Source organism: Ammospiza caudacuta, chromosome 2, assembly GCF_027887145.1.
Source record: "Ammospiza caudacuta isolate bAmmCau1 chromosome 2, bAmmCau1.pri, whole genome shotgun sequence".
NCBI lineage: Eukaryota > Metazoa > Chordata > Aves > Passeriformes > Passerellidae > Ammospiza > Ammospiza caudacuta.
The window spans coordinates 18,588,574-18,710,469 of record NC_080594.1 but is presented as its reverse complement, the minus strand read 5'-3'; the positions used below and the strand labels follow the sequence as shown (position 1 = coordinate 18,710,469).

General features: G+C 40.0%; 1 protein-coding gene across 1 annotated transcript; it reads right to left on the bottom strand.

Annotated features, from left to right (window-relative positions):
* Positions 1–3,908: 3,908 nt before the first annotated feature.
* Positions 3,909–119,917, bottom strand: ALCAM (activated leukocyte cell adhesion molecule). Its single transcript, XM_058824875.1, has 16 exons — positions 119,600–119,917; positions 39,951–40,051; positions 37,015–37,234; positions 32,996–33,060; positions 32,541–32,628; positions 31,537–31,719; positions 25,974–26,101; positions 24,223–24,352; positions 18,593–18,705; positions 17,603–17,738; positions 17,390–17,527; positions 15,797–15,925; positions 15,068–15,106; positions 14,806–14,923; positions 7,816–7,929; positions 3,909–6,232 (listed from the first exon to the last, which is right to left on the bottom strand). Exons 1-15 carry the CDS (start codon positions 119,697–119,699, stop codon positions 7,842–7,844), a joined length of 1,776 nt encoding a protein of 591 aa, XP_058680858.1. The 5' UTR covers positions 119,700–119,917; the 3' UTR covers positions 3,909–6,232; positions 7,816–7,841.
* Positions 119,918–121,896: the final 1,979 nt, after the last annotated feature.

Below are 121,896 nucleotides of genomic sequence, written 5' to 3'. Positions count from 1 at the left end.
GCTGTGTCCTTGGAGGATGCTGCTGACCACAGCAACATTCCCACCTCAGATTCTTTTTTGCCCTTTTTATTTTTGAAGATTTGCACTTGGAAAAGTATTTAGTTTTCATTTAAGGTAACTTTTAGTGAGTTATGCTTCTATTTGCTGGCAGTTTCACTCTTCCCTTTTCTCCCACACCCCTTTTTGATGGACCAAACACTTGACTTTTCAGTCAGAGGCAGAGTGAGAGGACTTGGTCCACAAATATGACATTCTTAAAAGTTTCTGACTACTGATGACTTTTGTTGCCAAACTTGTATTTCTTATCCCTGCCCTGAATAAGTGTAAAAATTTCAGTGAAAAACTCTGCTTTGCAACTGCTGTTCCTGATGTGGTTTGGATTGGGAAAATCTGGGACACATTGCTGTGCAGAAGAGAAACAGCAAACCTGGACTGTACTGCACAGTGGGTTATTTCAAGTACAGTGAGTGGGGGAAGAAAGACATTGCACTTAGAATAGATACAACGCTTGACAAAAAAAGCCTGAGTGTTCCACACACTGCTAATCTTGCTAGCTTTAGTTTTTATCAGAAAGTCTGTCTTAGCTGATTTCCATATCCTGTTTCTTTCTGTTTAGTAAGTGCACTCACTTTGGCCAGTTGTGTTTGTTGTGTGTGTTTACTTCCTTAAATTCATGGAAATGAGTGTTATCTGTCTTTATTTGGAGTAATAAAACCAGATAAAGCTTTTATATCAACATGAACAAAACCAAATTAGTGCAGATATTTTGTCTATTATGAGGGCTTTATTTGAGCCTTTAATTCATTTCATTTCCTGAATTTAGATTCAATTATATGTTCTTCCTTTTAAATGTATTCTGTCCAGGCTAGAATAGCTCTTCTTGTGACAGATGCAGATATTAATGAAAACTCTTGATCTGGTGTGTAGACATTATTGAACCATTCCAACACAACCTGAATTTGTAGTTGCCTTTTAGTCCTGGAGAAATCAAACTGACATCAGAGATGTGCCCATTCAGTCACTTAACTCCTCTGGTGAGAATCTCAAGGGGCAGGGGGGAGAATGGGTTAGGATGATGTTGGTTTAATCTGAGAGAAGCATTGTTCTGGGTTTTCAGTTGGTCTCTTTTAACAGAAGCTTTATGATATAGCTTATTATATAATTATTGCTCTCTTACTATATTCTATATCAGTCTATAATTATTCTATTATATTGTAGAATATATCTGAGTGAAATTGAACATGGTATTGTAATAGAACATTGTATTGAAAGAGGGATTCCTTTTTACCAGAAAAACTAAATGGGTAGAAGTCACTATATTTAATTTGTTACTTTTTAGAGCAATAGGATGTTCCTTCCTTCCCTCCACTCTCTCAAGTCAAGGGCTGATTCTCATTAAATAAATCCTTGCATCATAACTACATGGACTGAATATAGGAAAAAAGATCACATTCTTAAACTGAGGACTTGTGCTGGCATTCCAGTACCTAATGATATTTATTTAGCATTATTTTTAATGCTATGAGTGACAAGAAAAAGGTTAGATGAAAAAAAAGGGCACAGTGGTGTGCCTGGATATATGTTATGGTATTACAGTTGAGCCTTTGGAGTGTGGGTTAGATTTTTGTGCAATTTTCCCAAAGCAGGGAAACTCCAGGGGACTCCAGAACTATGGATGCAACCACACAGAAGCCCAAGCAGAGGAAGCTTGGTATGTTTCTACCTTTTTTCCTGCTTCACAGTCTATTTCATGTCTCCAGCTGTGTTAAATTGCTGATATTTACTGGGTGTGCTGCAAATGGAGAACTGATGGTGAGGGCAGCAGAGAACCCATCAGTACTGGGGATGTGGCAATGAGCACAGGGAACAGACTCTGAGAGAGGCCTTGGCTCTGACACCTGCTGGAGCATGAGAAGAGGCAAAACATCTGGGGGGAAACAGGGGGAGGGTGAGTGATGACAGAGGCACATTACTGTTTTCTCACTAAGAAACAAAATTTCCTAACAATTTGTCAGGCTCCACCTTTTCAAGCTGAAATTCATTACTACATCAAAGTGAATGCCTTGCTACTAACAGAAGAAATGTCTCTATTTAGAATGTAAATGAGGAAAATGCATGAATTACAGGACATTTTTAGACTTGTGAGTGGCTGGGTGGATGGCGTTAGTCTTATTTTAGAAGTTGGCCTTGACATAATTTGATAATAAGTAATAGGCTTAGTTTCTGATTCTCTAATAGCTTGAAATGCAGCAAATCTTTGCTGAATGTGTGAGCTGCATTACACAGGAATGCAAGGCAAGGGTGTATGTGGGGGGTTGGCTGCTTGGTTTGTTTGCAGCCTGGCTGCCTCCCTTCCCTTCCTACAATGCCCTCCCTCCCTGGCAGACCACCGGGAGAGAGGGCTGAGGTGAGCCTTGCTCTGCACTCAGTTATGCCAGCTTGAGGATGTTATCCCTTTCCAGAAGATCTTGGGAGCCCTTCAGGGGTTAGGAGCACATAACTGGAAGTTTTGCACCTGCTGTGCTCCCCTGGCTCCTCCTGCCTGGAGGAGAAACCTGCCTGGAAATGCTGTGCTGGGCAATTCTTGGAAACAGACACCCAAACGCAGATGCATTCTTGTCAAAAGGAAACCCAGGAAACATTTGCACAGATGTGGTTGACACAGGAGGTCATGATCTCATTTCATATGTCACTGCTTAATCTTAGCTGAGATAATTACAGACATATGGCTGTCTAAATATGAAGTCAACAGGAAGGTATCCAGCTACATGTGGTACTACAAGTAAATCAGATTTCACTGCAACAGCCAGCAGCTGAGGCTATTAGGTGCATATTGGATATTCCCTGGTAAAATTTATCACTAAAAGAAGGACAACAAATTTAGATTTATTCATTCTTTGCATGTCTTTGTGGCCTGGTATCAGTATAGATAAAACTCACATTAGTATCTCGTAATCTTCAAATAATAACCAATATAGAATTTAGAGTTACTTATTTGTGAATTTTTTCCAAAGCATGACAGGATGAAAGCCCTCTGTCCAGAAAAAGGTGTAACATGGGTTGATGCTGGCAAATCCTGGAAAACACCCAGACAATGAGGTGTGGATGGTTGTTCCCCTGGCCAGCAGCTGTAGGTGCAGTAAAGCCCTCCAGCAGAGGGTGGTCTGCAGTACTCAGAACCAGTACAAAATATCCCTGATGCTTTTCCTTTTATAGTGCTGACCCCAATTACTTTTTTTTCCTTTCTTTCCAGAAGGCCTCGCCTTCTGGCCATACCATTATCACGTTTCTGTAGCTCATCTTCACTGCAGCACAGCTATAGCTTTGATATTGTTGCTTCAGAGGACTCCCAGAGTTGTTTGGGAAGCCCGTGGGTGTTTTTGCAGGATACTGCCTTTGCAGTGAAACCCCCAGGTTTGTTCCAAGCTCAGTGGCAGTTTCCTGCACAGCCATGAACAGACACCACTAATTACATTATTTCCTGACTGTAAAGCAAGAGGATGGGCTCTCCTCTACTGCCTCCTGTCATGCTTTTAAACCATTTGTGAGCAGGGATTATTTTTTTCTTCCTGTGTGTAGTAAACTGAGGTTGAACTCTCGTGGTGTCCTTGCTCAGATTTGAACAGGTCCCCCCAAATTCACTGCTAGGGTAATTATTTGTCCAGGTCCCAAGCAGAGACCTGCGCGACGAGCTTTGGCAAGGCTCTGTGCACCAGCTTGTGCTGAGGAAGTGCTCGTGGTGCCCAGGTGCTGTGGGCCAGGAGGAGCCCCACAAACCCACAGCCATCACCCCATGGCCTTTCCTGGGAGCCAGGCCCCACAGGGGTGCATGTGCAGGGCCACAGGCAGCGGCTCGAGCGCTGGGTGCGCGCCTTCCCTCTTGTACACTGAGATTTCACACAAGCCAGTGAAGACATACTTCAGTTTTATTGTTGTTTAGGCATGGATAGAAACATTAATTCTTTTGCACTCTTGGTTCTTGAAACTTGCCTATAGTGAACTCGGAGCAGTGAAAAACCCAGCTCCTCGGACTGACGATTTAAAGTGCATAGGAGATCAAGCAGAATCCCAAAAGGCGAGGAGTTGTTTGTATTCCTTTTTCTGTAGCTGTGAAAGTTGAAGGACTTTGTTTTCTTCTCGTTTGCCCTATATTCCCCTGACAGTGGTATGAAAATTTTCAGCCCTTCCCTATGCTTTCCCTTTGAAGTTTTCCCTATCTTTGGAAGATTCCTCTCCGTATTTAAGCATTATTTGTAGTGTTATAAACAAAGAGAGGCAGTAGATGCACACTCCTTCACAGGACTCTGGTACAATGTTTCCCGTTCAGAGTCATGCCCACTGAATTTGTTCTTACTTTTACAAAACAAGTGTATCACTTGGCAGTGTTCTTGCACCAAAAGAAAAAGATATATTTATATATAAAGTAACTTTTTTGTGTGTTCACGTTTTATTTTCGAAAAACAGGTGTTTAAAAATTTTAGAATTTTTTTAACAAAATTCTAAAAAGAAAAAAATCACAATATTTACAGAGATAACAGAATGGCTTAGCCATGCAAAACAAATTACTTTGGTTTTTCCCCCATTTTACTTTGGTTTAAATATTGACCAAGATTATAATTTTTTTCTTTTTGCCAAATAAAACAGTAACAAATTAAAGTTTAGAGGCATATAACAGGATTTCCCTCTAATATTTTATACAGCATAGAGTTTATAGGACATCTTATGTATTTAATCCATGCCAATGCACTACAGGAAGCTTTTATTAAGACATCAGTCACTACTGCCCAGACATTTAACATTTTACAAATTTACAAGTAACAGTGTTTTCTGCCCCCTAAATAATGCAAAAGTGGCAAAATACATTTCCTAACGTCCATCTTTTTCTTTTATTTATTTATTTATTTTTGCCTACCGGTCTATAAAAACTTACTTTTTCCCTGGATATTTGTAAATGGAAACCTGATGTTCTGCTTACTTCCACTGTTCCTCTCCATCAAAGCTGCCTGTTACCTTCTTCCAGAAACTAACTTTCCAGATAAGATGAAACTTATCTCCCTTAAGTACAGCTTTCTATTGGCCATTCACCCTAAAACCTTTTCTTATCAAGTACCATTCTAAAAATTCCCTCAAGCAAAAAACATGTTTATAAAGTTACAAACTTGAATGTAACTAAAGATACATAGACATTTCATTGTTACAATTATATGTACTGTTTGATAAATTATGTACCAGTTAAAAACACTAAAATTATCTCAAGGTGCATTCAATATCTGTAGCATAGTTAACAAAAACACACAAAAAATATATATATATATATATATTCTATTTTTGTGGGAAAAAATGCAGCTTTGATATGACCACTTTTTAAAAAAAGTTTCCAATTCTGACTGGTATCTCTCTGAAAAGAAGAAAAGGTACAGTACTTTAAGGCAGCGAATAACATAAAGGAATCAAAATTAATCCAGAATTCCAGTTCCTTATCCTAATGCTAACATGAAAGACGACTGATAACCATCAATAAAATGCATGTCTTGCTCTAGAAGAAAAGGGTTTTTCAGCCACCAGCTGTATGTAGGCTAGGAATTTTTCATAGTGTTCCTTACTCAATACCCAGACTTCTTCAGGGAAACTCTTTATTCCCCTTCTAGCTTGTTTAGCTTTGCATGGTTTTTCAAATGTTCACTTTCATTAACAATTTAGTTTATTCTTGTCACAGCTGTCACCCTTCTGCTTTACCATGATTTCAAAGAATGAAAAAGGAGTTTGACATTTTCTTTAAGACAATCTTACACTCTAGGTACTTGCTACAAAGCAGAGGCTTCACTGATTACAACCAGAATCAGACATGTACCTGCTCAAAGGGTGTCATAAAAACAATTGAAATAAAACCATTACACTATACATCAGATTAACAGCAACTCCCAGAACAAAGCCTTACAGTGTATAAAAATAGCTACGTAAAAAATTTACATAAAGGCAAACAAAAAGAAATCTTCAGTGCAGACATTTACAAAAAAATATTTCAAACAGAACACAACATGGTGACCTATTATCATGGCTGTTGCCAAAATTAGTTTGTGGGGTTTTTTTAGCTTGAGATAATTGTGTCTAAAATCCTTTGAAAACCTGGTAGTATGATCTGCTTAATACTTGAACCATGAATAGCTGTCACTTCTTTGTATATGTTTAAATACAATCCACGTTCATGCTTCAATTGGTCTATATGTATTCTCTGAAAATATGAAAGATAAAGCCAGTTAAACATTTTAAAATATATTAACCATCATAACTACTCAGTATCTATGCTGTAAATAAACAGCTACATGAAAAGTACTTTCTTCTGCAGCTCAGTAAGGTAAACACTTTCTTTCATGACAAGAATCACTGTTGCAGTATTGTTCCCAGTAAATCCAGTAAGTTTATCTGGTAAGCAATGGATTTATGTTCATTTCAGTTATGCAGATCTACTGATCTGAAGGAATACAGAGTAGAAGATTAGACCAAAGGTACACAGTGTGTTTATGCTGCAACTTTTTCAAAATCCAAACTGACTTGTTTTCCATCTTTAAATCCTTCCTAGGACATCATTTTGGTACTCCCAATTCTCTTTTCCAAACTAGTAAAACAGTGATATTGCTGGTAAAGTGCCTACAACAATGCTGCATCTCCTTATATACTGTGTAACTCCTCTATATAATCCATTACATTCTAAATACTTCACACAAAACTTGTGGTTTGTATTAGAAAATTTCAGACAATACTGACATATTGTAATTATTGACAGTTGCATTCATTTAAAGAAAAAACCTTGTTATATTAATATGAAATATCATAATTTAACATAATTCCATATGCCTTAAACCCTGCTACCCCAAGAAGGTAACCAGTGCTATTTATTAAAATCACTGAAAATCAGGGCTGTCTACAGCTTTCCTGTGAAGGAGCTTACAATGCAAGCACCCCTGAATATGTAACACTCTCATTTTTAAGACTATTTGATGACTAACGAAACAAACCTCTATGGATGGCTGGTTTCCAGACTTTTGTGTTAATTTTAAATGACCTAAACTGGCCAGAAGAATGGTCTGACCCCCTCCCTTGGGTACCAGGAGGAGAGGTGCAGAGTGGTGTATGTATGTGTGAGCACAGGGTGGTGCTCTTGGTGCTCTGCAGTGCTCCTGTAATTCCCCACAGAGCTTGGGCATCTGCCAGACCATTTGTAAACAGTTTACTCCATACAGATCCCAGCGGGGGAAACTTTCAAACCTGTTCCTAATGTAAAGAGACACACAGTGTCTCCTTCCAGGATAAAACTGATTATAGTACAGGTGTGTGAAATCTAGACTAAGAGAATTGTTTTGTTCTAAGGGAAGGAAGTTGCATGACTTTACATTAATGATGGAAAAAGTGACCAAGGACTTGGAAACTGTTGCTTTCACTAAGGGAAGAAGTTCCTGTAAATATTTCAAGTCATAACTTGAAATCTTCTTAACTCTGTCTAAACATACTCTTCATATAAACACACACATACACATGAACAGTGGTACAGTATAAAATCTGCATTTTCCTTTCCTCAAGCACATGCAATAGACTAAAGCCAAGTAGCAAGTTCCATCTGAATGTCAGACTTCTTTTTATATTTGTATATGAATCTCTGAATTCTTAACTGGCCAAAAGTTTGAGTCTGTCTGTCCTAAAACTACACCACAAAATGACCCCACTCTGGAAGGTGAGCACCAGACCAAGCTACAGCTTTGATGACCGGAGAGGAATGGTGAACAAAGAGATTTTAATGGTGTAATATGAAACACTTACCTGGAATGATGACTGACACGTTTTCTTTAAGTTTCAGATTTATGATTGTTTTCCTCTAGTTTTTTGTTTTCTTCTATATTTCCAAGATCTTTGTCTACATGTTTTGACGCTGTCCTACAATGTAAAGGAAGGTCATTTTTTTGCATGTCTACAGCATTTTTTTCCATACTCATATAAATGACACTGCCTCCTCCCCTCACAGTGAACAGAAAATTTTGACAGTTCTGTTCTGAGCAGAGCAACAGGTTTGCATATGTCTGTAAATAGACCAGTGACACCAGATCTCCCACTGCTGTACCACAGGAAATATTGCAGCAGGGCTCTGTGTGTTGAGCTACATCTTGAGGAATTCAGAATTATTCTGAGCTAGCAGACATTTAGTAAGTTTAAACCAGTTGTGGAGATTCATGTTTCTTGACAAAGTAACTGTGCAGCTTGTTTCAATAAGCATGAGTCTGCTTTAAGGCATACTAAAGCGTTACAAGTGTGGCTAAAATATCTTGATCAACACAGCAATCTTTTGTGTATTTGTAGTAAATGACTTCAGAGCCCATGCCAAACGGAAGCTCTTCAAATGTGAAGAAATTCATGAAAATTCTGGCACCACTGAAAAGAAAAATCTCACTCTGGCTTGTAGGTCTGTGTTAGCTATGACTGACAAGCTTTGGGTAAAGATGAGATTGTGTAAATGTTTGAGGGAGGGGAAAAAAAGAGGTATGCCTCATTTAAAATAGCAGGTCTTAATGCATGTAGTGGTGATGAATTAATGAGTTAAGTGCTTAGTTTAGCTTAGCACAATAAAACCACTATGCCATTCATTTAATCTGTGAGAAGCCTCACTGTCTGCCAAGGTGAAAGATTCCTGCAGTGCTGTGATAACATTTTGAAGGCCCCAATTTTTAAAATGTAAATGGGCAAGTATATTTGAGTGGGACAAAGTAAATCCCTTGTGTCAAAGCAGATTATCGCATCCGCATTTTCTCGGCAGATAATTTGCGTCCCCTACAGAAACGTACGGTCTGCTGCGACAGACTGGTGCACATGCTCACCCTTGCTGCAGGGCACAGACCCGAGTGACGCTGACTGGCAGAGCACCATGCAGACACAGGCTGGGAGCGGGACGTGGCACGCTGACACCATGCAGGAGCGCACGGGATCGCTGCTGGAGGGGCACCCGAGCACATCCTCCATCTGAGCAAAGGCTGCACCCACCCCTGCCCTGGGTAAGGACCCTGAGCAGCTGCCGGGGCAGGGAAGCTTCCTTCTTGTCTCTGAAGGGAAGGGAAGCTTCCTTCTTGTCTCTGAAGGGAAGGGAAGCTTCCTTCTTGTCTCTGAAGGGAAGGGAAGCTTCCTTCTTGTCTCTGAAGGGAAGGGAAGCTTCCTTCTTGTCTCTGAAGGGCTCCTGGGGCACTGCACATGCACCCAACCCTTCCCCATCGCCGGGAGCGATGCTGAAATGCTGCTCTCCTGATCGGGGAGGATGGGATTCTGCATCCCAAATCCCACAGGCTGCACTGAAAGGGACCTCTCTGAAATCTTTTCCTGAGGGGCCACAAGTTTTAATATTTTAAAGCTGCATTATCTTTTGCTGTTGGTTTAGGGTGCCTCTGTTATACCTGTGTGACTGACAGGAAGGTATCATGCTGACAACCCATTTACTGCAAAGATCTGAGCTCTTCTTCATTACAGGCAAATTTAATTTTAAAAGTGCTGAGATAGTATTACAAAGTTACTTATTCTACAGTGGTAAATTTCTATTGCACAGTAACACTCTATTTTTCCTGGTATTCAAAACCTGAAACACATGACATGAATTAAAGGGAAGGACATGAAATGCAATGAAGAAAATTCAATGCTTTGGTAGGGACTGACCTTCTGTGGGCTTAACAACCTTTCACAAATCTCTTTAATCCTAACAAAAAAGAAACAACCCTTCAAAAAATCCCTTGAAAATTAAAAAAGTTTATAATTTAAAACATGTTTGGTTTAGGTTGAGCACATAATTTGGCTTGTCATGTGGCTAATGAGTCTTTTCCATAAATAGGTCTCACAAAATTGGAGACAATAGGGGAAGAGATGAAAAACTGAAAGAATCTGGACTCAGGCAATTACCTGAGCTGAAGTGAGTTGGATGTGAGAAAGCAGTACTGTGCACATCTGTCCTCATATAACTGCTAATGTCTGCTCATGGAGCCTGGATAGACTACTGGCATGGCTCACTTGGATCCTTTTTTTTGGCCTCTTATCACCAGTTTTACAGTGCCCAAATCAGACTGAATCTCATATGACCTGACACTTAACAGCAGAGAGAACTGTCTCATCTTTGATTAGCTTAAAAGTGTTCAATGACTAACATCAGGAGATCCTGCAACGAGATCAGGTTTTGATTTTTAAAGTAATCTATTTTAATTTTATATGCCGTCAAATCAAATGTCACCTTTATTTCCCTAAAGCCACCCTGGGCAAAAATGGGAAACTTCAAGGGCAACACTAACTTTGAAAGAGGCAGGTGCTCCAGAACTCTTTTGAAGGATGTTACAAACCACTTGCTTGAAATGAGAGCAGCAGTTTTTCATGTCTGACAATCAGATGGATTTTGATTCTCAATGCCTGAGACTGAAATGCAGCCATTTATTTATGACGGTTCAGTGATCCTGCTGACCTGTTTTTTTTGTTCCCCAAATGCCATTATCGAGGCAGAATCACCACCTCAGCACAAAGAATGCTTCAGCCTTTTTTTAGTGCTATCTAAACAGTGCCACTAAGAGAGGCAGGAGTTATTTTGCTGGGAGGTGGGGTCCCCAGGCAGGGCTCTGCCAACAGCAGAGGAGCAGCAGCGCCAGTCCCAGGGCTCGACAGACATGCTTGGGTTTGTAACAGAAGCGTCTCAAAACATGGGTTCCATCACTTCCTGAGGTGACCTCAGGCACAGGACAAGTGGTCCTTGTCCAGCTTAACATTCAACAGCAGTTGTTCCTTTTAATGGACTTTTTCTGTGCATTAACTCCTGCCAGCTTGCTCCATCTGCAACTCAAGACCAACCTCCTCATAATATTTGAGCAGCTGGGCAATGGAGTCTGAACATATAGAAATATTCCCAAGGGTTTGCCCAAAAGGGAAGACAGCTCACTCTACCCAGACCTGGAGCAGTCTCACACTGTCATTATCTACAGCTCCACAAAAAAAGCCCACACCTTTGATAGTGCTGTTCTGAAAAGTGAGAAGTTAGTTGTATAAATATGAGTTTACTCACTCTTCTTTTTTTTTTTTTTCCCTTTAAACTAATTTGTAAATCATGGATCATTCTGAGGTCTTACTAAAATTATGACTTGTATTTAATATTTATCTATGCTTGCTCTTCAGGAAAATAATTATCCTCAGGGAATCCTAATCAAAATCTCCCTGTAAGTAATACCAAAGTGAGATTTTTAGCATTCTTCAGAGTGTGTGTGCTGTGAGGCCACTATTTTCATGGCTCTTGTTCAGATACTTTCATAGCATTATTTGTAATATGAAGACCATTTTCCATGATAACTATTTTGCCTGTTGCAGTGTAAACACAGACTACATATAGGTGACTCAAAATTGCTGTATGGTTTTAATTTCTGATCTCTTTTAATCTCACAAGTCTAGGCCTTGCCCTCAACACTATTTAAGGAAGAAAGTGTGCAGTGCTGTTTGTCCCTGTTACCCAACCTTGTGATAATGACAGGTAAGATGATACACATCTGTGCAGTTCTGGGTGCTGAACCAAGGGCCATGAATTTCCTTAAAGCTACACTCGACTGCACTGCTGCACATGATTTTCTAGGAGCAAATGGTTTTACACACCCCAATCTGGACTGGCTGCAACCTCCTTACTTACTCCAATCTTGCCTTCCACTTCCTCCAATTATTTTTAAACATCCATCAGTAGGAAAAACCACAGAGATAAATATTCCAGCCAGAAAAATATTCCAGCCATCAAGAAATGGGTGACCGTTTTTAATTTGTGTCACTTTTATATTAGATTTGTATTATGAGCTGACACTTTCAGAGATGTTTGGTAACTATGTCTTTTCTCTGAAAGGGAACTGAGTGAAAACTAGTACAAATGCTGAGTCTTGTTGAAAACATACTGAGTTTCTTACATCTTTGGCCCATCACATCTGACTCATATGCTTGTTTGCTATAAAATATCAGAAAAGCAGAACTTTTAAGGTTCAAGTGTTCACTTTCAGAGATGCCAGCAACCTTTGTCATTACTGTGACCTAAGAAACATTCTAAGAACTTGATGTGCTCTGAGTGTGAACAACTTTAAGACTGCTGCTGTGATTCAGCTGGCCCAGCAGAAATGGTGTCCATTGGATGTTGAACCACTTTAACCCTGATCTAGTCTTATGTGACTTGAGATTTGGGCACCTCCCAACCACAGGGATAAAAATGGGGCCAAGGTCCAACTACAAGCCAACTTCCATGACTAGAGAGCAGGGCACAGGTTGCTGAGTGCACTGTTTCCTTTCTGAATCTTTCATTTCTGCCGTACTCTCAGCTGTTTCTGGCAAGGTGAAAATTTCATTTACCTAACGTGGGTGTCCTGCAATCTCTCAACTGACACTTGACACCAAAATATTACAAATATTCTAAAGTGCTGAGTTATATTCTGTTCAGTACAGATTATTTTACAACATCCTTTTTGGAAGAAGGAGAAATCTGCTGAGAACAACTGTTTGGCCTTCTGCTCAGATGAAGGGGAAACAAGGCATGCTGGGGTAGGTAGCCTCAACTCTTTATTCAAGAGGAGGTTGGATGCAAGATGTGGAATACAGATGAGTCTCTGATTTATGGGATAATATTCACACTGAAAAGAATATGTGGCAATAATCAGCTTTTCCATCAAGTAAAGCTGGGGCAGTGAGTAACTGTACGAGTGATTTATTGTGAATATACTCCAAGGCTACAAGTATAATTCCTACTTAGTGTGGATGACAAGACAAGAGAAGATTATACAAACCACAACACCAATAACAGAAAAAAAGTAATGTTTTTCTTGCCTCGGCAGACTTGGAAAGTTCTGTGCTGCTGCCTTCTCAGACTTTCCTTTGGCGTCACTTTGGGGATAGAGATTAGGTGAGTTACTGGTCAAGGGTGGGTTCAAAAAAATACCTGCTACCTGCTGGCCTGGATGGAGGAGGGAATTGTGTCCAGAGGTGTAAGTTGCTTTTTGCAAGGTCTACTTTGATTGCTAGGCTATGATTCATAATGAAAACTTTGTCAGAATAGGTACTGACATTCTGCTTGCTCCTGCAAATATGGTGTGCAGAAAGCAGGGAGGATAGCAACAGATCAATTTAAAAATATACAGAGAACAGGAGATTGTCAATGATGATACATCAATTAAGGGGGTTGCAAGCCAGCAACCATGTGTCAAATACAGAGACTATTGTTTAACTATAAAGGCATTTTTGTTTCCAGTGAACCTGTCTAATCAATTCTAGGTCTAATTTTTCCTCTAAGCTTTAGGAAGAGAAGCTGAGCATGAGGAAAAGAATTGGTGTCCATTTAGATTAAGACATATCCATCTTTGAAGCAGAAAAAATTGATGTAATTCATAAATTCATCTCATGCTATATTCTACGACTCCTGTCAGCTCTCCCCACACTACTCAATGGTGCAAGAAGAGATATTTTACCTTCTCTGCCCTCAAACCACCTCATCCAAAGAAACCCAAAGCAACGTACCACAGTTTCATGACTCCACATTCACACATTCGAAAAGGAATGACAAAGTTATCTTAGACATTATTGCAACAGTAGCAAAGTGTGGGAGGAAGAGCACTATGTTGTTATTTTTAATATTTCACAAAAAAACCCGTAAGCTTTGGGAAAAAACCAAAAAACCCCTCTATAGTATCTGAGTGTGGTTCTGTGCATGGGTAATTTATAACAATTCTATATTTGGAAAACTTCAAAAACCTGATCAGTTATGGTTGAGCCAAAGTCTTTATGTATTATCAAAAAAAAAAGAGCATTTCTTAGCAGATGGAGAATTCCTTGTTGCACTTTCACATCAGTGAAAACACATTTGTTCACAGTAAAATCCCACTGGTATATTTTAGATTTCATCTGATTCAATTTTAATGGAAGATCATACTAAAGCCAAGTGAACTTTAAGGCTGCTTTTACACCTGCACTGATTGGAGCAGGTTATGCACAGCCGCTTCACCTCCCCTGCCCAGAAGCAGCTGTGAGAGCTGTCAGAAAGCAAGGCTGCTCCTGACTGCCCCAGCTCTCCCTGGAGATAAAGGTAAGGGGGCAAGACCAGATGGGGCACACAGCAACAGCCAGCCTCAAAAGGATGGAGCAACACGGTCACTTCTTGACACCTTCCCATCTATTTTCAGAAGTCAGCCTCTGTGACAAGGAAGAAAGTTGAAAATGGAAAATGCTGTTCTATGCCTACGATGTGTAAAACCTGGACTGGGATGAGAGCTCCTAGATTTTTTCAGCAACAGAAGCTCTATTTTTACAAATTTTATTTAAGAAACGTCAAAGAAAAATTTAGGGATCTCTCTTCTCCCTGAGATGGTTGAGTCTTATTCTGTGTGTTATTCCATTTTCAAAGGAAACAAGGTAGCCAATTTCTAAATGAAGGCAGTTTCTGGCCCCAGTACAGCCAGACAGACTTCCACACATCAAGTTCCACAATTAAGTACTATATCTAAATGCAAGAGCCAGCATAGACTTGGCTGTCAGGAAACAGGACCTCACTACTACTATGATCTATGAAATCTCAGAACCCCACCTCCAGGAGATGAGTCCCATTAAGCATTAGGACAAGCCAACCAGAGGTACCAAGTTTCCTTTTGCTATCAAGTGCACCTTCTGTAATAGCTTTTCCCCACTCCAGAAAACTGGAATGCTCTAGAGGAAGGAAAACAAGTAAACACACATCTCTTCTTATCACAGTTCTTTTCCCAGCTTAGTATAAAGTTTTCAAAAACTTCTTACTTTGATTTCTTCACATAGAGCCAGTAGACAACACCTGCAATCAGAGCAACCAGCAGAAGACCGACCACGATTCCCACTATTAGCTTTGCCTGGTCATTAACCTTTTCACTATTGTCATCTGAAGCAAAGAAGAAAAGTTAATGAGATGACCTATGAAAAAGTAAAGCATTGCAACATTTCTAAAGAATTTCACCAGAAACAGAAAAAGGGATTAGAAAGTTAAAAAAAGGAATAAAAAAAAGAGAGAGGAAACCATACATACCACCTCTGTCCTCTGGCTCATCATATTCTGGAATACTTACTGAAATGAAAAATGTTAAAATTGAATTAAAGACAACACAGACCTAAAAATCACCTTCAATTACCTATCTACAGCAATGACAGAGACTGGAACAGTGTTTTCCAAACAAGATATTTAATCCCATCTTTAAATAGAAGCCATTTCTTTGTAATTATACTATATACATTAGAAGAATCCTACTCTAAACCTGTAATATTCAAGTCAGAAATATTTCTGACTGAGAATTTCTATCCTACCTTTCCATAGCTTCTCACTACCTTTCATCATTATATATTATTGAAGCCCAGTATGGCTGATTTCTCTTGGGACTCAAGTCATACCAATAAACTGTAATTTATAGACTAAGAGATACTGTTAATTTTGTAACAAATAAATATCTCTGTCTTGTAAATGAAGTATTACTTTGCAGTATTCTGCACTATTATGCTGTACTATTATTTTGTAATATTGTTTACTTTTGTAGCTAGCCAAGAAAGTCATGAAGACTAAGTGACTTATTGTAGAAAGCTATCAATAAATTTTATGTACTACTGATCCACAGTGGATTTACAATTGCTTGACTTTAGGCAAAAAGGTTAAATATCTTAGTGTTAACATTACTATGCAGTCCTACTCTTCATTTGAGTGTGATGTATGGGTACTTTATGAGAAACTGTAACTTTAAGGAAATTATCTTTAGAGGACACTCACTAGCAGAGACGTTCATGGAGGTCACAGTCCTTTCTAGCTCATTTTCTGCAATGCAAGTTAAAGTTACATTTTCCTCAGGAGCAATTACAATTTTACTGGAAAATTTCCCATTAACATATTTTGTCTCCTCTGTCTGAAAAGGTGAAAAATGAAGATTAGTATAATTTAAAAACACAAAGAACAATACACGCATTACTTGTATTACACAGTGAAAATGGTCAGAGGGAAATAACTTTCAACTTATATTTCAGTTTTCCAAACAATAGCAAGAGAAATACTACATTGTTTTATGAAATGATAATGTGAATATTTGAAAGAAAAAGTTAGCCAAAATATCCAGTTATAGATAGTGTGTGCTGTAAGACCAATGATAAAAAAGTTTTTTTCTGAAAAATTAACAACATTCTGTATTTGCTTTTAATTCAAGTATTTAAAAAAATATTCCAAGTAAAAAAATTCTTAAAATTTCAAACTTCTAAGGTATAATTTTTTCCATCTTGCTGTTTCTCATTTATGCCACACTAAGGGGAAGAATTTTTCCAAGTTTTCCAGTTTCCAGTTTTCCAAGCTATTTCCCCATTAAGCATTACTTTGCCAATCCATGTGTGTCTAGTAGCACCTATAGTATCTGTACTGTAATATCAATGTGTTGTTCCTTAAATTTGCTGCACATCATTCTTGGAATAATGCAACACCTAGAGAAAAATGATTTGCAATCATTTATATAGCTTCAAGACTGTTCCTGTCCTATATCTACAAGTAAATGGACCAATTTTGTCAGCCACACATGATTTCTGTGAGCTCAAAGCAAAACCTAATGAAATGTAATGGAATCTACAGGAGCACTGTACATTCTCCTTCCAGCCACTGACTGTAGAGAGGTCTCATTTATTTTTCCTGCTAAGGCAAAATCTGGCAATGCTTTTCATGGGATTTGGTAATCCATATAAAAATACTTCAGTTTGCATATTTTCCAGGTATTTTCCCTGCTATATATGAGTTCTTCTTATTTATTCCTCAGGATGAATGCATAATTGTTCTGTTTCCACTGAGAAACAACAGATATAACCATCTATATAACAAAATATAACAAAAACAACTCTAAATATTAGGAAAAAAGCTGGAAAGCACATAAGGAACTATAATGAATGTAACTTCTGATTCACACATGCCAAATTTCATTACATTTCACTCAGTTAATGCCTACATGAAGTACCCATTTGCTTTCTAATGTAAGTTCTACAATTCCATCATTATTTGCAAATTCTTTATGCAATGGCAAAATCAGCACATTACCCAGATAAAACGACTAAGTACCTTCATTTAAAAAATGCATATTTCATTTGTAACCTTTTCTTTTTGCTTCCAGCTTCAGCTTGTAGCCAGCCTTTGCTATCACCTGTTCTACTCAAAAAGGCTTTATCATAAAAAAATCGTCCATGTAAGTACATGTAGCTACAGCTACCACTTAACCTTCTCCTAAATAAACAAAAAAGACTTTTCTTCAATCTCACTACCTCAAAAATGTTCCTTGATTTTAATTTTCACTTCCTACACAGTACGTTTTGGTGAATAAAGTAATAAGAAAGATACTTGCTTTATTTAGGATGCTTCCGCTGCCCGTAACTGTCCACTGCACTGCTGGCTTGGGGAAACCTTCCACATGGCAGATAATTGTCTTAGACATTTTATTGGTGTTGGTTTTCTTGGTCATTTTGATTTGAGGTTTTCCTACAAGAACAGTATTGCAGTTAAAGATTTTATTTGAAAATAACAATTAGTAATTGCAACTATCTGCTTGCTCACCTTCCACAATAAGTTTAAGTGTCTGTCTTTTCCTCAGCCCTTCGACCTCCTGCAGAGCAGTTTCACAGACATAGTTTCCAGCATCTTGATACTGAAGACTTGAAAATGATGGACTTGTTTGCATTCTGGTATTGTCCTGATAAATTCAGGAGTTAGAAATGACAGAAATGGACTCACAATAAATTAATTCCTTAATGACTACTATCAACAGAAATTTTCACATGCTTTGGAAAATTAGAGCCTCACTTTTTTAAGCTGTTTCCCCATTAATAAGTACATTTGAATATACAACAGGAAAAGTGGAAACCGATGGAGATTTATAGAAGCCATCTCCTTTCTTCTTGAACAATTTTGCTTTTAAATCAAGAGCAGAGATGCGATCAGTTATTAGCTCTGAGCTTTTCTAGTAGTTTGGCCAAGACCATGAGTGATAAAACATTTGAGACACAAGTAACTCTCCTCTAGGCCAGGCTTATGAGATCAATATATGCTCATAAACAACCATTAAGCATCATTACTATAAGTTTCAAGCACTACAGGTTTTGTATAAAGCCAACTCTTCAATAGCTACATTTTTCACCATCTAACCTTTCAACCCTTGCCCTTTTGTTATGTTTATCAGAACCAAGATCAAACGAACCTCCAAAAAAATGCACCAAAATTCTTCCAAATGGGCTTTTCTTCTTAGAAGAACCTTATTCTCAAAGGGCCTTGTATAGACCATTTCACATAAGTTGTATTTGTGTTACAATATGACTTAATTCTCCCCATTTGGAAGCTGAGCTGATAATTACAGTAACTGATTTTCAGTCATCAATGTGAGTAGATCCCATTTTAACCACATGCGTAAGACCCATTTTAACAATATTCTTTAAAAAGCCCAATGAAAAACTTACTTCCTTCCTTCCTTCTTTCCAAAACACTGAAGTAGCAGCAGTAACATAAAGAGGTGAACACCCAGATGGAGTGTGAAATAGATGAATTACTGACCTTTATCCAAAACACAGTTGCATTTCTGCTAGAAGAAATTGTGCATGACACAGGCAGGGCCTCTCCAATCTGTTTTGTGACTTCTCCACTAGGAGTGAGCTGCAAATCCAGATCTGGGATAGAACGAACATTTGTAAAAAGTTAATCTCAGAAAGCCTGGCCCATTTCAGAGGCTTATCAAGAAAAGAAAATGTGACTAATTGCACTCATTAAATTCAAGATTTCATTTCTTCAATAAAATTCAAGTCAATTTTACAAGGAAGGGAGATGAGAGAATTATTCTAAAAACAGGCATTGCAGAACATTCATATTTTTGCTGTAATTATAGGCTAAAAGGAAAAGCAAAACCTCACTAATCACTAGACAAATGGATACATATTTTTCACCTTGTTCTGCTGAAAGAATGGCACAGTAGGCAGAAGAAGCTGAAGAAGTACTTCACATAACAGTATGTGCATCTCAGAAAGGGATGCACAGAATGCTGTGAGGGTAGCTTACTATGGGCCAGAAATGCATCTTCAGGGGAGGACTAGTGCAGGTGGGGACAGGTTATCCTACATAGTAATTGTGGAGAGAGCAGCAAGGGTCAAGGGGTGCCTTTCTTTGGTGTGATAAAACTAGAGGATTTTCACCCTCAGAATCTGAAGGGGATGAAGAAGGTCAAAGAGGTGTATGAGACATGATACTGACTGAAGGGGTGAGAAGTCTAAATTACAGGGTTGGGGAACTGCACATGAAGCCCTTTATTTGTTTTCATTTGTGACTTAAAATGCCACTTCTGTGTACCTCGAAAAAGAGTCCAAGCTCTGCCTGACATATTTAAGCTCAAGGGAAATTGTAGTCAGAGACAGCTGTGTTTGACACAAGGCAGGGTGAGAGCCAGTGACAGAAACATCATCAGGGAACACTGCTCTGGATTTTTCTTAGTTTAAGGATTTGGTGGGCTGGTCGTTTTTTAAAAAAAATTAATCCTACAGTGAAAGAAAAGCAGAGTTTGCCCATCTTTATTTTGCTTCCCCTCTGACAGTGCCTTGCTTGTGAGCCAAGCTGCCTGAGTGAATGACTATCACAGATGCGTGCACACACACAAACACATGCAGTCAAAAGCACACATGACTCCATCTCAAATACAGTACTTGCTGGAAAGGGGCTGCAAAGCCTCCTTCTGGCTTTTAAGCAGAGCTTAAAAAAAGCTTGAAACAAAAATAACAGTGGAGGAAAGTGAGTTTTCCTTAACAAAACAGTGAACTTCACTACTGGCGTCAGTCAGTGGTTGCCCTGGGAGCACCATCATAATTAAAGGTGGAACTTGAGGGAACAACTAGGGCTCGGCCTGTACTACTGGTCTGCAGCATTATTATCTGTGTTACAAGCCCAATGACTTTTCTGAGAGGTCACAAAAAATGCACTTTCATCTGTGAATGAGTCAAAAATCTTGATGAGATAAAATGGCATCTTGTTTCTGTATTCCTATGGGGATTTCCTATCCTCCCTCCTGAAACCAGTAAATGGAACCCAACAATTCTCTTGTGGCTTCCAGAAGAAAAAAAAAAAAGAAATAAAATAACAAGACTCCTCCAGTGAGCAGTACACAGATTTCAATAGTGTATGGGATATGTTTCTTCTAAAACACATTCCATCAGGGCAGAGGGGTGGTTGAAGACAAGGCTATTATTTTTTTCCCCTCAAGAATTTCTTTCTACACATACTTAAAACTTTTTGTTCTTCGAAGCAAGATAGCACCTCAAACCTAAGAGATCACCAAAGGCCATTCAGAAGGCATTCCTCTCATATTTGCCAAAGGAAGCAAAAATTCATGGAAGTTTTTGCCTTCATCTCAGACAAGACTGACACTGAGCCCAGAGCAATCCTTCAGCCCAGTTTTCCTCCAGGGTAGACTGACTGTGCCCTGCTGGCCCCTTTGTGTGCTGCAGCTGGGACTACAATCCCTCCAACACCAGTCTTGGTTGCGACAGCAGTTCAGGAAAATGTAGAGGGTATGAGATGAGCTACATAACTCAGAGCAGTATTCGTATGACTTATAAGGCAAGACAGAATTAAGCTGCTGTTTAACATAGGATCCCCTCTAGAAGCTCTATGTGAACAACTTGATTTAGCTTAATTTTCTGCCAGTTTATCTGTAAGGTCCACAAAGTAATGTGATGTAGTTACCTTAACCTCTCTACTTAATAAATAATCTCACTTTGGTACAGAAGTATGAGGAGAAAACATTTTCTTGCATATAGAAGACTATCAAAACCAAATTTTTGTCTCCATTGACAGAAAAACTTTTCCGAGATAATTTTCTGTACATCTCACATTTGGCTTTGAAATGTTCTTCAGAAACAAGCTCCTCATCAGGCACCATTTTCAATATATGCTAGCTCTTACTGTGGTCTCATTTGAAGTCTTGCATTGATTTCAGTGCTGCCTTTGCATACCAAGTAGGGCAGGGAAGAGACAAACAGTGCATTCTGCACGTATCACCACATCATGTGAGGGAGGTATGGAATTAATGTGCGCAAGACTGGAGCACACATTTCTGTTTGGAAGCTGTGGCACATCTAGGACAGACTCCCAGCATTTAAAGGAGGCCTCTGATGGAATACTGGGCTGCATTTGGGAAAGCTGTGCAGGCACCTCTTTGTTGTCTGAACTCCATAAATAAACTAGCAGACAACTGGAAACTTCTCCTAGTATGTGAGAATAGATTTTTCCATGCAGCATTCAAAAGGTGACTTCCCCTGTATTTTCAGTAGCTTTACTGAAAGACAAGACAAGGCTATAAAAATACCTACAGAGAAATACAAATGCTATACTCCTAAGACCTTAAATTTACTGGATGGTTTGCAGAACACATTTTAGCAGAAAGGAAAGCATCACAAAGAGGAAGTTCCACAGACCTACTTACTCCACACTAGGTTTTATGTGCAGAAACAATTATAGAATGCTTGGGCTGGAAGAAATCTAAAAGATCCTCTGCTCCCAACCCCTCTGCCATGGCCAGGAACACCAACACTAGACCAAGGTGCTCAAATCCCCACAGCAACAGATAATGAAAGGGCACTCTGGGTTGGAAGAGTTGCTTCTTTATAGCTGAGGGAAGATACATCTGTCCTCTGCTGCTGGGTGCTTTCCTTGCCTCACTCAGGGTGTTCTTCCACACCTCTGTGAGTGGCTGTAAACAGCTCCTGACCAAGTCCCCTGCCTGCCAGTTTTGCTCATCTGACCCTGGGCAAACTCACTGAAGGAACAGATCTGGCAGAGAATTTACAACCTCTGTGAAAAACCACAAATCCACAACATCCATCCTGCTCTGCTGCTGCCTCTGTAGAGGGACAAATCATGCCAACCATGAGCACTCAGCTCTGCTGGACTTTAAATTGGGACCTGGCTGCACAGATCCTGCTCTGAAAGGCAAGAGCTCAGGTTGTACAGTCTGTCTTTTATGTTCCATGGATAAGGCAGGGAATCTTTCATCCCCCCTCAATTTCCTTCATGAATAATTTCCCTAAGCATTACGGGTAACTCTGATGCTTTAATGTCAATTTTCAGCATTCTGTAAGTCTCATAATTTACAGTCAACTTGGAAAAATGGAGCTTGGTATTCTCTACAAAAAAATATTTGAGGATTATGGCATAATAATGTTTTTTGATACCAGCAAGAAGCTTTCCCTACCTGGTCACCAAAAGAAATCAGTGACATTATAATGCTCATTAAAATTCATTTGGGAAAAGACACTACAGTTGAAATTTAACAAATTACTATAAATAGTTTCTCCAATTTAAATTAATTTAAAATTAATTTAAATATAATAATTAATTATCTTAAATTTATTTTAATTAATATTATTATATTGCCTACTTTTTGTTGTGCTTGTGATTGGGTTTTTTTAAAAGAAAATAAAAAAATCTAAAATGCTGAGATTGGATGTGAAGAAATGAAAAGCCCTGACTCCTAACCAATGTTTTTTTAGTGTGCCACCACAGAGAGGAATATTCATCCATATAAAAGGTGAGCAATAGAACAAAAGAGGGAGAAAAAGTAGGATTTGATAAGCATTAGTAAGTAGTATCTGAAAGACAAACTGCAGAAATGCTTTAGACCAGCATCAGAGAAGACAATGAAGTACCTTAAGGATGGCGCATGGTCTGGACATTTAGGAATTACAGAACTATTCCAGGCCACTGCACCTCTTTTTAAAAAAAGGCTTTATTGCAGATAGAGGTGTTTTAGAAAAAAACAAAATGAACCCTAAGTAAAGTGAAGGACTAGGGTACTGGAGTGCAGCTCTGAGTTCTGAGTAGCTGCATTAGCTGCCAGCACTGGGAAGATTCATGTCTAGAAATTACATGTTTCTCTGGCATAGCAAAGCTCTTTGAATGTGCAGACAAAATAGAAGACACAGGAAAATTGGCTTGTTAAAAATAAGTTGGAGCTGAGAAAGCCATTTTTTAGAGTAATTATTTATGAAAGCAAAAGTAGACATGTAATAGACTCGGAGAAAAATCAAAGGGTCGGTTATACCAGAGCAAAGGAACCTTTGCTATCCAGCAGTGAAGAGGCAGCAGCACAGAGCCCTTTTCAGGTTTTACATGCCCAACTCTTGGCAAACAGAACAGGTGGGCAGGGTAACAATGGATGATTTATTAAAGGCAAAATATTAATGAAATATAATAGCGTAGTTAATCATGTGTAGTGTAATTAATCAATAATCACCGATATATTATGCACATACCTCTTCCAAGACAAAAAAAATTTCAAAACCAAGTATAGAAACATGAAGTTTGTTTTAATGTAAAATATAACTACAGTGGAAGCCTTTAAACTTCATTATCCTTCAGATCCCTCTGAACCTGTCAACTACTGATGATACTGTGAAGACAACAAATAATCAATGTTTTTAGGGGAAAACTTCTATCCCTGGTGTGAGCCCTATTTAACAGCCTGTGATAGTATAGCAGAGTTTGAAAGAGTTCTTGCTCTTGACTTCTGCATAAAGTGATCAAAAGTAACTATTGCTTCAATGGTTCAATCAGTTCAATGGCTGTTTTGGAAGTGTTGCTGACAGTGTGACTAAACAGTATCCAGCTAAAGAAAAATTACTGAGCTCTGTAGCTCTCACGATGCTGGAAAAAGTAAAAAACCCCAACCTTTCCAATGTGAACATAACAACTTCCTAAGTTTCTTTTCTAGGCTCCTTACACATTAACCTCATTGAGGGAATGGGAACTTTACCATGAAGAATGACCTTCAGTGATATTCTTGTGGATTAGCTTCCATGTTTGTCTACATTCTAAGGCACAGCTGGAAGTAAGTAATTTGCCCTAGATACGTTCACACGAGCAAAAGATAAAATAACAAAATTCTCACCGTATGTGACAGTGTAATAGAACCAAACACTATCCAAAATTATGGGAAGTGAAACTATCCAGCCAATGAATTGAGAAAGTCAAGATTTTCAAACAGAAATACATTAGAATAAATAGAAATGTCTGGACACCCCTTCAAACCAACACTTCACCTGTAGGTAACTGCACTAAGCTGCATACACAAAGCAGAGAAACCATCCCAGGAGGTCCAAGATCAGCTTGAATCCTGCCTAGGAGTGAAAAATGCAATTACTTACAGTGCACAGTGATGGTGGTCGAGTCCATCATGCTTTTGTCAGTCAGAGAGCACTTGTATTCTCCTGTTGCATTTCGTCTCACATCTGTCATTATGTAAGTATCTGAGCTTCTTATACCTTCTGTTTCTCCCTGCGAGTGGAAAACAAGACATTTACTGTACATGGGCCTGCTAAACCCACTGATTTTTGTTGAGGATTTTTTTTAATTATAAGGATGGTGAAATATTCCAAAGCACATATAGACACAGCATCATTCAACTGTAATTACCTATTAGTTAAAGTAACATTTACTTCCTGCATGATAACATTATTTTAAAAAACATTTTTAAAAATGAAGAGCTTACTCTTTTAATTGAATGACTAACTCATTTTAAGAGGATGTTACAATACAAAATTTAAAAGTTTAGCCAAAAAAAAACCAGTCTACTAACAGTAATTGCAGAAATCAAAACACAAAAGAAATTATGTTTCTAAGTGTGGTTCTGATATATGCAGCTTAGGACAAATCACGAACTGAATTGTACTGCTTTGCATGTTTTTGAACAGCACAAGCACACTGGTGTTTTGAATTAGCCAGCAAATGCTGCTTTATGGCTGTCCAGTTCCCCAATTTCCCCCTGATTACTGACTTAGATCAGCTTTGAAACAAGCATAGAATGATACCCTAATTCCTATCTCTGAATCCAGAAAGAGATTTATAATACCTGTGAGCCTTTCAAAGAGATCACCCACTGCAACTCTCCTTGAGAGGAAAGACCAGTATCAGGCAGCAGGGAGCCCACAGATAAGACAAACTCGGGTGTTTAGCTCACTCACTGTGATAGCAGAGCAAGGAGAGATACCAGACACTTTTTCACTGGCATTTAGTGACTTTCTAGGATGACTCACTGAATCTAAATGGCTGTTCTGAGATAAGGACTTCAGCTCCTAGCTCCCCTTGCTCTCTCCAACAATTCAAACATGCCAGGATTCCAGAGTAGTGAGGATTGTGTTCAGAGGGTGACATGCTGGGTTTGAAATATCTGAAAGGACACCACTTCTTTTGGCTTCTCGCAAGAGCAGCTCTGCTCAGAGCTGCAGCAGGAACAAATAAGGCATATAAAACAGGAGTGGGAAGCAGGACATGGGAACAAGGACCAGGAGTCTTAGAATATAAAGCCACATCTGTCTGTGGATTTCACCAGCACTAAGAAGATTAATGGTAACAAAGCCTTTATTTTTCTCAGTCTCTGTCTTAAGCAATTTACAGATTTGTTGTTCTGTGCTGTCACACACATTATTTTTTGTGTTGTTATGCCACCAAACAATTAACTGAAGAAAAGAAATTGCACAAAGAGTAATTTGTGAAAGTCCAAAAAATAGCTGAATTAATTTGATGTACTTTCACTGCTGGATCTGTGTTATGACACCAGATGAGATGGTTTTCTTCAAGATCAAAACTGCTGTAATCAAAACTGTTTAATAAAATACCTGATGATGAGAAGTAAAACCTTGTAATTTTTAGTAGGTCTAAACTCCTGAAAAATGTGGGTGGGCTGGGGGGAAGGAGAGTTTTTTCAAAAGTATTTTGGCAATTGAGGTGAGGTGTTCTCAGAGTGTGATATAATGGCCAATGTCTATCTTCAGTGTTTGTCATCAAATTCCTTTCTTCATTTGTTGCAAAACCACGTAGACACTGACATGTAGCAATGTCTGCAGGAAGGAATGATACAGAATATTTCACTAGGCAGCGACAGCAAGGCAGGACTTACTGGAATGTAAAACAGGAACTCCTGTGGAGGAGGGTTGCCATTTCCTGAGCACTTCAGAGTGATGTTATCACCCTCTTTAATGGTACTGCTTTGTGGCAGCACTTGAATAGTCACCTTCTCTGTTGGGTCTGTGAAAATAATGTACATATTTAATAGCTTCAGCGTAATCATACAGCAGCACTATGCATATGATACTCATTGCCCAAGAAAATGCAATTTTATCATCCTGCAGCTGAAAATATTTGCATGTGTAGATCTTTTTATAAAAGAACTTGAAGCTAATCACACTTTCTGTATTCTTGCCAATTAAGTGCAAAGAACTCATATGACATAAAATTCATTTTTATTCTCCAAAATACCTGTAACTGAAACAGCAATGATTACAACTATGTCGTGTGCTTTAAAGCAAAAGAAATCCTGATTAGTATGAACCATTTCATGGTGTGATTTCATTATGAGGGATTAACTTGTCCTCTGTGAAATTCCCTATTTGGGGGACCGCAGCAATCAGAAAAACAACTGAAGCTCTCAACGCTGTGTATTAGTACTAGATAATAGCCTTCTGGCATTAAAAAGAAATAAATATGAACTAAGCAACCACATTCAGCCTATTCTATATGCTGATCACTACAGGCTTTCAGAAAGATAAATCTGGTGAACATAATAGGACCCTTAGCATAGTCAACAGAACACTAAATGTAACATACTTCTGTCATGTTCACTGAAGTTGAACTATAACTTACATTTTACTTTCATAATTTTTTTAAAGCAGAGTTTTCTTTAGCAGATGCCATTATTTCTAAGCAGAGGCCTAAACATAATTTGTAGAAAACAAAGTAAAATGAATGAAATTAAAATAATATGGGCAGATAACTCTCACTATTTTAATATCAAAGGATAAATAAAATTCCATCAAAGATGCCAGTCGTGCATTAAGATACAGCACAGCACACCTTATTAGACACTAAAAAAGCCTCCCCAGCAGAGAAAGCCCTGGCTGACAGGTGATTTTGTGCGTTTAGTGAAGCGTGCGCTGTACAGCCCTCCCACCCTGCAGGCACTCCTCACGTCTGTCTCCTGCAGTGGGGTTCCTCAGCACCAGGAGCTGCCTTCCACTGCAGCCCTGTGTTGCAGTGTGTTGCAATTTCCGGTTTTAGACTTCCCAGTCCTTTCCCAGGTGTGCCAATACCTCTCTTCCCCTTCCCCCTCGCCCCCTGCTAGGCTGTCAATCAGTTTTAGCATTCCAGCAAGGCCATCGTGTGGTTGGTCACGTTCAAAGGATGCAATTCAGGCCTGGGATCATTGGCCTGTCCCTTGTCCCCTGAGACCCTGCCCCTCCCACCTGGTTGGTGCCTCACCTGTCCCTTCCCCTCCCCCTGTCCCTGGGCTGAAATTGAGCCAGGACCATGTGCTCAGCATTCTGTTGGAGCTGTTACCAAGATTCAGACCTCTGTGACCATGGAATAAAATTCTGGATATTAACCCTCTGACGGAATCAGTCTCCTTTTCCTCTTCACCCTAGCCTGAAGCCCTTCCACCTGAGGTAAACTGAGTTTCTACAAGCCTGGGTTTGTTTCAGTGCCCAGCTGCAGCATCCAGCCAGCCAAAAGTGTCTCTGAGGTGAAACACCACAGTTGCTGCCTTTGGCCGAGCAACAAGGGTCAGATGAGCCCAGGCACAATCTACCTGGTAATATTGGGATCATATTCCAATATTTTGGCGCCCAACGTGGGGCTGCGCCCTGAGAGCCCCAACACAGCCCAACCCCTCGCCCTCCCCAGGGCAGGACAGGGCTGGATTCCAACCTGCCACAGCCTCCCTCCTTCAGAGCCTCCCTCCCTCCCCTTGGAAGCACCACACGTGACCAAACAAGCTTCCACCTCAGCACCTCCAGAGCTGAAGCACAACTTTGCCTGCTTGGAAAAGGGAAGTCCAGCATCCCTGCTGGTATGGAATACAAGAGATGCAATGAGATAGCTGGCCAGGAATGCCATGCATGCCCCTCTTGGTAGCTGCTGGGCCAAAAAACTCAGTGTCAGGGGCTGCTGCAACATGCTTTTCCATCTGTCAAGTTTATGTTAAGGTAAAGAATGTCATATCATAAAGATATGACATTAAGGTAAAGAATGTTACATCAAAAAGAATATTTAGATATATCCTGGAATTGCTTAGGATTTGTCTTGAGACTGAAATGGGAGGAATTAATAAAGAGTAAGACTTTAATTTAGAACATTTTCTTTTCCCATAGAGATAAACAGAACTGGATTAAAAATGGACACAGTTAAACAAAAGTTATATTCTTGCAAACCACCAGGCTTTTCTCTAGAAATATCCTATCCTTCTATCTACAGTAATCAACCAAGATCAAATTTTAATTTAATTTGCTAAACTAAAAAAACCCCCTAAACATACAGAAGTAAAGTCCACTTTAACTGTTTTCTAAGATGAAGAAGCCATTCTTCCGAGGGCAGCCTGAGAACAGGAAGATGGTGCCCAGTGCCATGCAGAGTGGTGCTTGGTGAATAATGTACTCCCCTGCTTTCACTAAGAAACAGGAGCAGCCTGGTGAAGGCACCTCTTGCTTCTCAGAGGCACACATGCCTGACTTGGCCCATCTTACTTGGTACTTTTGCAATATGAGATTCTGCTTTCTACAACAGCAAAATTGCAGGAGCCAGCACCAAAAGGCAGCCATTTAGTAAATGAATGCTGCTATCCAAGGGCTGCCCCAGCCACTGTGCCATTTCAAGGAAAACACCAGTGCTGGAAGCAGCCTGAGTGTGAAGTGTCCTTGACTCTAATCTGTTATGTAAAGCAGTTTATCCATAACAAAACAGACACCTAACAGCAGGGCATGACTGGGAAGCCTGCCTGACAAACATTATCTTTTTACACTGATTAATGCTGAGCAGAACCCTACATAACTGGAGCCTAGATGATCAAATATCTGAGATAATATCTAAGTGTCCAGCTCCAAGACTCCTCTCCCATCACTCCTTGCTTTCAGAAGCTTCTTTGCTTGCAGCTGCAAAAGCAGGCATGTAACTGCTGCTAGCTGAGCTAAATTATCCTAATCCAAGCAACATCCAACACAGCAAGAGCTAATTCACTCTTCTTCTCATACTAGGTTACAGTGGCTGGCTCCTTCCAGGATATGAACTATTAAACACTTGAGCACTAAAGACTGCACTAACTCAATGCAAAAGATAAAGTAAAAAACCAAAACAAACCAAAACATAAAACATTTCTTAGATCCTGACTGAATAGACAAATCTTTTAAAAAAATCTTCTGAAGGCATAATTTTAATCATGCTCTCCCCATTTCTTTAGGAGAAATGGATAAGTTTCAAGGAATGAGCAGCAGGTTTTATGATTTGGTTCTGTTGCTTTAGGGATGCAAAATATCAGTTTTGACAGTCAATCTAAAATAAAAAAGGCTGAAAGACTTCCATCTCTTAAGAGTTGAGTCTTCCAGTTTTTAAATCTGCATTATATTTGACTCATTTAAAAAAATCACAGTTATTGAGGAACTAATTAGGAACACTGAACTAAACTAAAAAAGCAAAACCAAATCAGATGGGTCATTATAATCAACTAACAGCAGTCATGAAATGCATCTCTTGAAGCTTGGACATCTATTAATGAAGAATTTCATAAATTAATTAATTTGGAGATGCATTTATGCAGAGTAAAGAACTGAAGTTACAGCAGATGAGAATACTCAGAAAGAAAATTCTGTAACTCAACACTCCAAAGCCAAAGTTCATACCTGAGGCCTCTCCAGTACTGAAGAATGTGCCTGCCTCCCAGTATTTGCTAATTAGCGACACACTGCTGGAATTAATTAAATTCTGTTTTACTAGACCAGAACTAGAAGAGCTAGTTTATCAAACATTAAATCTTTACACAGAGGGCACACTACACGTGGCCAGTGACCATCCCAGAGCCACACAGGCTTTTTTTTCCCTTCATATTGGCTAATTCTTACTTGCAAGTGCATGTAGTACACACACCACAGAAATCTGGAACAGCCCTACCCCTCAACAGGTGAAGTGCATGAGAGCAGAGGGGAAATAAGGACAGCACAGCATCTCTTGGCAAGTAATAGCAACAAATGCTTTCTGGTCCTTACATTTCTTTCCTGGGAACATCTGCCACGCACAGCATGGTCATGGGGCTCCACAAACGACAGAAAAAAACCACAGTGAAATTTGGTACCCAGCTTTATAAAGCAAAACAAAACAAAAAAAAAAAAAAAAGAAAAAGAAATTTCTCTAGCTTCAAATTGATGGGATAGGTGAAATGCCTATGGTATTCCCATGGGTAACAGCAGTCCCAGAGGTTTCCCAGAGGTTTTCTTCACCTTTAGTTGTGCTGGTTGTCACTCTGGAGAAAGAGCTGGTAAAAAGACAACTCTGACTTCAAATAAAAGCAAAGACCAGCTGCTCCAAGGTTTGGTTTTATTTGATCAAGGTCAAAAGATCCCCTACCCTGCGGCTCAACAAACTTTACCTGTAGAGGAAAAGCAGCTATTGCCTAGGCAGAACACACATGGCACTTCCAGCCCATGGCTTTTGTTTTCCAGGCAGTGCTGCACCCACACTACTGGGATAAATTGAGTGCCTTGTTGTCTTTGTTTGCAGCTGGATTACACAGCTGCTATACAGCACATTGCTAGGACATAGATGCTGGACTGTACACTTAGACCCTATGATTCCCAAAACAGGGACTCATCTTTTACAAGATAAGGTACCAGAAGTGTGCAGAGAGGTAATACTCAACTGTACATACTGTCTGTCTCCTGTTCCTCTACATCCTGCTGTGACCTGCTGCCTTCTACAGTCCTTCAGAAGTGCCATTTTACACAACTTTGAAATGTCTCTTCCCCTGGTCTCTAAGTGCTGCCACCTCCTCTGATCTTTCCTTGCCAACAGCCTGTTTTGTTTATTCAAAGGAACATTGTGATTTCCACATCCATCAGTAACACAGTAAGGAAGCTGCTTTAGGATTCAGTCCAGTTAGAAGCAATTATTTGCACAAATTCTTTACTTAGAAGTCTACCAATATTCAAATTATACATTTTAAATGTAAAACACTACATCTTACAGCTGTAGAGAAGCATTTTGTGAAAGGTAGACAGCCAGCATTAACTGCTTGGTGCTGACTCCAAAAAGATGAAAAATATTTGAGTTTACTAAAAACTGTATTGTGTATTTACTGCATATGTCAGGGGGCACAGAATCACTTTTATCAACCCCTATAACTTCTCTTAACATTCTCAAAAGCCTATTTCACTGTAGCTTTTTATAGCTATCACTTTTCTCTTGTCAATGAAATCTTGATATTCATTATTCCATTGCTAGGAAAAATGAAATCTCAGGCAAATCTGAAGATAATAAAAATTACCTTGGCAATGTACTCAGACCTTCTTGATGCAAATCAGTTTTGAATAAACCATTTCAATAGCCAAGCACTCTCTAATTTTGTAAACTGTTTCTGATTTTGCTTTCCCCTGCCCTGGAGGTAGACTTTGTCCAGCAAAAGATGCTTTTTGATAACTTACAGTGAACATCGAAGACAACTGGTTCAGACTGTATTGTTTTCTGGCCAGAAGGTCCATAGTAAGTCACAATGCAAGAGAACTTGGCATTTACATCTTCCTTTGTTGGCATGTACTGAAGAGACGATGTCATGGTGAAGAGCCCGGTTGTTCTGTCCACTATCTTTTGCAAATTTATGACTACAACTGAAAAGGAAATAATGTTTCAGTGTCACACACAGAATTTGAAACCTTTTTCCTGTATGCTGTTGCTTGTTCTGCATTTGAGAACAGGCTGCAAACATACATGCTACCCAAGAGATTATACACCTTTCCTCTAGTACTGCCACTGAAGTGTACCAGGAACATTTTAACAACAACATACTCCTAACCTACCCAATATTTTAAACCAAATCCAAACAAAAAACTAGTTGCAAAATGGTGGGGTCTTTAATACAAATCAGTCTAATTTGTAAGACAGAAAGAAAGCCTCAAAAATGATGGCAAAAAAATTAGGATGAAATTTATTTTTTAATTATTCTCTAATTTATAAGGAAGGAAAAATATTGTAGCCCTATTGGTCTGTCAAAGTTGAAAAGAAGGGAAAAAAATAGTTATCCTTACATATCCTGCAAAATAATTAGTTGTATAATATGATGGTCTGTGTGGTCCAATACACAATATTGGACAGGTATGAAAATGAGACAGTTAATACCTTTTAAGAAGCTGGAAATTAGATACAGGTTTCTATTAGTTACATAGGCTCAAAAATAGCTTGGGGATATCATTAATATAGTAAATTCTCCTCCCCACGATGTGTATTTAAAACTGGAACTAAAAGAGAAAGATTACGTGGTGTAGCTTGGCTACTCTGAAAGGCCTGAACATCTCCCTCCAGCTGCATCTTTCCATACGAGCAGCTTTTCTCAAAGCAAGAACACATTAGAATAAGGCAGAGCCACCCTTATAAACACTGCATGCAAACACCCCTGTGTGGATGCAGGGGCACTGCCATTCCCAGAACATACCACCATCCACGGGCTGCAGAGCTCTCCCGTTCCTGTACCACGTCACGTTGCCCTCGGGATAGCTGTCCCTGGAAACGCACTCCCCGAGCTGCAAAACACACAGCAACCAGCCACCTGCTTTCTCACTAGGCTTTGACATAATTCTCGTTTCACTTACACCATTTTGGGTCTAAAGTTCTAGGAAGTTCAAATGCTTATCCTTAACTGCTTTTCTTAAATACGGCACATCGAATCAGTGAGGTACGATTTGGCAGTGGGTCTAAGATCAGGGTGGCCCTTGATTGCAGATCAGGCAGGAATAAATAGAGTAGTGGCAAGGAACTGCTCTGTGCTCAGCTACAGACTCACAGACAGGTGGTTCATTCACCCCTCTGAGCCATCACCTCTGTCTGGGCTCTAAAGGGACTGCAGGCAGCTGTTGGGAACATAACTGTGAGGGAGAATGCTGCTCTTACCATTTGTAGCTTCTCTGTTTCTAAGAGTTTTGCTTGATGTAAGATTTCTGGTTGAGAGGGTTGTTCTAAAACATAAATAGGATAAAAGTACTGGTGAAGGGAGCACATACAGCTGTTCGAAAATCAAAAAAATACTAAAAATATGTGGACTTTTGAAATGAAACAGAATAATCTAGCCTGATACAGTCTTAGCTATATTTCCCCATTAAAAGAAGAAAGGGTGAGGTATTTCTATTTCAATATTAGCAAAAAGAAAAAGAGCAAACTCTCACTTTAAACGTTTCACACCTTCCAGAATGAATTCCATGTACTCTGACAACACATCTTTTAGCCAGACAGACTAGTTCACCACCCAGGAGGAGAGAACCTGATCTGATTTATTGATTTATAGGACACACATGCTGGAGAAGGAGCCAGTAGTACAGACACTGTAGTAACAAAAATTACTGTAGCTGAGCTGTCAACGTTATAAAGGAACAAACGCAACCTAATCATTCTTCTAATGTTTATTTTTCCTAAGTGGGATTATTACATTTAAGAAATTCAGATGATAGAGAAAAGTGCAATTATTTTAACAGATTCTGTGTTAGTTATGACTCTCTTAAAAAAAATAAACTTTTTTCCAGTGCCAGTTGGTCTTCTTACTTACTTTTATTATGGTAGATGGATCTCTTAGCTTGCCAAAGTGGGGGATCTATCAGTGTTTCCATCATAAAAGACTACTTTCTAGGGACTATATAACTTGTCTGTTAAAACAGTTTGGCCTGAAGCCCGGAATGCAAATTTTTATCTCCAAAAGAGGCAATTTTAAAAGAAGAGGGGAAGAGTGAAGAGAAAAAAATAAATCAATGTCTATACAGTCAAGGAAAGGCTCTACACCCTATCTGTACTGCTTAAACAAGCATACTTTTACAGACTGAAACATTCTTAACCATGCCAGCTTAAAGTACCCTTTCCCCAAATCAAGCTTCCTATCAAATACTGCATGTCTGTTGGTAATCCCAGCCCTAAGTGAACTTCACCACTGCCTTGCCAAAGTCTCTGCACACACTGCTGAAGTACTGAAGTGCAGATGCCCTGCTCCTCTTGTCACACAGGTAGCAAGCCTGTGTGTTTTCCCAATAATCCATTTTGTTTATGTGCGTGTTTAAGTGCAAATGCACAAATACTCTTCACTTGAACGACCATCCCAGGATGGAACAAAATCAGATTGAAAGGGAAATGAAAGTGAATAAAAGAAGCTATTCATCTGACATCTTTCAAATAACTTTGCTTGTGGCAAAAAACAAAATCAAACAAAAGACACAGTCAAAGCTATACACTAAGACCGTCATACTTTCTTCAAAGGACTAATAAAGATTTTTATTTTTAGGAGATATACGCATGTTTATTTCTCTTTTGCTAGCTTTAAAGGAAAAAGGTGGACTTTTTCCACATATGAACCTATCAAGGACAAATTATTTTCACATCAATTCAAGCAAACATGGTTTTCCAAAACCATTAACAGGCCTTCTGGGTCAGATTTTTCGGTCCCATAAACAGGGGTAGTTGCCTGCCTGTCCCAGTCACCAGCTGATCAAGCCAGGACACCTTCCCCCACCTCAGCCTTGCTTCCTTTTGTCTCTCATCTCCCCCAGGCCGGGTTGGAGAAGACCCTGGTTTTGGTGTGTTGGACGCCCCTGCCCTGCAGTGATCCTGTGCGGGGAAGGGAGGCAGCTCTGCAGCTGCTGAGTGGGGCTCTCCCCATTCTGAGTGCCCTGTGACAGAGCAGGTGTTCCAGCTGAGAGGCTGCCACCACCTGCTCCCTGCGAGCAGCCTCCAAGAGGAAACGCCGCTGCCAGATCCCCGCACGTGCACCAAGGTAATGCACTGTAAAACACTCGCCTGGCATTCACCAGCTCAGCGTCTGCAGCGAGGAAAAAAATTTAAACTTGGCAGCAAACCTCACTTGGGTGGGTTTGCAACTTCAGCACGCTGCTTATCTCTCAGCTTAAGAGCTTGCCAGAGTACTCTGCAACTCTATATAGGCCTTATAATAGAGGGAAAAAAGAGTTCACTGCCTGCAAAAGACAAGCGCCAGTGCAGCAGGACAGCAGCTCCCGTCTGCTGGGCTGCCCTGCTTTGGAAACTGGCTGTTTAATTCCACAAAAAAGTTGCTGACAGGATCCATCTGGAAAGCTGGTAGTGCTTGTTTGAATAGTCAGTGAGAGAGGCTGGCAGGTGGTACCTGCACACTGAGCCATTTCAGCTCCTCAGTCCTGAGATAATCAGCTGGCACAGCTGAGGACAGAACAAGCTCCAGCAAAACCCAGACTCAGTCGTGGCTTCTGGGATGCAGCTGAGTTTCAGGTGCATGAGATTCTGGTTTATGAGGGTCACATTGCAGCAGCCTAGCTCTGTACCTGTGGCTCCATGAGTTAGAAACTCCTCTCATTAAATAAATGAAGCTTGCCAGCTACACTTAATTCTTCCGCAATTAAAGTGAGCAAGTGAGCGACTAAAAATGAGAACTTAAAAACCAGACTCAAGAAAATTAAATGCAAAGAAAAGTTAAGAGAACCGTAAATAAAGTTGTGAATGCAAAGTGAAAAAACACAAAGGTAATTTTTCTTGCAGCGCTAAGTTGGTCATATTACATGCGTGGCATCCTCCCTTCTTATCTTCCTTAGTAAATAGAAGCTTCCTCTATTAGAATTAATGCACAGAATAAACCAGACAAGCTGTGCTCCATGGCTGAGTTAGCATTGTGTTAATGCTTAGTAGAGTACACAGTAATTCAAGCAGTTAGTGTTTCATTTTACCATATACCACTGCCTCATCTACATATTTACTACTGTGCAATAAGTAAACATGATAATTCTTTATCATTTCCTTTGGAGCACTGTGTTTACTATGCGTGCTCTGAGCACACTCCTCCCTGTTGTCATTAATTCAATTGTTCTTGCAGTGAAATTGAAAGTGAAACAAGGGAATTACTATTGGCTCCTAATCTTGCTTTAAACTCATTTATGTGACTGACAGCATAGATATCATTGAGGACACCCTGGCACCTTCTACCCGAGAGAAGCAAAAGCTGCCCTTCCAAAACATGAGTTTGTGTTCTCCAAGCACAGTGTGATCTCTTTGAAACTGCCCATATCCACAGTCAGCATGTTCCCACAACAGACTTACTCTGACTGTATAAATCTGTGCCTTAAGGGCAACAAAGGCCAAAAGCCATATAAAAACGTGAAGCTAAGGAAGATAAGACACTGCAGTCACAGCCCTGTGTCTCTAAAAAGCCACAATGGATACCCCCCTAGGCTGACTGAGGGCTTGAGGGATTACACTCCTGCTCTGAATCAGCACCAGGAAGGGACCAGGCTTGTGTGAGCTCTGAGCTGGGCTGTGCCTCACAGGGCTGGGGTTTGCACTGCAGACCAGCCTTGCCATCGAGCTGTGGTGAGAGCAAACACTCATGGACCTTGCTGTGCTCTAGGAAAGAACAACAGACTGGTACTTCCCCTTCCTACCATCCAGCAGGGGACAAAACTAGCATTTGGGGCTGGTGCATCACTTTGCAGCCTCTTGCTCTCTCCCTCACAGTGTGTGCTGTTGCACAGTAGCTGCTCAGAGCCACTTCAAACCTCCCCCCTGAAATAATCCCACAGACCGCACACGGTTAATGTTTCCCTCCTGCAGAAAAATTTGCTCTGAGAACAAATGGAAAATAATCAATGCTAATTTTACATTTTTCATTTCCAAGGCCAAATGACATCACATAAGTGAGTCATTATCAAAGCCTAAAATTCTCTTTGAGCCAGCACTTATCATGAATAAACTGCAAGTGCAGGCAGTCCTGTTACATAAATGCCACCAGTAGATTACATTTTTGAAAGCTGCAGAAATTTGCTAGTCTTAGTAATTTACTGAGCCAAACTTACTTTCTTGGCTTTAATCCTGCCTTAAACAAAAGTTTCTGTAATTTATGATTCAGATGCTGATGAATGTTAATGGTAGTAACAACTAGATTTACTTACTGAAAACTTTGACTATCGTCGGCTCTTCAGAAACATCATCTTCTGTAACTAGCATACATACAAATCTCTTTTCATCACTGATTCTTGCATTCTTGATGGATAATGTATAGTTTTCTGAGAGACTCAACCTGTCCTTGTAGTCTGGTACATCATCATACTGTACATTTTTTTTTGTTGATGATCTGAAGGCAATAAATACTGGAGATCCATTTGGCATTTCCTATAATAAAAAGAAAAACATCTCTATTTTGCATAAACACTCATTTAAAAGTTCCTGAAAGTTTGCAACTGGTACAAACCTGTAATTAAAAAAAAACCTGCAAACTATCAGATGGCTTTTTTTTTCCTGATTGATTTCTGCTCTAAACAGAAGAAATTCAGTGTAATAAGAGCTAGTTTAAGACTAGTACACATTGAGAATATAATCAGTAGAAGTTATTTCAATCCTTTGGCTCAATCTCAGCATAGCAAAGGGCTTTTTCTGATAAAAGCTGGTGTTTTTGGCAGCACTTGCCAAAAACTTGTCTGTATTAAAAAGTATTTGAAATAGAAGCATGTGTGAGCCAGTCTCAACAGCTCCAATTTCCTTTTTTTCATTATTGTTTCACATATTCCCACTGTTTATTTGGGATACTTAGACTTCATTTCAAATGCAGGATTTAGTCAGGCATAACTTTCTATTTTATTCTAAATTAGTTCTTAGCTTTTTTTTTTCCCTTTGTCTTTAAAGGACCCAAGAGCTTGTAGATGGGAATATACATACAAATATTGCTAATTGCAAAGTATTGTTTTCTAGACATCCTTCTTATGCAACTGCCATCCCAAGAAGGAATACAAATTTGATAGCCTTGCACAAATTCCTCATATTAAAAAAATAGAATTATTATGACGGACAAAGTTAGAGGTGCAGTTTTGCAGGATTTGATTCCTTCCTCCTTACACAAACACACGCACAGAGCAGGGACAGACAGTGTCTGCCTTTATTTAAAGAGAGGTGAAGCACTGATTCTATCTTTATGTTCGGTATTGTGCTGGAGAAGGTTTTAATTCTCTTTTATCCCTTATACCTTGCAGCACTGCTGTTAGTAGTGTTCCCAGCACAACACCTCAGCTAGACTGCAGAGTCCACAAAGCCCAAAAAAATGATGATGCTGTAACAAGATGAGTGGAGTCAGAGCTGGGCAGGGAGCAGGAGGCACCAGCTGCATGTGAAGTTTAAATTCCCTTATAGTCTTTCTCTCTCTCCTACTTTTAACTCTTGGATTTGTCTAATGTTTGTCACACAGAAAACACTGTCTTGACTCGATAGTCCTGACAAGAAGTTGGCTGTCAAGTGCAAGGAGCTCCTACCTCCTGCAGCCCACCCAGCTGCAAGCACACACAGGCAGACATTGAAGTGAGCACCAACATCCATGGTGCAACTCCCCCGCTGCCTCCAGGTCCCCACCAAAACCCAAATTGCTCCGCACAAGGCAGTATAGGAGAAAACAGAGTTCTTCCTTCTTCCAGTGAAATAATCACCTGATGAAAAAACCTAATCCAACCCTCTCTGTTGCCATGCTGTGAGCTGCCCTGGGAGAAAAGGTACCATTTCCCTTGGTTGTGTGGGTTGTCAACAATTCATACAACAGCAACTTAGACAGGCTTCTTTGTATGTTAGGTTTCATGTCCCTTTCCATTCAGAAGAAGGTTCAACATCTCCACTTGCTGCTTGGTACTTGTCCAACACAGACAATCCAAATGGAATGGAAAGAGATAATGCATTTTGTTTTTTTCAAAATATCCTTGCATCTTCAGAGAGATGGACTTGTGTCTTCCCCAGAAAAGTCAGCAGACTGAAAAAGATATTGCAAAATGTAGGCACTCCATCTTCTGAATGCTCATGTGAAACAGGTTTAGTGTCGCTTTTTGAAGAAACACTCTCCCCAAACTTTTGACATAATTTCCTGAAAAGTGTGTCCAGGAAAAGAATTATTGAGTGGATGTGGGCTACAAAAACTGCAAACTTGAAGACAAAAAGGAAGGAGCTAGGCGAGAATAGGACGCTCCCCAACACTGGCAGATCATTCTCCTATTAAAAAATAGGCTGGTGAATGCCATTTGCAAAAAGAGAGAGAGCTAGACAATTTTAAATCCACTAGAAATTATCTATTATTGCAGGTACATTTGATTTGAGAAGAGGAAATTTAGATGAACTTCACAGAGGCAGGAAAACCATTCATCTCAATAGAGTTTGAGAGGCAAAAGTGGTTTGGTATCCCGGCATTTTTATCCAGATATGCTTCCAGATTTCCTTTACTTCGATATGCTGATCCTCCTTGTGACCTGGGATAGTGATCATAGACAGGAGAAGCTCATCCTGTGGTGCTCCTACTGCAGGCTGACCAGCACACACCTAGAGAGCACACATCTTTTTGCCCTGTTCCCTGCCAGAAATGGCAGAGTGAAACCACCAGCAGTGCTCCCAAGGTCAGCTCTGCTCTCTTCTCTGCTGTGCATTGAGCACAACAAAGCCTGAAACAGATCCCAGTGACTGTCAGATCAACCACAGACGGGGACAGTGCTTTTTCCCAGGGATGGAGCACGCTCTGCTCCAGGCAGCCGACTTCCCAAGTGTTCAAATGTACAGCGATGGCTCTGTCAAGTGAGCGAGACACCGCGGCATAACATGCCAGATCCCTAATACAGGTTGGCAGAGAACTCCTGAATAATTATTTCTCTTGAACAATGAGATTAATTCCTCAAACCTCTAATCTACACTTGGCAGAAAGTATACAGCTTGGAATCTTGCAGTCTTACAAACACAGGAATAAATGGCTTCAAATAAGAGGCAGAAATTCTATTGTTTGGAATCTTAAAATCTCTCTCACACACATACAAAAAATACACATCATCTTATAACAGCTCTAAAAAATATAAAGATAAGATATACTTACATATTTCCATTTTCCAAACATAAGACCATCTGGTACTTCTAGAGGACAAGGCATGGTAATAGTGTCTCCATATATTGCATTTACTGTGTACAATCCCAGAGCTAGAGGAGAAACAGAAGAGAGGAAACAATTTTAAGTGTTTTCTTGAATTCCCATTGCTAGCTAATATTTGGTTTATGCCTATTGTAACAGCAGCTCCTTTGCAAATGGTTATTTTCCAGCATGTAGGATTTATCCTCAAACCTATAACAAAACAGAATTCCTGACACTAAATTTGTTAAGTGAATGTTATGGCCTTTTTGGACTCATGCTTCCTGCCAGAGTCAATGGGAGCCAAGTGGATTTCCAAACAGGACTGCACATGCTCAATCAGATGAATATCTACAGTACAATCAGGATTGTCTCAAACTTAAAATGTACAAAGGGAAAATCCCTAAACCTTTATTTTCTTCATTTGAAAAAATAGCCTGGAGAGGTTGCATTGCAACACAATATTGTGAAGAAGCCAGCAAAGAAATTATACTCTGAGTGCTGCATAACATTTAAAACATAGGAAATGATGACAGAAATGGGAATGATGATATTAAAATATGTTCACTAAAACCCGGAGGGGGGGGGGGGGAAAGAAAAAACAAGCAAAAAAACCCCAAGAAAAACTAGTCTGCACATTTAGATTTTGGAAAAATGAAGTGAAATGCTTCAATGAATTATTTAAGAACAGCTCTTTTGGAAACCTCAGCACAATGTTATTGTGCTAATGCATATAAATTTACAGAACAAAACCGACCCACTTATTTTCATTGTCCGAAACATGTGAATTGAACAAAAACAACAGACCCTAAAGTGATGAAGTGATGAAATGCAAAGAAGCTTAAAGGGGAAGAGGGTACAACTTGGTGCATTTGCTACAATGCAACTTTGCTCCTCCTTTGCTTAGCTGCCTCTTGTTTGCTGCTCCTTGTCCTGGAGACAGGTTTTGTTTCTAGTGCTTGCCCAGAGAGTGTGCTGGCTGTCTGCTCTCAGCCACACATCTGCAACTTCTGTCAGATTCTTTGCCCAGAGATTCAGGATCTCCCCCTTTGCTGTCTCTCCATTGGCAACTATAGCTTAAAGGCTTGCTGCCAAAGGAGCTGTATTTAAGAGAGTGAAGTAAGATGCTGGTGATGTAGTCAGGTGTTTCTGAGGAAAATCATCCATTCTTCTAGAAACATTAATTTTTGGGAGATTCAGCCCTTCCTTTCCATAGCTAGGAAAAGAAATATGCGCCTCCAAAGACCTGAGCCACAGATCCCTCTGCTTTCCCCAAGTCCTATGGCTGCTGCCTGGAGGACCTGACAATTCCATAGAGTGCATAGATGCACACAATAGGGAGGTTTTTCCAAGGGATTGTTTTTTGTTTTACAGAAAATCATGCCTTTTCAAAGAGGCAAACACTGAATTCTTTGCCTGCAATTTAAACTAGAAAGACCCCAGAGCATTTTTCTTGCGTGCGGACTTCAGAGCTCACTGTTAACATCAGCTTGTATTTATCACGTGTATCAGAGTGACAAATGAGGCTTGGGATTGTGCTGTATGATATTGAACAAAGAAACAGTATTGCAAAATCTTTCCTTAGAGAAGCTACAGTCTGGATGGCACCACATCACTAAGGCAGAAAAGCAGGCTGCAGCTTAATGGACTAAAGGAACACAGGAGATAAGAGCCACCACTACCACACTTATCTTAAACTTTCCTTCACTCGCCTCCCTTTCAACTAAAGCACTGGTAATCTTTCTGATAGCTTACTTAATTAGTCACAAACATGCTTTAGATACATTTATTCACACAGTAAGGACTGGATGCTCTAATTTTCTATGTGGTTCATGGAGACCAGCTGCTTTCTAAATGACAATAGCAGTCATTCCACTAGGTGGTGCTGAGTAAGAGCAATCTTTAAAAAAAAAAATTAAAAATATCAGATAACTTCAATTTCATGGAAACAGAAGCGATGCTTTACAATATCAAGCAATAAATGGAAGTAAAATTCAAAGCTGGAATAAATTGTTCCCTTGGTCCTTCTTGCACTCATCTTCATTCTGATCACCAGGAGGGAGGCAATCCTAATTTTCATTTCTTTGCTAGAGCTAGAAAAAGCTGTCCTTTTTGTCCTTTTCTGGTTCTCTCCCATGGGAGCAAAATTACAACAGACGTGCAAATATATATTCAATTAGTAAACTGGTTAGTACCTGTTCAAATTCCAGCTAAGTGTCATTTAGTAATTTGAAATCTGTAATAACATTTGGCATCACATGGATAACCAATAACTGCTCCTCTGATATGAGATACTCTTTGGTATTAGGGGAAATACTCCCTGTCATTAGAGGAAAACAAAATGACCCCCTGGGATCTGAAATGCTGCTCTCTTATAGACACCCATCTAGCCCCTGCAGAATTGCTAAGGCAGCAAGTACACACTACTGAAGTCTCAACAAACAGCCTCATGAGCGTGAATGAAAATTTTTCTGGAGAAACGCTACAGCATTCAGAGTAGGTAATTGGTGATTGGCCTGATAAAGGGAAAGACTGACTTCTGATTTTAGCGCTCTTTCAGCTGAAAGGCATTTCATAAATCCTGCCTATACTAAAATCACACATTTTTCTATGAAATTGTTAACACCGAACCAGAAATACAGAGGTTCTGCTTTGAATACAAACAGTCCTTGCAAGAATGAAAAAAGTCCTCGTGCAAAATATTCTGATCCCACATCAGTAGCAACAGATCTAGCACATTGAAGGAGTGGAAATTAATTGAATAACTGCAAATTTTCACCACGGTTACTGCAGTAATCTCCACAAAATGACCCTACCAACCTACACACTTAAGAAAAAAAACCCAACACTTCAGCAGAATTGGAAATTACTCTCTCTGTTGCTATCAGACATATTTGTAAAATGGTGGGATGAAGAAGAGAAGAAAATGATTGCTTAATGATATAACACTGCTTACCACCAACCATCATATTGTCAGGCCTCTTTACATAATTTCCAGCTCACTCTAACAAAAAGAAAATGAAAGCAGGATCTACAAATACGTAACAAATTGCTGCATGCCCTAACACGGTGCAGGGTCAATGTCAGGGCCCTCATTTCTCATTAACTCTGCGGGAGGGCGCAGAGGCGGCCGCGGGGAATTGCGCTCCGTCCCCGCACACCGCGTCCTGCCTCGCTCTATTTCTGCTGCACCTGTCTGTGGCTAATTAGGAGCTCAGCCAGCCTCCCTGCGTGATTTTCAGATGTTGCCTTCAAAAACTGAGCTAGTGCTGCGAATAACACCACTAATTCAGAGGCAGGATCTTGTCTCACGTACACCGAGAGCAGCTCTACCTGCTAGGTCTGAACTACACCTTTATCACCTCCCTTCCATTTCTTTACATACATAAGAGGCTTGAGAAGTCTGAGGGTTACTTCATTTCCCTCTCTTTGATCCAGTGCTGAAGAAACTCTGAGCCAGATGAGACCTTTCCATAGAGGTTAGAACATGGGAAGAAAGCAGCAGCTTCATGAGGTATGATGGCTCAGAGACAGATCCCAGCAGGACACTGGTAAATTGAGATGCTTTTAATTGGAGTACTTTCCATGTCCCTATGGCAGTGCTAACTGCATCCTTCTTTGCCCTGCTCTCTGCCTGTGTTTCACAAGGCAAGAACCAAACAGTACCCACATCTTCAAGGGACAAAACAAAAATCTTCAACAGAAGCTTAAATGGAGAGAAGGTGCTGTTGTTATTTTAGATCCTCACCAAAAGTATGAGGCAGTTCATATTTAGAGCAATTATTACTTTTACATCAAGAGGATCATATAGGAGGAATGCATAGAAGGTGAGTTAAAAGAAAAAAGAGATTAGGAAGCTGATATTGCTCCAAGGAAATAACAAAAGCAGCCATGTTTTCTACCTCTACGTTCTGTTCACAATACTAAAACAACTTCTTGCCACAGACACATCTCCTAAGTGCTTAGGAGTAGTATTTCTCGGACAAATTCAGCACCTTGCCATTCACTGATTTTAATGATCTTTTACATCTAATGATCGTTTTACATCTACAAAGATGTCCTGTATTTTCCTTTGCACTTAATTTTTTACTGCTGATGCTTCTGCCCTGGCAGGTTCAGCAGTGCTGCTTTTTATTACACTTTCTGGACCCAAGGAGCAAAGTCTCATTACTGGAGAACAGCAGGACACGTTGGCTGCTCTGGTTCTTTGCAGCAATCAGCAGCATGAAGCAGGGAGGTCAATTAGCAGCCTCTGCAACGGCAGTGTCCAAACTCAAGAGCTATTATGTCCATTTAGCACCTACCTCAGAAACTGTAGTTAACTACTTTGGAAACTCTACATTAGGATTAACACTCCAAATCTTTTCTCCAGGTAGCCCAGACTAGCCGGTACTAAATATAATCTGGGAGGTTATGAAGCTTTGCTTCATTAAATAAATATTTTATTAAGTTGCTATTTTTCTTTCTGCCCTCCACTTCCAAAAGGTATTTAAGCTATATAGGCACACACATAGATCCTACTGGGCACTCACTTAGCTACCAGCAGAAATGGCTGGTACTGACCTAATTTATTTATTTTAGGGAACACCAGTGTTTCACAAAACCATTACATGTTCTTAAGATTGGGATGGCACCTTTTAGAATCACAGAGCCACTTAGGTTGGAAAAGACTCTTTAGATCATTGAGTCCAACTGTAAACCTAATGCTGCCAGGCCCACCTCTCAGCTATGTCCCTAGGCCTTTTAAAGACCTCCAGGGATGATGACTCCACCACTTTCCTGGGCAGACTGGTGCAGGGCATGACAGTCCTCTTGGTAAAGACATTTCTCCTAACAGCCAATCTAAATGTCCCCTGCTGCAACCAAAGGCCATTTATCGACTCCCATCTCACTGCAATCTACATTTAGGTAGCTGTAGAGAGTGATAAGCCTCCTAGTTTCCAGACTAAACAGCTCAGCTCCCTCAACCACTCATCACAGGGCTCATTCTCTATATCCTTCACCAGCTTAATCACTCCTCATTGAACATGCTTTTATTGAAAGTAATTTTTTTTTTTTGTTTTTAAAGACAAAGCAGTATACAAATGACAGCTGGGTGTTGGTACAATACAAAAATGTATTAGAAAAAAACTCTCCTGCTTTGGAGAAAAAAATAATTTAGGAGAGTTTACAAAATCACAGACTGATTGAGGTTGGAAGGGATGTCTGGAGGCAGCTGGTCCAACTACCCTGATCAAGCAGGGCAATCTACAGCCCTGACCTACAGCTGTCCAGGACCCCATCCAGATGGCTTTTGCACGTCTCCAAGGAAGAAGACACCACAGCCTCCCTGGGCAGCCTGTGCTGGTGCTCAGTCACCCTCACAGGAAAAAAGTGTTATCTGATGTTCAGAGTAACAGCCTCTGCTTCAGATTGTGCCCACTGCATCTTGTCTTGTCACTCGGCATCACTGAGAAGATCCTGTCTATGTGTTCTTTGTACCCTCCCTTCAGTGTTTGTACACACTGGGGAGACTCCCCTGTGCCTTCCCCTCTCCAGGCTCAGCAGTCCCAGCTCTGTCAGCTTTATCCTACAGGGGAGGTGATCCAGTGGTCCTTCCTTGGATTCTCTCCAGAATGCCCATGTGTCCTAGGGTGACATTGTGATGCTTGTATCCCCATTCGTGCGTTCTGTTTATGCTGGATATTATGTTCTGTGCCTTTAAGACTGGCTCTGAAGAGTGAAGTTTTCTTTGGGTTTTCTCATCAGCCTGGCAGGACACAGAGACAGGGCTGTAGCTAGTGCAGCTTTTGCTTTTTTGCTTTGCTCTTTCTCTCTCTCTCTCTGGCCCTTGCTTCTGCTTTGCTTCTGCTTGCTTTTGCTTCTGCTCGTTAGCTAGCATAGCTGAACAGTCCAAATTTCTTCCTGGACTGTTTCTCCTCTCCTTTTTTTCAACCATCCCGAACCTGCTCCCGTCTGGGACCTGGGAACACCGACAGTTTGCACCTTGTGGCTGCAGCAGCTGCCCCAGCGCCGGAGGGACTGAGAACAGAGCGCCCACCCCTGAGAGAGACTTTCTGAATTTGTCATCTTTTTCAGAGTGGTGTCATCGGGTATTGTTCATTTTGTGTGCTGGGGGGTGCTGTGCCTGTCAAATAAACAGGTTCTTTCCACTTCTCTCCAAGGAATTCTTCCCGAACCAGTTGTGGGAAGGGGCCGTGTGGGTTTGCTTTCTGGAGGGGCCCTCCTTTGGAATTTCTCTACCAAATTTGCCCTAAACCAGGACACCATGTCTCTCATACTACAGGGCTCAGAGAGGGACATACTGTTCCAGGTGTGGCCTCACTAGCTCTGAGCAGAGGGAAGGATCACCTCCCACAGCCTGCTGGCAGTACCTCCCTAATGCAGCTCAGAATCTCACTAGCCATCTTTGTGCAATGGTACATCACTGGCTCCCGTTCAGCTCTGTGTCTTCCACAGGATCTTCTCTCCAGAGCTGCTTTCCAGGCTGCATGGACTCCTCAGGTAGGGCTCAGCTTTTAACTACTCCTTCTCCCTCTCTTTTCATTGCCTGGCAAAGTCACTTTTCCAGTAAGTCATGTGGTAGACTTTCAAGACTTTCACAATAGCGGAAGAAAATCATGTGCAGCAAACATGTCATGCACCTTTTATTTCACCACCTGTGCCTGATAAAATCAGTTGAAAAACACAACAAAACCTATTTTTTTTTTTTGCTGAGCCTCAACAGCTGGGGAGGCAAACAGCACCCAGCTGCCATTTTCTCAACAAGCTCATCCTTGTGATCCAGCCTGCTCTGCTGAGAATGAGCCTCTCCACATGAGCTACAACGGGCAGTCCTATGCACAGCTCACACAGTGTTCATTAATTTTCTAACATAGCACAGAAAACACAAGATACACTCCAGGATATCAAAATACTGTTAAAGCAAGCAAAAAAAAAAAAAAGCAGCTCATGTTATCAAAACTCAAATGTAAAACATCCCTCATTTCAGCTAGTTGGGTACAATAATTCGTATGCTGGGCATGAAAATAGGGAAGCAGGGCAAACACTTCCAAGAAAATTCAAACAGTGATTATCTTCACCGTACAAATATGATTAAAAATAAAGGTGCATGTGTTTGCTAATATGTTATCTGATACAGGTTATAGAAACAATGTACTGTGTCTTATCTCAACCTATTCAAATAGAGAAATAAACACACACAAGAGCAACTAGCTCATCAAAAGGACCATTAGTTACAAAGAATCATCAAAAGTATCCAAGGGGGAAACTAATTGTACATAAACATATACATCAGTATTTAATGCACCAAACACTTTTAAAGCAACATAACAGAACTTGCTGAAGGGTTTCTTATACTTTATTACAGTATTCCTTTAATTAGTTTTAACCCTGAATAATATTAGAGGCCAGGCAATTTTAACACCAAAGGAAAAAAATCCTTTTTCAACTTATAAGCACTGATGGAACAGACAGCAATTACCCTTCAGAATAAAGACTGCTAACTTGAGCTCTTTGAAGCTGTGAAGTTAACTTGCACGATGGGGACTGGTTTTGGCCTGTTTAGGGGTTTTTTTGGTTTTTTTTGGGGGGGGGTGGGGAAGGGGAAGAGGGAAGGAAAGGGAGAAGATCCAGCTGAAAACCTGGTTGTGACTCTGGAAGATGTTGAGCTGCTTTTGACAAGTTTGTCAGATAAACACTTCCTTAACTCCAGTGACACCAGCAGCCAAACCCACACATAGAGGAGCACTTGTGTACTTAACACTGATTTTGGCAAGTACTTCAGCAGGCTGGAGAAATGGGGCTTGGCACCCAACAACATTAAGGCACTGGACAGTCCACACCATGAAACAGGCAGGCTATTTAAAGCTAAAGAGATACTGAAAGCATCACAGAGCAGGCATTAGATGCCAACAGAATTCAGCTATCATTACCCTACACAAGCATTAAGTGTGCTTAAAACACAGTTTTTCTGCATGAATGAGGAAAAAAATAAAAATCCCGAAGGAAACATGTCAGCTCTTCAGACATCGTCTTTCTTATGAATACTAACAATTATGCCTTTCTAATATGATATAAAACATGCGTTTTCCTTATCAGTACAAAGAAATAAGCCATAATTAGAAACTAGCTGAGATAACTTGTCCCATCTGACCAAGGCTACATGGGCTCTACCACCTAAATCAATGAAGAAATCCTCAGCCCACTTTTTCAAGAGGACTGAGGTCATTGCATGCTTCTCACTGGTTCTTTATAGCTCAGCCAGTCTGGAATGGCAGGGACGGACAGGTTTCCTACACATGCATATAATTTGGCTTTCTGTGTAACCTTAAGAGTGAGCTCTAGGCTGAGCCTCCATGAGTTTAGGTCCAAAATCTCATGGCGCACTTGAACCACAATTTTAAAAGTCCTACATGGTGACCATACAGAGCTCTGAGTACTGTGTGCCTATTCACAAACCAAACTACTCAACTATTTTTTATTTTATTGAGAGATACTTCTGTTCCACAACCTCAAAATATCCAGCTGTTTCAGTATTTTGGTCACTTTTTTTCCCATTTCCCAAACCAGAAAACAGCTTTCCATCTCTGTGCTCTTTCTCTGTATGATTTTCATGCACCCTGATTTGAAACTACATTAGCAGAAGCTTTTGGGAAGATTGAGGGAAATTTCCCTGCAACACAGAGGTTTTAGAAAGTTGTGTCCTTCCAAGAGCAGATGGTTGTGTGGTGGATACTACAGTGCATAGTTTACAGGGATTATCATCACTGCAGGCTTTACCCTAGTGAGGTTCACACTGAGCATTTCCCTGAACATCTTCTGTCATCATCATTGCTAAAGCACTATGCTGGAGAACATACAGAAAAAAAGCTTTTAATTTTGAATGTACCCAAACACCTAGATTGCATCTAAATAATGATGAATAATAATCTTTTGTCAGCTTAGTAACTTCAAATATTACATATAAAGCAATAACCATGACATTTTCCAGATCATAATCACTAAAAGTTTCTAGAATTTTTGATAGGTATGCAAAAGAAATTTGCACATAGTTATACTCCTTTAAAACGTGAATGGCCATCATAAAATGCATTATCATTGTCATTTAAAGTAAAACAGATACTGCTTTCAAGTCAGCACAGCTTTCAAATGACATAAAAGAGCTGTTCCTAGCATTACCCTCTGCAAAGCTGGAGACTAAATGAGCACTTCAGAGCTCAGTAACTGATGCAAAATACTACAGCAAAATGAACTACTTGTGTCAGCACATCAACCTCCCCACCATGCCACCTCAGCCTCGCTCCAATGCCCAGCTCCATGAAGACAAAGGAAACTGCTAAGTCCAACAGCTCTGAAATGGGACCAGAAAAGCTCCACTTTTTAATCCTCTCCCTTTTAAATCAGGAAGGCTCCAAAATCTGCTGAAGAACTGCAAGGAAAAACCCATGAAAGCCACCAATGCCTTTGTAGGATGTGGGCTTTGTTACAGCAAGATTTTCCTTCCAAAGAAGGAAAGCTTCTTTTCCCAAACCACCACTCCAAAACATCACCTGTGATTTCAGTAGCCTTCCAATCACAGTATTTTATGGAAGCCCTAGCTTTTGGCTCAGAATTATCTAATGCTGTTTCTGGATTCAGTGCTAATCCCAAATCAGTCATATTTGCGGATTTAAATTTTCAAGTCCTTTGAGTAAATCTCACAGATTTAAAAAAAGTTACAAATATAGTAATGTTGCTGTAAATAGAAAAAAAAAAAAAGCAGTGTAATTCCAAGCAAATACTTACAAATTAGACTTAAGGAACACACAACTACCAACTAAGAAATGCTTGAATTAGCATAACACTAAGAAAGATGACATTTCCACAAGATCCAGGTGGAGCCATGTCAGAAGACATACCCAAAATTGGCAAATTGGGGTCAGCATCAGAAAACCTAGCTATGACTTTTACGAGCACCATACAGTAGGAAAAAAGTTCTTTCCCACAGCCAATGCTGCAACTGAAAGACCACAGTTAATGATTTACTTTTGTGCAATTTTTAACAAAACATTGCTTAGGATAGTTCTAATAATTCAGAGGAAGAGATAAAATCACTAATGTGTCTTCTTACAAATACTTCTTCTCAAGATGTAGCCATGACTAAAGGAACTACGACTTTTTTTTTTTTAACACACTAAACATTTGAGAATAGTTTATTAAAATAGTTACCGACATATGGTGTGATTTATTACGAGTGGTCAGGCACATCTGCCAGGGAAGTGAGTTATAGCTTACTAAAGTCTGATGATACAAGCTATCTGCCAAGAGATGAGAAACAAATGTGACTCAGAGAACAGTTTCTGAGTCAATACTGCAAAGAATTTTTACTTTAAAGGGTATACCTAATTAGGCAAAATGGGATCAACAAAGCCTTTGTGGCTTGGTGAAACTTCTCATTGTTTCTGAGGTTAGCCCCTGACTGCTCCCGAAGCACACTTCTGATGTGCCTCTCACTTGCACTTCTAAAGCACTTCTCCGTTTGTTAAGACTACTCAAATTGGTTTTTATTTTCTCATTATGCTAGTCAGCAATGCTGATGTGTATCCAATAACTTGAAGGGACTTAAAAGTTTCTACTAAGTACAACAGAACCTGCAGCTCAAAAACAATTGCCTAAAAATCAGCATTATATCCTTCCATGAATCTCTTTTTCCCTATTAAAAAAGTCAATAGACAGCATACTAAAAAAAAGATCTTGTGCCTCTTGTTTCTTCATGATTTAATATTGACAGTATAGAGTATACTGAATTTCTTGCTAGTGAAGCTTAGTAGCAACTTATATTTTAAAAAATATGAACTTTCCAAAACAGGTATGTATTTCATATACTTATTTAAGCTTGAAGAAGTCTCAGGAACAAAATCAAAGTACCATAAAGCAAAAATATTGCAAACTATGAGGGAAGAAAAATATCACTGACCACTCTAGTTAAAAGTAAATAAATGCAGTGGATAAAAAATTAGGAATTAGGGAAAAAAGAAGGCAAGTAACACAAAAAATTAGAAAAGGGATATAGTTAAATTAGTGCCACAAGAGTCCTCCTATGCAAAGAAAACTCAACAGTAAACAACTTTCTTCCTCTTCTAAGCACATTCTTCCTGTGAGTTTTGTCCTTTCTGCCCAGAGTCAGAAGGAACAAGCACCTTCCACCCTCTAAGGTCTTTCCAAGCTGAAAATTAGTGCCTGCCAGTTTCCAGCAATGTAATTTTTTTTAAATCATGGTTGTTGCCCCTCTACTTCAAATCATGATCTGCTCAATCAAGGAATCCTAAAACAGAGGAAGAGGCCAGATCTCTCCTATTGGCTGTTCCAGGTCTGCAAATGTACCCCTCTCCATCATCTGCACTCTGGGTGCACCTGGGCCTCTCTCCACTCATGCAAAACCTCCCTAAGGTGGCCCCAGCCTCTGCCACAATAGGCTCACTGTCTGCTGTGTATTCACCTCTGCAAAAACAGCGTTCCCAGCAAGCAGAGAAGACCCCATGGGGAGAAGCCATCATTTCATGTTTCTCTTTATCAGTGCTCTGAAACATTTGCAAAAGATTTAGCTGTATTCCTATATACTCCAATAAGTAAGAAGTAAAATATTTGGTGAATGTAAGTTTGATAGGGGACTCATAGAAGGGCACAAGGCACTGACACTCTGCCAAAATGGGCATTCAAAATTGCACATCCAATACTGTGTATCACAGAAAAGTGTTTTTCCTCCCTGCTCTTCATCAAGGCTGTAGGGTCACAGCTAATTAACTATGTCCTGCCACACTTGCCTTACTGCAGTCACACTTTTACCAGACCTGCTGCTCACTGGCAGTATTCATTTCCCAAAGAAATCAGCTAGATTTCATGACAGAGAAAATAACAACCTGCGACCCAAATGCATATAAAGTGTACAGAATAATTTTTTCAGTGAATGAGCTTCATTTATTTGTGGTGAAAACCATACACTAATCACCTCAAAACAAAAAACCCAAACAAACAAAGGCCAAAGCCTTACAGAAGATACAACTTCAGAGGGCATAGATGAAGGACAGATTTATCCTTCCATGACACTAAGTGGGTGAGAAAAGCTGTACATGCTTTCAAGAGAACTTGCTGGACAGACACCCTGCAGCTGACAACAGGCTTTTGGCTGCTCTTTTTTCCAGCTGCTTTCCCTGCTGATAAGGGAGAGGACAGAGCAGAGCAGATGAGATGAATGTAGCCTTGCCAAATCACCCACAGGTTTTTGTTACCTGGAAACGAGAGCTATCATTTCACTGATAGCACAACAACGGAGGTGTGGAAGGGGAAAAGCTCATTGAAAGTATAATGCTATAAATCCTTATGGTTTATGCTAAACTAAGTGACTGAGAGCTCCTCAGTGTGGCTCTCTTTAGATTTAATGGGCTCCTCACAGACAGTTTTTTAAATTTCATGGATGCCTGTAGCCAGCCTTGGTATTGGCAGCCGCCTCCCGCCTTGGGAGGAAGAGCTGAAGCAGAAGTGCACTTGCACCAGCGGGAGGAATCAACACCACCTCAATTTCTGAAAGTTTGTCCTTGCCTGCCTTTCTTAACCAGTACACTGAAAACTCACAGGTGTGCCAAGAGCAAAAATTGCAAGCAATATATAAAACCAAATATATAAACACCAAGTTTATACAGACTCTTATTCAATGGAGAAATGCAGACACATGGATATGGAGGTATCTGAGGCTGGTGTGACTCCAGTGCCCATCATGTCCACCTGTGGATATTCCTGACATGTGTGAGGGTAGGAAATGCTGCCAAGTATCATGTTCTGCTTCCACCTCATATGAATTCACATTTCTATGTGCATATACAAACTAGCATCTGATGTGCTATCACTTTTCTGCTTTGCATGAATTGGTTATTTTTCTTACTAAACCCCCCCCCGCCAAACCATTGCTTAATATAATTCTGCATATAGAAAACAATAATGGAGAGGAGCACAAAACAGCAGCTCAAATCTGATGGATGCAGTCACAGCTTACAATGAATTTCCAATATAATATAACATTGGAAGATATAGGTACTGTCCAGTTATTGAACAACTTGATGTAAGTCTCAGCTGCCCTCTCGAGAAAACCATGGAAGGTTAGAATATGCAAAGCATGATTCCTATTAATGATTTAAATTAATATAGGAGCTACTTCCTAGAATTTTAATGCCTAGTTATTGCCTTCTGCAAATACAGTGTTGCTGAAAAGCAGCAGGATGCATTGCAAAGCCTGTATGTTGACCCAAAAAGGGAGTTACTTTCAGTATGTGAAAATAGAAGCCACAAAGAAGTTTAATCTTTCAAATATTTATGCACATATTTATCTTCAAGAACAAGTAGTGCCACAGCATGAGGATGAAGGCACAAGACATCAGCACAGCTACTAGAAATCTGTTATGTTGACTTGGCTTCCCCCATTACTATAATAAATCTTGTGGCAGCATCCTGAGAGTCCAGGACCCCATTTGTAAGATAATACAGAGACACAATCAAATGATTTCCCAGGAATCCAGCCCAGACCAACCTTAGGTAGACCACTTTAGGACCCCCTTGGAGTTACTACTACTTCCAGAGCATAACCCTGGCTCAACAGAACCCCCAACTCCAGGTTTGTGCCTATGCCACCAATAAAACCTGCTATGTGGTTTGCAGGAAGAGAGAAACTTTGACTGCCTGAGCAATACACTATGCTGGCTTTAGGGAATGTGTTTTCTGCACACAACTCACGTTAGCACAGTTCAGGACACGGAACAGCAGTATCAAAAATGATAGCAACTGCACAGGCTCTGGTGCTTGTAATTTCAGATTTTGATCTGAATGGCCAAGTACACAATTCCTGCAGAGTAGCCCACCTCAGATGCACGGCTTTAAGTGCAGAGTGGCTGCATTTATGCTGTCACTGAAACTCTCTGTAAACACCAATCTTGGTGTGCAAGTCACTGCCTCCTCTATACACCTGTCAGAAACTCTGCAGAAAAGGCAGCCGTGTTTTAGTCAGCATGACAGCTGCTACAGTGCATCATGCTCCTGTACACTGCCTTAATGCCCAACTGCGCTTTTAGTACATTTGAACATCTCTGACCTACACATGTGGGCCATAATTACCAATTTCCCTGTCCAGGTACTGCTGCTGCTGCCCATATCACCACTTGGCCCTGAGCAGGAACACAGAGGATGGGTGTCCTGAGTTATTTTGATTTGTGGCAGGAGCTTTTACCTGTACAGTGCCAGTTATCCATTTTTTGACACTAATTATGTGCTCAGAGAATGACCATTTTGCAGCCATTGTAGACAAGGTGCTTGTTATGTTGGCCATATGTGGGCAAAGCACCCAAGCTACTGCAACCCTTGGCTGAAACAGATCCTGTCCTGAAGAGCAGAGCCTTCATGTGCACCTGCAGTGCTGTGAAGTGAGAAGTACCTCACTTCTCTCCTGAGAGCACTGCTGTGTTTCCTGCAGAGGAACAGCACTCACATGGGGTCTGTGGGTATTGCTTCAGCTCTGGCTCAGTTGAAAGCATCCCTGGGTCAGTCAGTTGCAAGCTGTCCTGCTGTGCTGTGGAGATAAAGCCATCATGCCTGAGAGGACTCCTAGAGCACCCACTACCTAGAGAGAGCCCTCCCAAACCACCACTCTGTACCAAGGGGAATAAAACCATGCTGGGTACCTGGCAGAAAACATTCCTGAAAGGCAAAAACAATCTTACAGCTACTCCAAGCCATCTCTGACCATCTGGAGGGGTGGTAGGATGGCTCAGAGGGTCAAAAATCTGACCCCCAAAGGAAAAAACTTTGTCTTCTGTGAGGATGCAGAACATCTTTAATCATATCCAGCTTCTCTAAAAACATGCACTAATTAGCATAAATATTTTAAAAAATGCTCCTATACACAATAATTCTAAAGACAACCTGAAAACTAATTAATAGTTCTGGAGTCCTTTTTTTTTCCCCCTCTTTCTGGAGCACCATCTGGTGCCCTTCCTAAAATACCAAGGCTAGAGAATTATTTACGTGAGCTTTGACCACGTCTGAACAGCTCACAGAATGATGTATGTTTTTAATGCCCTGATACTGACAACAAGCCTTTTTTCTCTAAATTAATGGGAAACAAGTGTTGCCCAGTGAAGATAAAAGTGACTTTGTGAAGTTTTTTTTCTTTAGAAGTTGCCTTTTGTAATAGATGGAAGGTCTTTGCAGAAATGTCAGTGTCAGCTTGTCTGACCAAGGGGAGGGATGCCATGGCACATGTGCTATGGGTTGTGTGTGCATGGTGGGAATCGATGGGATATCAGGTTGGTCTTGATTAGGTCACAAAAAACAAACACAAACAACCTATGCCAACCCAGCCCCACCACATACAGAAACAAAACCCTAGATCAACCCAAGTCACCCTCCGGCAAAAGAGTGTCTGCCTTTAGCTTCTCACGGGTACAAATCAGCTTTTTAGGCTGATCAGTTTAACTTTTTTAATGTTTTTCTTTTTCATAAAATGCATTTGATATGCAAATTCACATTGAAAAACAGATGTTTACAGCCTAAACCAAGCCACAGAACCACAGAATAGTTTGGGATGGAAGGGACCTTCAAGATCTTCTAGTTCCAACCCCCATGCCATAGTAGCGTCACCATCCTCCAGACCAGACTGCTCAAAGCCGTGGCTTTGAACACTTCCAGGGATGGGCAAAGAGGAGTGAAAGGCTGGGTTTGGAGACCCAGTACAGCTGTTGGGAGTACCAGACCCCATGGAGCAGGGCTGCAGTGCAGTCTCTGCTCTCCAGCTGGTTCCCAGCCATTCCCCCTTCTGGAAAGCAGTGTGGGGACCTTCGAGCAGGAACACACAGGGCTGAGAACCTGCACCTTTGGAAACAGGGCTCAGGTACTTGAAAGTACCTGTTAAAAACAGTCAACAAGAAAAGCTAAACTCTCCATTTACATATCCCTGTACTCACTAGCAAATCTCAAAGCACTTTCTCCTGGACATAACTGCTTTTCCCCTTGTTTTAGAACAGCACAGAAAATGTCCCCAGACATGCGGTGTGGAGAGCTGCCAGCTGTGGCAGAGCTGGGATGGGGAGAAGCAGTGACAAACAGTTGGCACAAAGCAGCTTTAAACTGGGTGACAGACCACCAGGCTGCAGAGTTGTAAGTGTTTCATTTTAAACCCTCAGCATTATCCTGAAGTACTGTTTAATAAGCATCATGCCTCTGCTTTGAGGGTGAAATACCAGAAAGTCCCTGGGAGAAGCTTCACACCTGAACTCGCCTTCTGTGCACCACCAGCTGCTGCAAGAATTATTTTTCCTCTCTAGGTAGTCCATATAAACACCTGAAACTGGCTGCTACAGTATTGAAATTAGTCCAACATAAGATAAATATCCATCATAGACATTAAAAAAAACAACAAAACAAACCTTCAATATATTAAGTGCTCTAAAATCAAAACAAGGCACTTTAAATCAAGGTGAATGCATCTGAGTAGGTTTTCGTTATCTAGATTTATCTAAGGTACATGTCATTTCTGTCTCATTAAATTGCAATATAAATTGTATGCATAAAAATATTAAACATTTTTTTCTTCTCAAAATGACTAAAATGTGATAAAAGCCCACACAACACTTTCCCTTGCCTTGATGTTTGCAAGAGAGTACCATATGGCTTGTCTGAATCTCTCAACAAGAGTTTTCCTGAATTCAAAACTAATTTGATTTGGCAGCTCCTTCTTTAGAAAAATGTAAATTCCCTTAACATGTTTTAAATTATATTCTAGTTAATAAAGCATTATTTTCTTATTTGAAGTACAAGCAAGATTTTACAGATTTTTCATTTTCACCATAAAGGTAAATTCTTCAACTTTCAGAACTGGCAGTAGTATTTTTTTCCAAACAACCTTCTCTGCACATCAACAATAAAGTAATATTTCACAGCTGTCTCCATTTTCCCCTGTATCTCAACATATTAGGGCATGCCAAAGATCCAGAGTATATGGTAATCTTTTTCTTAAACAACTGAGTAGGCTAAGAAAGAAAATCAAAGGAAAAGAGCTTTATTGAAACCCATTTTCTTCTATAGGGGAAGGTGCAGCACAAAGTTCTCATGACTGGCAAAGGGCAGGCAGCATTTGACTGGAGGAATATTCTGAGCTGGTGTGCTACAAAGTTGGTGTCTTCATCCTTCCTATGACTTGTCTTCCAGAACAACCAAAGTAATTAAATCAGCAACTAAGGGTTTTTCTGAACAGTTCTGCTTACAGGCCATGTGGTATAATAGTCTGGTTTTGTCCTGGATTTCACACCAGGATGAAATCACTTTATTTTTCAGGATAGATGCAACAGCTACAAATAGAAATTGCTATTTAGTTACACTTCAGAGTGCAAAGTAGTTTATCATAGGTTCCTTCTGTGGGCCTAAAGAACCCTGGACTACAGGTTTTAGAAGGATAAAATTTTGTATGGCTGTGTTACAGGCTTTCTTCACAGCAAAGGAAAATGAAGCTTGAGTGACTGCTGCTCACAGGTACCCCCACAACAAAACAATGAGTTAAGAAGCCGACAATTTCCACTCTGAGTTTCACAGGAATGTAATAAGTACTTCACATCAAAAGTATCAGGAAGACAGGGAAGAGGGGAAAATAAATTAATAAATAAATGAAAAATTGTGGTCAGGTGAGAAAAAGACTGCAAAATAAACTTAAATTGACAGGTTGCCAGAGCATCCATCCTGTGCAGAAGTTTGCACAGAGAAGACAAATTTCCACAGGACCTTCCACCAACTTTGTTTGTGGACACACTGATGGGCATGAAGCCATGGGAAAACAGCCATTATGAGACCTACTGCCCCTCATTTTCTTAATTACATCGCTACACCTTTATATTCAGTCATTTCTGTGGCTGAGGGTGACCTGCACAGACAGGGCTCAGCAGAAGCAGGCACCTGGGAACACGAGTCCCAGAATAATGGCAGGAGGACACAAGCAAACATCAACCCCTTCCCTGCTATGTGAACAAGTAATCAGCTGAAATGATCCTTAACAAGGTGAGCTGTAGTTGTAGACCTGCTTTTCTATTTCCAGCCATTAAGGGATAGAGGTATACTGCTCTAGAAGTAGTCTCACTTCATTAAAAGCATTATTTGAAAAGCAGGAAAACAAGAGGAAAAAAAAGTCGTCATCCCCCAAAACCAAAATTCAGGCAATTCAGAGGATGCAGCAGATTTTCTGTATCAAAGCACAGTCCTAACTAATCTTACAGAAGCAATTCTAATTAGGCAGGAAATGAAGAACAGTTCATTTCAGACTAGCTGAAAGAACAGTAGATTGATTTAAATCAAATCACTGATTTTAATCACGGATTTAAATCAACCAAGCAGGACACCTTGATTTAGCTCATCAACTTTAATCTTGTACTTTTTACTTTTTTCCTAATGAAAGCTCATTCATTTTGTTAAGATAATGTGGGGAATTGTGAAAAGAACACACTTAGTGTTAAAATGGCTTAAAATCTTTATTCTCACTCAACATTAATGACTTGTGACTTCAAAGCTTGAACTGACTATTTTTTTAACAGTTAAAAAGCATAGCTTTTAAAATTCATTCACATTTTAAGGCTCATGAAACACACAGTAAATTATTTTAGAGATTGCAATAAATCTAGATCTTGGTAAATGAAAAGATTTTTGCTTAGGTATCTTCTAAAACTGTCTGGGTAAAGCAACTCCAATTGGAGACACCACAGACTTTAATCCATTTCTGTGAAAGAACATTAGAGCCCAATAGAAGATAACACATTATGTAATTTAGGTACACCTACTAAAAATATAAAACCTGACATTGTGCAACATTATCTTAAAAAATTAAAAGCTGTCAAGATACTTTTGCAACTGCGTTAATACAAAAAATATGAGGAAAATGGTGCTGAGATCACAACGATGAACTGCTCAGAGTACTTTGAATATGAGATAGAAATCCCGATTAAATGCTATGCTAGGAAAAGAAAAAAAAGCTTCATAATTTATGAGGGGAAAAAATTTTGAAGGTAGTATCAGCAAAAAAGGAAGAGGACACGTAGGGACAATCCTTGTGCTGGAAAAGAGCTGGAGGTGACAGAAGAGCAGAGCAGATTTCATGTGTAGGTACGTGTAATACAATGTGGCAGCAGAATAGAGAACAGCAAAGTGCATTAATAAGAATGAAGAGAGACATTAAAATGAACTAAGGGATGTTTCAGGAGAGTGGACTGGGAGACACATTATTACTAGCACACCTAAATGTTACCAGTGTCCAGCAATGGTGTTTCATTCAATATGGTTTCCTTTTTTTCCCTTTAGAGCCTTGACAGAGAGAAAAGTATTAAGAAAACACACATTTGGTACCAGTGCACACCAAGACATACCTCTCCATATAAAACCCAGCAAACCAAACACAGAATTACAACAGCTAATAAATACAAGACAAAAGCACAGAGAGCTTGCAGCCGAGCAGTATCTCATTTTAATTGTCGATACAATTCTGACTGTTTTTGTTAGGGAAAGCTAGAGATGAAAAATATCAACTCCTAATCTTTATGAGCTACTATTTAAATCTCCACCAGGGTGCTGGGGCTCTGCTAAAAATGAGCAATGAAAAAATGGTGATGCTTTATTCATTAGTCCTGCCCCCAGCAGGCACTCAAAGCTGAGGACTCAGAGCTGCCTATTTCCCTGTCAATGTCTTAAGCACCTTTCCTTTTTCTCCTTAGCTCTGCAAAGCTCTGAAAGAAAGATGGGGATGGAGCCCACCTCGAACCATTCTGAGCCAAAGCAGACCTAAACAAAACTTACAATCCCTTCCAAAAAAGATTAAGTATGTTTGATTTGCTTGTATTCTACCTCAGAAATCTCTGAGGATAATTTTTCCACTCTTACTGACAATGTTCCTGAGTAAGAAAAGATTTACATTTGAATTTGAAGTGTTAAGGTACTTTTCCTTACAAGCTATGGGAACCTGCAGCACAAAGTGTCAATCTGCTAGCCGAGGCAGATGCAGTGATTCTGCTTTTAGTTTTCTTTGGCACGGCAAATAAAAGAACTTTTTAAACACCACTTGAGAGCACACAAGTGATAAGAACAGTCAATCCAGAAGGAACATTCAGAAGAAAAATTGACAAAACCAAGCTACTGTGGGCAAATGATGAAGACTTAAGAAAAACTCCAGACTGCTGGCACTTGGCATACATGTCAGATAAATTAAAGTACAGCTTAAACAGCAATGCGGAATTTCCTCTGCTTTATGATTAGGAGCTTCAGCTACTTAGTTATGTTCATTTGCCTTGGAGGTAATATTTCAAGCTGGCCCAAGCTACATAACCTGTCCACTCTTGGCAATTGAAGTTACCTACCTGCAGCTCCAGGAAGTGAAAAGCAGAACGCAGCTGCGGGTGGATTTGCTGGGTACCAGAGTCTCGGAGAGCTGACCACTACAAGCACATGCAACAGAGCAGGCCACACCACCTTAAACTGTTACACCCTTCACATAACAGCACCTAACTGTGCCAAAAGAAACACTCTGCAAAAGCAAGGGCATGACACCAGTTAAGAGTGAAAGGGCTGGCACCAGGAACTAAAACCAACTGCCTTAACTAACAACAGAGCCAGCATATTAGTCTTTAAGCATCAATTGCATGCTGTCTTCTCTCCCTTCTATCCCCTCCATCCCAGCAGGATTACCTAGTGCAGTTTACACCATGGGCCAGACGTGCTTTTGAAAGGTGTATTTGTTAATGTCACCTCATCCTCCAGTGTTATAAACCAAGTTTATGCAATTTGGTGTGGATTGCTCAACCTTGGCCTCTCTTTCCAGCAGACGGGAGGGAGAGAGAGAGGGGGCAGAAAAGCCCTCTCAATGTCAGCACAACTTTCTCCTCTCAAGTTTTCACACCTGCACCTTTTAAATTTACAGATTTTAAGTGAAAGCAATACTCAATGCCCTCAAAATTCTGTAAAACAAAACCCCATACTTTCTATGCTTAGAGAGCTTCCATAAATCACACTATTAGAGCTGGACAATGAAACTGGTTCAAATGCTATTTCAGGGCACTGAAGATGCCTCATGAGGTACTTTATCATCTATCTCATCTTAAACATAAATTTATCACTCAAAAAGAAAAAATAGTACCCAAATATACACCTACACTGCTTATAACCTTCAGCCTGTACCAGCCCCTCTAACCAGAGGAAATCTGCACTGTCTTACAGACAATGAATACATCTTTGAACTCATATATATATTTCAAAAATTACTAAGCTTGTTAAATTTATATATTAAAGAGAAAAAAAACATAAAACTTTTTGGTAATCAGTAGACCCCCCCCCAAAGACAGAGAGCATCTATTTAGTAAAATAATAGCTATCCCAGCTGGTTTTGGCCCACCTAGCTGGGCACACCTATGCCAGCTGCTGCAGTCAGATGCAAATCAAGGACAGACTTTTCCCTGTTTTCCATCACAGCCAGAATTGCTATGCTTAGTCACTTATCATAACAGAAACACACGCTTAGGAATAATTACTAAAAAACTCCTTACTCTGTACTTTTCACCAGATTTCACTGTGCAGATTAATCAAAGCATAAAACCTAATGATAGGTTAAACCTCGGACTTAGCTGTTTTCAGAAGGACACTGGCTATGTGCTGACACACCTGCTTTCTTGCCTCTTCTGTATTTCTCCTATTCATCTATCAAAGAAACAATCCTATTCTTGTCTTGCGGAAACAGCCACTGGAGAGAAGTGAATCATATTTTAACAAGAAGCCTTTTGGCTCTGTTCTATTGAAAGGAGCCATACATTCAAGATAACACTGAGGCAGTTTTCTTTTCTACCTAACTTCACATTGTCATTTTTGTGAAGAATACATTTAAGCAGGCGTCTTCAGTCCTGTGGCTTTTTGAGCCTAGGTAAATTGTTGGGTTTTTTAAACACTTTATGCATTTTGTATTTTGCATTAAGAAAAAAAAAACAGTCTTTAAAATAATTATTTCCTTAGAATTACAGTCCATCACCTTCACTTGTGGTTTGTCTTCCACTGAACACAGAATGAAGCATTTCTTATTTTCATTGTTTACACAGGACATGCCATCTTAAACAGAGTTTACATTCTTCTGTGATAGCAGTTGCTTTTCAACAAGTGTATAAAATTATTTCCATTAACAACCTGTTTTTCTGGTTTAAAAAAAATTTCAAATGAAATAAGTAGTAAAAATGTGAAATTTTGTTAAAACACTGATTATTCCTAGTTAAAAAAAAAAAAAAAACAACAAACAAACCCAAAAGAAAGTTCAACTAGAGATTATTAGCATTACAGTGGGTATTTCAGGCCAAACATTAACATTTTGATAGCTAAATAAAAATATTTCTGATTATAAGATTTACACTTGGAGGTAAAAAATAAGTGCATGTACAATCTTTTTGAGAAATTGATGTTCTAGCTATCAATTTTTTGAGAGATAATTTTAAAGTCTATATCTGATATGAGCTGGAGCTAACACATCTGGTTTTAAAGGTACATGGCAAATAATAAGTTCAACATTTTACAGATATATATGATATATTCCTAGATTTTGAATAATTTAAATACATCAAACAGATACTTGCTTCCATGGTTACAAAATTTTAGATGATCACTTTCCTGTTAAAAAAACACAAACAAGCAAACAAACAAAAACCCCCCAAACAACAAAATAACCCCCCAAATCTTCAAACTTTAAATTTTGGCACATTTCAGTGTATTCTTGCTTTTGGTACTGTTGAAAAACCACACTTGTGACCAGGTTATGACTTTTCCTCTCCCTGCCACAAGTCTAAAGCAAGAAAAGGGATCCAGTTCAGCTCTTCTAATGCAATCAGTCTGGCAAGTGGAAATTCAAATTTACTAAGAATTTTACACAGTTCTGCAGAACCCTATATAGAGCAAAGTGGAAGCCTACAGAGATGTTAAATCTGTCATCTATTAGGATTTCATTTCTGCATTATTCTTTCACCTCCATATTCTTGTATGATACCAATGAAGGACAAATAAAATAATTTGAAATATTCAGGTTAGCAGATTAAGATGGGATTTATCAAAATATTAAGAAACTGCAATATGCACTCAACTAAAAAAGAAATTAGACAAGAGATTTTACATTTCTGCTTTCTGGAAAGAGAAAGTGAGTTACATGTAGGGTATGTATATACTACACACACCAGCTTATGTCTGTGTTCATTCACATTATCAATATGGACAGACTGCCCAAAATCTTCTTCTCAATCTCACACTCATATATTACTTATATTACTGACACATTAAGCAAAAAAAAAAAAAAAAAAAAAAAAAAAAAAAAAAAAAGCCACCAAGCCAAGTCAGTGAACTCATTACAGTTTCTGGAGATTTCAGCCTTCAAGTTCCCTTTAAGTGCATGAAGAGAAGATAAAACACAATAGCTGTGGCTTGGGTTCTGATTTCAGCTGCTGCTGCATAGATCACTGAAATTTAAAAGTTGTTCCAGGTTTATACTAGAGCAAATAAGAACTGGTTCTACATTTTTAATGTCATCATGTATATTTTTTAAATCACAGTGGAAAATTTTGTTCTGGCCACCAGAAAAAAACACTGAAAGCTGATTATCTCAAATCTCCATGTCCTTGCTTCCCTCCCTGCTCAAGCTAGTCAACCAGCACAGCATTATCTTTCATGCTGCATCTAAATTTATTCTCTTAAATACACCAGTCAGCTTTCATGTAAAGCAGGGTGCAAGACTTTATGTAAACCAAATACCTTAATTTGAATAATTTACTGCTAGGAAAATTATATGTTCTATATCTAGAGTAACAAGCGAAGTATCAATAAAAAGCCACAACCAACCTATGAGCATTAGAGAAAGAAAGGTCTTTTGGCTAAAGCTCTGAATAAAGAACAAGGACACATGTATTCTTGTTCTGCCACCAAAAAATTAAACTTTGTGCATCAGACAAATTGCTTTCAAACCTTTAACCAGCTCTACAGTATTTTGTGATATTACATTGTGTAAAAAAAAAAAATTTTTGTGAGTATAGTTAAATGATCCAACACCTGACTACTGATACGCAGTTCAGGTTTTCATGAAATATGTAGTTTTAAACTCTGCTAGGTTAAATGCTGACAGTACATAACAAATGATGACAAGCTGTTCTGATTTAAAGGCAAACACTTACATTTCAATAATGCAAAACAATTACTGTATTTTCTATATCATTAGAGTTGCAGTACCCAAGGCACCACAAAGGCTAAATAGGGAGGCAATTCTCAGCAATAACTGCCTTGCTGTGTCTGTCTCCTTTCTTGATTTAAGCCCATTCATACTTCACCCAGGTGCCCAAGTAGGCAGATGGAAGTTGGACAACTGCTCTCTTACCTGAGGCTTTCCTCTGATGTATTAAGGGCACACAGATAGTTTGTTAATGAATGTTGGCTTTACCTACAGATCATGAAGCAGGCTGAACTTGTCCTGTAACGTCCTTGAAGATCAAAATGATCTCTGGAACAGGCTGGGTTTCAAACTTACATAGTAAACAACCTGCTAATGCCCACATCCTTTGGGAACAACAGAAACCTTGACAAAAACACCACAATTTTGCCCAAAAGTTTCTCCTGCCTTCAGTCTTACCCAAGCAACTCATAGGACCCACTCTGTTGAGTCCCTTTCAGGCTAATGAATTCTTTGTTTCACAACAAACTCAGAGAGATCTAAGTGATTTTGCTGACTTTTGCCCAAACAGGCCCACACAATCAGGTTTAAGGCAGAACAGCTCAGGGAGCCCACTGAGGCACACTGAGTTTTACCTAACACTTTGTTACTGGATTGCAGCACAGGTGCTCCCTTGGCTGACCTGCATTTCCACTCTAGGGATGGTACTACAGGAGTAGCTGCCTCTGAAGAAACCACAGAACCTGCTATTTAATCCAGCTTCCACAGGCATTACAAAATAACCCCTCTCAATGCACAATTAGTAAAAAACACACCAATTTCCACAGAAAAATCTGAAATTAGTCTGATAGCGACACCTTTGTGAGTCTTCTGTGGGGTTTTATGACACACCAGCCTTATATATCTGGGGAATAAGTAAACTGAATAAACACAATAATAATTTTTCAAATTATTCTTTAAGACATTCTATATGTATTGTTAGTAGTAATACAAATTTATAAAGTGCTTCTGAGATTCTAACCTCCAGGTTTAATTGCATGAATAAAAAAAAATGTTATCATTTGGCACCCAACTGTGAAAACAAAACCACCATTTTCTGTTTTGGAAAAACAAAACAGATTTTGCTTTCAGCTTGTTTTTCATGAAATGCAATGTGGGAAGAAGCAGCTTTAGACTGCTGCTTTTAAGTGTCACTTGGAGGCACGGCTACTTAGAAAATTAAACCCATAATACATTGTACTACAAATGCAACTCCAGGTCTCTTGGGCATTAACCTCATGTTCTAAACACAATTTAATTTGGCTCTGCTGCCTGTCAGAAAATCGAGAAGAGAAAGCAAGACTTTTCCAGCACAGCACAGGAATCAGTCCTTCAAAGAACTTGCTATTCCACTATACTCAAAATCACTGTGTGCAAACACCAGAATTACTCCTTTTCACTTTCTATTTTCTGTTCAAAAATTATGTGACAGCAAAAAGCAGTCAGTGCAGAAAGTATTAAAACACACATCTAATCTACTTGATTTTAGAGATGTCATCATATTTTTATCTGGTATTACAGATTTGCAATATTCCATAGTGTTCAGATACCACAGTTTCTCTCTGCATTTCAAATGTTGGCATTGTTAGAGCTTTTATTACCATGGTATGAAGCAACCTGAAGACTCAGCCTGCACTGTACCAGGTGCTGCACGTCTCTGGAGGCAGACTGCCACAAACCCTTGCGCAACAAGCAAGGCAGAAGCACAAAATGAAAGGCAAAACATTTATTCTTCCACTTTTCCTCCACACTTCCCTGCCCTCAAAGGCACAGGAATAGGATCCGGTGGGCAGACACTGATGCACTTTGGAGGTGAGAAGCTGGACCGTGGAGCTGGGAATGCCACTGCAGAAACAGGTCACACCTGCTGCTCACCAGCAGCCTCAGCTGCACACAGAAACCTGGAAACCTCTCTCTTTGAGATGATTTTCTCAAATCCCAGCCTGAAACTGCAGAAAGGGACAGACTCATCTCTAACAAAAGGCCAGAGACTGAAACCAACTTCTTCAGTAAGATTAACCCAGGAATTCAATTGTAAATATGCCATTGCTGTGGTACCTTGGTTGGCCTGTTTTAAATGGTGAAAAGGCAGGAGATGACAGGGGCTAAGAGGAAAGGACAGCTGGCTTCCTAGGGACAGCACATTTCACAGATTCAAGAGATCTTAAAACCTGTCAAGTCCTGGGCTCGCAGCCACAAGCTCTGTGAGCACAATAAAGGCCAGCTCTGGAGGAGTCCAGACAAAACAGACACTAAGAGAAACAGCTATTTCATGCTTTTCCAGGTCTGGCCTACAAAAATGACATTTCCCTGTAAGTTCCCCTGTTAGCAATTCCCCATGGACGCTGCTACCAAGGGCTGATGGAAAATGAAGCGTAAGGAAGGAAGCAGAGTCTGCATCCACTGGTGCAGGATGATCAGCCATAAGAGATGCACTCTTTGCTCCACAGGCCTCAACACTCACCATATAAACTCATGCTTTTCATCTGAAAAGTGTACAGCTCATAAAGCTGCTCCTGGACAGTAACCTTCTTGTTTTTTATAGGGAGGAAGAAATAAAAGTAGCAGAAACTACAGAACAATAAGTCTTGATAAGCAACAGATATTTTACTTCAGTTAAAAATTATTATAGAACATTTATAAATCAGGGTCCTTCTCAAAAAAATTAATCAGAGATATATTTCTGTATGAGCAAGACAGCACAGACACTGACATGGATTTAGAGAGTCAGGATTGCTTTTTGGGTGATCAAGGTGACATATAATGGAGAAATCTGATTTCCTGAATTGCCCCTTAGTTACACCCTGAGAAGATATCCAGCTTGGCATCCCAAGGCTAAGCACAACCAATTGCATTACTTCTTCAGATTATTATGTCTCTACACAGCATGAGATCCCCCCAAAATTCTATTATAAGTGAAATTCTGCAATCTCATACAAATCTATAAAATACTCTATTCATCATATCCGAACTACAATTATATATTTGGAGATTAAAAAAAACCCAACAAATCAAACACCTAATATCCCAAATCTACCCCAATTCAGCAAATTCAGAGCTGTAAGCTGTCAAAGAAACAATTTTTTTCTTATTATTTGAAGACATCTCCGAATATATCCTAAGAGGAAAGCGACCAAAATCCTTCTATACCTTTAGAAATGTAATTTTTTGAATCAAAGGAACAAGGGTTTGTAATAAGGTATCTAAAATTTAAGGTGGCATCAGGAAAATCCCCAACTACAACAGAATCAGCAACACAAGTTGTTGATAGCTGCAATCCCCACACTTCCCTCCCTCTTCTCTTTCCTGCCAAGTTGCAGAGAAGTGTAGAGCACCAAGTGTTCCCTCTTTGTGTATATAAAATAAAAGTTCAGGATGTAACTCAGCCCACATTTCCCCAGCTAGAAATTAACCTGACTTGGACTCGTCTCCATCTGAAAGAAACACGTGACAGGACATTATGGGGGGAAAAACTGCACAGGGACTCATCACAGAGCCAACCCAGGGCCTTTTTCACTAACAACAGTTCTTCCCACATAATCTCATGGCACTCTAAATACTGAGTGCTATAAAGGCACTGTCTAAATACATTTTGGCTTTTTTTGCTGTTAAACACATGTCAAATCTTCCATGTCACATTTAAAAGGACCAGTAAACAGTTTTTCAAAGGAAGAAGGTAATAAATTACTTATTTACTCTGCTTAGTGGGATACCCTGTCACCTCTCCAGGACTTCCATTAATGCTCCCTGTCCTCTTCTGGTTTTCCACTCATTACCTGCAGGCCTAAAATGCAAACAGCACTGTGCTCTAAAACACTCACTCTTGCCAAGTACAGGAGCATAACTCCCACTTTTTCTGGTGTTCATCACTTATAGCTCTGTCTTATATGGGGTTTTTAGGGGAGGTGGGAACACAGACCAGCATGAGCAGAAAGTCACCAAAGATCCATCTTTAGGAATGGCTAGCTCTGGGTAGGTGTGCACCCACCATGGCTCTGAACACCCTGCAAAATCACAGGCTCATAACAAAGTCTGGGTTGAAGGGGGTTTGGGAATCATCCAGTGCAGCCTTCTGTTTAACGGAGAGTCCAGATCTGGTAATGCATGTTATATCCTGTCAAGCCAATTCTTAACTATTTACAGTGAAATACTATGTTTTTATCTAATCCTCTTCAAATCATGTAACAAGGGTAAGAAGAACACTCAAATACCAGACAGGTGTGGACTTTAATGAACAGCTTTCATTTTGACTGATTTTTACATATTAAGTTTTCCCTTCAAGGAATGATCACTTCTAATACAATTTCAAGACAGAAAGCAAATGCAAGATTAAAAGTGGCTCGCAAATCACCAACATCCTCTAGCTCTAATATCCAAATCACCTAATACCCTCTAGAGTTTTTTAATAACATGGAGATAACAAACAATAAAAATGCAGTTCCAGAGACTTTATCAAAGCATCCTAGAGACCTTCTACTCCAGTTGCCATCTGGTGTAAAACCCAAGCCACAATATTGTTTTCCAGCTGGAGACAGAAAGAAGCTGGTGAGCTGTTTTGTAATTATTGTGTGACAGTACTGGAACACCTTGTTTGTGTTGGACTTGGGTCTGTCTAAACCTTGCTGATATCAATCAGCTTCAGTGAGTGCTGGATCAGATCCACACCTGAGAATTTAAGCAATTTAATTAAAGCTTTGTCAATCTCAAAGTTTGTTCAAGAAGCATCTTGCCATTAACAGAAGTGGACAGGTTGTTCTTTTAAATTTGTAAGGCTCTCCCTTGAGGACCACAGCAAACATTTTAGGTCCTTGATCTACAGCTAAGGTTAATCTGTTTTAAGAATGTCCTAATGAGCTAAGATGTGCTGGATATTGATGAGAAAGAAAGCAGAAGAGAGCCTTGATTAACTGAAGGGCAAATTAAGTTTTCAGCTGAATCCTGGGACACTGAAAAAAGAACAGGTGGAAGAAGGAGGAAAATTTGTCTCCTGAAGAATAAGGAAAGATCTGAAACTCTAACTCTCTGTGCTGGACAGATAACTACAGGAGAGGCATTTGGACAAAGAAGAATTACAATCAATCAAAACTGGAAGGCTCAAAGGGTAGTTCCATTAAGAAACTCAATATCAGATTAAGACCACAGGGAAGAAAGATCCTCTGAATGTGAGTTTTAATAAAAGGAGCATTTTAAGAAAAAAAAGAAGAGAAAGAAATGTGACTTCGAGTTGTGAAAGCAGGCTCCCTGCCTGCCCTGAACTCTGCACCTGATTGCTAAAATAGGTGCTATTTGCCCTTTCAGTAGCCATCTCTGTGGATTTCATCAAAGATTTTTCATGGAAAACCAGGATCACCACCTATTTGTTAGGAAGAATTACACCAGTATTGTTAGATATGCCTGAACCACCAGTCTCCAAAAGATGTCAGCAGCTGCTGAGAGGACACTTCATCTCTTGAGGCTGTGATTAACTATCCTGCATCTCATGCTGGGAAGCAAAAGTAACAGACTCTGCAGCCAAAATACAAAATCAAGAACTTAACAGCTGATTATCAAAGAAGTCATTCTCTAGAACATATGCAGACAGCTACATGTGGATGGGGAAATGTTAAGAAGTAACATTTCTTGTAACATAAATTGCAACAAATCAAGGGAAACACATCACCAAAAGAATTAGGGGAAAAAAATTGCTGATTTACTATGTAAGTAATGTCACTCTAGATGGTTCTGAAATTTGGTGTTCTTGTTAAAGTTCCTCTCATATAGTATCACTGAAAGAAGCATAACATTGAGAAAAAAAAAAAAAAACAGCACAAAAGGTGATGAAGCAGAAACAACTGAATAAGGTTCGAAAAAAATTAAACTGATTAATTTTTAACTGAATTGAAACACTGGCAAAATTAACATGGCCCATCAAAATTGTTTTACATGACATAAAAAAATTCAAAGAACATTGAAAAAAATAAGAATCCTAATTTCTTCTGACTCTATTAAATCACAAAATGCTTTGTAGATCTTAAGCTTCCTAATCTGTAAAAAGACTTTTGGTACTATAAGCCTTTAAAAAATTCTTTGTTTTCTTAGAAAATTATCCAGAACAGTATCTATTGTATATCTCTTCAAACAGTGGTTTAGTAAGTAGGGCTTTATGAATGTTGTTGCCCATAGCCTTAGTAATGTCAAAATCCTCTTTGTTTTTTAGCATACAAATTTATTTTGATTCATGAACAGTCCTTGAGCTGAGTAAAAATTTGCTTCTACCAGTACCTGAAGCATACAGAAAATCTACCAAAAAAATGCAGCTGAATACACTACCACTAACATTCCTGGCTTATCTATTCATGCTGTAAAATTTTCATTTCAGCTCCTCAGTAACTCCCACTCTCCTTTTAAAAGTAAGTATTATCAGGGCTAAGTTTGCTTTTCAAAAGTTTGACTAATTTTATTGTATGCTGATGTAAAGCTTAGCAAGCATTTGTTACAAAAACAAAGTCGTAAAGTCATAAACTCAGTATATTTATCTCACTGTATTTTTGTCACCCCCAACAGAACCATCTACAGCTATTCTCTGGTTCTAAGAAAAATTAATAAAGCAGTAAACTCTGGTAAAATTGATTTCACCTAACTGTAATTACATTCAGTGTGGGTTTTTATGCCACTTCAGCATCACCTTTATGCTCAGAGGAGGGAAAATGGCATTTCTAGGGAACTAACAAAGAATAGTCTTGCTCACAGTGAAACATGCCCTCCTGACCATGAGCAGATGCTGTTTAGCTGACTCAGATGTACACCTGCCCAAGTGGTCAAATAAACTCCTGTGATTACTGTACTCAAAATATTTGGGAAAAAAATTCCAAACAGCCAACAGTATTTTTAAGGAAGTTATTAACAGAAGCTGACAGTCAGATATTCTGAGCATAAGCCTGCAACTGTTCCAGCTCTGCCTTGGAGAGAAACATTTACAAAGCCAAAGCTACCAGCAGTCCTCCCCAGAGAGGAGGGATACCCAGTAAAATCCATGCTGGCCCCTGCTGCAGGTCGACATGGGCAGATATCCCCCCTTAGGTGGGACTTAAGTCACTTAAGTGACTCTGGATACCTCAAGAAGTCCCAACACACAAAATAACTATATAGCATAATAGAGCCTCAAGGACTGTTCAGATATCTATCAAGATTTTTTCCATATGGTTGTAAAAAAAAAAAAAAAGCATCCCCATTTCTATCGCGCTGGTACAAATACTCATGATTTTGCAGTGACTGGTTTGCAAGATGAAATGCTGAATAAGCAGTTTCAGTATTTTACAATTTTTGCAGTCAAAAAGTAAAGGCTTTCTACTAAAAATGCTGACATTAACTTGCTCTAAGCATTACCAATATTTTTTAAGTTAGAGAACCAGAGAAAAAAACAATATTTGCAAAATCATGTAATAGATCAGTGCTGAGAGCATTACTTTTCACAGATACCATAAGTGATGGATTTCTTTCCCCAAAGATTGGAAGATATTTCCCAGACACTGCATACAGAGAAAACACTGCACAGGCATTTAATCTAGTCTCTAGTTATAAAACATTCAAAATGTTTAGAGGATGTAACCATGACACCAATGTATGAAACTTTATTTCATAGAGACATTGATATTGAGCAAAGTACATATAAAGATTCCCTAGATATCTCAATTAAAAACCTACAGAATTTTTAAATGATATCACCATTACCATAAATCACCAAGATTAAAAAAGCATGCAATGGTTTATGTTACTTCTTCAAGTTAATTTAATAGCTTCAACTAATAACTAGGATTTGAAGTTTTCTTGTTAGCAACTGGCAAACTGATTGTTTAGCTAGTTTTTTTTTGACCCATAAAATAAATAAATAAATGTATATGAGAAAAAAAAGCTGTTTATAGTTTTAAGACTGCAACAATTGAAATTGTGAGCTGATTCTTCAAGTCTGTTCCTCTGAGAAAGATAGGTCTTTTTTTGTTAATCCTTTCTTCTACTTTGTACTCTCCAACACAAGAAAAAAAGAGAGGTAGAAAGATACAATAAATTCACAGGATGGACACAGAGTTTCTGTTTCAAGGGAAGAATCCAAAATTTTTCTCATTTACTTTCAGACAAAATTTATCTAGAAATATTTTGTTGAGACTAGCCACAACACAGATAAATATGTATCTATTTATTTCTAGCTACCATCCCAAGCAACACAGCAATCATCCCCATGCTCTCCTTTAAACATTTTAAGCTACTATTCCTTATCTTTCACAGAGCTGTTGGCTCTTTATGATTTCATCATGATCTTCTCTTGATGATCTAAATTCACTTTCTGATACCCATAATTTTTAAAGCTTCCTGGCATTTCTTCAAGAAAGTCTTTGGTCAGAATCACTTAGGATGAGCTTATTTCCCACAGTAATGAAGAGCTGAGGGAATTTTCTTTGAGACACAGCCAAGAAACTTGTAGTTTCAAAGTTTAAACACGCCATCGTTGACTGTAATATGTCCTTTGCTGCAGACTGGGCTACCACACCTGAGCATGTTTGTTTTGCCAGTGAATGAGTATTACTTGAATCCTGTGCACTTGGGGGAGAGATGATGGGGCAAAGGACCTGCAATTTTGACTATCCAGCCATTCTGCCTCCTCAGGATATCAGTATTAGATATTTGGATGGATACCTATCTGCTCCACTGAACAGGGAAATTAGCTGGTATCTACTGATCTGGAGGACATGTACAGGGATTTCATTTTCTCATGTGTCTGCACAGACTGACTGACTGCTGTCACTGTTATTGATAAATACAGACTTTATTAACCACTGTGTGGGCCTTCACAGGGAAGGATAAATGCTGCCATTCTTTTTCTTTGTGAGATCACAAAACTAACAGGTAGAAATTATTGTTATCCTCTACAACCATGGATAACTTATGTGGTACAATGTGTTGCTAATTCTAATGGTAAAGAATAATATTGACATGAAAATGGATTTAACACATCCTGACCTATGTCTGCATTTTCTTCCTACAGCAAAAGAAATAACAATTGAGTAGGATTCTTTATAGTATAATCTGTACTACCATGCAAGAATCAAGGTTGGAAAAGGGCAGAGTTGGTGCAGATTATATCAACATCCTGTATTAAAGTTCTCTGGACACGTACTACCTCCAGAGTTTTATTTCATTCTTCCCTAAATCTTTGCAGTCATTTTGTGAGAATTGTGTGCAAGCCAAGAGCAAACAAATCCTTGTTACAAGCCATGTTTTACATCCCCTCTGCAGTCAGGATAAAAGCTGTCTTTGTAAGGTACATGACAACAGACTGTAAAGGTTTAGCGGTGTGACTTTACCCTGGATTGCTTCCATTGCCATATTCAGACTTTAAATTCAAGAGATGAGGTGCAGCAATAAGAGCAGTGTCTCCCAGAAGGGTTAGATGCACAAAGGAGGGCTGGCTTTTTCTTCTATGCTTTTGGGCAAATCTCTTGAGTATAGAACAGAAGATAATCACAAAGGCTGACAGACTGGGATACAGTGGGTTTGAACAAGCTTTTATTTTTTGTTGTATAGATAACTGTTTTAAGTCAATTCTTCATGGCCATCAAAATTAAACATTTTATTTAAAACTCAAGGTAACATGCTTTTGAACGTAAAATGAGAGCCAACACACCAGGGGCTACCTCTGCCACTCCCTGCCCTTCAATTCCAGAACCATGGGAAATGCTAAAGGAAATCAGAGGAGGGAAGAGACAGTACTCTACAGAGACTTGGAACACAGCTGTCTTCTCATGTCATAAGAACTCTGGACTAAAAATCATCTAACTTTATGGAGCAACCTAAAAAAATGATTTGGGGGCACTTTTAAGTGTACTGGTTGCTCCCTCGGAGATTGCAAAAAAACCAAATTAAGAGTACATACCCACTGGCTCACCAACAGGGAATACTTTTCTCATGCAGGACAATCTGAAGGATCAATGCTCCAAGAGCAGCTGTCAGAAAGCCCTGAAGGTCTCCTGCTGGTGAACTTCAAAAGCATAACTAATCCTGCCTGATTCTGGTAGGAAGTGTTCACCCTCCCAGCTCTGCTGGGGAGGAGATAAAGGAAAAGCAATAGGTCACAGAAGCATCAAGCACATCAGAGGGAGTCCTGTGTTCCCTGTCTCGTTTTCCAGCCCTTAATAGCATACTGATTTACCTGCTACATCTTCTCTTCAGAGGATCCCAGGCCACACTTCTTCATCATAAAGTTTCCAAGATTAGAGTGGGAAAGGCAAGAAAAAAACCAAACAGCTCATCTGGCCACCTGCCCTCTTCCTCCTGCACTCTGCCCTCCCCAAGCAACAAACCAGACACTCTGAACAAAATGAAAGCCGCTCAGTTTTCTGTGGATGTCTCTGTTCCGCCCACCAAAAGCACATACACACATTCAAAGCAGAGGACAAGGCCAGAGGTTTCACCTGATCTAGAAACTGGGTCTGGAGAGATTCATCTTAATTAATTACATCCTGCTTTATAAATCCAGCAGGCAACATAACACATGTGCTACGCTGGATTCAACAATGCTGGAGAAAATGAAGTAGCTGACAAAGGGGAAAAAATTGCCTTTTCAACCTTTTTCCATTTGAAATTAATTGCAAAACATGTAGCAGTGTACTGTAAAAAGCTAAGTCAATATAAAAATTTGCAAAATAAGGACCCTCATGTATTTGATATATACTTAATATGATTTTATTTTGAAATAACAACATATTTTTTAAAATTAACCAGTTTACAGGCATTTTTGCTATGTACACATAGACTACCTAGAAAAGCAGTATTACTATTTCTGTTTTTCAAAATAAAAAGCTGAACAAAATAAAAAGAGAAAGATCAACTGTTTAGATTTGAGCTTAGAGAGCCTGGAGCTCATATCCAGCAGAGTAATGAACTTGGCAACCAAACATGGAACTGGAAAGTCATATCAGCCCTCATTTCAAGTTGGGCTATGTGCAGGGTCTCCAGCCTGACAGATATCTCGGGTCACTGACATCAGTGGGATGGGCAAGCAGGAAGGGAGGTGCAGCTGAAGGACCTTGTGAGTGCCAGATTCTGCACCAAGAGGAGAGAGCAGCTCTTGGCAACCCAGGCATCCCCAGCTCTTCCCATTTCCAAAGCAGCTGGAAGAGGAATGCAAATGGTGACTCTAAGTAATCAGCAAAACGGAAGTGCTAAGGAAGTTACTTCGCAGACTGACATTGTTAAGGTGAATGGGACCTGACCACTCTGCATTAGTTTCAGCAGTTATCAGGTTCTTTAACTTCACACTCTGTTTCAAACAGAGTAAGTCAGTCATTGCTTTCTAAAGGGGCCTAATTAGTCAGCCCAGAGTGTGTGAAACTTCATTTCAGAATGGAAAAATGACATCCCAGAATACTTAGTTAACCTAAGTTAACTAATCACATACTGCCTAGATCAAAGGCCAGGAACTTGAGAACACAGCTTACATATTCATGATAAACTACAGATCTCTGAAAGCAAGGCTGCTGAAGACTCTGGACAATACATGCCCATGTGGCAATAAATCCATTTATGGTGCCAAATTGGCTTTCCAATTTACACTGCAGAGTTCTCAGGAAATCTTGCTCCAGTTGTTCAAAATCATCATGATCCAGCTTGAGCAGATGTTTAGCAATGAAGCAAGACACCTGGTACCTTATTTTGATGTTGAACTCAGATAAGAATCAGATTAAGCAACTGAAGCACAGAATTTCCTCAAATACCCCTGAACAATAAAGTAAAAAATAATGGCATATTTAGAGAATGTTGAGTACTATTGTCTTTAGTGATTATATTTCTAATTGTAATTGTCATCAGCTTCTCAGGAAGATTGTAAATTAACAAAGGTTTCAGGAGTGGAAATTGAACAACCAAAAAACTACAGATTTGTAAATAAAATTTGTAAAGCTTTCTAGCAGACAGACTTTTAAACTATGCCCTCTAAATAATTGTTATCCCAAGACATAGTGCAAGAACAGAAGTCTCTGGCCATGAACCCACAGGGCAAAAAAATCCAGCAAAGAAACCGGTACTTCAGCACACTTTTTCTCCTAGGAAGGCCAAAGCACACAATACCTGCCAACATAATTGCTTGTTTCAATAAAAATACTTAAATTATCTATTTTTCAGTGAAAGTCAAGGTTTTTAAAGATCCCTGCAGACTAAATTTATCAAAAAGACCTTCATGATTTTCCTTATATTGATGTTTTCATACAATGTTGTTGGAGGGAGATTCAAAGAACTCATTGCTGGCTAGGAGCAACATCACAACCACACATTCATATATAAAACAGAGGCCACACTGAGCAAAGATCAACAATTTGGAGCATTCACCTAACAAAACACAACTGTCTTACCAAAGTATACACAGCATGCACGAGTTGTTCACTTTGTCTGCTTTAAACGATTGAAGCGACATGGCCTAAGTCACTCCTCTGAAAAATGCACAATTGAGAAATGATTCTTAGCAAATGGAGTGGGGGAATGCTGAATGGGAAGTTTGAGTGCTCTGCATGTGTCATTCATACTAAACTGCCTTTTTATGAAAGTGGACTTGTCTGTACTTGAGAATTCAAGAGTCACATTACATGTCTGCACAGAGACCCTGGGAGGTTTGGTTACAAAAGCCAGACATGGTATTGTGTATTCCCTGATGACAAGGAGTCAGCAGAGCCTATTACATCACTTCAAAGTGGCCAAGCAGAGGCAGGAAACCCCCTGACGTTATCTGATAAATTGTTTTGTAAGTTAGTTTGGCACCGGCGTGTCTGGTGTCTAATACTTACAATCCACAGCCTACCAAGGACATGCTATTAGATTGCTGCTATTTTGTGTCAACAAGAAATGTATGCTGTGACAAAGGCCTTTGTAGTAAAGTATGGGAGGAGAGAAAAGTCAGAGGGGAACACTACATTTCCCAAATAAGTAAGGAAACCAATGAATTGTGCTAGGATTGATTATTGCTAACAAGCTACCATTAGGGAGAGAACCTCACAGTTCAGAGCAACTCCAAGCATATCACGTTTCATTACTAATACTTAGTTTTTAAACACAATTCACTGTTGGACAAGCCCCCCATCCAGGGTATCAAAAGATCTTTTTTTCTCTTACAATACATTTCAAGCAATCTTCAGGCATATCCAGTATCAAGAGTATGACTGAAGAAGGGAAGCAAAGGAAAGACAATAATCCAGAGAGTGACCTATTTCACTGAATCATCACAGAGTAATTCAAGTTAAACAGGGTCCCAAGAGGTCTCCAGCCCAGCTCCTCTGCTCAAACCAGAGTCAGCCATAAGACTGCATGAGACTCCTCAAGGCTTTATGTGGGCAGATCACAGAATCATAAAAGCCCCTCCTCTACAGCTGCTCCTCACCACAACTGCTCCAGTTCACCCACATCTGTCTTTTGTCTACAGGCCCAAAATCAGGAGCAGTATTCCTGATGTGGTCCAGGACTACCAGTTCAAGGGAGTAGCTGCTTCACTTGACCTGCTGTTCTTCTCCTGTTAGTGCAGCCCCAGACAGCATCTGCTGCCTGCTTCAAGGGCATGCTGCCAGCTTGGGGGCAGCTCATCTCTTGAGACCTCGGGGAGATCCCAGTGAAAACTCAGGGAAAGAAGGTTCTGCAGGCTTGGGCTGCCTGAGGAGTTCTTATCTGTGTGCACTGCCACTCAATCTGTCCTGCTCAGCAGCAGGCCAGCATTTTCCTTGTTTATTCTTTCACTGCCCATCCAGTGGCAGAAGATTGCCTTGTGGTCCTCAACATCCCTTTCCACTTTCAGCTCCAGGGGAGCTTTGGCTTTCCTAACACAATCACTGTGTGCCATGGCAACAATTCTGAATCTCTCCTTTGCAGCCTGCTGCTGCTCCCACCTCCCCAGTCCTGCCCACTCAAAATGAAGCTCAGTTCTGATCTACCCACTTTTTTGCTGACTAAGAGGCAGAATGCTCAAGGGAGGGAAGGAAAATATCAGCATGAAGAACTTGCCAGGTAACTTGAAATTCTCTCACAATCCTGAGCTCCATCATTTCATGGTTGATTCAGTCACTGATTACACCACCATTTTCTATTTGTTCATGAGCTACAGATTAGGAAAATATTACCCCTAGCTGGCCCATTAGTGTAAGAGTTAATAAAAAAAAGTAATTCTAAGTCCATTTCAATATCAATTTTAAGGTATTACGTCTGATATAAATGGTGGATTTTGTGAAAAAATGCATTTAAACTGCCTCTAGACTTTGAAGTCTCTTAGTACTCAAATGATTTGGTTTGCCTACTTTGCTCAGTCATAAACTTGGGATAGTAAGAATTCAGATGTAGAGCTGCATTTGATACCAGTGGTCACTGTACCCAGACTTATGGCAGTAATAAGCCTTTCAATGTCTGGAGATTATTCTAACTATTAGAAAGATAATGTAATATGAACTTCCAGGCTAAGAAATAGTTCTGTATTGAAGCTTATGGCAAAGCACAGGAAAATAAAGCTTGAGCTGAAAAATACTCTCATCAGTATTTTAGCTCTTTTTACTTAGTTTATCTAAAGCAACCAGATGCGTGCAATGAATAAAAAATGTCTATTTTGCAGCATTTCAGCCAGTATTAGAAAAATATACACTTGAGGACACAAATATTGGCAGAAGGAATCCTCTGCCTGAACTTGGATATATGGTAGTTTTGTGGGTCATGCTAAACTTCAAAGAACAAATATAAAAATTGCCCAATTCTTCTTTTTAATAAACAGCACTTTTGAACGAGAAAGGCGAAAGGAGACAATTTCTTTCACAGTTAAAGCACTCTATAACTACTTCTACTATTAGCAAAAGGCTTCCCCCCACCCCCATGTCTAGACAGCAGTTTTTTATGTGACAGAGACCAAGCAGCCCAACCTAGCTGCCAGGCAGTAGAAGTAGCATCAGTCTTTTTTAGCAGTGTCATCCGTGATACTTTTTTTGGATGAGGCTTCCATTTAACATATTCAGCTGTATCTGATGTAGATGACTGTCTGCTAGGACAAAGACAGATGACCCCTGTATATTATCCTGTAGGGGAGTTGCATTGATTTTGCAATACCACCTATTCACTGTTTCAGTTCACGGTCTGGCATTTTTGTCAGTACTGGTAGTTATTTCTCATTCTCCCTCTGTGAAGAATCCCCATCTATCATCCTGCTGGATGAAAGCCACGATAGGTTTTGCTCATCTACAATAAACACTGTCATATATGGAGCCTGGTGTCCTATCGAATCAGAGCTTATGTAAACATGGTGAGCTGTGTACGTGTCCATCCATCAGCTGAGCCCTAATTACTTTGGCCTGAAAATATCTTGGAATTGATGCACAGCCACCAGCCTCAAGGTTCTTCAGTACTTACAATTTTCTCATTTAACAGAGATAAGGAGTATAAGGAAGCCCATACTTAATTTAATTTCTTCCCCTTCAGATAAATTAATTCTTCTGGCTGATTCTCCTTGGATGCAGGTCAGGGATAAGGATTCAGGAGTTTGAGAAGGCAGAAGGGAGGTATGAGATAGGCAATACAATGCAATACAATACAGAGACTTTCCTCTACCTGCAGATGAGCATGTGGACTTGGCAATACATGTTAACCACTATGTTCTAACCAACAAGGTCAAGATGAACAGCAGCAAGTCCTGAGCTGTATTTTCTGTGAGACACTGCCCTTGACAAATAGAATCAGAAAATTTTTGTAAGAGAAGTCTGTGAAAAGGGGATGTGATATTTATTTATCATATCTCCAAGTTAATTCAACCTTCAAATCTATTTTCTCAAAGAATTCATTGACCCACACTCTTGCAATCCCAGATTGTGCCCAAGTGGTCTGGCCAACATACTGATTCCAATGAAACATCCTGTATTGTCATTCTCATGTAAACGATTGAGGTAACACTTGTTATGGCACTGTCCTTTGCTCCCAAGTGTTGCTTACTTCAGCCTTCATAAATCTTGGGACAGGTTGCTGTTGGCTGTCCATTTCTCCTTGTTTGTTTAAAATATGTTTGCCTTTCCTTCATGAGATCACAGGAAGGAAAAACACATAGATGATACTCAGCAACCCTGTTGTCATTGTCCTGTTGCCAGCAGAAGACACTGTGTTCTGAGTATTCATCTCTGTTGAGGTCTCAGCAGCGGATGAGCCTTCTGGTCTGGACATAAACCATATGTTCTTCAATGTTACTACCAGGAATGGTGTCCTGGGAGCAGTAGTGTCTCAGACTACTCAAACTGTGTCTGCTGTTAGCAAGGCAGGCTTTTCTTACAGTCCTTATCCTGCTCTTTTTGGTGTTCCCACAAAAACACAAACATGCATAAACAGCTCTTCCACTGATACATCATTCGTACAATCTTCATAAATGTAACTAAATTCAAAGTATTAAGACTGAAGTGTACAAGTTTCCTTTCAAGTTCACATAACTGTTACAAATAACCAAGACTTGCCACTGTTAAAATCAGTGTTTGTTACATTTATGTTATTTTGAGGGTCTGAATAATGTTGTAAGTGAGCCAAGGCTTAACTTTGACAAAGAGCTTCTTTGAAAAATCCCAGATCTCGAACCTGTTTTTTCATGCTCTCCTGAACACCTGCAGAAGAACTTCAAACTCTCCTTCCAGCCCTGGAAGTGTTCAAGTGATGATTCTTTGAGCAGCATGTCTCTTGGAAGGTTTCTCTGCCCACAGCACGGGGTTGGAATGAGATCATCTTTAAGGTCCCTTCCAACCCAAACCATTTTGAGTCTGAGATACAATCCAATATCCAAAATGCATCAGTACCTGCGTTTATGTTATTGTCTGCAGTGCCAAGACGAAACCCCTCCATGCTTACCTGATGCTTGGAAAAGGCAAAAAATCAGTCCTCCCATTGTCCTTCTGAATGAAACACACAACCACTAGCAGTACTCACTAGCTACACATAGCTGTATTGGAACACAAACATGTCATTATCAGTACACTTGAAAAGACTTATGATAATGCTTAAGGCACAAAAACTTCACAGCATTTACATGGTTTCCATGTTTCTTGCCCAGTGTTTACAACTGCCAATAGAACTTGTACCTAGACCCCAAAAAGCTGATTAGTCCAATTAAGCTAAAAAAAAAAAAAAAAAAAACAAGCATATCTCAACCTTCACTTGACATTAACAAAAGTGTTTACATGGCACAGTTCCTGGCTTTCCAAGCCAGCAGAGCCTCTGCAACACAACTGATTAATTAAAGAGCTCTGAGAAGTTAACACTGAAGGTTACTGATTAATTGTATGTTAGAGCTGCCTAATCAAGTACCCAAGGCAATAAACAAATACAAAGATATATTATACACTGATTAACACAATTATTTATAGTTTTACTTTTAACTGGTTGCCTGCCACACAGCAATCTGAATAAACCCGAATAAACACTGGGGAGGGTGATCAGGGTCACTTACTGTATTTTCCCAGCTGGCTATTAGGGCTGTTTTCCCTGGAAGTGAAACATATGATTATAAAACCTTCTTCATGCATGGTCATCACATGGGCAACCACACCACAATCATTTATCATGTATTTATGAGTGCTACTGGTTGCTATGTGTGTCTCCAAGGGCTGAAATTCAGCATTGCAAACAGCTGCTAACCATCATTAAGAAAAAGTGAGCAAGCTACTCTAAATGCTACAGCCCTATTTGAGGACAAGATTTACACCTAGAGATGATCAACAGCTCTTTCTCTTATTCACATTCAGATCTAACGGCAAATTTCTCATTTCAGAGATCTTTTCCACTATGCATGAATTTCCAGTCCCAGACTGCAATACTTCTTCGTCTCATAAGGCTGTTTTCATGGCCTCCTCTAAATCCATCATGTAACTCCTTTCTCCATGTCAAGAGATGAATACTAAAGTGTGTCCTCACTCCATAGTTCCTGTGTTATCCATATATATAACACAAAATAAAATATTTCCTTGCAAACACTGGACAAGTTTATTCACTGTTAGGGAGGTTTTTTTAAAGGAAAAGCTGCAGGAAGGGTTCTGAAAGAAGGAAACTCTGCAATGACTCCTTTCCCCCCAAGTCAATGAAAACAACTTTGTCTCCTGCAGAAATGTCATCAGTTCTCCTGCAATATATGCCAATTCTGTCTGGTTCATCAAGAAGCCAGTGATCAGACTCTGCCTCTTTTGTGTTCATTGTCCACCTCTCTCCTCTGAAGAAGAAGAAAAACAAGAATAAAAATGAAAGAAAAATGACCCTCACAAAAGGCAACCATTACTGAGCAAGTAATTGCCTGATACTTCCCCCAGAACTCTCATTATGCCATACAAAGTTTTATTAGCTCCCTTTAATGAGCAGAGCCCTTTGTTTGCCTGCTAATAATATAGTCAGCAGTCCAAGTACAAATGTTGATTCTTGTCCTGTACTACCCTTTCGCTATAAGCCCCTTATACCTATCCAGCATGACCACAATCAAATCTGCCATTAAATTACTTCCCAGCTATGAGGGACTGATCAGATCAAACTTTCCTTCTGTAACTAAACGGCCCCAATTCCCATCTAGATTACACTGGTTTTAAAAACTTCCTAACACAAGACTGGTGTAAGACAAGAGGCTCAAGCCCATTGTGCCAGCTAATTCCATGTCCTCTAATTACACACATTTGACTGCTTGCAACAAGATCCACAGCCAATAATGAAATTCCCTTTTTCCATCAAGTTGGTGTGCATGAGATCTGATAGCTCTGGCACACTCATCTTCCTACATCCTCAGATAACTACTCTTTGAAGCTGTTCAGGGGAGATGAAAATATAATAGCCTCAGAAAGGGTTGATCAGCATGAAATAAAAGAGAAGGTCAAAAGCTGATTGATGCAACCACTAAAATTGTAATATTAAGATTCAGTCAATTTACATTGTTGAAAGTCACAATTTTCATACTAGTACCATTTATTTTTTTCCATATTAAAATTACCATTAGAATTTCTCTTTAACCTTTTTTTGTTTTTTTGAAATCTGGTTGCAATTACAATCAATCAAGAACAAACCAACCCATTCCTTATCTCCTGAATTATGGATTCTGTGACATAAGTGTAAATTATACATTCAAAAATCTGTCTGTCCTTGTTTCCAAAAGTGGTTAATTACATAACATTTTAGAGTTGTCTTTTGGAAGGCTAATTTTCATAAGAATCTTTAAATGTACAACAGGTTTTTTTTTTCCTTCTGAAACAATTTCTGCCCAGCAAAAAAGAACAGACGGAAAGTCTTAAGAATATTGAGCTTCATTCACATATTTACCAACCCTGTAAATATTAACTTCATGTATCAACATCATTTCTCTGACCAGGAACTCTTAAACCCACTGTTTAACCCAGGTAAACACAGATCTCTTCAGCACCCTGGGTTTCCAAATGTTAAATGACAGCATGTGTCTCCATATGAAGTTTTAGATCAAACCTGAATCTCAAGCCCCTGCTCTACATGTGCCACACATACAAGCAATATGCTAAAACAGGCACTGGACCTTCAGTACCTGTTATCATTCACTGAATAAACCAACAGGCAGGCAACAGCTGCTTGTGAAATCTGTTGAGTGGCCATCACTCTTAAAACAGAAACATATCAATCCTCAGCCATTCAAAAAATAGATCCCACTGTATGTTTGCTAAAAGTACAGATTCAGAGATTATATGGGGGCTTTTCCTTATTTTCTCTCATATACTGCTACTTAGTCACTACTGTATTGCAAGTTTAACTGGTTTCCTTAATTTTGACTGAGAAAGGTAAGCTAATTCCACAGTAAGCAAGCACACTTACTTCTTCCTTTAATCATATAACAATTTTAATTCCAGTTCATTGTTAATTGTCTTCCAGATTTCTGTGATCAATAAAACTCTCTACCAACTTCTTCCACCTTTTCCCTGACACTGTGTTGCAACACAATTTCCTCACATAGCTTTACACCTACTTTGTCCTAGAGTATTTCTAACACTAAAAGCAACTGGAGGCAAACATTCCAACTATTCACACAACCAAAGCTCTTTAGAAAACCTCTATCAGCATGCCCTGTAGCTGACATAAGTTCTCCTAGCATCCATGCCCAATCAATGACATCCCAAAACACTCGGGTAAGAGTACACAGCTTCAGCAAATTACACCCAGGTACTGCTGAAGGGAACACCTGCAGTCAGGAGACTTGGTTAAGAGAAGAGCTCTTTCCTCTATCACTGCAACCCTGGAAAATGTGTCAGATAGGGCTCATTTCTATTTCAAATGTCCAGTGACACTCAGTTTCAAAGTACTTTTTAAGGGCTCGTTTCTTAGAGGTCATTGCACTTCCAGAAAAAAATACAGTGAAATAATTCAATGAGTACATTTTATACAGACAACTGCAAATATCCATATATTTTTACTATTCTGGGGTAGAGAATGACCCTGAGCTCTTGAACTGACTTGTTTATTCTGACCTTACACAAGTTCCCCCAGCAAACCTGCCCGGACAAACCCTTAACAAGAAACAAATTTGGTGCTCATTTTATGATGCATGGGAGAGAAATGTGCACTAAGTGTTAAGCTGCTCCACATTTAATATCTGAAAAGTTTATTATCCCTGTAGCACATAATCAGGGGAAAAAAAAGTAGGTAAAATAATCCCCTGCTTAGAGGTTTGTATTAAGAAGATGGCAATGGTATTTAAGAATCAACACAAGGCACACTGCATAAGTAATCTCAACAATCTTAACAGCACACACAGGCTCCTCACAGTCCTCATTTAAGAAACAGCAATGAGGTCGTCACTCTTCTCCAACAAAGCCATACCTTCTTAACAGCCTCCAATGGCAAAGCCCAAATATTATATCTGAGAAACATTCATGATGACATTTACATGCATCAGAGGGAAGAATTTTGTGGAAGGCTGTTTTTGCTAAAGTATTTAGGTTTTGACATTTCCATGCTGAAATTTCAAAAGAGCATATCTGTGGGTGTTTTTGATAAATAATGTATCATAAAGACAAGAGAGTTATTAAGGAAAAAGATACTGGTGAGCAAAAGATTTTTGTTTTTCATTAACCAAAAATGACCTGAAATGTAAAATTATTGAATTCATTGTACTGTAACCTAGAACTAACCCCATAACCTTCCTCCTGCAACAAAAGATCTAATTATACACCTTGCTATGAAATTTAGTTAAAATACCCTTAGAACACAAAATTAACTTCAGAGTTATGCTTACTGTGTCACTGCTACATCACACCTGTGCAAGTGCTAAGTGCTCTAATTACAGGTTTATAGGATGTGTGACTCAGAGAGTAACCACCTGAACTCCATGTAGGTGATCAGGACAATTACTCTTGTGCAAAAGCATTAACACAACGCTAAAACCACACAGAGTTTAAGTGCACCATTTCAGTTGTCTTCTGTCCAAGCAGTGGGGCTACTGTCAGGGAAAACAGAAAATCATCAACCTTCTTCAGCTTTTTTGCTCCCCTCCCATTCTTCTAATGCTGGTGCTAGACCCTCACTACAAACTAGAAAGCGTTTGCAATTTGTAAAATAACTTGTAAACAAACAAAGAGTGCAGAAAAATCCAAACAACATGGCATCTGGAACTGAAATCATGACAAAAATCCTCCTGCTGTCAATGTAATTGATTTCATTTTCAATTTTAAACCAAGTGTTAGTGAGTGAGAAACTTCTGTTGATTAAGGAAACTTTTGCAAGCCTCCGAAGTGCCTTAGATAAGAAGCATGTTTGTGAACAAACTGTTGCTTGCAGCTCTAGAAATTTCAACTTTGTCTTTTTTCCTTTTCCTTCTTTATGTTCACAGGACTGTATACTGTTGGGTTTGTACAAGCCAAAAAATACCCAACAAAAAACCCGAATGTCGCCACCGCAAGCAGATAAACTGATATCTTTGTATTCAAATGCCTGCCCCAGTGAGCAAAGCAGCACGGGCCAGAGGCTCCCCTTGCCACCGACCCTTGGGCAGCTTCACACGTGCTCCAGCAAAGCACAGGCCCAGTCCAGGCACAGCTCCACCAGCCAGGCACAGCTCCCAGCAGCATGTTTGGCTGCTGGATGTACACTCCATGCTCTACCCCCTGCCCTTTTCCTTGGCTGTATGGATGTGGACATAGAAGGGGGGCAGGGAGACCACAGAAAACAGCAATAACCCTAATGGGGATCAGGTGGGAAAAGCAGGAACCCAGTAGGAAACACCACATCCCTAGCAAAAGGAGGTGAAAAAATAAGATGAGGAAATGCTGCGTGAAAGAGTTCAAATATATAGTCTTTGAGACTAAAAATCATTAAAAGCCTTCCCCCCTTCTCCATGTCTTCACATTAATGCTTTAATCCCATTTGCAGAAAAAAAAGAAGATGATGATCTTACAGATTTTTACTCATAAAAGTATGATCCATCTGGGTCTTTCAGTTTTATGAGAACAAGAAATAGCTCCAGCTCTGGTTGGTTCAGACTTGGGATGGGAAGAGTTAATAAAGAAAAAAACTGGGAATTGTAGACACATTGAACTAATTTTTTTTTTTAATAAACCATAAATTAAACCTGCACAATTTCTTTGCAATTTAAATTGCTGCTTTGTCAGTGCAGCAGTGAACATCTTAGCAGGACCACTTTATCCTTTGTGTATTCCCATAAATTTGACTTATCAAACTTCTAGACTTGGCATAAATACATGTGGAGCAGATTTACAGGCTTAAGAGACTTTTTCTCCCCAATTTTTAGATACTTGATAACAACTGTACTACACTTTTTAGTACATGACATTTTTATGGGGTTTTTGCATCATAATTAAAAAAGGGAAAAAAAAAAGGAAATGCAAAATCTTCTCTGGGCTGAGACTGAAAACTCCTAAGTATCAAAAGAGCTAAGCAACCCAAAATTTAATCTGTAACCCCACATGTTTAGAATTATATAAAATTGCAGCTCATATATTACTGCCTTTACCTGTTTAATGCTTCCAGTTTAATGTTATCTTGCTTGAGTCCTTCTCTTGGTACCTCTGCTAATTACTGCACACTTTTTAACAAGGGAATCACAAAAACAGATTCACAGCCTTATCAAACAGAAGGAATTCTCAGGCCTACTTTAATTTGAATAATGTGGGGTAAGTCTTTCTTAACAAACCACACACTTTTATATACTTGTGATTAGCCAACTGCAATCACACAAAATTATAGCGACTAAATACAAACATGTGAAAATTCCAAACTAGCAAAGTTCTCTCCTAGTGCTTGGAGTAGCCCATTATGCAATAATTCTCATTTCTGATATTACATAGAAAAGAACTCAGACTCTGTTCAAAGCAGTAATATGAATATATATTTGAAGTTTTACCATGCTAACTTGCATGAACTCAAATCATTAAGAAGCTGACAGGAATTTCCTGAGCAAGTTCTGCATCACAAAACATACTGCTAACTAGGAATTTTAGTTTTGCTTCAATCTTAAGATTATATTAAACAAATGGCTTAGCCATTTAAAGTTCTATGCCAGGCTTCTTGTGAAGTCAAGTAAAGTTGAATGGCATTTCACTATGGTTACCATGAAAAAGAAAAGATCTATTGTTAGAAACACACAACCAATTCAAAGAGATGGTTACTCACAGCCATTTGTAGCTACAGCAAAAATTCAGAGCTCCTTTTCAGTAAGTCAGACCCTGGTTAAATGGTGGTTTTGCTTCTGTTTTTGTTTTTGTGGAGGGTTCTCAACATGTGGCAGGATCCTAAATTTATTTACAGCTCACTAAATTAATCTGGAAACTGCTTAGGATAGAAAAGTTAGAGGGGAAAAAGAGTGGCATTTTATTGAGTTGGAAGCCCAGTAACCGTATTTGAGAGTTTGCTTCCCTTGTCTGTGTTACAAGTGCATCCCCCACTAGGCATATTTTACTCCAGCCCTCCTGATTTGAGCCAATAGAGGACAGAAAAGCTGCCAGGTTTTTTGTGCCAGAAAAGCTGCTTCAAAGTAAGAGAAAGTGTTTATCTCCTGGTCTCTACCACAAAATTTGCCAGATTCTAGACACAGTCATGTTCAGAGATAAAAAAGAAAAATCCCTGTTATTTACTGCTACCCTGCCCTTCGGAAGGGCTAATGAGTTCTGCAGTCACCATCAGCCACACAGCTGCACATGCTGCAAGGCAGGCAACAATGATGACTACTAAATGAAGACTGATGACATTCTGAGGGGAACATTTCCAAGAAAAATTTCCCTAATCAAATTAAGCATTGTGCACATAGATGAGATTGTATTTTTAATCACTCGTAACTATTTGCATTCTGAACCCCACATTGCTGCACAGCCTTAGAGAAGTGGAACAACTTGTAGTTACTTGGATACACTGGAAGAATAGGGACAAAGCATGTCAGGTCACAAATGTTCTTCAGGGTTGTCAGAACCACTGTTTGCATTACCTCTCTCTACTTTTTTGAAAGAAAAACCAACAAAACAAAAATCAAACAAAAAGGCCCAATAAAAACACAAAATATCAAAGAAATACAATAGAATTTTTGTGGCTTTCAGCACATTCTGTCCACAAAAGCCAGCAGGCTCTTTTAATATTTTAAGTCTCAATTTCACTTGTTTATCTTGTGTATGTATGTGCTAATAAAAATACTGGAAATAATGGCAAAAGTAACTAGAATCAGACTGATGTTTCACTGGTGTGTACTTAAAAAAACAAATCAACCCCTTAGGTTCTTTACTGAAATAAGAAGTTTAGGTGACAACTCAGAATTCCTTTTCTTTGTCCAGGGTTGTGAGTTCATGCTTAGGTGAATCCCCCTGCAAGAGCACAGAAAGATGTGACATCCTCAGACTGAAAACACTCAAGGAACTGCAGAGATACACAAGTATCTCCTTGTTAGCCAGATGTTATGTGAATTTTTTCATGCCTTGATAACTTTAAAGTCATTCACCAGACAGAACTGGCCACTGCAGGCCCTGTCCAGTCTGATATAGACACCAAGGGATCACACCACAAGGGTGCCAGAAGGCTGCCAGTGGATGCCTGTAATCTTCTCCTCCCCCATGATTTTTCACTGACTGATTTTTAAGGTTTGAAGTGCTTTCATTCATAGCACACAGTATACTTGGCATATCCACACACCACTAGCCATTTCTTCTATTAAAAAAATATATATATGTATATTCTCCTTTTGTAATAAAAGAGGAGAAACTGTCTACTGAGAAAAATAAATACATTTCACTGTTTTGGCCATTGGTCAGAAAAGATCCATTCTGATTTTACCATGCTAAGATGGTACTAGAGAATTCAAAATGCATTTATAACCTAAGCATACACCATTTTTAGCAAGCTATAAAACTTAACCTTTGTAGAATATGAATAGTGCTTCACAATAGCTTTTAAAAGGGCTATTAAAACTTCACACTTCCGATAAAAAACAGCCTAATGCTCTTGATCCTGACATCGCCTTTATACAAGGTATTTCTTCTGCTACTCAACTGTGTGAAAAAAATCCAACCTATATTCTAAAGATTACCTCTTTGGACCTTCAAAAAGTAATCTAAAAAATTTCTGAATCTGAAGTCTGCAAAAAGATTTTAGTGGAGTTTCTGATTTTGTGAAAAGGGTTTTTTGCAACTTTCAGGTGGCAGAGAAAGAAATATCCTCTCATTTCTTCAAGGGTTTGTAACAGCATCCAAAAGTTAGCTTTTGCATAACCACTGAGAAGAGAACAGAAGAAATTAACAGGCATTTCTTCTGCTACAACTGTGGGCTAGACTTCCAAAACCTCTTTGTTTATAAAGCAAAGCCAAAAAAAATTCACTGACACTGAACCAATAGATCAGAAAACCACAGCAATCTGTTAATCTACCACTGGATACAATGAAATGTTCATTTTTTAGGTCAAACCACATTTCTTTATGGGAACATAAGGGTCCTTGGACTCACCTAGGGGCAATAAAGCCTCCACAATTTATCATCAGTGTAGTGAGTAAGTGATCACCCTTTTCTCTTCACAGAGAAAAGTAACTTTAAAAAAATAATTAAAAAAAAAAAAAAGACAAAGGGCTCATGTCCCAGCAGAAATCTCATGCCATATTCATGCAAACATGTTGCACACCACAGCCATAATCCACATTTCAGCAACAAGAACAGGATGTGTGCTGGCACAAACAGAAGGTTTAAAAGAGGAGCTATGGCTGGGCAGTAACTGCTTCATGCTTTAATAATTCTTCACACAGAAGCCAGTTCTAGGAGTAAAGACTCTCCCAACAAAATTTACTAAATAAAAAAAAAGGTAAAACACACACATAAAAAAAACCAACAACAAAACAAACCAAAGAAAACAACCACCATCAAAAAAAAAAAAACACGAAAAACAAAACAAACCCCGAGCAAACCCAAAACAATACTCACTAATTTTTTTTCAGGCTCATTATAAATACCACCAACCAGAATATAGGTACAGGCATGCAGTTTTTATTGAGTCCAGCTTCTTTGGCTGACTGCAGCAGTGTCAGCACATCACAGCAGCAAGCCCAGCTGTGAGACCAGAAAATCACAGAGAGCCATGACCCCCTCAGTCCTTCTTGTTGACAATGCTTCTTCAATATGAAAATTATTTCTTCTGGGGGCTGAGATACTTCCTAGAATTTGACACATGCAAGCTCCACTTCCCCTGCAGTGAACACTTCTGAATATACATGGAATGGGTGCACAGACCTTCCTCCCTACCCTGCAAGCTGGGTACTGGCAAAGGGGATTTAGAGACATCTCCAACTCCACAAAAAAACAGATCACTGCAAACAGCAACCACACTAATTCTGAGCTGAGCATCTTTATCTGCTTTGTGAAGTCACTTATTGTGTATTTGCTCACATTTTATGTCTCATTTGTAGTATATTAACTTTAATTTTCATGGAAGAGTCTGGTTTTTTTGAGTTTCTGGGTTAGACAGCTGAAGTCCAAAAGTCCTCATCCTCAACACATATATTCCTTTTAGCAGGCTAATCTCTAAGCCATCAGTGTTACATGTGGTCTCTTCCACTTTGACCACTGTATCTCTGTCCTTTCCTTCCATGTTTCTCCCACACGAGGTGGGAGTAGGAAAAAGGCAGTAAGACAGCTCTTTATACTTGTAACAGTCTCTGCCCACGCAACCATATCAACACAATTAATAATCTCAGTATTCAAGAAAGACTTCTCAAAAAATTCTTGCAATCATATGAAACACAAAAGATGTCCAGTTTTAGCCCTTCATGATTTAAGCTCCATTTCAGAGATTATTTTAATCCCTGTGATCAGAGGGCTGGAGCAGCTCTCCTACCAAGACAGGCTGAGAGAGCTGGGCCTGTTCAGCTGGGAGGAGAGAAGGCTCTGGGGAGACCTTACAGCACAAGAGAGCTGAGAGGGACCTTTCACAAGGACATGCAGTGATGGGACAAGGGGGAACGGCTTCAAACTGAAGGGGGGAGAGTTGTGCTCTTTACTGGGATGGTGGTGAGGCCCTGGTGCAGGTTTCCTGGAGAAGCTGTGGGTGCCCCATCCCTGGAAGTGACCAGCCAGGCTGGATGGGGCTCTGAGCAACCTGGTCTAGTGGAAGATGTGCTGCCCATGGAGGACTTCGAACCAGATCACCTTTAAGGTCCTTTCCAACTCAAACAATTCTATGATTTTAGGATCTTAACATAGTTTTGGAAGTTTGGCACATTAACACTACACTTGCTTTACAGCCATATGTGATTTTACTACTTATCCTGCCTTTCCATTATCCTTTGAATATTTACTGCAGTGTAAGAAAATATATTGTAACTAAATTTATCAGCTAGCTCCAAAAACTGAAAAGTCATATAGCTCATATTATAGCCTAATGTCTGAATGTAAAATAGAGAGATTTAGGATTTTTTTTGATAGCCTAATCTGATGCTTTCTTAAACTGAGGGAAAAACAAAAAACATCCACCCTGCTGTATAATTTTTACTCATGAACAATGATATTGACCACTCCCCAGGAAAGTTTATATATAAATTTTAAAAATATTTTTACATTTTTTCTGATTTATCTTTGGATTTGTCTTTATTATGTAAAAAACAGAAAACCATAGCAAGCCAGCAAAACCCACTAAATTGAATAAATGAGCTACAATAAACCAGCCGTGCACTTCAAGACCACACATCCTCTGCTTTAAGAGAAATACTAAATGCACAGGGTGTCACTGTCTGCCATTGCAGGAAACTACCTTTCATAAGCAAGGAGGATGAGATTTCAGCAGGACCAATCATCTCTGCCTGCTTTGTATTTTATCATCTTGCCACCAATTTCCTTCTGCTGGGGAGAAATGAATACAAAAGCAAGACCTTCTACTTATCTTTTTTATCTCCCACATTGCTATAGCTTGTGAAAAAACAAGTTTTGATTGCTAACTCCAAAGTCAAACATTAAACTCCAGAGGAGGAAGCCTCACAGTCACCTTGTTACAGCATTGCTTGGGCTTAGCTTAGTTATTTGGGTTGTTTATTTCTTGAGGGTTTGTATTTTGGGTTTTTTGTTGTAAATCCAAAAGAAATAACTTCCTCTGTAATTTATTATGTCACTGAAACAGCCAGAGTCAGCTAACAGTTAGTAGAAATAATATATGATAACAAACATTTTGCCTAAGTTACAGGCAGGCAAATCTGAAGCTAGCATGAGTCTCATTAAAATGCCATTTTTGGAAGCTAAGTCCAGCTGTGTGTCATTCCAAAGGATTATGCATATTCCTTATTAAAATCTATTAGTGGACAGGATATTTCTTTTCCCTCCTTCATTTTCATTTCACCACTGCATTTATACTGTGTAGGCAGTGGCAAGAGATGATGCATGTTAAGAAACAGAAAACCATTCATTCTGATTTCCTAATTACAAGGGAGTAGACCCTGGCTGTTTTGAACTATCTCTTTGTTTTGGTTCACATGTGCATTAAATGAGCAACCTTTCCTGCAGCTAAGTGAGAAATAGCAGGGCATTGCTTTCCTGGCACTCTGAAAAATGACTGCTTGCTTTCAGTAATGCCGAGGACAAAGCAACTGGTGAATTTACAGAATGTCAGAGCAAAACCATTCAGCAGAATGTCAGAGCAAAACCATTCAGGATCATTCTACTCACAAAATGCTGGTTGGGAATCTATATTCTTCCAGTGTCTTTTTCTGTCTTTCACTGTCTCAAATATTCCCCCTCCTTGAAAGATAAGCAGATATTGCAATACTTGTATCGTTACATTTATGGGGGAAAAAAAACCCCAAAGGAAAACCCGCAACAACAACAAAAAAGAGAGCAGGCAGCCTCTCGGGTGCTGAGCATCCTCCAGTCCAGCCTCTTTCCTGCCAGTCATGCAGCCACCCTCTCTCTCATTATTACTTCACTGCTCTGCTCCCTTAGAGTCCAGTTACACACCAGCAAAGGCAACAATTTATTTTTCAAGTGTGTGGTGGGGAAAGTTGGATGTGTGAGAAAAGAAGTGCAGGTCTTTTCCCAAAACAGTTACTGACACACTAGAAATACCACTTTTGGTTTCTTCACTCAATTCAGAAGTTTGCAAGGAATCAAACTTTTCTGATTACTTAGATCCTGTCTACTTGTCTTACAAAAATGCTGTGATCTATGCCTGAAATCAGGAGATCTGACATTGATAAGAGAATATAGGAAACCACATCATACTGACTTTTCATGAGATATTTTTCACCATTCTCACATACCTCTCCTTTTCATCTACCACTTTTGTCTCCCACTACATTACTTTTTCTACTGAGTTTACACTCCATAAAAGTTATTTTAATCTCTTAATGTCACTGATAATTTATAACATAAAAAATTACTTTTAATAATACAGTCAGAGCAATTAAATTATGGCCTACTTTTGACATGCAATAAAAAGTGGTTACACATTTAGCCTCAAAGTTCTTTTATGTTCTATGTCTCAAAAAAATATCCCTGAAATTTGTACCTCCATCTATGTGAATTCTTCAATTTTCAGTGAACAGGAGGCAACAGGGGAAAAAAGCCAAACAAAAAAACAATGAGGGGTGTGGGTCACCTTGGACTCTGCAACATCAAGGACAGTGAGATAAACTGTGTCCTAACTTGTCAGGTATTGATTCTAAGATCCAAGGCATCCTTGTTTGGATTGTTCCTTTCAATCAGCAGTAGATGATGGATATATTCTTGCATGCATGCAAACTAACAGAAAAAGAAAATTCTGATTATGAATAGAATACAAACAGCATCATCTGAACTAGTTCAGTTCTGCACAGCTATTAGAAAAGTCATGTATAAACAGATATGACTAAGTCTTTAGAATGAAAGTCCAACACTTTCATGTGCCTTAACAAATATCCATCAAGTTTTCTATCCACATCCATCTTGCTTTATTCACTATATTTTGACAGTTCAGTAATTTTCTCTACTAATATAATGTTTTGTTCCAAAAACCCCACCATATCTGTACTTAGAATCTGATACCAGATGAATAAACTAACCTTCTAAAATTAAGAGGTGGAGAAAACACTGTGTCAATTATCACAGCTTTAGTCAAGACAATGACACATTACAGCTCATAACCAAGTCAACAGCTCTGCTCCCTCTGTCACTGTGTTCATTTGCAAAGCAAATTTTGACAAGGATGAACACTGGCAGGCTGAGCAGAGTGGAGAGATGCTATGGTGCTGCCATCAGAACAAAGGAGAACACTGCATGGGAAGATCTGGGATTGCCTAAGGATTAGAATAAGAAAAAATGGGATGAAAGTTATAAAAATCCAAGATCTCCTGAACATCTCACGAGTGCTGCTCAAGTACACCAGCCAGGTATGACAGATAATGACACAGCAACTACGGTCTGACAGCTCAACAGAAACAAAACCCTAAATTATACCTGAGGACAAAGTATTAATGTCACTGTACAACAACCACAGTGAAACCTCAACTCAACAGCTCATTGCTGTTAAAAGTACTTTCAAGACGTGATTTAACTTGAACAAGTAAAAAGATTGTTTACTTGCAAGAAGAAAGAGCCTTTCACATGAGGGAAGACTAAGAGAGACTACTTTATTATCTAAACATACTGGAGAGAGAAGTGTTTGAGCTACAGTTCAAATACTGCCACATGCATTATTACTGCATTCTGACAAGCTGAAGTTTTCTTCCCTTCTGAATGGAAGAAGCAATGACAGAAAACAATTTTTAAAGGGAGGCAGTAAATTCATAAGTAGAATTCATATTATCATCTGCAGCTATGTGGGCACAGACTCAGTGATGCAAGATGCCCCTTCCAGCCTTAAATGTGCACCTCTGTCTTAGTAACATCACTATAAATCTTCCCAAAGGAAATTCTAGTGTGGGCATAGATCACTTTCTTCACCCAAATGTGCCATGCCCTTTAGCCCAAAATAGCAGTTAACACCTGAACTGGAAATGCAAGACTCCTCTGAGCCTACCTCAATTTTCCAGTCTGCTGAATTTTTAAACAAATTCCCCTATAATGAGCTTCTAGCTGCCTAACCCCTTATACATTTAATATAGATCTCCCAAGGAATTCCTCTGATCCTCTGCATCCTCCCTGCTCTCCTTGTGTTTTTACCATTTTCTTGCTTAAAATACTGATTTGTCCCTGCTGAAGTTACTGGGCCTTACAACACACTGTAGGCCCAGCACTTGAGGTAGAAGCCCTAGAAGGCTCCAGGAGCACCAGATGTGCCTGGTACCCTCCCACTTCTCCATTCAGCACCAGGGATGCACCACCAGCCTGGGAATGTGCAGATGCATCTTTGGTCACTCTCCACACTCTGCCTTCTCCTCCCCCTCTCCTGTCTTTCATTCTTCATCCTCCAATGCATTTCTTTCAGAAATGTTTCTGAAGTGATGTTTTAGGAGTGATACACCACAGCTTTTCCAGCATTTAATAAGCTGGTTTAATAGCAAGTACTTATTTGCCTGTGTCTCCCACCTGCAATTTCTTAGCACTAATGCTGATGTTGCCAAGCTCTAAGGTTCCTACACATAAAAGTGGCATTAAACGAACTTCTAAATTACAGATCTTCTCCTACATGTTCTAAATATATACAGAAATACTTCTTTTGCTCAGTTGGAGTAAATTTAAACTAATTGGATTCTGTAGATTTGGGCTTGTCAGTGCCTCAATTCTGTTTAAATCACATCTCTTACCAAATACTGTTGTTTTTCAAGACCACCAGCATAACAAAACTGTTACTCTTCAGTGCAAAGAGTACTGGACATCTCCAACACTCCTGAAAAAAAGTCCTAATTAGTCTGGTAATTCTAGATTTTATTTTGGTACAGAAAAGAACTAACACACCCCAACAATATTTTTTAAATTCAGACATAATTTTTAATAAGAAACCTAGAATTTGGACTTGTAAATGTGCGTAGAGGCTACAGTAAGGAAGAATGTACCTGTATACCATCTTGTAATTGAGCATGCAATTCAAAGTTTCTACTTACTCATTCAAATGCAAATTAAAGTAGCTAAAGCACAAATGCCCAGTCTGAGACACAGATTCAATTATAACAAGTCAGTCACTGAATTCTTAATATAGATGTTTTCCTGTACTTATATTTACATTTTAATCTAGACAGAAGAAAGAACAACGACCCTGGTGAGGTATATGCAGATTAAACTTCATGGTTAGGTATATGACAAATTAAAACAAGCCAAATCAAATAGACTAATAGGAGCTCTGGGATTTGTTTTTAAGAGACAGATATGACAATTTTAATCACTTCTTGTGAAGACTTTTCCTCTGAGTGAAAGAACCGTAACCACAGACATCAACCCAGAGATTTGACCTCAGACTGGTATTCCTGGCATGACCACAGGTAGATTAAAGAAGAGATTATTCATCTGAACCATGACACTGTATACTCAACTTAAAAGCACTTTTGCTTCTATAAACCTTTCACGTTTCAACTAATTAAGAGTTGAGGCTATTTGAATAATTACTCCTGCAGACACCCAAGTCAAAAGGCTTTGGGAGGCTTGTTCCACACACAGGACTGAGCAGCTTCCAGCAATTCCACACACTGACCCACCCTGGCAGGTAAACACACCACCCAAGGGCTCCAACCACTCAGAAGCGCAACCCAAACCTCCCAGTTTTTGTGGCAGATGCCCACAGCCCAAGACCAGGCAGTTCCTCCTCACAGGTTGTGTGGCTGGTTGTGGTGGGCTCACCTTCCCTGGGTACCAAGTCACTCCCAACTGGAGAGAAAAAATATAACTGCAAGGTCAAACGTTGAGGTGAGGGCAGGCAGAAATCACTCACCAGCTGCCTCCACAGGCAAAATGGAGTTGTGATTTGAGGAAAATTAATCTAATGTATTGCAAGTCAAATCAAAGTAGGATAATAAGAAAATAAGAACAAATCTTAAAACACTTTGCCCCTACCCTTCCCTTTTCTGCCTTACCTTTACTTGTGAATTCTCTACCTATCCCCTCAGTGGCACAGGGCATGGAAAATGGTCAGTTCATGTTGTTCCTGCTGCTCCTTCCTCCTTAGGGGAAGGACTCTGCACACTCTTCCCCTGCTCCATCCCACAGGAGACAGTTCTTCATGAACTTCTGCATGTGAGACCTTCTTCACACAGGTTCTTCACAAACACCTCCAGGGCAGGTCCCTTCCATGGGGTGCAGTCCTTCAGGAACAGACTGCTCCAGAGTGAATCCCCCACAGGGTAACAAGTCCAGCCAGCAAACCTGCTCCAGTGTGGGCTTCCCACAGGGTCCCAGCCTCCTTTGGGCTCTGCTCTGCTATGGGGATCTCCACAGACTGCAGATGGATCTCTGCTTCACCATGGACCTCCCTGGGCTGCAGAGGCACAGCTGTCACCACAGGCTGCAGGGGAACCTCAACCCCAGCACCTGGAGCACCTCCTGCCCTTCCTCTTCTGTGCCCTTGGTATCTGCAGAGCTTTTACTGTCACATATTCTCACTCCTCTCTCCTGCTGAATCTCCACTGTGCAGATTCTGCTCTCTCCTTAAATGCATTATTCCAGAGGTACTGCCACCATCACTGATGAGCTCCATGGCTGTGTGGGACATGGGGGAGGTTTCTGGCATCTTCTCACAGAAGTCACCCCTTCAGCTCCACCAATACCAAAAACTAGCCCTGAAAACCCAACACACTGGTTCAGAGAAAGCCAGCCTTCTGCAGGGAATACTTCTCATCCTCTCCAACCCACATCTCACAGATATGTGCCTCAGCACTACAGATCCAATCTGTTTGTAAACCCAGTGACTGACAGCAGAGCCAAGATTGTGTGCCTTGACAGAACAAGCCTTGCTAATGCAGTAGCTTAAGCAATCCATTTTTGCCCTCATAAAAACCTGTGAATCTTGTCCAGTGCCATGTGCTCAGAGGCCAGTATGTTTTACACGATCCCCAAAAAGATGCTGTGATCTTGTGTTGGAAGCATACGGGTATCAGGTCATTTTGTTTCAGGAAAGCACCCAGATCAAAACCAAAATAGATACACCTCTTCCCATCACACACACACTCATCTTACTCCTGCTTACAGTGTTACTCAGACACTGAATTTAAAGGACTCTAGTGTCTCAGATGACCTTTGTGGTCTCAGCCTAATGTTACAGTTTGGCTGAATTTCAGGGTCAAAGGTTATACCTAAAACAGAAAAGCAGAGATAGAGTTCATGACAGAATTGAAGTGGATCACATCTGATGATCCACCATGAGCCTAAGTTTAGCTTTACATCATCTAAACATCTACCCATAGACCTGGGTAAAGGTTAAACAGGTAAGCACAGCCTTCCACTTAGCCCATCACCATCAACTCCAAACTGAATACAAATAAACTCAACTCCATACTAAATACAAGATTTAATAAACTGTACTCTGATGGAAGAATTTTATATGGTCCAGATTTCCTGTTGAACAGTTATACTTTATCCTATAATTTTTTATTTATGTAAGTAGCAGTTTCAAGAATGTACTTTCTTTTCAGGTATCTTCTTCTGCTCTCCATAATTAATTTATTTGCATCAACATCCTCCTCCTTACTTCTGTCCTTTCATCACAAAACTTCCTGTAAAATAATTTGCAATTTTCCCACAGTTCCATGATCTCCTCACTTTGGCATTAAAAAAGCAGCAGTAACAATTGCAGTGCTGTGACAGATGAAATTTGAAGAGGAGAGGAGAAAGAGATTTAGTTTGTTGCATTGTATCTTTCGCTCGGGTGCTTTCTGGAGAATTAAAGTGTGCATTAAGCTAAGCATAACACTTCTGAAAGCACACAATGACTCATAAAGGTCTCTTGTGCTTAGCTTTATATTTTTTCCCCAACAATACTTAGTGCAACTTGCAAACATCAATAAAGAACATGACACCTAAGACTATCTAACACACCTACTTAAGGCACAATATTGGCACTTACAAACTATCCTAGTAAAACTTCTGAAGGGCAAAACTAAAACAGGAACTCAGAAGTGAAGTATAGCAATCAATCTTACACAAACACACCAAGCTTTCACAGCCACCAAGACATGTTCTTGCATGTATTAGAGCAGATAGGCTATTCTGCTTTCTACTCTAAGCACTAAAAATCCTAGAGGGGAGATTTCATACCAGACTAGAAGAGAGCAAAAATGTATAACTTAAAGTAATTTTGTCTTTAAAATACACTAGGATAGAACTTCACAAGTTTAATGGTTTAATAAAGATGTTACATACACACACAATTGTTACTGGGCCACAGGGATCTCTGGCAGAACTGCCACCTTGTAACAGCACAGAATTAGTTTGTCAGCATTAGGAATAATCAGGGTCTTCCCTGTTTATTTAGCACATTTAATAATAGTAAAAACAAAGAAATCTGGCTATTTGCAATGGTGAAACTTAACCAACCCGTATGTATGAGTTATTCCACCTTGAAAATTCACGCTGCTGAAAAAATTTAAATGCTTTCTAAGATGAGCAAAAGAAATTAAAGCAAAGCAAGCAAAACCTCAGCAGGATGGGTGATTTGATTTCAGTTGACAGAAGCTACACATCAGCTAGCTTCCACTAAGTACACCACTGCTACACTAAACAAGCCCTGCAATTTGACATCAAAGGAGTTTGGAAAGAATAGTACATTACTTGCTGAAATCACTGTTCTTCTTCACTTCCTGACATTTTACAGCAACTGCCCAAGGGACATGAGAGACTTCAGCATTAGTCAAATAAAAATCTGAGGGAAAAAAATTTCTGTTCTACTCATATAGACAACTTGATTGGAAGAGATGCTAAAGTGACCTTCCAAGTGATGAGGTGTAATCAGGATGCTCCACTTTCAAAGCATGTAAATGAATTAAAGCCAGAGAAGGTACTGGACAGCTGCCTTAGTGCTTCAACACCCAAGGTGTTTTTGAAACCAGCTACAATGGGACATATAGTCAGTCCATCTTGGAAGTAGTTCTCTTAAGAGGACAATTCAAGAGCACACAATTAGCTGGAAACTGCATCCTGAGAGTAGTCTGGTGTGCCTCTTCATTACCCTGGCTGATGAGGCAAGGGAATATGAGAGCTGTACTGAAGTGGGAATAAAACAGCCAAGACTGTCAGGGACTGGGACAGGAGAAAAGGAAGAGAGGAAAATGAAAAATATAGTCAGGCACCAGTTTCCTCAAACTGGGGAAAAGAGCAAAAAGTCTGAAGTACAGATCTGCTGTAAAGACAAGAATTTTCAAAGCAGCAGCTTCAGAAAAAAGTCACTTGGCAGAAGGAAAAATGTTCAGGATGTTGAGAAACAAACAGCCCATGCTGGTGCAGAAACCACTGCTGTACAGCACAGTATGCTCTCCTTCATCAAGTTTCAATTCAAAACATTATCTAACTTTTATTTCCAATATTAAAATGCTGGCAGTAACATCAAATAATCAAGTGGTATCTCTATTTCCTTATTTTAAGGAAATCAGTAACATTATATGAAAAACAGTGACCCATTCACACCGCTATCAATTCCTTCTGTAGGATGTTTCTACAGTGCAATAACTGGACACAAAGCACAAAGAAAAAAGGTATGTGGAGAAGTACATGTTAATCTGCAGGCACCAGCTTATGAAAACCTCTGCTACAGTTTATTTTCCTTGCATTTGAACTCCAACAGCTTTTGAGGAATAAAGCAAAACAAAGAACTGGAATGTAGTAACAGAGAATTTTAAAAACATTCAGTCAGCCCTGCCCAAGGCCCATATTAAAGTTTGAAAAAGAAAATAATTCTATGCTTTCTTAGTGAGACAAAAAAAAAAATGAGATGGCAATGTTTGGATTATCATCTCTGTTGCATTGCTCTCTTCTACTCTGTGTTCTCAAAAAAAAAAAAAAGAAAAGAATTGCCAACTAAATGCTTTATGTCCTTGTTTTAAAATGAAAATATACCACTTTAATAACTGAACAACATGAGGAATTTATAATGAAAAATGGGCTTTAATAATATTCATTACACACAGAATCAAAAGGGTTTATTGGTAATAAAAGCCTTAATTACAGACTCAATTATTGATAGACATAAATGAAGTACAGTTATATCATTTTTATAAGCTGTGCAAAATATAAAATAAAAACCAAAGAAACCATTCCTGGGCTTCATTATTTCATGTTAGTAAGAGGGTTGTGGGGTTCTGTTGTTGTTGTTGTTTGGGGGGGAGGGTGTTGGGGGAGAGGGTGTTTTGTTTTTGTTGTGGTTTTTAATTTACAAAAAAACCCTAATTGCACAACAGCTCTCATTCCCTCTCCTTTTCCTTTACCTTTCACTTAGCTTTTCCATCTCCATCCAATTTCTCCATCCAATGCAGGAACAGAGTCCTTCTCAGGCTACATAAATTCTTTCATTCTGCCACTTTAGATGACGACAGGAATGAGTTCCACTGAGCATTCCTGGCCAGAAGCCAGCCAGGCACCCTGCAGCAGCACTGCCTCGGGTGCAGCAGCAGCATCTGATAGAGGGACAACCCCACCTGGCCAGGATGAGCTGGTGGTGGCAACAAACCACAGTTTCACTCAAACACCCTCCTCTCATCTCTGCAAAGCGCAGAGCTCACTCTTACATTCCCCTCCTGTCCATACAGGACTTTGAGAAAGTGTCTTGCAGTTCTCCAACCCCTTTTGTACGGCACAGGTACCTCTGAGCTGATGTTCCACAAGGTAGCAACAAAACTATACATAAAACTGCCTTGCTGACAATGCAACTGAGCAGCACCACCATAAATCTGCTCCTAGCACATCACCACAGCGACATCCTTCCACACCAGAGTGCTGTGCTCATTCCGGGATCCTTGCACAGCCCCAGGCACACTTCGCATCCCAGAAAACCACTGCCAAAAAACACCTGCCCTGCAATCAACCCCTGCTCATGAAAGAGCTGGTTAAACCATCTGTGTGATCTGGATCCCCCCATTTGTGCAGAATTTGGGGCAACTTGAGAAGATGCATGATCTTGGAGAACAGAAAAATAGCCCCACTAAACACAGATAAAGTCTTGACAGAGAATCGTGCCAATCAGGCCAGAGGAGGTTGCTATTCTTAGCATTGCTTCCAGTTAAATAAAGACTTCTGAGTTAAATAAAGATATCAAGTGTACCTAAGAAATTCTTTCATTTTCACTGCTGCTGTAATTTGCAGCTGGTAGTTGAGTTTCTCAGTGAGATTCTGGGAAGAAGAAAATTCTACAAACTTAAAATGACTGGACATTGCCAGAGATTCAAATGTTATATATCACTTTTACAACCAGAGGTGCAGTCAGAACACTAAGTCAATTAACAAAAAGATAATACTGAAACAGAAAATGCATTTAATGAGAGCCTGACTAATGCCAATTAAATGCTCTTTGAAAAAAGAGGATGCCTGTGATACATTATGATTCAGAAACTAACTGGTCTACATAAGCTAGCCTTGAACAAGAAATAACAAATTGTTGTGTTAAATAACTATAAAATTAACACAGATCAAGAATGTTTTTTCTTAAATTTCCTCATTTTCTTAAAATGAGGAAAAATTCAACTAGTAACACTTAGCAATATCAGGAGATTTTACCATGCTCGTGGAGAAATAAACAAAGAAAAGGTACAAGACACCTACTTTCATCAAAATTAATTTGATCTTGAGTAAAACAACCAAGAAGTACAAATAAATCAAATAATCTGGCTAGGGGAGCAACTTGATCCGACCATTTTTGATAACCACAGTTTCAGATACTGTGGTTATAAGAACTTTAAAAAAAAAAGAAAAGAAAAAAAAACTCCAAGGATTATATTGGACAAAAGATTTTTAAAAAAGATTTCAGTGAAGTAAGCTATGCAGAGGTATGCAACTCTGAAAGGATATGCTGCCATCCAGCAAAAAAACAGAATCAAAGCCTGCATGAGCCTCCAGAAATACCATCATAGAAGAGTCAATAATCAAATACCAATTATAGAACATTTGAACAAAAATAATGGAGGTTCCTCAAAAAAAAAGAAGATGAAAGGTTGCATATAAACAGCAAACACTGTTCTTAAAGACTGACAATTTTATGGCATAATGCACTAACAGCCTGTCACCAGCAACAAATAACTTCTGCACACAAAGAACTTCAGATCCTTGTTGAGAACATCGGAGGAAAATAAAATCACGAAAAAAAGGAAAGTTATCCTTTGTTACCCTCCCACTTATCTGTAAATTCTGAACAATGATGTGGCTTGAACTAACCACGCAGGGATGCAAGCATTCTTTAAACTCACAAAGCTGAAAGCAAAGCAACCTATGCTTACAAGTGAAAAAAAAAGGTGTTTGACTAATGAGAAAGTGCACACCATCACCTTTGTTGTGGGATGAATGTAAATGGAGCTTAGAAATTGAAGGCCTTGACCCTCATCTTTTGGAAGCCAGTTTAAAAGACTTCAGGAAAGAAACATTTCTCCCTCATCTCCCTAAAATTCAGCATGTAGAAACACATTGAGATAATGTGTAGGCATTCAATGAAAATTATTACAGCTCCTAACCTTTGCTAACAAGTTTCAGGGCTAGGTAATTGATTATAAAAATGAAACTGCATTTACTATTTGCTAACTTCTGATAAGCAGCAGCTATATAATTGATTCTCCCTTTCAGTATGCAACCAATTGCACTGGTATGAAAGCCTGGTATGTGAAACACTGGGATTTTATTTAACAGTTTGTCTCACTGCCTACTTTCCCCTCTATGAATAAAGGCTGAACTCAAATTGCCATTAAAAAAATTATGTGGACTACTTCAGTGTATTTAGTGTTATTACTGGGTAAATGGCCTGAGACAAAATGAGATGCAAGGTTATCTTAAGTTACTACTTTTCTGGGAGGAAATCTAAGAGTCAGAAGCAATCATTAGTTATTGTTCCACAAGTCTCCCAAGAAGATCTGTCACAGAAATCTGGCAAATCCCACAACCCTGTGTTTCTGTATCTCCAAGGCATAGTTTGGTAGACAATTTCTGATTAATTAGCTGTATCAGAATAGTTTGCTAATATAAACATAGCTCTCATCAGCATGTGTATTCCTGGCAGCATAACAATTCTCCCTTCCTCCTCTCCCTTGCTTGGCTTTTGACAGTGCAGTCTGCTCACGTAAGCACATCTATGCTCACACCTGGGCTAGTGTAGAAGCACTGGGGAAACATGCATTATATTCTTTGAGCAAAGTCTGTTGGACAGCTAGCCCTGATACCTCTACCTAACACTTATCTGATGTGTTTTGTCTCTAGATTGTCCCAAAACTCCTAAAGCTTGTGTTTAATGACCTACAGGGAGAAAAGAGCAGCATCCTTTACTCCTCTGCATAATCCCCTGCTGGCCTAGAGCACAAGGCTCTCCCCATGGTCACTCACACAAATAGGTCAAGGCAAAGGACTTTGAACCCTCATCACATTCACTTCTGACTGAATGGTTCCTAGACTGAGAAATTCTGCATAGAATGCCTAGGTGCTATTTGAGACACAGATGAACCTGTCATTAAGAGTCACAGCGTCATGCTATTGTAGGCATAGTAAAAGAAATACAAAAAAAAAAATTTGTTTAAGCCCATTCTTTCTTTAGACTGAGCACAAGTTCAAGTAGAAAGCACCATGCCTAGAGATCAATCATCCACTGATGTGCCTGACCACTGCAAAGGGAACGGAGCACATGCTGGTCTTCAATAACTCCCACACTATCTCAGTAAATTTTCTATAGGCCTTGCTTCCTATCACAGTTGTATGCAACGAGAGGCAAGATTTTACAGGAATTTATTTATGTCTAGACAACTTTTTAAGTATTTAAGTCTCTTACAGCTAGTCACAGTGATCCTTCCTTTACTCACATTTTACAATTTTCCAGCACAAAGTAAATGGATGTCCAGGGTCTGGAACATCCTAAATGATCATTATTCACAACAACCTAATAAAATACGCTTCACTGAAACTTAATATTTTAAAAAATACAAGCTGAAATTAAAACTATTTGGGGAGTTTATTTTAAATAGCAAAAACAATAAAGCACTACAATATCTTGTTGAAAAGTGGGACAAAACCAACACATGAATGGGACCATAACTGAATTAGTCTACACTGCAAAATAAACAAGTAATCATCACAGGATTTGATAGCCATGCATTTAAACATATCCTAATCCCAAAACTAATAAGAAGGCATAACTATAAAAATAGATCTCTCATGTTAAGTCTCATAAAAGTCACAAAATTGCAAATCTGCTCTAAAGGATTTTCTCACATTTTAATTAACTATCATAAAAATATTGTGATGAGATAATCTCAGTTTATATAGAAGTATTTTCTCCATTTAAAATAACATTCAAGAAAGCTTAGTAAGCTGCCTATTCCCTGCTGACAGGCACAGAAAAAATTTATCCATTCTTATATATTCTATTTTATAGATGGGAAAACCATGTGTGTGCAATTTAAAAACGAAGGCTTTAAAAAGTCAGTCAAAGAGGTGAACTTACATCAGACTTGGGAAGACTGAACTAGACCAATCCCCTAGCTGAATTATTTCTCTGCAAGTCACGATAGCTCAGCATGCTCTGCAAGGAGCAGAAAGACACTGTGACTCACAGACAGTATCCAGCATCTTTACAGCCCATCACTTTGGATTTACTGTATCCTCCCATGCCTCCTCTGCATGGGCCCTGATATTTCTATTCTAAAAATGAGGTCCTTAAGAATCTAATTAAATACTCAAATAATTTCAAAGCTGGGTGTTCAAACACGTGCTGGATCACAGCCCAAAACTATTGTTTTAGCTTAATTTCTGTATTTGGTGACCAAGCAAAGCTGCTGTTATAGGTTTACGGCACCTGTCAACTACCACAAGATGCTTCTCCCCACCTCAGTCCAGATACAGCATGAACAGGCTTAGACCAGAAAAGTGGCTAACTTGCAATCTCAGCAGCAGTGGGTGATACATCTGTATTTATTACAATATCCTTATTAAAGCACTGTAAGAACACGGGCTGCTTCCTTCCAGGAGTGAAAGTTTCTTGACCATGTTGAATGCCCCCAGTGTAAGGTGAGAGTCACTCCACAGAACATCTGATGGCCCAACAGGACAGACGCAGACATTCAGGTCTGCCAGTGATTATGCTCAGCACATGACACCCTTTCTCTGGCACATCACCTCATTCACCAAGTCTTTTACAATGACTTGAAGAAAACATTCATGGTTTTTTCCTCTGCTCAAAAACCCTGTCAAGTATAAAGATCTTTTCAGTTTATCCATCCTGACCCCTAGATGGAGAAGGGAACTGTCTAGAAAGGGTGAGCTAGTCCAGGTGGTTGCCCTATGAGCACAGGCCACGTATGCCCAGTGCAGGAATGTGTCATCTTTGCCAAGCCCGTGTGGGAAGCAGAGGTGGCTTCCTGAGACAGGAAATAACGCTGAACCGTGTGGCTGACAGAAGAGGAACAACAGGGTGACGTGGCACTAACAGGATCTTTACCAAGAGGGACATCCTGTTGAATTACTGTGACTGTCAAACCCAGGGGAGCATGACGAGATACAGACAGGGGAGGCCAGGCACTGCCTCTCTTGAAATAGGGTTCTCCCCTGCTCCTCTCCCTCAAAATACTCTGCTCAGGGGCTCTCCTCAACTCCACCACTTCCAGAATGCTTTCTGCTCTCCTGTCACAACTTGTTTCGCTCACAAGCCCAAACCCAGTTGCCCTTTCTGTGCAGAGGCCTTCCTCCCCCACCCCCGCAAGGGGAAGAGGCAGCACACGCTGGCTGTGCCAGGGCTCTGTTTCCTTCCCCCTGACGTGTTCTGCCCGCTCTCCCACCCCAGGCTCCCCACCACCAACACCCTTCCCACTGTCTCTGCAGCAGCTGGGACTGTGCCAAGCCAAAACCAAAAGCTGGGCTCCCCTCAGACTCAGCCAACCATGCTCCAAAATCCCACCCACACGACACACTAGCCCCACAGACACCACCTACAGCTCCTCCTGTCCCCACGCTGTCTGTCCCAGCTTCCCAAATGACACTGTATCCTTCCTTCTGTTGCACACCTCTTTCCGTGATTTTGCCATAATATTTCTTTTCTTTAGGGATATACCTGGTTGAACGTGTTGGAAGTAAGTTCTTTGCCTTTAATTTGGCTCTGCCACTCTGCAGAGATGCTGATCTGTGCCTTTGGCCCACTACTGACAGCAAACTTCTCTCTCCAGTCATAAATATTTGCTTACAGAACAGTAGCAGAAAAGTGAACTTTTAAGTATGCACATTAATACATCCTGTCAAAGATCCAAAGTGCTGCTGTTGCAATCCTGGATACTCCAGCTTTAACTGTTCTCACCTCCAAAGCCTTCACTCTCCAAAGCCTACAAAACATAGAGGCATACTATGTCAATGACACAGTGAAGTTAAGCAAACAATACGCCAGCAAAAAAAGTATTTTCTACTTCTCAGCCTGAAATGTTCTCAAACAGCTTTTGATGTTCAAGTGGTATTTATAAATCCAAAGCACCTCTATTATGTTCTTTTCCTTTCTTTAAACAAGAAATTCAGATCTTTTCTCTTAAATTTCAGCTGCCAAAAGAATAAAAATTGGTGGGTAAGAACTTAAGTAATCCTTGCATCTTTTCCCCTTTCCTATGATTTAGAGAAGTCAGGTTCAGACTCCCCTAAAATTAAAATGGCAGTAAAGAACAGCTTTAGCTTCCAACTCACTATACAAAAGTTTAAACCTCCACTCATGTGTCATCAGTAGATGAGATCACATGTGGTAATATACAAATACAGCACCTAGAAGGTAGAGTTGAAGCCACACAAGGGTTCAATCCAAGGCTAAATCACAGACACGGATGCTCCTCAGCTGCAGCAGTAGCTGGTGGTACAGGCTGACACTGTCAGGCTCCCTCCAGAGTCACAAACCACTCAGCCTAGTCCCTCCCTGCAGCAGAGGAAAACAGTGTCCGACAGGAATTGCTGCTCCTGATGCAAACAGGGACCTCCCTGAGCTTTCTGACCTGGACCTGGGCTATTCCACACCTGATCACAAGACAATTTCTCTGTTCCAAGCCTTGCATGGCAGAGTTCGGTCACCCTGACACTGGGAGAGCTCTTCAACATGCAATTCACCTGCTATATCTGCAAATATAATTTGCACAAGATTAAGCATTCCAGACTCACCAACAGCTTGCTTGCAATAGAAATTACCAATGGTGTGCATCCATTGCAGAAGCAGACCCTACAAAATTATCCACCCTTGCAGTAGCAACTAAAGCATTACCAAGCAGCCAAAGGCCGTGAACTGTCCATTATGTTTGAAATACAGCACAAGCAAATGCCATAAGAAACATAAATAATTTTTTCACCTCCAAAGTACCAGAGATCACTCAAATCCTTTCAGATGAAATGCATGCTGTAGTACTTCCACCCTGACTTAATAATCCAAGAGTGCTAACATGTCCAAGGGGAAAGTGGTTCTCCTAAGCCACTGTCAGACCCAGTTCACAGCAGCTTCTACAACTATCACTGTTTGAAAAGCCTGGCATATGGTGCCACTTTTTTCAGAGAATACTCATCAATTTCCTCTTCCATTAAATTATATTTAAAAAACAAAACAAACAAACAAAAAAACCCAACACAACAAAACAACCAACCAAAAAAAAAAAAACCATCCAAACCTGAATCCACATCCAGTCCTCATTGTTCCCTGACCACAGGGAATTAAAGAAACTCTGGTCTTTTTTTTTTTTTTAACTTTCAAGTTGCTGTTGAGGAAGATAATGGAGAACTGCAGAGCTTAGCATTCTATTAGCAGATGGAAGATTTATGTCATAACCTCACACCTGGAATTAAGCCCTAATAAAACTTTTGGTTTATAGTAGCTATCCCTCCCTAATGACAGAATAACAGCTCAGCTCTAAAGAAGGAAAAAAAAATGCAAAAAGCATAACTAGAAGTGACTTAAAAGCCAGCTAAAAAAACCCTTTCAAACATCATGAAAAGTTTTAACAAAAAATAAAAGTTTTCATTGAAATAATCTCTTTTAAGTTTCTAATTTTAAATAACAAGGTCCCTCAAGTTTTACATAGAGTTTATCACACTGTCACAGAACTTGCAGTCTGTGAACCACCAACTTCCTTCTGTGGTTATTAAAAAAAAAAAAAATCTGTACTGTACAGTATGTCCAAAAAATAGCATGAAGATTTCTGTAGCCTCATGACATTTTTACACAAAAATATGTACTGTACACTATGTCAAAAAAAAAAGCATGAATTCTCTATTGCATGAAGAGAGCCTCCTCAAAAGGGGTCAAGGTCCCCACAAGCTCAGCGCTCTGCTCTCTCACACTTCGATGAAAAGCCTTCCAGAACAATTGCTGCTGCTTACAGATGATGACACCTCACAGGAAGTCTAGAAATCAGTTGAAACAAGTAAAAGCAACCTATGGATGTTACTTTTGTGAGTTAGAATCCACACCTAAAACAAGGCATCCTACCATACCAAGAGGGCTAAGTTTTTATACACACTCACACAAATCTTCCAGTGTGAAGCTCATATGTGGCCTTCACGAGTAACCATAAAAAAACTATAAGAATAAATCATTTTGAGAAACAGTTTGAACATATTACTTCTGTACAGAAAAATTAACAACCTCTTGGACTGAGCCGTCAACACCAGTCTTCAAAACTACTCCCACATTAAAAAAAAAAACTGGACTGAGCATTCCAGCTAGAAATTATTCACCTGCCTCTCCTCCTTTGGAGGCGCACATCGCTCCTCCCAACACCCACTTCTTTCTGGACAAAGCTGCTGGCAGCTCACACTCAGCCATTCAGCACTCACTACAGAAACACACTGTGTTATTCATTCCTCTATGCCCTGTGCCACTGATGCAATGGAAAGAGAGCCAAAGATTGTGAGTATACTGAGTGTGCTGAAGCCCATCCTTCCTTATCACTGCTGTACTTGGAGATGGACATAATGATGAAAAAGTGACCCATAGAGGGCTTCATGCACCATTCAGAGCAGAAGAAATGTGTTACTAAATTTAGCAGACATATCTCTGCAGTAGGTCAGAGAGTAAGCACACCCCCAGCAAAAGGTAGGAATTTCCCATGTGTGAGAGGAATAGAGATCTTTCCCCTCTTACACAGCAGAAATGAAACAGCCACCACGGACCTAAAGGTGACAACCACTACAGGAAGCTCTGGCCAGCTGGCTCTTGAGCTGCATGCTGTCCAAGAGGCACTCCCAAGCTCCCCATGCTGAGCTGTGCTGCCCTGGTGGCTGCAGCAGCCCTCTAAGGCCCCCTGGGCAGGATGATGAAGCCAGCAGGCTCTGCAGAGCCTAAAACTGCCAGCATGCCCCAATACACAGCTACATTCCCACAAGACCTCAAAAAACCCCACAATTCTCATTTCCCTGCTCCTACCCCTTTGGCTCTCAGACAGACACAAAGCATCTCTTTAGCCCCTCTGATACACCAACAGTTTTACACATGGGCCAGAAAGTTTGCCTTCCTTCTGGCTGCAGATACCCAGGGCTTAAAGCTCTTTCAAGATAAGGAAAGAACTTTCTTCAAGAGCAGGCAATACATTACGTTAGGATGCATAGAAAACACCAAAACATTCTGTGAATCTACCAAGGAGTGGTTAATCTGCCTCTAAATCCACAGTAGTCACCTTTGCAACATATCACTTATTTCCCACTATCTCAAAATTTAAGACTATTCCCCCTGATGCCTCAAGAAGCTGTGCAGAAGTTTTGGATTTAACATGCCAAGGTACTCAAAGTGACATAAAACGACCCACAGACACAAGAGAGTCTGGACAAAAGGCCAGAAACCTGACCCTTACCAAGCCTGCAGGTGAGCTTCCAGAAAGCACACTCCAAGATTCATATAGACACTTTGGAATTTGCTGCAGTGGGGCACCTCACATTAACTGGGGTTAAATCTTTAAGGTAAAGGACCTCAACTTCAAAGCTGAGACAGAACATGTTGCATCATTCAACAGCAGCATGATGTGCAAGGTCAAGCAGAAGTACGTAACAGTCATCCCTCCAAAAGTCCTGTTACAGAAACCATGTCAAGAGCTAAACTACTGGAGCAAACCATTTTCTGAAAGTCTTAAATATTTAACAAAACAAAAAATATTGGGGAAGAAAAGTGCAAAATACAAATTCATGCAGTGCAAAGCAGCTGTCAGTATTTACTCATATATTGGTGGCTGTTTCAAACCACAGGACTCCATTATTAACTGTAATTACTAGAATTACTTTACTAACAGTAAAGCTCTGCATTACTAAGTTCTTGCAGAAAAACAACAGTAAGAAACATAATTCATTCAAACTGGAAGCTGCTGGGACACTCATAACACTGATTTCCTTATTGTTTCTGTGTGTAGGCTGGGTTCAAGGTCAGCAGCAAGTTGTGCAGCAGTTTGAAACCTGAAGAGTAATATTAAAAATTCTTGACAAAAATCTCAGTCATGAATTATATTTGGAAAAATTATCCCCTCGCTAACCTTTAAAGCTGTCAAGTGTAAGATGCAAATGTTTTCTGGATTGATATCACCAGTTGTCAGGGCACTACTTTGCTGTCAAGTGTCAGAAATTTCCACCTTCTCAGTTTTAGAAAGCAAATTGCATACTGGGGTGTCCCTGTGTGGATTTTAAAACAATACATGCCCTATCATCCTCTCCATATGCAAGCATGATGTGCTGTATCAAAAATGAAGAAATTGATTCAGCATTCTTCTTTCTTCGGAAGTTACATGGTTACACAGCAGTTTCCCAAATCCTGCCTGAATATTCCATTTGTCCTTTCCCTGTTCCATGTGTGGTTTTGTCGGTAAAGGCCACTGAGTTCATCTCTACTCTCCAGAACAACGAGAATAAACCAACAAACCTTTGACCATCCAGATTTTATCTGAATGAGTCACAGAAATCACTTTGCTTAACACATGCCGCTTTGTATGTTTCATGAAATAAAACTCCATGCCAAAACTGATAAATGCATAGATTAATACTCCAGCTATCTCATCAACTGAAAAATCATTCAGAAGCTGCAATTAAAAGAAACAGCATCTCACAAATAATTTTGAGATCTCATAGTTGCCTTCAATTGCCCATTTTTAAGTGTATTTCAACCCATGTATTCTCTGTAAGGTATCCAGTTACAGACGATTAAGCGAACACTTACAATTCCACCCCAGAGATAAACTGTGCCAACACTCTAAAACAGGAGCCTTAGGAATTCTTCCTGGTCAGAATGAAAAAGTCACTCAGCTCAACAGTGAGTTCTCAAAAAAAAAATTGTTACATTTTCTAAAAATAACAAGCAAACAAAAAAACCCAAACAAACCCAGAACCCACCCCATCAAACCGTCACATTAAAAAGCTAAACCAACAAAACCGTGAAATAAGTCAGTTTTATATGAAATGCCACACTTAAATCAAGCTGTATACAAACTACATCTGTTTGTTCTCCAATATTTATGGATATTTTCTTTAGTTAAATTGGAAAAAAATGGATTAAAAAATGCAACTTCTGCAGCATGCAAAATGATAAAGGGCATTTGTCTGGGATTCATCTGATTGAAGAATAATGCTGAGTTCATTACAAGCTTACTTGAACGTGACTAAAGAGTATTTTTTTAAAAGTCCTGTTCTATATTGAGACTTCATAATTAGTTTCAACACCATCTGATTAGAAATACTATTAAAAAATCTAAGTATTCAAGAAAAATATAAAGTCCTAAGTTTACAGAGCAGTTATCAACTTTCTGTATATACATATATACAACTTTTCTGTGTTAGAGACATGGAAGGGGTCAAAAGCACACACCTAAGCTGGCTTCTTTAACAATGACCACGTTTACAGAATGGCATACATATTTCCCTTAAAATAAAAAAAATCCTGGAAGAACTTACTGAAAAAACCAGACTTTTTTTAAAAAATGCCCTACCTAACATTTTACACCAAGTTCTAACTTTCTCTGCTCCCAGCACTAAGTCTGGTACACTCATTTCCTTATCCTGTTTGTAGCCTATTTCATGCCACACCACTCTTGGCCCATTTGATTCATGGAAGTACCCTCTATTTATTCTGATTCTTTTTGGGCTTCTCCATGATTCTCACCAGCTGCTTGCCTCGGCAAGAAAGTGTCACTTAAAAAAACCTGATCCTGTAGTGTATCCATCTGAAACATCAAAAGCCTTGTAGCAAAAGAGAACTATCTCTAATTAAGTCATCTTTTGGGGTTTGCCTAGTACGTGATTTAGATTTGGCCTTCCTTCCCCTTCATGCAACAGGAAGCCTATGATGAAAGCTAGATGCTTTCAGTAACAAAGCCTAGCACGACAAAACACTGTGAAGAAACAAAGACTTTTAATATAACTTTCTGGCTGAAGCCAGAGGTCTGAGAAAAGCTGAGACACGCTGCTTCTAACAGTAAGGTAGCGGAGCTCCCTCTATTGAATTAGCTGCCAATATCTCTTCAAAGCTTTAAAGATGCCAACTGTGGTCAGAATCAATGTTCTGAAAAAAAACCTACAACCTGCCAGCCTGGGCAGCTGGGACCCGTCATGTACACTGTATGCAAGAGACAGCTAAGGGAAGGGGACAGCCACCACACAGAGCCCATGACACATGCCAAAGTGTCACTGCCTGCCAGGGCTCCAGCCCTGGGGACTTCTGCTGTCCTTGGCTGCTGTTTGAGAGTTTTCCATCAGGTCCCAAACTGCTGTGCCCAATGGCCACAATTAACGATGCCAGGGCATACTACAGATGGTGCTACCACAGCACAAAACACAACACACGAGCACAGGTCAAGCTTTTGAAGTTTTTCTTCACAACTGGGGTTAACTGTACACAGAGTACCCCCTAAACAAAATATATGGATATACAGACTGCTGAAACACTTATTAAATCACCAACTGCACTTTTTACTTCTTATCAAGGGAATGGCTTAGTATTTCCACTGCTGTTGAAAGCACTTTGAACGCTTTCTACCCAAACGTTACAGAACTGTTCTAACCCCTGATAACCTCTAAAAATCATACCCTGCAGGTGCTCTTTCTCTCTACACTCTTTTATCACTTTCTCCCATTTTTTACCTCCCAAAAGAAGCACATTTATTATCAACAATAAAAATACTAGTTCAGAAGAAGCAGCACTGTTTTAACAAGTAAATATTTATTTGCCTCTCTGGAGACCTATATCCATGATAAAAAAGGCAATTTGATCTTAAGCTAGACAGAAATTCCTCAAAAGAGCCAACACTGTGGAGTAGTAGATTAACATCCACTGGTGTAGGAATGATTGTGATTCAAGCCATCCTCAATAAAATACACTGGCAAAGACAAAGGAAACAAAAGCAGAGAAGAAAAAAAAAAGGAAGAAACTTGATCTGATCACTGCCAGCAGAGGATTGTCAGGATACAAGGTGCATTGCAATCTCCTCTCTAAATGATGAGACTAATTTTCTAGTGTATTAATGGCAGAAATGTACAGCCTCCTTTAATATTCATCCTGTTCCCATTAAAGAAAATATACCGAGATAAAGAACATGTAGGTCAAAACCTTGTCTTCTGGGAAGATAACACTCAAGCATTTAATATTAAGGGGAGTTGTTAATATTCAGGTTTTCCTGGAAAAATCACGTTCTGCTTAAGTAATTTCTAATTATCACCCACAGCATTTACAGTTCCTTAAGAGTCTCTCATTTGAGCATCAGTGAATGGAAGCATAACTATTTTTCTTGAATACGGAGGAACTTGAGAGAAATCAGAATATTGCAACAGGTCCTCAATTCTCTTACAAACGCAGCCTTGCAGTTTACACACTTTTTAATAAAAAATGACTGTATTACCAGAGGAAAAAGCTGCACACCAGCCAACTAAGAGGAACCCTGAGTAGCACTGAAGAGAGCCTGAAGATTACAGGGTTTTAGACATGGTAAAAATCAATATATAAAGTCTAGCCTCCTATCAGAACTGGCAGAAATAACCAAGACCATACTACGACACCATACTATTAGAGATGTGGAGAAACAGTTTCAACAATCAGCATGGCAGTATTAAAAAGCCACAAAACTCCCATGTGTGAAACAGCAATGGAATAACCACTGGAGATCAGACCTAGAGCCAGCTTATTTGTGATCATCAGGTTATGGTCACAGAGTACAGATCACAAGAAGGGAAGACTGAATATTGACAATCTAGTGTAAGGAGATCCAATTACAAATTAGAGCTCCTAGCAAATAAGCCCATTCAGTCTCCCCAGGGTTACTAGGCTCAAAGTGCACACAGAGAGGTGGGATCCTCTGTAATCAGTTTCCTACTAGCAACCGGCTCTTACTTCACCCAAGAAGTCCAAAACCACTTGGACTAAAAAATACTCTCCAGAAAGTCCTCTGGTAGGAACCTAAAGAAGCCCACGATGGTGTGTGACATATGAACAGACAATATATTAAAGCCAATGCTGCTACAGAAATGCTTGTTTTCATATGGCTTAGAGGGATCTCATATGGAATCAGGTATACCATGGAAATCTGCAGTGAGCACTCTTACCTCTTAAGACTATAAACATCACTGCTTAAGTAAGATACTTGCAAGAAAATAGAGACCACAGTTTTAGCGTGATCATACAGATGTAATTTGCATTATGCAAAACACTTCTCCTATTTTATTTTCCCCTTTATGTATCATCTTGCATAAATATTTTAGAAGTTCTGTTCCTCAAAAATTTCTGCTGGAAGTAAGTCAACAAAAGAATTCTACTACAGAGAAGATAATATACAAACCCAGGCTAAATAATTTTAACAACCCAGGTTACTTTCAGGAAGGAGAATGAATGGTATTGCAAGAAAGGGGATTACTCTTACACAGGCTGGAGAGTAAAAATAAAATATCCTGAAATTAAATATGACTTGTGACAGATATATTTATTTCATGAACATAACAATATATATTTTCTTCAATAAAAATCACCTGGCTGAAATTTCGAGGATTTACAGACGTGGATGATTTCTGTTGTTGCCCTCTGCCTTCTCAGTGCTACAAACCCAACAGTAGAAGGGAGAGCATAAGAAAAGTAGTTTATGTTGGAAGACTTGCACATCAAAAAAAACCAAACCCCTAAATATATCAAATGCTTCCCAAAGCAATCAATCTAACAATTAAAACTCACTTGGGAATGAGTCTGGTTACCTGTATGTTAGGCCACAAATACATGGCACACTGAAGCATGTACACGTGGTGCAGATGTTTTCTGACTTAATTTTCAGAAAACCCATGTGAACTCCAGATCTTAATATATAAATCCAGTTTCCCTTGCTCAAAGTCACACCAGATATACCAGGGAAAAAACGCAGTCAGAAGTGAGAACATAATGAGTGTCATGAATAAGATTACATGTTTCAGTCTCACTAGGCTTAGGCAATATTGGCAAAATGTAACAAGCGTAGTAATAACAGGAGAGACTAAGAGCTTCCTTGTTGTAATCCACCAGAAAGCAGGGGGAGGGGGAAAGGTCATAATTAGCTCCAGATTAAGAGTTTACTTTCTTTTCACATATAGCCATTCCTCTAGAGATGTATGAGATTATAATCCATTTTCTCACTTATTCTGACCTAGAGTCAGTCTCTTAGTGCCAAATGTGTACTTGGACCCCCTCTCTCTTTTTAAGATGGGTATCTTCCTAAGCAGTTTATTCTCTGAAGAAACAAAACCAAGTTTTCTCATATACTTTTAATACCTCATCTATTGCTTTCCATATACAAAGCTCAAATGGAACTCCCAAAAGCCGAGCACCATGATGGAGTAATACATCCATAATTTGTTAAAAAAACTAGCTATCATCTAAAATAGATGAGATAGCAAGAGGAAAGAACCAGTAAAACTGCAGCAATATCAAGACCTTTCTATAGGTATTTTTGCATGTAAGTATCTTTTATATTCCTCAGAATAAACAGAGAACTAGAGGCTCAAATCTACTACTGGGCTTTCCAGGCATTTCCAGTACTGCAGGGAAAGTTTGTAAGCTGAGGTGGGGCTGGTTTCTCCCCACACACATTTCCTTACAAGTCAGTCTGAGCTCCTCCTTGATGGGGCAAGGAAGGAATGAAGAGGAGAAAGAACAAGTTAAATGGTTTTGCTGACAAGCCTATTAAGATCGTAGGTAGTCAAGTGACATTTTTTTATAGAGCTCCATCAACACAACCTTTGAGATAAAATATTTTATGGTTTCGCATTTTCTTCAAATGGAAAATGTAGACAGACACAATCACCAAGATCGTTTTGTGTTTACTCAGCTAAATCTCTCCACAGAGGCGAAGTCTTGCTTCTTAGAAGCTGAGGTGCTTATCCCTCTGATAATCCACATGCCTTCAAGATTTCCTAAAATGAACTATCTTTCCTCAAGACTTTCTCTGCATCACAGCAACCAGTATTCTTTGTAAGCTCTGCCACCGGGACTGGCATTTATTATGTCCAACAGTGATTATACCCTGTGTTTGCCAAAGCAAAAGCCAAGCAGCACAGCCTCACACACGGCTTACAGTTCAAATATTGCCGTTGATTCTGTCTGGAGCTTTTCTACTATTCTATTTGAAATTACAGATTCAGCAGGCTTGCTTTACTGTTGTAGCTAGTTTTCAGTTTTCCACTTGGAGCTTGTAAAACACAAGTATAAATACACCTAGTGAAAAAGGTCTGCTCTTCTCTTTCATTTCGCCAAAATCATACTGGCCGTAAATGGTTAACTGGAGAGCACGTAACAACCAGGCAGAAGCCAGGAATGGAAAACCATCGGCAGCTCCAACACTTCTGCAAACCCTCCGTTGTTGCAAAGGCACACAGAGGCAAAGCCATTTCTTAAAGCAATACAAAATTTTACCACAGGCTGACGCTCTTTCTACAAGAATAATGAGACGGTCCCCGCGCTGAATGCAGAACTCCTCACTTCACAGCTTTTCCCTCAGACTTCACTTTCACGCTCAATATTTACAAAACAAAGCCTACAAACACCTCATAGCCAAAATATTCCCAGAACAATTAGGATATTTAGCACTCTCTGCGCCTTCCTACTTCCCCAGCGCCTCTCTCAGGAGCGCTTTTACGGGCGGAGAGAGGAAGCGAAGTTACCCACGCGATCCCGATCCGCCGGAGCAGCCTCAGGCACGCAGCGCTGCCCCGGGGCTGCCCGAGCCGGGGGCACCGACAGCGGGGCTGCCCCGGCCGCGCCCGGCTGCCCGCGGGGCCGAGTGCCCGCCGAGTTCCCGGCTCCCGAAGGCAGCGGAAAGCGGCGGGAGGCCGCCGGTCCCGCGTTGTGCCCGCACGGCCACGGGCGGCACGGGAGGCGCGGAGGGCAGAAGCGGCTGAAGCGCCGAAGTTGCAGGCGGCTCGCTGCACAGACGCGCCGCTCAGCCTGCAAGTGAAAGCGGCACCGCACCGGGGCTCGGCTGCCGCTCCCGCGGGGGCAGCGCTGCCCGGCGGCCGCTGACTACGCCCTGGAGGGACCCCACCGCCGCTTCCCACGGGGAAAGATGAGACCAGCGCGTCTCGATCCCCCTCACCGCTGGGGCAGCCTCTGCCTTTCCCGCAGGAGAGACGGCATCCGCCGGCGCACCCTCGGAGGGTAGGAGAGGACCGCTCTCCTCCAGAAGCGCAGCGGGGTGCGGCGGGCACCAGCGGTCGGGAGCGGCCCCCGGCGAGCAGGGAACCCGCGGTAGGTGCTGGGGCGCTCCGGGAGCGGCGGGCGGGCACCGCCACCTGCGCCCCGGCCTCCCCTCCGCCAAGTTACGCGCGGCCGGGACGGCGCGGCCGCGGCCACCGCTTCCCGCGGGCGGGCGCTCACCTGGGGGCAGGCAGAGAGCGGCGAGCAGGAGGCAGAGCAGGGGCGGCAGCGGGCGGCGGCGGCATGAGGCGCAGGCGGCGGCGGCGGGGGGCTCCATCATCCCGCCTGCCCGCGGCGGGACCGGGAGGCGGCGGCGGAGCGGGGCGGCGCGCCCGCGGGGGCTCTTCCCTCTCGCACCGGAGCGCGGCAGCGACTTCTCCCTCGTCGAGGCCGGGAAGAAGCAGCGGCGGCGGCTCTCTCCCGGCGGCGGGAGCAGCGGTAACTTCCCGGGCGCGGGCGGCGGGGCGGCTGCTCTCCCTCTCGGCGCGCAGCGAGGAACCACTCTGCACCGGAGCAGGTGGCGGCTCCCTTCTGGCAGCCGAGCGGCGCTCCAGGACTGAGCGCTGCGGCGGCAGAGGCGGAGCCGGGCGGCGGCGGCGGCGGGGCTGGCCCGGCCCCCGAGCCCCCGCCACGCCCGGAGCGCGGCGCTGTGCAGGCGGGGGGAGCCCCGCGGGCAGCCCCGCTGCCGCCGCCCCGGGACATGCGGGACGTGCGGGCCCCCAGCCCCGCCATGTGCGGGACGTGCGGGCCCCCTGCCCCGCGATGTGCGGGACGTGCGGGCCCCCTGCCCTGCCATGTGCCGCTGCCTCTGGGGCGGCGCTGTGCAGGCGAGGGGCCGGGGCTGCAGCTCGCCTATTCCTGCTTTGCTTCTGCTCCGTGCATAGCCTGTTCTCTGGTGCTGTAGGATGCGTGTTGGTTACGAGTATTGCAAATCCAAAGCTAAAATATAATTAAATAATAATGACAATGCTCGTTCTGTTGGGTGTATAGAAACGTGATTGTGCCTCCTCTGAGCCAAAATAAAAAAAAGGGAAAAAAAATTAAAAAGCAAAGATAATAACAATCAGTTTAATCTGATTTAATGGATATAGCAGAGGATTGGATAACAGGAGAGGAGATTACAACACTCTGGTTGCATGAAGAAATGCACTGCAGGGTGAAGAGGGATCTTTCGTCACTTGTGGAAGTCGGCTGCCCTAAAGGTCAAAAAGATTCCTCATCAAAGTAATGTAATCCAGAAGCAGCGCTTTCATGCACAGTGCTCCATTCTCCTCCTGTTTCGGTCTGAGTAAGCAGCGCTGTTTCACTGAGAGGGAAATGAGCGCGCTGGAGCCGCACAGCAAGTTTCTCAGCTAACAGTTCTGCACGATCAACATGTAGCCCACGCAGTCATGTGAAATAAACCTGATGTCCAAAATCTGAAATACGAGTAATGCACATAGTTTGGTCTTTTCAGAGGGACTTTCTATTCGTGAAATCCGAAGTGTCAAGTGCTCTGACTTCACCATGTGACGATTTGAATTCTTGGACGGGAACTTCCCCAAAACTCCGGAAAATGAAAGACAAACTTAGCCAGTCTGTTGTGCTATTCTCAAAACAATTTTCTTGAAGTCTAACAATTAAAAATACTTAAACATTACAGTGATAAGTGTGTGTTTAGAAAAACACAGCCTGTGTACTTTTTTGCGCATCATGCTTGTTTTTTGTAAAGAGGGGTAAGGAATATTTGGCTTTTAGAACTTTAAGTCTAAAGTGTTGTCTTCACTTCAAAAAGTCTTTCTGTTCTTCCACAACAACATTATTATTATTATTATTATTATTATTATTATTATTATTATTATTATTATTATCTTTCGTATTGTGTACAGCATGCCATGCAATCAGTTTTAAAAGTACTTTACTTTCTAGGCTTACTGCTCAGCAGAGCTCTGTCATCCTTTGTTTTCTCAGCAGATTTCTCTTTATGGGCATATTACTAAGCAGATTAAAAAAAATATTACTTTTAAGATCAATAATCTTCTTGTTTTCGTGTTGAAGCAAATTAGTGTTTCCAATTCAGTTTTGTTGGTTTGTTGGTTTTTTTTTCCTTGCATGTTTAGAAGTTGTAGGGTAATCATTAGTAGGGAAATTTAATATTTCTCTTGCTGTCAAACCTGGAGACCTCCTCAAAATCTTGAGAGATTCTCAAGAGAATTGCATTGAGATGACCATCTAACACAGCTCAAATTTTTATTCCAACTTTGGTTTTTTTATAATTTCTAGAGCTTTTAATAGTAAATGCTGATTTTGCAACAACTTGGGCTCCATTACAAATTAGGGCCTAATCCTCTCTCCTGCATTGATATGGGCAAGTGTTGAAGTGAGTAAAATTGTGGCTGGCAAAAAAAGGCAGAAAAGGCCAACTCTAGAAATGCTCTGAGTGTAAATAAACATAAGAAAAGGCTTATAGGCCAGAATTCACTCTGCATTTAGTACCT

Bases quoted from the DNA above. Each gene is read 5' to 3' on its own strand.
- ALCAM (XM_058824875.1), bottom strand. From the start codon at position 119,699: ATGATGGAGCCCCCCGCCGCCGCCGCCTGCGCCTCATGCCGCCGCCGC. The intron at 40,052-119,599 runs GTGAGCGCCCGC...TTTCTCCTCTAG, and splicing joins CGCTCTCTGCCTGCCCCCAG to CTCTGGGATTGTACACAGTA. The intron at 7,930-14,805 runs GTAAGAAGTTTT...TTTACATTGTAG, and splicing joins CTCTATGTGAAGAAATCAAA to GACAGCGTCAAAACATGTAG.